The sequence below is a fragment of the Myotis myotis genome, unplaced genomic scaffold, assembly GCF_014108235.1.
Source record: "Myotis myotis isolate mMyoMyo1 unplaced genomic scaffold, mMyoMyo1.p scaffold_m19_p_19, whole genome shotgun sequence".
Lineage (NCBI taxonomy): Eukaryota > Metazoa > Chordata > Mammalia > Chiroptera > Vespertilionidae > Myotis > Myotis myotis.
Genome location: NW_023416323.1, coordinates 13,973,479 through 14,083,369, shown reverse-complemented (window position 1 = coordinate 14,083,369; position 109,891 = coordinate 13,973,479). Strand labels below are relative to the sequence as shown.

General features: G+C 55.7%; 2 protein-coding genes across 4 annotated transcripts; both read right to left on the bottom strand.

Moving 5' to 3' along the window:
- Positions 1-3,222: 3,222 nt before the first annotated feature.
- PABPN1L (PABPN1 like, cytoplasmic) lies at positions 3,223-6,807 on the bottom strand. The gene is made up of 7 exons (XM_036346799.1): positions 6,731-6,807; positions 5,211-5,346; positions 4,639-4,777; positions 4,529-4,535; positions 4,304-4,388; positions 3,496-3,602; positions 3,223-3,398 (listed from the first exon to the last, which is right to left on the bottom strand). The coding sequence occupies exons 1-7, from the start codon at positions 6,805-6,807 to the stop codon at positions 3,242-3,244; spliced, it is 708 nt and encodes a 235-aa protein (XP_036202692.1). The 3' UTR covers positions 3,223-3,241.
- A 1,147-nt stretch (positions 6,808-7,954) lies between these two features.
- Positions 7,955-70,055, bottom strand: CBFA2T3 (CBFA2/RUNX1 partner transcriptional co-repressor 3). 3 transcript variants are annotated; one of them, XM_036346257.1, is made up of 12 exons: positions 69,703-70,055; positions 35,600-35,749; positions 31,745-31,822; positions 28,521-28,762; positions 28,285-28,374; positions 23,018-23,199; positions 22,137-22,357; positions 18,845-18,930; positions 18,123-18,321; positions 17,519-17,587; positions 15,424-15,614; positions 7,955-14,217 (listed from the first exon to the last, which is right to left on the bottom strand). In XM_036346257.1, the coding sequence occupies exons 2-12, from the start codon at positions 35,715-35,717 to the stop codon at positions 13,927-13,929; spliced, it is 1,767 nt and encodes a 588-aa protein (XP_036202150.1). In that variant the 5' UTR covers positions 35,718-35,749; positions 69,703-70,055; the 3' UTR covers positions 7,955-13,926. The 3 variants fall into 3 exon arrangements, with proteins under 3 accessions (XP_036202150.1, XP_036202148.1, XP_036202151.1); XM_036346255.1 differs by having other exon boundaries at positions 35,600-35,746; positions 69,703-69,799; XM_036346258.1 differs by lacking the exon at positions 31,745-31,822.
- Positions 70,056-109,891: the final 39,836 nt, after the last annotated feature.

The window sequence follows — 109,891 nt, the reverse complement described above, 5'->3', positions numbered from 1 at the left end:
CCGTCAGCTGCTCTTGTGGCGCCCTCCAGTGGCTGACCAGGTGGGGTGCTGTGTAAGGCCTCTGTGGCCGGATTTAGAACTTCCTCCACAGGGAGAAGTTCTCTTTCTGGTCTCGCATCAGCCTGATGTCTGGACTTGGCCCAACTCTGGGAGGCAGCTGTTACGAGATCTAGGCCACTTCGTGTAACTGCAGGGTCTCACCTGTGGCTGTTGCTTTCTGAGCGTGAAGGAGCCTCTTCCATCTGTTAGTGCACAGTGCTTCTAGTGGCTTGAGGGCTGGACGGGGTTAGGCTCTGAGTCCCCTGCTGCGCCTCAGGCTCGAGGGCAAACTGCTTGCGGGGGTGGGGGTGGGGTAGGGGGGAGGGAGAGGGGAGGGCTTACATTTGAGGAGGAGCTGATGTAATTAGATGTCTACATTCTGTGTCCCCAGAGGCTTGCTCAGCAAAGTCCAGAGGACAGTCCTAATAGTTGACTGTGGCTGACGTGTCAGCCCTTCTGGGGTCAGGCACCCAGGTTCTTTGCCCTTTTGTGTCCTGTGAAGTAGGCGAGGCGACAGGGACCTGCTGAGTCTGAGCCCCGCCCGCACAGTCTGCTCCAAGTTGTATTCAGCGCACACAGCTGTTGGCTAGCTTCCTTGAGTCAGCGCCCCAAGACAGACGTTGAGTCCTTCCCTCCCGCCCTCAGTCACTGGGGAGAGGGTCTCTGACCAGGAGGAAGGTGGCTCAGATCCCTGGGGGAATGGGCTGCACATTGGTGAGCTTAGGGCTGGAACTGGGAGATGAACTTTTCTACGCACCCTTTTGGATTTCCTTCCTTTCTAACAAGCACAGGATTACTTTTTTTTTAATAATATATTTTATTGGTTTTTTACAGAGAGGAAGGGAGAGGGATAGAGAGTTAGAAACATCGATTAGAGAGAAACATCGATCAGCTGCCTCCTGCACACCTCCTACTGGGGATGTGCCCGCAACCAAGGTACATGCCCTTAACTGGAATCGAACCTGGGACCCTTCAGTCCGCAGACTGACGCTCTATCCACTGAGCCAAATCGGTTAGGGCCAGGATTACTTTTTAAGTTACAGAAATAAAAACAACAACAGCTAGGAATGTGTGTTAAAAACATGTCCCAGTCCCCCTCTCCTGCCTCACTGCTGGTGGAAGTGGGAAACCTAGAGTAGGGCTGAGAAGTACCAGGCAGGTGTTGGTTGCAATGCCAGTGGACCGTTGGCCCCCTCACAGGATTTCTTCCCTGCAGTCCGTGGTTGAGGTTTTGATAGTGATCTCTTCTGCCTGAGCAGTGGCTCTGATAGGGATTGCAAGTTGCCGACCCAGTATCTATTCTTCCTTGCTTCCTTACTCACATTCCCAGTGTTATTGAGGACCATTGACTAGACAAAAGATATTTCCTACCTTTCATAGCACGCAAGGATAGGTAGTTTTTATGGTATGTAAGTGAATGATGTTGGGAGAGACTTTCAGAAAAGATACTTTAAAGGGGGTTCACATGACAGATGGAGTCCTTTGTCATCTTCTCCCTTCTTCCTGCCTAAAACTTGAATGTGATGGCTGGAGCTCATCCCCTAAGGACAGGGAGCAAAAAGCTAGCAGGAGCCCGGGTCTTTGCTGACATACCAGCTCTGAGCTACTTGCATTCAGCAATTTTTTATGTAAAGAAGAAAAGAAAAGAAACCCTTGTTGAGGCCATTGCTATTTGGGTTTTCCTGTATTTACAGCCAACGGACTCGTAAATGCTTTCTACATTAGGGAGTTTTCACACACATTGTTAGGTTGCATCCCCATTTTAAGTGTGAGGAAACCAAGGTCGGAAGTAATGTGCTAGTCTTTGTTCTGCCAGCAGAACTGTCAGATGGCAGTTTCACAGTTATCTTTTTGCATCTTTATACAGGAGGTGGCCTGTTGAGAGCCACCTGCCTGGCTTTCCTCTGCCACCCCAGGGCTGAGCCTCTCGGTTGCAGGTCCTAGTCAGCCCTTGGCTGTTGTTCCAGATGATTTCTTCAGCTGAAGTTCACTGCCAGCAGTCAGTCTCCCCTTGGGCATCAGTACCTCTCCCTTTCCGTCCTTCTGGCCCAGACCAGACAGGGGCAAGGGGAACCGTGTGTCTGGGCTTTGTCCAGGCATAGCCACTCCAGTCTGCTCAGTGACTCACTGCTCAGAGCCCATGGCAGCCACGTCCAGGAGTGCTTTCCATCCTTCTTCCACCTTAGCCTGCTCAGGCCTGCAGTCCACAGGAAAGGAGGGACTTCTGGGCTCACTCTGTCCTCGAAGTGGCCACACAGAAAGGATCAAGAAAATGCATCTAAAGAGGAACTGCTTGGGGTAGAAGACTGTCAGCAGGACCTTAACAGAAAAGCCAACACGCATGATGACTGTATCAAGACCAATGCAGACTCCCCCTGCTGGGGCCTAAGGTGCTGAGCTGGCAGGAGCTGGTGTCATCTGCCAGGTGCTACATAATCTGCAGCTCAGGAACCACACCTGGTGGCATGCCTCACCTGCGGCCCCACTGCTCATGGTCCTGACCACGCTCAGAAATTCCTCGACCAAGCCTGGCTCTGCCCCGAGCTGCTGGGTGACCTTGGCACGGTTCCTGACACTCAGACCTTCCACCCACCTTTTCACTGGAGGGGGAAGGGACTTCAAACAATAGAAATGTACTCTCACAGTTCTGGAGGCCAGAGTCAAGTCAAGGTGTCAGCAGAGTGGGTCCTTCTGGCCATTCTGAGGGAGGATCCGTTCGAGGCTCCTCTCCAGCTTCTCGTGGCTGCCAGTGATCCTTGGGGCTTCCTGGGTTTCTTTGCTGGAAGCTCACAGGTGGTGTGCACAGGCCCCAGAGCCCACCAGACCCTCGTGGCATCCAGGCACGGCGCCTCCCAAGGCATCAGACCCTAATCTTGTTCACCACTTTCTCAAGATCCCCACTTAGTTCTAAACTGTCCGGACACATCTGTGGCCACTTGATGTGTCCCGGTTGAGCCCACATCTCTCCCTTCATGAGGTGAGATCCAGTTTGGGAGGGGTGCCTCCCCAGTGCCACATGCAAGACAAACCCTTTGGGGTCTGGGGTGCCTCTACCCCTTTCCTGCTGCCCAGAAGGTGTGCCAAGAGATGCTGGGAGACGGAGAAGGGTCAGGTTGGGCAGTGTGTCAACCTCTCTGTGTGTCAGCCTCCCTCTGCCTGCATTCCTGGCACCTCAGGGGTTAATGGCTTAATGTAGAGAAGCTCAGAGCGAGTCCATGCACCCCAGTGCCCCCACCTCAAGGTGCCCTGGTGACTCATGGGGCTCACACACCTTGATGACCCGGCCCTGGAAGATGCTCTTGTCCAGCCCCACAGCAGCCTGGGCTGAGCTCTCAGTAGCAAACTCAATGTAGGCATAGCTGGGATGAAATGAGGGCTGGCGAGGGCCAGCTCAGGCCACCCATGCCGGGCAGTTCTCTGGGGTGCCCAGCCCTCTCCTCACAGCCCTGTACCGACCCTTTGGGGTGTCCAGAAAACTTGTTGCACAGGATGGTGACTTGCTGGACCTCCCCACAGATGTTGAAGTAGGCCTCCAGCTCCCCAGCTATGACCCCATAGCCCACCTGACACAGGCACGGCCTGGTGAGGGCGCTGTTGCAGAGGCCTCCCCCTCGGGGGTCTCCCCCTGAGCTTCCCCCTTCTGGCCCCCCTGCAGCATGTTTTCTTGGTAGAGAGGGGTTGACTGGAGCCCAGGGTCGGGGAGTTGGCCCAGGCCTCAGCCCCCACTCCTGTTGGAGGTGGACTGGGGAACGAGTTGAACACCCTCATGTGTTAGGCAACACCCCCATGTTTATTTGGCCTGTGCAGAGTGTATGGCTTTATAAAGTGGAGTTTGCTGCCAATGATTGACCAACTGGGAGATTTCATGTGGAAATCCTGACTCCCTCTCACGTTGGAGAATCAGAACACTCGACCACACAGGCCCACAGGCCCTTCCCACCTCTTTAGACCCACCACCCTCCAGTTTCTTCCCTCAGGCCTGTGTGGCTTTGAGTTTGCCTCCATACATGTCCCTTCCTTATTTTTTAAAATATGTTTTTATTGATTGAGAGAAACATCATCAATTGGCTGCCTCCTGCACGCCCCCTACTGGGGATCAAGCCTGCAATCCGGGCGTGTGCCCTGACCAGAAATGGAACCTCTTGGTGCATGGTCGGTGTTCAACCACTGAGCCACACCGGCTGGGCCGGGTCCCTTCCTTTAATCCTCACAGCCAGGAGGAAGAAGCAGACCTGAAGTGGCCCCTGAAAAGACCCCATCTCACGTTGCCCACATAGATGGATCTGTGGTCCATTCCCACCTTCTCAGGGACCCCAGAGCAGGGCAGGGGTGGGCCGGGCTCTGGGCAGCTGCTAAGGGCAGACACCTCATGTTTATGGCTCACTTCTCACTCCTGGGGAGAGGGCCCCCTAGGCCTGTTCTAGAAGGACTTCTGTCATCTGCTGGGCCAACACTCCTGTGAGCCGGCCCTTTCTCAGTAGCAGCTCACAGCCCACCTGGTTTACAGAGGACGAAGGGGGCTCAGAGCTGCAAGCCCAAGGACTCGGGGGCCGGCCCACCCACCCAGGGAAGGGGTCCGCCTGGCCTGCTGGCTCCTACCTGTCTCAGGACTCAGTCGCTGCTGGGCCAGCACAGGCCTAGCTGCCTCCTCTTTTCCGGCCTGGCCCTGCGCCCTGGGCAGCTCTGGTCCCTGGGCCTGCTCCATGGCCCACAGATTCAGTTTGATGGCCTCCAGCTCCTGCTAGCATATAGCCCAGGCTGAGCCCCAAGGCAGGGCACCCTGGGCTCCTCTTGAGGGAGGGCAGAGAGAGGCAGGCCTGACCCCAGTGGTCCTCAGGGTTGGTGACTCATCAGGAACATGCTGGGGGATTCTCCAAGAGGAATGGGAAGGCCATGTGGACTTGGGCCACAGAGAAGCTCTTGTAATCCTCCCCCAACAGACAAAGGCCCCTTCAGGCCAGACAGGTTGCCCTGCTCCCTCCAGCCTGTGCAGGGATGGGCATCCCCACTACCCTCTTCCAGGCAAGGGACAGTGGCCTCTCACCCCCGAGGTCAGAGCTGCGGTAGTTCATCTCCTGCCCCCACCACCTGCCCCCATACGCAGGGTGCCCAAGGTCCCCGGCCAGCCTCCACCTGATGCTCTAGGCAGCTGTGCTCCACGAAGCTGTTACCTGGTCCGGTACTGAGTCCTCAGCCAGGTCCTCAGACAGGTCCTCCCTGTCCAATAGAAACGGGGGGAAGCCTGTATTTTCCTCATCGTCCTCCACTTTCCCACCCTCTGGCTTCAGAGGAGTCTTCTCGGTCCAGCTCCAGACCCCCCAGCCTTGGGGTCTGAGGAAACCCTCTGGAGCCAGGCCTCAGTGGGGGGGTGGAAAGAGCATGTCTACAGAAAGGCCCGATGGGTGAGGATGAAGTGAAGGGCAGGCCAGGCAAGGCCTCCAATGCTCACTTCCACACCAGCACCTACCGGCGTCCTACTTGGGTTTTTAGGCCCCTCCAGGCCAGCTGCTCCCACTAAGTACCTAAAAGGCCTCCAGCTGCAGCCAAGCTCCAGCCTGGCTTCTGGGACCTGAGGAGTCAAAGGCCATGGACGCTGGCCCGTCCACTTCTTACTCACTGGGCAGGCATCTCTAGGACTCTCCAGCTGGAGAGTGGAGTGCAGCTGAGGCAGAGTCCAGGGGAGCCTCCCCTATGTCAGCTCAGCCTGGCTTCAAGGCCTGAGCCACGGGCGATGACAGCCCAGGGCAGGGGTGGGCTCACTGGAGTCGCCAGTCTACATACCTTGATCAGTGTTATACTTCCAGTGGTAGGCCCTGTTATGACACAGACATGAACAAATTATCCGAGAGAACAGAAGGAGGAAGGATGGTATAGGGTTCAGAGCAACCTTCCTGGAGGAGGTGGCATTTGAGCCAGATTTGATGGACTGGGTCAGGAGGAGCTGGGGCCAAGGACAGCCTGGGCAGAGGGAACAGATTGAGCAAAGGCCTGGAGGGGTGAGGACAGGGTGGTTGCCCAGGGGTCAGAGATCTACCTCTGTCCCTTTTCACCCATCCGTCCATTCCCCATGGGCCCTCCCTTCCCCCACTCCAGTTCTGGACCAGCTTTTAGGTAGGAGCTACATAAATGAAGTCAGAATCCTGCTTTGGCTACAGGACACAATGGTTGAATTATATGCAGATCAGGCAATGGATCTGGGGCACCTGAAGGCAATTTATAAAGCTTGCTTCTTCCGCCTCTACCGCTCCTCACTGCTGCCCGTGGAGGGCAGCTGCAGGCCATGTCCCTGGGTGCCCTGGTCTCCTCCATCTGTCCTCGCCTGGCTCAGCGTTGGTGGAGCTACTGTTGTGGCTTTTCTGTCCTCCTGACATTTTTATGGGGGGCCCTTCGAGTGTTTTTGCCTACCCCAGGGCATAACTGGTAGGTCCAAGTTTGGCTAATTGGGGTCTCTTCCCTGGGAATTTGGAATTGGGGGGAGAGTTGCAGGCCACAGTAGACCTGGACTGTGAGCTTGGAGCTGGAGTAGCATTCCTTCCCCAGGGTGTGGGGGGCGGTGGGGTCTGCAGGTGTGAGGGGATGAGGCATTGTCCTGGAAGTGGGGACACTTGTGGCTCCCGCCCCAGCCCTGGGAAGCGTGGGCCCCTGCCTCTTTGTCTGACTTCCCCTTCCCTTTACCCAGTAGTTTTCTCACCGCAATTGATGCTGAGCTGAAAACTGCATGGTGTCCCCTTGGTCCCTGAAGAAGGTGGTCTCCAGGCTGATTCTCATGGCCCCAGGCTGTGGTCCTGTATGCGTCAGCCTCCCAGCTCAAATGCAGGTCCTTGACTCTCCCCTTTTTCCGTCTCCACATTTACATGTGCACGACTCTAGGGGGCACTATTGCCACTGTACTACTTCCAGGGAGCCTCCCTGATTGTCCCTCCTTGTGGCCACTGTGCCTGGACCTCGCCTGCTGTCTGTCCCGTATAAATGACACATGCCCAGGTCTCTCCTGACAGGCCACAGTGCCTCAAGGCAGCATCCAAGTCTGCACTGAGGATAGGACTGGCTGGACAGGGATGGAAGTGCAGCCACAGCCTGTCTTTCTTCCCTAACACAAGGCAGTTGGTCCCCTCCCTCCTGTGGGTCTAAGACCCCATGGAGGGCCTCTGGTCAGGGCCCTTCCCTCTACCTCCACGTGGGAGGCAGGACATCGCGGTGCTGTGTCCAAGCCGAGAACCGCTGGACTCAGGCCCGGGCCCGGCAGCCTCCCTCTGAGCTCAGCCTCTGCAATGGAAAAACGTTGTCATCCCACTCTATGCTGAGATTGCTGACACACCAGGCCCAGCTGGGGCTCCCGCCAGCCGCCTGGCGTGGGGACAGCCTCGCCTCCACACTGGCCTTTCCAATGATGCCTTTCAAAATACACCATGTTCCAAACCTGGGCCCGAGTATTAATAACATCCCTCCCCCAGGGGCTGCCTGTGAACCAGGAGTGCTGAGTACTGGGCGCCCGACTCTGGATGGGACCTGCCCCAGGAACTGGGGCACCATGGCTGACACTCTGGCTCCTTAGGGTCAAGGTGTGCCTTCCCTTCGTGTCCATGCTCAGGGTCTTATGGGAGGTGCCTGGCACTGCCACAGGCAGTGGGGCTCGGGGCTCATGAAACCATGGGTGTCATTTGGGGTCCAAGGTCATCCAGATCACCTTGAGGAAGCAACCTTTGAAAGTCACCGGACAGGAGGCTGGGGGTGGACCGAACAGGCGTCTGCCCGCGTCCCATACACACTCCAACGTACGTCAGACGGTTGTTTACTTGCTTGGGCAGGACCTTGTCTCTCTTGCTTGGAACCTAGAAAGCCCCCAACACATTTGGTGAATAATGTGTGAAACAGGACAGCCCAAGTCGCCGTGAACTCAAGGAGAGGCAGAGCCTGATGGCAAATGTTGGCTTTATTACACGACACAGAGGTAACTGACGTGACCTGAATTATAATGTCTGACAGTGTCCAGGTCAAACAGAGTACATCAGAGGACACGGGACAGGGACGGCATGCCACGGATCCTACACAGCGCGAGGAAAACCCGTTACAGGAGAACGACCCAACACTCACTGTCCAACTCCTTTTGGGGAATTAAAAAAATAAAAAGAGAAGAAAGAGGAAGTGGAAAATCAATGTGTTCCCCATGAGGTGTGTGAGGCTGTGCCCTAGCCCCATTTCCACGCCCAAACCCCTCGGCCTGCGAAGGATGCAGTGGGTGAGCCGACAGCTGGCCTGGCTGGGCCCTGTTCAGGTTGGGAGCAAGGGCACCCAGTGCCTTCATTCTAATATTTAAAAACCAGGCCCCAGTTTGAGTCCTAACGTTGCGTTACTGCTACAAGGGGTCTGTGGGTGGCACTCCAGGGGCCAAATTGAAGCAAAAGGAACAGAAGCATGCAAGATAGCGTTTTCTGGGACTTTGGGGGACTGTTATAGGTTGCTGTCACAGGCATCCAGCTCCCCCAGGCCTTATCCACGAGGTGTCCAGAGAGCAGACAGGTCCTCAGAGTCCAGCTCCTGCACCCCCTCTGCTTTCCTGCTCTCCCTCCTCTCCTGCCATCGGAGCCACAATCCAGGACCTTGATCACAGCCCCATTTTTGGAAACTGCTCCATGTGGCACGGGGGCCTGTGGAAATGGGCTGATGGGGCTGGGGAGAGCTGGGCAGGGGGCCCCTACTGGGCCTCTAGGTTCCCAGGCACACCTACCACCATCAGCCAAATTCAGCCTGGGCAGGGCCTGCTCCTGCATCATTCAGAGCTCCGAAGAGCTAATTTCCAGCTGTCCAGGACCCCAGCATGGAAGATGGGAATGGGAGTGGGACAGTGTGACCATGAGCACCCCGGGAGAAGAGGGGCTCCAGGAGCTGGTGTCTGGAAGGAGGTCAGTGTTGGGTTCTTTCTTTCCCTCCTTTCCTTGGGACAGTGACCCCTGGAGACATGGTAGACCAGGCAACCATGTCAGGGTGTAGCCCAGGCTACAATGCCAGGGTTTTGCCAGGTAATGTGCTCACCCTGACTGGTGGCTCTGGTCACAGGGTCCCTGAGCAGGTATATGGGCCACTTCCCAACTCACACTCCTGGCTCATGGCCACCACAATTTCCAGGTGGGCCCAGACTGGCCAGAGCTGTTGCTAGGACATCGGTCCAGTCTGCCCGTAATGTCTGTCACAGAACCTTATCTGTCTCTGGAGCAGGTCTCGACCTCCCCACAGATGTGAGAAAGCTCAGGTCATGGGAGGAGGATCCAAAGCACCCTCAAGCTTTGGAACATGAAGGGGGTTGGTGATGCTACTAATGGGTTCAGTGGCTGCAGAGGTGGATGGATTGAGATATGGTTGTATGGGTTAGATTGGAGGAGAGGTGGACAGAAACATGCATAAGGATAAATAGTGACAAGCGGATGGGTAAAAGGATGAACGGGGGAGGATGGGATCAAGTGATGGTTGGGATATAGTAATGGATGGATAGATGGATGGATGAATAGATGGATGGATGAATGGATGGATGAATGGATAGATGGGCGGATAGATGGAAGGGTGGTCATATGAATAGATGGGTGAGTCAGTGGGTGGATGGGTGAATGGAAAGCCAGACACATGACTGGTCTGGACAAAAGGATGAATTGATGAAAAGAGAGAATCAATAAATAACTTTAGATGGGCTGAGGGGATGGGCAGAATGATGGCTGGACATGAAAGCTAGAGTGGGCTGGGATAGGCAAGATGGGTAGATGACAGAGACAAGGCTTTGGTGTCATTTTGAGGATATATTTGGAAAAACTGGCAAACAGGAGAAAGTCAGGGCCTGAGCTGATCCCTCTCCACCATGTCGCTGGGATAAAACCAAAACCAACACCTTTCTGCCCCTTTCCTGTCCATCTCCCTCCTCCATTGAACCTCTTGGGGCCTTGATGAGTGACCCCATTTGCCAAGCCCACAGGAGAGCCCCCTCCTGGGAGGCTGCTTCTCTTGTCCGACAGCTCTAACCCTCCTGTGCCCCTGAGGCTCCAGCTTTTCTCTTTGCCCCTGGTCCTGGCTTCCCTGTGTCCTGGTGAGCCTGGGGATGGAGCCCTCCCTATTCAGAGGAGCTCGGGGTATGCCAGCCTGCCCATGCATGTAACGGGAGGCACTGGTCTCTGCCAACAGAATACCCCCCAGACACCACCTGGGATGGTGACACATCCTAAGAGAAAGACCAGCCTGGGTCCAGGGCAGGATGGAAAATAGGAGATGAGAGGAGGGGATGGAAATGTTGAGGGTCACACACCAGGGTACTTTCCACACGGGGTGAAGGAGGGGGCCCGGTGTGGGCACACATCCTGCTGTCCCTCGCCTGTGGGCTGTGGGCTCTGGCTGCCGCCTTCCTGTCATAGTTTTGGCCTCAGGAGGTAAAGCTGCCATTTTGGTTTGGATGGAAGGAGGCTCTTTGAGAGCTGCACATCACCGAGTTTTGGGTCACCTGAGTGGTGGTGGCCTGCGGAGAGGAGACCCTGGCAGCCACACCCCTGGTCAAAGCTCAGGAGGTACCAGGGCAGAACAGCCCCTGAGCAGACAGCAGGAAGCTAGATCCCCTCGTTGCACAAGAAAGGCAGTGCTCCAGGTGCAGACACAGGTGCTGCGTGGACACTCATGTTTAGTGCCTCTAGTCCAAGTCCTAATGCAAAAGCTCTGACCCCCCCACCCCAAGCTATTGATGCCATATTTGGTTGTGAGGTCTTTGGCCACAGGGGCCTAAGCACAGCGATAGAAACACCAGCTCTCTGAGCATGGAAGGGAGCGCCAGCACCTTCCTCACAACTCCCTGGGCAGGAGGAGTGGGAGGACCTGCCTACTGGGCTGACACAGCCGTTGCCAGCTCAGCACCCTCCTGCCCACTCTGGGCCTGGCTTCCTCACGGCAACCCCCACCCCACCTCGCTGCCATCCCCTGGTCCTGAGGATGCTCTAGGCCCGCAGGGGCTCTGCCCTGGGCCTATGGCCAGCCGCTCATGCTAGGTTTCTGCAGCCTCGCCAGTGGTGGCTTCTTGGACTATGCGATCTGGATGTGAGAACCACACCAGGAAACCTTTTGTAGATGGCCTGAGGGCACCCTCCTCCCGATCGCTGGGCTGGGAGGGGCTGTCCACCTCAGGCCCTCAGCCCGTGGCTCAGACCTGGAGGTTGGTCTGACCTGGACTTTGCCAGCTGACCAACATGCCAGTGTCCCTGGCAAACCTGCTTGTCCCCAAAGGGGGGCCATGCAAGGGGAAGGGAAACAGAGGCCTTCAAGGCAAACCTGCGGGTCTCTAGGTGAGGGGCTTCTCCATCAGACCATCAGCCTCACCCCCAAGTCCAGACGGCAGGGGCGTGAGTGATTAGGGGCCTTCGCCCTCTCCCACCAGACTCCCAGCGTGCCCAGGCCAGACACTCTCCAGACACCCCGTTTAGCAGCAAACCTTGTGGGAACAGAGTCCAGAGCGCCCACCTCCAAGGGGAGCAAACCCATGTCACTGCACATCCGCAGCCGCCATTTTAATAGACGCGACACTCAGGAGAGAGAAGGGTGGCAGGCTGGGAACACGACAGCAGCCTTCGCTGTCTTGAGAGCCCCAATCCCAAACTGGTCCTTGCTTTCCTGACATCCACGAAAGCAAACCTCTGAGAGTGTGACAGACCCACTCACCAGGCCTCGGAGATGGTGGCTGGGATGGGGCGCTTTCTGGAGGATAAAGAGATCTATCTTGGAATTAGGTCTATTTCAGAATTAGGTTTTCACTGTCAGGTGTTGTTTGGGGTGGCACCTGGTCTGTGGCAACCAGATGAAATCCATCTTTTCAATACTCAAAAAATGAATTCTTACAACTCTGGAAAAGAGATAACAATAATCAAACCAACCCATTGCTCCCCGTAGAACCACAGTTCAGATTTCTTTGAAAATCGATTTCCTACACTTGACATACTTCTGCAGTTTCTCTTAATTTTTTTTTTATTTGGCAAACATCTCTTCTTTATTATCATCATGAATATCATTATTTGGACCTCTGCAAGGACTATATACATTCACATTAACGTACACTATTGACTTCTTGCCTCTTGGTGGGGCCCCCCAGGAACCCCGGTTTCAGTAGCTGGTCACTCTCTGTATTGCACTCCAGTCCTGGGAACTTCTCACAGCGATGCAAGGAAATGCCAGATCATGGGCCATGCTGCTGTTTGTTCTCCACTGAGTACAGGTGAGAATTCCTTACTCCTTTATTTCCTTCTTGAGATCGCTTGGGGGAGTGGAGTGGGGAAGGGAGGACAGAGCTAGAGTGAGGGGACACCCCCACTGATGATCAGCTGGACAGAAACGTGAGGTTATACACAGCCGACTAAGTCTCCCGAAGGCATGGAGAGGGCAGACTGTTCTTGTTTGGAGTTTTTTTTTTTTTTTTCCTTCTTTTTTTTTTTTTCTGTAAAAATGTGAAGAAAGAAGAACAGGTTCAGGGGACACTGGTGGAGGGTGGCGATGGGGCAAAGACGAGTTGGGTGGGGCAGCACTGAGGAGGGGAGAAGAGGTAGAGGAGGAAAAACGGAGAAGCAGTCGTTATTGGCGCAGTTGCTGTCTCCTCGTGCTTTGAAAAGCACCCAAGAATCAACCCGAAAGATTGTCACAGTTTTGTTTCAGAATTATGCTCTCTCTGGGAAGGACACGTTAGCACTTTTTTTCACAAGTGGAAGAAATGAAATGTGATGAAAATTCACAGAGGGCGTGAGGACAGATGGAGGCATCTTCCCCTGCACACGTGTAGTGCATGGCCAGGCATGCCCCGTGTGCACACGCAGACACATGCACGGCGGGTGGGGTGCTGAGGGCTCGAGACCCACCGCCCTGTGCCCAGCAAAGGCGTTGCCGTCTAGTCAAAAAGAAACAAATGTCGCTTCTTGTTGGGCAAAACCCTCCAAACCCCAATATCCCAAACTCTAAAAACAGAATAAAAAGAAAAGACCAACATCTGTACAAACCCAAGAGTGGAGTAAAACAGTGAAAAAATACTTTGGCAGTGACAAATTTTGGATTTTGACTTCTCGTGTTTGCTTTTTGGATTTCCTTTGGAGCAGAGGTGTGTGCGGCATCCTTGGCTGGCTAGCTGGCAAGGTAGTTTACAGGTATGCTTCCTTTACTTTTTAAAAAAACTTTTTGGATTTCTACTTAAAGCCAAAGAGTTTGACATTAAAGGAAAAAAAAAATCTGAAACCAAAAATGCTTCTTGGGTCAGAAACTGAAGTCTTTCTTACTATCTCCACCGAATCAGCCACATACCCTTGGGGTAGTTTCGGTGACGCAGAGGCTCAGATCTCCGGCTATAAAATAACAGTTTTCTTTTTCCCTTTTTAATTAGGAAGGGGGGAACCCCCACAGTTTTTTTAGTCCATTTCTGAGTGGCTCTTTTGCCATAAAAATCCCCCAAAATTCTTCACTGAAAATATAAGCCACCAAACAACTAGTTTTTTTTTCATTAAAGAGAAAGTGTGTGAAAGTCATAAAGACAGGAAAAAAAAAAAGGAGGGGGAGAGGGAGAAGGAGAGGTAGAGAGAGGGAGCGGGAGGGAGCGGGAGAGAAGGGCAGTGGACGAGCTGGCGGAGCTCCAGCCGGTCCCTCCATGGTCTAAAGCCCGGGGGGAGGGTCTGAGGATGCTTGAAGAGGTTGTTGCGTGAGATCGTCAGGTAGCTGAGGAGTTGCGTTGAATGCATTTTTTGTTGGTTCTGTGTTTTCTTTTGGAGAGAAGCAGTAGCAGCAGTGACTCCAATGGTCGGGCTCCCAGGGCCGGGCGAAGTGTCCGGCAGCTGGGGCTCGGCGGGGTTGGTGGGCGCATGTCCGTGGGCCGAGCAGCGGGTCTAGGAGGGGTCAGCGGGGTGCGGCGTCCAGTGGGCCAGGGGAGCCAGGGCGAGAGGGCCCCGTGGAGCCAGCTTCACTGGGGCTGGCAGCACCCGTGGGCAGGCAGGGGCCCAGGCTGGTGGTGGCGTCGGGCTGTCCTGGCACCGGGTCGGCCACCACGGCTGAGGGGCCCTGCAGGCTCTGGCCGCACACGTGGTGGTGCTTCTCCCAGTCCTTGTGCTGGCAGAAGGAGCCGCAGTAGCGTGCTGCATTGCAGCCGCTGCACGTCTCGCTGGCCTTGCGCCCACAGTTCCAGCAGCTCTGGATTGGGTGGAGGAGATGGTCAGGGCTGGGCCACTCCAAATCCCCCAAGTTCCCAGCCCAGCTGCAGAATGGGGAAAGATACCCTCTACACAAATGGGCTTGGACCCAGCCAGGGTGTGAAGTGAGACCCCACAGTGCTACAGCTTGTGGTGACCGTTGGCAAACATGGCCCCTTGCGTGGGGCATTTTGGGGGAATGGGCTCGTACGACTACATTGCACACCTTTAGCCCACCCAGTGAGGTTCATGCTGGGCTTACAGGACCACCGGGTCCTCATGAGGGCAGGGAGCCACTGCCCCTTCCCTCTCTTCCAGGCAGCCCTCCTGCCCCACCAGGGCTCCAACACAGAATGTAGGGGCCCTGGAAGAACAAAGACGGACACGCTCCAACGTGGGTGCATGGCAGGCCTGCCTCGGTCACATCCTTCCCCTACCATTGGGCTTCTGTGGAACAAACATAACCCAGCCGGCCATGTGAGTAAAAGGTGGGCAGGGACACTGGGGAAGGCCCAGGCTATGTGACAGAGACGCAAACCTGCCATGGGGACAGGCCCAGGTGCCCATTTAACCTCCAAAGCCTCTTGGGCCCCAACAGCTCCTGCTGTCCCTGGCTCACTCTGGCTCGGCCACCTCAGTCTCCTGCCGTCCTCACTCCGCCAGCTGTGCTGGCCCCCATCTGGCCTTTGTCCCTGCTGCTCCCTCCTGGGATAACACTGTTCCCTGATTCCTGCATGCTGGCTCACTTCCTCCAGGACTGCTCAGACGTCACTGCGAGGGGGCCCTGACTGACACCCCGCCCTCCTTCCCACACAGGTCCATAGCCGGAAATGCTGCAGGCTTCACGTCAAACACCAACATGATAATAATCTCACACCCTCCCGCGTGTGCCCATGTGCCGGGAGCTGAGGAGGTGCTTTAGATGCCACCTGGGGTCTTTACATCCTCCTCTTGCCTCCTGCTTCCCAGGTTAGAGAGCATGAGCTCCGGTGTCTGCAAGCCTGGCTGCAAATCAAGGCCCTGCCACTTCCCTGGGCAAGCTACCTCCCCCCAGAGCCCTCAGTTTCATCTGTACAGTGGGGACACCCACAGGACCCTTCTCACCAGGCTGTGTGGGGTCAAGAGGCCCTGAGAGCTCATGGGGATGCCAAGATGGCGCAACAGCCCTGGACCTGGACTTGGGGTGGGGTGTGGGGTGGGCACCTACCTCACTGGAGTCCTCCTGCTGGTTGACGACAGTGAGGGCATCCTCCGAGGCCTGCCGCCTGGCCTCGGCCAGGGCCCGCTCCATCTTGGCGCGCTCTGTGCTGATGAGCTCGTGGGCCTTCCGCTCGGCATCTGACACAGCTTTCTGCAACTCAGACATTGCCTGCCGCTTCACCTCATTCACCGCCTCCTCTGCAAAGGACATGTGGCCATGGTCATGTGGGCCGGCCTACCCAGGTCTCCTGGGCCTCCCGCTCATAACCCCGGGGGCCGGGCTTGTGCATAAGGACCACATGCATCCCTGCACCGTGTGCAAGCATGGCCATGGAGCAAATCTCCAAGCTCATCTCCAGCAGTGTTCTCAAACTTCAGCAGCAGTGACAGATTTGGTGCAGGGGGCCTGGGGAGGGCCCTAGAATCTGCATTCCCAACAAGTTCCAAGTGCTGCTATTGCTGGTCTTGGCACCCACTTTGAGAACCACAGCTGTATTGTTCTGCCCCACAGACAGTCTGCCTTCCCCTGTGGCCTGTCTGGATGCAATCCAGGGAATGCCTGGTCTAGGGCTCTGCATTATTTCCCCCAAAACCCTGTGATCTCTCCCACATTTACCACCTCTGCCTGTTCATGTCTGAGGAGTCAGTGCATTGTTCTTACTGTGGCCAGAGCGTCTGCTCAGATGGCACCTTGCCCTCTGACACTGGGAACAATATGGACCCCTCTGCCCCCTCTAAGCCAACCCCAAGGCCTTTCAGGCCTGCCTCAGTTTACTTGGCAGTGCTGTTCTTGCAGCATGGTGTGAAGGAGGCTGGGGTGGGATATAAGGGGCAGAGATGGCCCTTGAGCCTGCTGTTTCAAGTGTTTGCACACTGTGTGCTGAGCTGCTGGCAATGCCAACTGCAGCCACCTGTCTCCATGTCACCACTCGAGCTCCACATGGTTGTCACCAAGGGTCCCATGAGGCCCTGCTGTGGGCCAGAGGGAGGTGAAGGGGACAGCCAAGGGAAATGAGGACCCGCCTCTCCCCATCCAGGCCACCCTCCTGCCTCGACCTGGGCGGCTGCTGCCTGCCTGGCTGGCCCTTTAGCCTCCAACTCTGAGCTGGGACCCTCCACTCTGCTTTCAAAATCCTAAGACTGCCTCCCTCTAAATCATACTCTACACTGAATCTTTCCCACGAATCCAAACATATTAGGATCCTGCCAAAACTGGTTTGGCTCAGTGGATAGACACAGGGGTGGGCAAACTTTTTGAATCGAGGGCCACAATGGGTTCTTAAACTGGACCGGAGGGCCGGAACAAAAGCATGGATGGAGTGTTTGTGTGAACTAATATAAATTCAAAGTAAACATCATTACATAAAAGGGTACGGTCTTTTTTATTTTTTTTTTAGTTTTATTCATTCCAAACGGGCTGTAGTTTGCCCACGGCTAGGATAGAGCGTCGGCCTGCAGACTGAAAGGTCCCAGGTTCGATTCTGGTCAAGGGCATGTGCCTGGGTTGCGGGCACATCTCCAGTGGGAGGTGTGCAGGAGGCGGCTGATCGATGTTTCTCTCTCATCGATGTTTCTAACTCTCTATCTCTCTCCCTTCCTCTCTGTAAAAATCAATAAAATATAAAAAAAAAAAAAAAGGATCCTGCCTCTTCTCTGCACTGCCACCACCCTTGAGCCCGCCTCTCTCTCTCGCTGCCCACAGGCTCTAGCTCCTGCCCAGCCTCTCCCCAAAGTCTGTTCCCACGATGCAATGAATGTCCCCCGCAGCATTCCCGTTGCCATGCTCAACACTACGCCCAGATTCCAGCTCTAAGTGCCTGTCTCGTATGTGTGTGTCTGTGCACACTCGTGTGCATGTTGGGCCTGAGGCCCTGCTTGTTTTACTGAGCATGGTGTTCCCTGGCAGGTGAGGGTGGCAACCGTCCTACCCTGGATACTAAATGCACCGTGACCCCCCCATAAGCCCCATCTGTGAAGCCCTGTGAACTTCGCCCTGAGCTTGGGGCCAGGTGAGCCCCCTACCAGAAGCTCCTTGCAGAGAGGGCAAGAGGGTCTAGTCTAGGCCTGCAGGCCCCAGCTTCCGCCCCCTTGCCCCCACTCACCAGCCTTCCTCCAGATCTCCTCAGGCATGTAGCTGGAGAGGGTCCTAGGCATGAACTCCCGGTGCACATCTGAAACATAGGGGCCGGTGTCACACACAGGACGGGGCCACAGGGCCATGTGTGAGTGTGTTCTTGGCGGAGGTCCGAGGTACTCATGGGTAGAAATGCGATATCAGCTGCTGGGCTGGGGGCAGGGCAGCGTCATGGAGGGGGATGCTCTGGACCTGACTGGGAGCTGGGCCCATCCTGAGCCCCTCTTGGTTTCCATGGCCATTACCCAGGGGATGAGTGCAGACCCACAGAACTCTGAGTCCGGGCGTCCTGTGGGTCCAGGGCTCTGCGCTGTTATCTCCCCACACTCGCCACCTCTGCCTGCTCAATGTGGAGGCCACTGGGATTTGAGTCAGCTTCCCAGTGAGTCAGGCAGTGTCTTTGTACCTCTTTTCCCAATGAAACTATTTTGGCTGGTATTACATTATAGGGTCTGTGTGCGGGCCCTGCTGCCCACAGTCCCGGGCACCCCCTTCATGCGCCCTGCAGCCCCTGCACCACCGTGCTGCTCTCTCTGCCACTCCCTCTGTCCCCTCCCAGCCCCAGCATGCACCTAGCTGAGACCCCTCTGCTCCCGTCGAGCTGCTGAGGGGCCGGGCGGTGGTGGTCGAGGGGCCCTTCTTGGTGTCCTCAGCATCGCTGTAGCGCCGGACCCAGTGGTTGAGCTCCTCGCGGTCAGCCTCCTGGCACCGGCGCAGCACGGTGAGGGACCGCCGCGTCTTCTCGGCCATGTCCATGATGCAGTTCAGGAGCTGTGGGCGGTGGGCGGGCGGCCTAAGCATGCAGGGCCCTTTTCCCACAGTCCTGGGCCTTGGCCAAGCCCCTGTCCATGAAGTTTGGCCATGAGGGGCGGGGGCTTAAGTCCTTGTATGGGGCCCTCCTTGCAAACCTTAAGGTGCAGTCTGCTCCACGGAGCAGATGTGGCCAGCACCACTCTGGGACCACACCTTCTGCCTAGCTTTTCCCCTAAAAGGAAGCAGGGCCAAGGATTAACCTGGAAATGGTGTTGAAGAGGTCCCACCCCTCCACCAAGTGACCTTCCGGAGACTCTGCAGGGGCAGAGGAGGGAAGGTTCTGAGGGGCGGACCGGGACGTGGAGGGTGGGCTGAGATGGGTGTTCCCCTTACCCCCATGCTCCCAGGGCCCACTCTCCCCAAGGCCTTGCCCCATGCCCCCCAGGTGGGCATAGAGTCAAGGGGAGCCCGCCCGAGCCCTGCCCCACAGCCCCACCGGTTGGGCGGACTGTGGCACCTGTGCCCTGGCCTGGACACTCACATTGTTGAGGTGCTTCCACTCCTCAGCCCACTCGCGCTCAGTGAGCCTGTGGTCGATCACTTCCTCTGGCCGTGACCCATGGACCACTGCAGGGGGAGAGGGGACACTCAGGCCCCACCCCATACTCCCAGGCCATACCCCACACTCCCCCAAGCTCCGCCCTGGGCTAGATCCTCCATAGGCTGTGCCCACCCGGGTAAGATGGGGAGGGTGAAGAAAGGAACAGGCCTGGCCTCTACTGAAGGCTTGGAGTAAAAGACCCATGTCCTCAATCCTTGCTCTGGCTTTGGCCACCCTTCCCCTGCCTCCCTACCTCCAAAACCCATTGTTCTCACTCTTTCTGCCCTCTGCTGCCAACCAAGCCAGACTCAAACTTCACTTCTGGGGTCCCAGCATGCTCAGAAGCTCTCAGGGCCTCTGTGTGTCCACTGCCGGGCTTCAGCCAGGCTTTACCGGTTCCTCTCAGCCAGCTGGACTCCTATGCAGGTGTCAAAGCCCAGGTTTCGGCCCTTCCTCCCCAGTAGCTCTGGGCCCTCAGAATTTCTTAAGTTCCATGTGACCCAGCAAGTGCTCCAGCTTATCTGCTGGGTCTCAAGTGAACCAGTCCAACTGTGGTCTCTTGGGAGACAGGGGGCTCAGGAAGCCAGTCGTCCTGACGATCATTCCCCACGGGACCTGGGACCCTCATTTTCCCTCTCCAGGCCTCAGTTTCCCTACCCCACCTATCTCAGGGGGCGTGAGAAGACTTTTAGGGGCACATTGGTGGGGAGAGCCCGGGTACAAGCAGCTCTGCGCCAACTGCTCTACACCTTTCATCCCTGCATTGACCTTGAAGGAGGCTCTGCTGTCATTTCCAATTTACAGAGAACTCAGAGAACTGAGAGAATGGAGGCTGCTTAAGGGGACGTGTTTGCCCAAGGTCACCCAAGGTCAGCCTGAGCAGAGCTGTGCCTTCAGCCACTGGCTGATATGGCTCCAGGGACTGAAACAATTGTTCCCCCAATCAGAAACAGAACCATCGTGAGCTGTGAAGTGAGCACAAGTGCAGCAGCACCTGTCCCCACGACGGCTCCTCTCACAGTTTCTGACCTACCCAGTGCTCTTGCCCCCACTGTTTTGGGTGCCTATGTTGGGCGATGCAGTGCCCATGGATGCTTTTGGGTTAAGGTCTCTCTATGTAGGCTTTCTTCAGCTCCTAAGGGTCTTCTGGACCCACAAACTCAAAATGCCTCTCCAAACTGCCGAAGGGGTGGGAGGTGGCAGTCACAGTCCGCTGTCCACAGCCCTGCCCCGTTGCCTGCGGAGCCAGAGCTTTCGCCAACGCCCCAACCAAAATAGTGGCTGAGATCTGCCCAACAGCTGGTGTCTATTTTTGCATTAGCAGAAGCGGGTGGGGATAGCACCTGCCTGACCCGGCCACAGGGAGCCAGACACTGTCACCTGCTGCCTGGGCCGGGGCCCTGGAAGCTTCTGCGAGGTGGGGGCGAGGAGACGGCCTTGTATGGAGTGAGGCCTCTGCTGACCCTGCCTCTGGGCCCCCTTTCGGTGTCCTGGGCCTCTATCTTAGCGGCTGCTGTTTCTAGGCTGTCCCCCAATACTCTGGTTAGGAGCTGGTCCTGTTCATCTCTTTGTCCCCCAGGGATGGCCAGTGGTCAGGCAGATGTGGCCAGAAGACTTTGGGCATGTCAGTTATGATCTCTGGACCTCAGTCTCCTCACCTGTGATATGATGTGCTGACGTATCACACATATATGAGAACACGTCACAGCCCCCTTTAAGAATGGAGTTAAGGACACAATGCAAGCAAGAGGTGAGTGCTCCACCCTAGACTTTTCCCACTGCAGTGGGTCCTCGGGTTGCGGCGGAGATCCGTTCCCACGGCGCGACATAATGCGATTTTTGCCGTAAGTCGGAACTCACCTACATTAGCACCTACGTCGCTCACACGGAGCACATACACAGCAGGAATGAGGTGAAACAGTAAAAAAAATTAAAAGATAACAATTCCTGACCTTTACTTGTGGTAAATAAATAAACATAAAGCACATATGTACATACGTCGAAATGATGGGACTTTTTTTTTAAAATAAATACTGTAAATGGGAGAGGGCGACGTAACCATAAAACGACGTACGTCGAGTCCGACGTAACCCGAGGACTGTCTGTAACATCAATAACAGCTGGCCACACAGCCCCCACTCTGCACTGGATTAACCCCCTCGGTCCTTACGCGACCCTGAGGGTGAGACTCCTGTTAGAGCCCGCCAACAGAGGAGGAAACGGAGGCACAGAGGTCATGTGACCTGCCCAAGGGTGTATCACAGGGCGTCCTCGGAGCTCAGAGGAGCCCTTGCGCTCACCATGAAACCCCTGCTCCTCCCAGGAAGGTTTGGAGAGCTTCTGGGTGGACGAAACTCCTCACCCTTTCCCCATCCCTTGCCCTGTGCATCTCTACCTGGCTGTTCCTGAGTTGTAACCTTTTATAATAAACAGGTAATCTAGTAAGAAAATGTTTCTCTGAGTCTGTGAGCCATTCTAGTAAATTAACTGAACGCAAGGTGGGGGTTGTGGGAACCTCTGATTTACAGTCGGCTGGCCAGAAGCACAGGTGACAACCTGGACTTGTGACTGGCATCTGAAGGGGGTGGGCAGTCTTGTCGGACCGAACCCTTAGCCTATGGGACCTATGCCGTCTCCAGGTAGAATGTCAGGATTGAGTTCAGTCGCAGGACACTATGCTGTCGTCCAAGGATTGCTTGATGTTGTGTGGGAAGCAGCCCCTATGTGGAAATTGGGCCCAGGAAGCTAATTTATTGCCCTCTCTGCCCCAGCTGCAGGGCCTGGTGGCCTCCCTTTTCTTGTCTCTATAACGAGATGACACACCTGTTCAGGGGCCAAGGGCAAACTGAGTGGCTCTAGGTCCCCCAGGCCCCATACCCGTCTGTGCTTGCCTCCGTCCAGTCGGGGCCTCAGGACAGGCACACTCACAATCATATCCCCTGGGAGGGAAGGACCTTTTGGGCCCTGCGGGTGAGGATGTTGAACTGCCCCCCAGATGGAGGTCCGGGAAAGATGGCTCTCCCTCAGAAGCTTCCGGAACCCAGCCAGGGTGGGGATCCCTTCTGTGCCCTGGGGCCAGTTCCCCACTCACATCCTTTCTCTCCACCCATCTCCTCTGCGTCTTGACACGTGCACACAGTGGCTCTTGAATGCTCCCCCCACACACAGGTGCACGTGTGCTCCTACTAACATGCACACACATGCCCACCCCTGCCCCCAGAACACTGCTCACTGAGTTGCCGATGGCGCTCCCGAAGCTCCCGGGGGTCAGGGTGGCGATAGGAGTCACGGGAGTGGTGGGCCAAGGCCATGTCCTCGAGGCGGTAGTGTGGCGGCGTGGGGTGGGGCAGCCCATTGCTGGGGCTGAAGCGCTGGGCAGGGCTCAGGGTGCACGGCCGTTTGCTGAGGGGGTCTGGGTGCAGCGGGTCGCGGTCTGACCCATTCTCTTTGGTCCTGGCCAAGAGAGTGGGCAGGAGGTCAGTGGTCACAGAACCAGGAGCCGTGGATAGAAGTCCAAGCAGGAGAGGTGAGAGGGAGAGAGAGGTGGTGGGCACAGAGAGAAAGAGTAAGGGGGAGACAGGGAGAGGTGAAACCAGTCCACTGGGGACCCAGCCTTGATTCCCGCTCCTGGTGTACCGGCTCTGGGGCCTAGTGGTCATGAAGTCTGAACGTCTGTTGAGAGAACAAAGAGAGGGGGACACCCTCTCCTGGCAGCAGGACAAGCACCCATCTCTGTGACCCAGCAGTGAGGGCCAGCCCATGTGCCCGGGTACCTCAGGCTCCTGGGCACTTGGGGTCCATATCTAGCACCAAGGGAATCGCCATGGAATTCCCTCCAGACTCCCCTCCTATCCCCTTGTCCCCCCCAGGGGGACATCTGAGACCTCCCCACAGCCTGGCAGGGCAGCCTCTCTGAGTCAGCCTGGGCAGTGGCCTTGCAGGTAAGGCTGAACTTGACCAGCTTGCTCACTCGCTCCGGGCAATAGCATTGACCCCAGTTCTCTCAGCACTGGAACAAGGGTGCCTGTTGAGCTGTGGCACCAGAGCCAACTGGTCCCTTCACTATCTCTCCCCCCACCCCCCCACCTCCCGGCTGGAGACACCTCCAAGTACCTGTCAGGTGTCCTCCTCTTGCCGTTCTCATTGACTTCCAGCAGGAGCTCCGAGGAGTCAATGGGGGAAGAGGCGTTGGCATCCAGCAGGAGCTGCTCATGCTGGGCCAGGTACTGGGCAGGGGTCTGCTTGGCCAGGCGGGCGCAGTGCAGGAGTTCACGCTGCAGCAAGGGCAGGTTTGCCTGTGGGGAGGACACAGGGTGGGCGTGGGCTCACTGACGATGGGGGTCAGGGCACAGGGTGCACAGCCTTGCTCTGATGCCAGGCAGGGAGGCTGACGGCCAGCCTCACTGTGTGACTTTGGGTGAAGCGCAGCCTCACTGTGTGACTTTGGGTGAGTGCAGCCTCACTGTGTGACTTTGGGTGAAGCGCAGCCTCACTGTGTGACTTTGGGTGAAGCGCAGCCTCACTGTGTGACTTTGGGTGAGTGCAGCCTCACTGTGTGACTTTGGGTGAAGCGCAGCCTCACTGTGTGACTTTGGGTGAAGCGCAGCCTCACTGTGTGACTTTGGGTGAAGCGCAGCCTCACTGTGTGACTTTGGGTGAAGCGCAGCCTCACTGTGTGACTTTGGGTGAGTGCAGCCTCACTGTGTGACTTTGGGGGAGGCGCATGACCTCTCTGGGTATCAAGTTCCTCCACTACAACCTGGGTACGAGGGCAGGCAGGAAGGCTAGGTAAGAGTGTGCCCCCGCAGGGAACACAGTGATTTGGGGTACAGGGGATCTGAGCCCAGATCCTGGTCTCCCAGGCTGGGGCTTCTCCACTTCACTGAGCTCCTTCCCACGGTGGCATCTGGAGAAGGCGAGGAGAGGACCATGATGACGGCTCCCTGCCTGTGCCCGTGGAAGCAGGCACCCGATCACCCACTGTGTGGAGAAGGAAACTAGGGCTCTGAGCGAGGACGTGGGCAGCCCGGCACACAGCTAACTAGAGATGGAGGAGCTGGGAGCAGGACCCCAGCGTGTCTGCTCTGGACCCCCATACGTGCTGATGGGAAGCCGCTGCACAGCCTTGAACGAAGCTTGGCGTTGGGGCTACGCACATCAGTGTGCATACCACTCTGAGCTGCCACATGTGTCACTGCCTGTGGCTGCACCACCCATGGTCCTTACAGCCTTCAGGGATGGACACTGTGACTGGTTCCACATTTATGGGTAAGGACACTAGGGCATAGAGTGGGAATGATACGTGGGGATGCACAGGATTCAAATGCAGATCCTGCCTGTAGCAACTATGCCCTCCTGCCTGTGCCCTTGCCCTGGCTCTGGGGCCTCCCAGAATGCCCTGCCGGGTGGCCAATGGGCTCCTCATGTGCCTTCCAAAGAGACTTCCCAGAGCCACTGTGGTGAGTGGGGTTGTGGGGGAGGGGGTGGCAGGCTGGATGGAGGCCCAGCACCAGGCCACTTGGGAGAGCCCGAGTTCTAAGTATTTGTAAATAATTACAATTCCCCAACTTTCTCATGGCGTTTCAAAGCTGCCACACAGCCTTCTCCTGCCTCTGCCTCCCCAGAACCCAGCAGCACACCCGGACCCAATCAAGCAGCCGATGCAGTTTTGTCAAGCAGCGCCGGCTGCCAGGTCTGTTTTTCTGTTTGGATAGCTGAACGCGGGCCAGCCCGCCATCTGGCGAACATGTTAGGAGCATGAGCTGGGGAAGGAGGTCCCGGGAGGTCTGAAGACGCCAAACATCCTCCTCTCCCTGGCTGGCCCCTCCTCTCCCTCGCAGTCTCCCTTTGGCCGGCCGGCAGGGCGGGACTGCACAGGCACCGGCTGGTCGCTGTTGGGGTGGTAGAAACATCTGGATTCTTGGCCGGCTGGGGCCAGCTGGGAGCCGGGACCACGGGTGGAGGCTGGTTGGGCGGGGCAGCCTCTTCCAGCTTCTGGAAAGCCCCAGCACTCAGCCAGGCACAGCATTGAGCTCAGGAAAGGGTGCAGGGGGCCCAGGGTCCTTGGGTTGGGGAACAGGGACCCCAGCCCAGAAGAAATGGGTAGAGACGGTGGAGGGCCATGACTGGCAGATCCCTCCAGGCAGCAGTTCCCATTGTGTCCCCAAAGGCCCAGGTGCCAGGGAGGCCTCACCACTTTGGTGCTAGACAGACTAAACTGGTGGCAATGATCTCTGGACCTGGACTCTACTGTCTGAATGAAGGTTCTGACGCTGCAGAAAAGCCTGGAACTGCCCTCTTCACAGATGGGAACTCTGTTTCAGAGGGAAGTCAGTGTTTGCAAAAACAACCACAATAACGGTGTTAGTTGAGCTGACATCTTCCACAAACGGCATGCCCGCGGCCAGCGCCCCCTGCTTTGCCGTGTGACCTTGGGGAAGTCACTTAACTCCTTTGGCTTTTGCCTCATCGGCAACTGGAGCTGTGAACAGCACCTGCGCCTTCCGTCCTGGACGTGAAGGGCTCCTGTGAGCTTCTTATGAATTAACTCTTCCATGCCAACCCGTGAGGTGGCTGTCACATCCCCCGTGACGGGGAGAGGACTGAGGCCAGAGTCTTTCCAAAGCCCATGGGTGGAGCTGGGGTTTGAGCCTGAGCTGCATTCTCAGCCAGAGTTCCTGCCTCTCTGCAGTACGATAGCTCCAAGGGCCCTGCCGTCAGGGTACCGCACGCTGCCCACACAGTGGGCCTAGTGCACCATCGTACCCGTGAAGGTCACAGAGGAGGTGACACAGTGGGTTGGGCAGGGGGCACTCCTGCTAGGACCCCCCACAATGCTTGGGTCCTAAAGGGGCCAGAGCTCCTACAACAAGGAGGATAGGGGCTGCTCCCCGGGCAGGACCATGGGGACAGGCCAGGGCCTTGTCAACAACCCCCGGAAACAGAACTGGCTGCCCCCCAGGAGCTGCATGTCAGTGAGAGGAATGGACTGTGTCCTTGACAGTCCTGTCAACCCAGGGCCCTGGGTGTGATCCCAGGCCCCCGGCGCTGCAGGCAGGTCGCTCACCCTATAGAAAGAGCAATCTAGGCACAGAAGCCCTAATAGCATATGAGAGCTTCTGTGGACAGAGGGGAAACTGAGGCAGAGAGATACCTCAGCAGGCCGTGCTAGGCTGGGAACGTCCTGTCCAGCGCCTCATGGGGGTGTGTCAGGGAGGATGCTGGGGTGCAAGGCACAGTGGGCATTGGGCAAGGCCTGGCTGGGGAGAGCAGGGGACGCGGATGTTGGCCCTACCCCTGCTCCTCGGATAAACAAGGGCAGCTGACGCGGGCGGGCTGGACATCTGCTGTAAATATTTGATCCGACAGAATAAGCAGGCGCACTGTGTCCCCGAAGATGGGGAGTGGTGGAGTCAGCAGTAAGTTGAAAGGAGGAGAGAGAAGGGAAGGGCTCCTAATGAATTGCAAATGACTGCCAGATGGGCCCAAACCCTGCTCCATGCCAGCAGCCTCTTTGTCGCCAGCTTAGGAGTGTGAGCTCAGTGGGGTGTGGGCGGAAGGGCAGGAAGGAGGGAGGGAGAGAGGGTGTAGATGTGGGGGCACAAAGTGGGGTCCCCTTGGCAAGGGACTGCAGGGAACAAGGTGTGGGTCTGGGACATACCCTGTAAAAGCAGGGGGTGTTTGGAGTCTGACGGAGCCAGGTTCCAGCCTTGGCTCCATCTCTCCACCAGCGGGGGAGACCTCAGGGCCTCAGTTTCCCCACCTGTTAATCAGGAACTATGCCTGTGCCACCCCTCCTTACAGGGATCCTAGGGGCCAGCAGGGGAGGTGTCGAAGGTGTTTTGCAAAGCATGCCTTGTCTGCAAAACATTTTTAAGTCCCCAGATGACAAAAGCCAATTCTTCACGTGCATTGCTTCACGAAATCTTGCTAACAGCCTGAAAATGATTCCCACTTTACAGCTGCAGAAAATGAGGCATGGAGGGGCGAACCAGCCTGGCCCAGGCCAACAGGGGCTCAGCTGCAGGGGCAGGGCTCAAACCTAGGAGTGTCTCGTCTGCTCTGTCCTGCCAGGGCCCGGTCGTGCGGTGAGTACGGCCCACTCTGGAAGCATCTCAGAGGCTGGGAAATGAGAGCCCCAGGGAACCCTGACCTCAGGAGGTGCACGGCAGCAAAGGGTCATGGGGTCAAACACTTTTGGGAATTGTTTCCTCTTGGCCCTTCTGGGAGGGGGTGACCCTCGTTTAGGGGAGTGAAGACCCTGAGAAGTACTGAGTGAAGACTCTGTCGTAACACGGTCTAGGCCTGTGCTTGTCCTTGTGGAAATGTAGGTACTGACTCTGTGGGTCGGGGCCGAGCCCAGGAACCTGCATCGCTCATAAGCCCCTGGTGCTGCCACCAGACACCAGCTCTTCCCGCTGAGAAGCCTGGTCCGTTGTTTATCTTCCATGTTTGACCACACGACCTTTTTTTTTTGTTTTTGTTTTTTACATCTGACAGCATTCGTTTATCTACCCACCTTTCCACCAACATACCACCCACCATCTGTCTGTCCACCCACCTGTCCCTCCATCTGTCCTCTGTCCCTTCCCCCTCACTATCCCTCAAACATAGCAGGCACACCCTTCTCCAGAGCCTTTGCACATGCTTGGAAGGCTCGGTGCCCTGCTCTCCACCGGGTTCCCTCCCTCCCCTCCCCAGCCCTCATCATCTGCCCCTTCCTGTGTCACACATCACAGAATTTATAGCTATTTCTGGTTGGCTGTCTCCCATCCCACCAGGCCATTGGCTCCAGAAGGGACTGTGTCTGCTGTGCTCCCTGCTATCTCCCTAAGCCTTGCACAGTACCTGGCACATATAGGTGCTCAAAAAATAGCTGTACAGTAGACAAGTGCCTTTGGCCAATACTATATAATAAAAGGCTAATATGCAAATTGTCCCCTCAGGAGTTCGACCGGGAGTTTGTCTCTTGCTATGACGTGCGCTGACCACCAGGAGGCGGCGTGGAACATGCCAGGTGACCAGCGGCGGTGGCTGGGCACTGAGGGAGTGAGGGAAGGAGGAGGCAGGAGGCGGGGAGGCTGGGAGGTAGGGAGGCTGGGAGGCGGGAAACCTGATTGGCCCTGATTGCTGGCCAGGCCCAGGGACCCTACCCGTGCACAAATTTTGTGCACCGGGCCTTTAGTAAATAATAACAGGACTGATTGGAGAGCTTTCTTACAGCACTGGGTTTGGTGGCTGACTAATCCGGTCTGGCAACTAGTCAGAGCTGTTCCCTGGGTATGGGATGGCTGAGCATGACGCCTGGTCAGAGCTGGCAGAGAATGAACTTGGGGCTCCTGGGGGAGGCCTTGGCACGAGGGAGCAGGGTTTGCTGTTACCTTCAGGAAAGGGATGACAAATGGGCGCAGTGGGAAGTTGGTGGCCTCCTGAAGCTTGGAATGAAACTCCTCAATGGTCAGTGTAGAGTTCTGAGGGGAGAAAACCACCACGCATCAGCCCAAGCCCCGTCCACCCAGCCCGAAGAGGGCACGAGGCCCGAGGGCTGGGCACGACCCAGTATCCCCGCGTCCCCGCTCAGCAGCCTCATCCTCTGTGGCCATGCTGCCCCACTCACCACAAGCCCCAGCACAAGCGTGCGGACGCGTTCCCCGATCTCTGGGGAGATGTCGCTGCCGAATTGCTGCAGGGTGGTGAGGAAGCGCTTGAGTTTGCTGAGCTGCCGTGCCCCGCAGGCTGGGGGCAGGTGTTGTGTGGACAGTGAGGCTGTGGATGAGGTGGCTGGGCCATTGCTGAAGCCGTTGGGCGTGGATGGGGTGCCGTTGATGGCTGTCGGCGAGTGGCTGCCGCCGTTCATTACTGTGGGGGAGAGGGGAGTGAGGAGCAAGCAGAGAGCCAGGGTCCCTGCCTAGAGTCACCGGGACGCCATGGGAGCACCACACCCTTTACAGATGCGTAATCCGGGGCCTGGAAAGGTGGAGCCTCGTCCCAGGTCTCAGGGAGTGGGGGCTGCTTGGTCAGACCCTCCACCCCCCAGGCTGCTCAGTGTCTACTGTGAACAGAGGGGCTTCTCCACTATTAGGGACCTGCTGGCCCACTCCCCTCTCCTCGGGGGAGACCACTCCTCCACTCTCCTCCACCATGACAGCCCTGCGAGGTGCCCACTCCCAATCAGGTGCCATCGCCCACACAAGGGCTCCAACCCCCGTGCTGATGGGACTCGGGTGGGGCAGAGGGACCCAGACACCCCAGGACAAGTGGGGCTGGATCCTGGCAGGGGAGCCCCTGGGCTGGGTGCTGCTGTTGCGCAGGCTGTATGTGGAGAACCAGCAAGTTACCTAAGGGACCCACATGCACACACTACAGGGGCCCCAGGAGCAGGGCTGTGAGTTACCCAGGCCCTGGCGGTATCATCCAGGGTGTCCCAGGGCTGGCAGAGGCCAGAGGTGCTGGGAAATGGTCCCAGGACAGCACCTCCTCCCTCAGGCTTGGGTGACAAGCTCTCACACTGGAGGTGAGGGAGCCCTCTGTGCCCGATCACCTGCATGCCTGTCCCCTAGCCTCAGAAACCCTAGTGATGACTTCCAGGGTCTACAGAGAGGTCAGAGGTCACAGGCTTCCAGGGCCCTTGGTAAGGGTGGAGGGGACTCGGGGTGGGGAAGCTGGATATTTCTGGGAGGCCTGAGGCTCAGCTGCTAAACCTGGGAGCCGCTCACACCTTGCGTCCTTGGCTACCACACCGGCACCTGCTCCAGGCGGCTCACTCTTGTTCTTACACTCAGCCCCTTGTATGCTCATCTGCCTGCTCCCTCGTCCTACACCTGTGGGCACTCCTGGCACGGGGGTTGGGAGTGGGCACCCTGCCTGAGGCCCTATATCACCTGCACTAGCTTAGATGGGGGTGAGACTTGGGCCTGGCCTTCGTTTCTTTATATGCAAATGACCCCTGGCCCAAACCAGGGGCGGCACTTCCCCACTCCACAGTGCTGGGCCCCTCTGCTCCGGGCTTCTGCGGCTGAGAGAACCACGCTTGTTCTTCTACCCATAGAAGGAGCCAGAAACGCTTGGCCTTGATTGCTTTCACATGTGGGTGATCACGCATCAATAACTGGCCCCCACTTAGCAGAAGTTCGGAAATCACTGATGAGGCAGGGCTGACACAATGCGCGTGGAAACCTGTCTGCCTCCCTGGTCTGGATGATCGTAGGAGCGCCTTCTGGACCCTAGAAGTGACACCAGCTCTGGAATAGTCCCGCAGGGAGGTGCGCCTTGCTCAGCCTTCCCTCTCACTCTGGGATGAAGAGAGAACTCCAAACACAGGACAGGAAGAGGCCCCGTCCTCCCCCCGTCTGAGGCATCATCCAGAGGACCCTGGACAGACCAGAAGACTCCACTGTTGTGCTAATTTTCTGTCTCACCAGCGAGCTCCAGCCAACCCCACGGCGGACCCTGACACACACACACACACCCTGGTCAAGACTGATGACGGCCACCAGCGGTCACACCAGCCAGGCCAGGAGATGGCCCACTGCCACGGGAGACCTCTCCGCGGTGGGGGGCTCATTCCGAGTGGCAGAGTTGGGCTATCACCTGGGGTCTGGACCTTCCGGAGGCTTCTAAGATGTGTGGCTGTCCATGCTTCCTGGGTTCCCACCCACGGCCCCTGGCCCAGCCTGGGCCCAGCCTCCCTGCAGCTCCCTTACCAGCCTGCCCTCGGTGCCTGGGTCCTCCCGGAGGCCTGCTTGCCCTCGCTGGCCCGTGCTCCCTCCCTCAGGCTGCCGGGCAGTCTCAGCAGCTTGCTAAAGAGACGCCGAAAATAACCCCCGGCCACAAGTGCTTTCATTCCACAACAGGTGTGTTACTAAGTTAGACCGCACACGTGTCCCCGGCTGAGGTTTGGGGGCACACACTAGCACCCCCGCAGCTCCCCAGCCCTGGGCCTGGGCGGGGGTCAGGCTGGGATGATGAACCAACAAACAGCCTCCCTGCCAGCCCCTCTCCCTGCTGCAGAAGCAGCTCGGGCTGGGAATCACACCGTCCTGATAGCGCTGCAGTGCAGCGACGGCCGGACCCAAGAGCAAGGCCAGGCATCACAGAATAATGGCAAGGAGGACCACGCATCACAGGACATAAATAATGCACAATCATTATGTCACCTCCTTTTGGAGCGGCAGCCACGCCTGGGCTGCGCAGTCCAACCGGCTTGCAGTGGGTGCCTGTCCTGATGCTGGCTGACATCACTCTGAGCATCGCTCCATGAAAACTTCCTGTTATGGACATCGGCCGTGGCCTGAGCACTTTGATGGAAATGTCCACTAGTGACCATAATGTCCACTGAGCACCCAGTATGTGCCAGGCCTCCGGCCGACTCCACCAGCAGCATATGACAACTTCTAGGTGGGGAAACTGAGGCACAGATGGTGGTACCTGCCCAAGGTCGCCCCACTGGGAAGAGGAGGAGCTGGGATTTGACCCAGGCTGGGGTCTGCCCTTGAGCTGCTAAGCTACGGACTTGCATTGACATTCTACCTTCTCACAACGCTGGGATCGGCCATATCTGCCCTGTTTTGTGGATCGGGGAAAAGGAACACAGAGGGTGTCCACCTGCCTAACGTCACACAAGTCGTGAGGAGCAAGGCTGGGAGGTGACTATGGGTCTGAGGACTCCGGCTTCTCTGCTCTCCTGGGCCTGCCCTTCGGACCTCTCTCCTCAGACCTCACTGACATGCAGACGCAGTAGTGGATTGTGTAGGCAAGTGGGGTCATCGTCAAGGCCTTCCCAGGCAGAGGGTGCAGGTGAGGACCTCCTGGGAGGCCTGTGGTTTTTGTTATTTTACTTACAAAGACAGACCATAGACCATTTTAAGCAGCCATGAAAACGGCCGTGGGGCAGGGACATCGCAGGCCCGTCCTCTCGATCTGTAAGCAAAATAAGAAAAACACTCTGTGAGGAAGGGGGCCACGGGCAGGTGGCTCTGCCCTGCGGGGTGTCTCAATCGGCCCCTCCCCTCTCTGCTTTATGACAGCAGTTTTGGGGATTGGGCCTGTCACCACCTTAGGCCAGTCATTCCCTTCTGAGGTCTCAGCTTTCTCGGTTACATGATGGGGCTTGACTATGGGCTCTCTTAAGGACATTTCTGGTGGGACCTCCCAGGGGCCTAAAGAATTCTGGCATCTCCATCTGCATGAGTGGGGTACCTGGTTCTTAAAACGTTCTCTTCCTGGAAGGTGCCTGCTGACCCCACTCAGCACCATCCTCAAGGGACCCAGAGCCTGAGCTGACTTATGAATCAGGGCTAGGGGTCTCCATCGACAGACAACCCAATGATGGTTCCAAAACGAAGCCCAGGACCGAACTGTCATGAGGGGAGGAAGCACCAAACAGGAAAGAAGATTTGATTTGTTTGAGCTGGAATTAGTGAGCGGAGGCCAGAGGAGACAGGCTATGCTGCTGTAATCAGAAAGTGAGCCCCCTGTCACATGGGGCAATCAAGGGCAGGCTGGAGTGTTAGCCATTTGAGGGTCCTCCCAGCTGCAGAGTAGCTCCTTACATTCCTCCCCAGAGTTCTCTCAGCCCCCCTGTCCATCTCCCTAGCACACCACAGCTTCAACTTCAATATGAATTTGTGCCTAGGGCCGTCACTGGGCAAGAAAACCACAGCCCTCCAGCCCTGGTTCAAGGTCAGCCTCTGGTCAGCTTGGCTCACAGGCTGGTCCCAGGGAAGCTGGAGAGACTCTTGGCAGGAATCCGAGGCTGAGCACAGAGGCTCCGTCCATTCAGGCTGCCACCAGCCAGGTGCATGGACATGGCTAACCACCCGCTCTCAGGGAATTCTTCGGTAGGAAACAAATCTGAGGCCACCTAGAGGTGGCCTGACACCCAGAGAGATGGCCCCAGCAGCCCAGTGAAACTAAAGCATCAGCTTAGAAAAGAATTACTTGTCTCTTATGACCTCTGTGCTCTAAATAGAGCCGGGACCTCGAATCCAGGAGCATGAGCCCGCAGTGGTGAGGGCGCACGGGGATGGGAGGGTGTAAGGGGAGCACCCTGAGCCACACGCAGGCCTTCTGCCCACACGCACACCTGTTCACAGGCCTCCTGCAAGCACACGGAGGTGGTGTCAGCTGACCTTAGCCCTGTCCCCAACCTGAAACATCTGGTTCCCAGACCATTGCTTTCTGGAACATGGGCTCCTGGAGAAAAGTAGGCTGAGGGAGACGCATGTGCCCGTGAGCCTCAGAGCCTTGGCCTGACCGTCAAGTGTCTGTTGGCTTCTCCTGCTTGGGACCGAACACGAGGTGGGTTGTCACCTTAGGTCAGCGGTTCTCAACCTGTGGGTCGCCAACCTGTGGGTCGTGACCCCTTTGGGGGTCGAACGACCCTTTCACAGGGGTCACCTAAGACCATCGGAAAACACATATATAATTACATATTGTTTTTGTGATTAATCACTATGTTTTAATTATGTGCACTTTTTAACAATGAAAATACATCCTGCATATCAGATACTGACATGACGATTCATAACAGTAGCAAAATTACAGTTATGAAGTAGCATTGAAAATAATTTTATGGTTGGGGGTCACTACAATGTGAGGAACTGTATTAAAGGGTCGCGGCATTAGGAAGGTTGAGAACCACTGCCTTAGGTGGTGGCCCATGGCCTTTCCTTGGGAGCTGCTGCTGCCCTGCAGGAGTCATTCCTTTTCTCCCTGGCTGAGGTGCAGGCTGTGAAGTTAAATACAACTCATGCCCCCCTTTTCTACCTACGGGCCCTGACGGGGTGGCAGCTGTTGAGTAGATGGAGATGCTGCCTGCGTTCCACTCAGAGGTGAGGACTGACTCTGCCAAAAGAGAGGGCAGGGTGACCAGGCGGCCAGCGCCACGCAAGAATTGTGTGTGTGAGAAAGCCCAGCCTCTGGCCCCTTCTAGTGTGGCTGACAAAGGCAGACGCGGACCTGTGGGCTGAGAACTGTGGAGTGAGAGCCTGCTGCCCTGGGCCCGTCCTGGGGCAGGAGGCAGAGCTGAGGACCTGTTCCAGTCTCTGTGATGCATGGGGACCCTAGCTAAGACCTGCTAGAAAGGGGGAGCCGGAACCTTCTGTGCCAAGCGAAGGTGTAGGGAAGGGTATTGGTCACTAAGCTCCTACTGTGTGTTGAGATGTCCCTGTTTTCAGGCTGCCACACACGGCAGCAGGTGTTATCACTCCATTTATCAAACTGAGGCTCGGAGGGTCAGGAGACTGGCTTAAGCCAATATCCTACAAATCAGGGGCCGAGCCTGACCCCACAGCCAATGCCTTTTTCCTGAGGGAGGCTGGGCCATGAAGCTGGGGCCAGCCTTGGGTGGCACACCCGGCGCCCTTTGTGTCCAGACATAGAGATCTAGACCGGCCTTGTGGTTCACCCTACACTCTGGGCGGAGCTATGGGTCCTGGCTGGAGACAGCTGCTCTTACTGCTTAGCCCAGTGAGGACCAGGAGCCACAGCCTAAGGCAGTGATGGCGAACCTTTTGAGCTCGGCGTGTCAGCATTTTGAAAAACCCTAACTTAACTCTGGTGCCGTGTCACATAATGAAATTTTTGATATTTGGGACCACAGTAAAACAAAGATTTACATTTACGATATTTATTTTATATATTTAAATGCCATTTAACAAAGAAAAATCAACCAAAAAAATGAGTTCGCCTGTCACCTCTGACACGCGTGTCATAGGTTCGCCATCACTGACCTAAGGAGTCCGTGGCTCCTGCCACACCAGAGAGGCTTCATTTGGGTTTCAAAGCCTGGGAAGGGTCCTGAGGTGTGGAGGTGGTGCACGGATTCTCTCCAATGCCCATCAGAAACCCTTAGGACACACTGCCAAGCCCCTGGCGCAAACCTGAGGATTTCCTTCCCAACTGTTCAGGGACCCAAATCACGGAGTCCCCGACTTCTCTGACTCTGAGGAACAGACTCCAGCAGTGGCGGTGGGTTCCGGAGGACCCAGAGCTGCTGTGAGGGTCGAGACACTCAACCTGGATGTACCCACAGCTGGCGAGGCACTGCCTAAGGGTCTGTTCTACCCACCACATTGCTGGCAGCTGAGGCCCTGCTGACCCCAGTTTCTGGCCAACCTGCACCCCCCACGGGGGCCTGGCTGCAGAGCCCCTGGTATGAGAGCTGGTGGGGAGCTCCTCGGAGACCAGAGCCGCCTCTGCCGGCTCTCCAGCAGGGCGCAGGCCTGACTGAGTTCACCTGCACTCCGTAACCTGCTGTCTGACCGGGAAGCCCCGACCCCCGCCGAGTTCCAACATAACAGCCAACGTTGATGGAATGTTCACGATAGGCCAGCCACTGGGTAGGAACTGCTATGAACTCACTTGTCTGCACAGCAGCTCAGCGAGGCAGGGGCCACAGCCAGCTCTGCTGTATAGATGAGGAATGTGAGGCCCAGAGAGGTTGTGTGGCTTGCACAAGGGCCCACAGCTACGAAGTGGAAGAGTTGGCATTTGAACCTCAAAGCTTGGCCTCTGAGCCATGATGGGCCCCCACCTTTCAAGGGCCGTTCAACGGTGGATGTTTCAGGGCTTAGGGCACAGGAACCGGAGCACCGGCTATATTAGCATGAAATGAGGTTGGCACCTCAGCAACTTCAAGGGCCCCAGAGATCTCTCTGCTCTGCCCCATGTGGTGCCCAGCCCGGAGTTACTCACTTGTGTGGGGTGTGAAGGAGTGCCGTGTGGTGCCCTGGGACGCAGAGGGTGGAGGGGGCGGCATGCTGGGGGGCGTGGACCGGGGCTGTGTCTTCACCTCCGCGGGGGAGTCAGGCATCGCGGCAGCCTTCTTCTCCTTCCTGTCCACTGCTGTGCGGGGTGCGGGGAGGGGAGAAGAAGAGAAAAGCCAGTGAAGCAGGCGGAGCAGGGAGGGGGCAGCGCCTCCCCAGCCACACCTCGTGCCTGAAAAGCCCCGGCCCCCAGCAGCTGGGTTTGGGACTGTGCTGCTGGGGACCCAGGTGGCGGTTACCCAGCTGGACCCAAGGTGGCCCTGTCTCTGCCCACAAAGCCAGATCCGGCCCCAGGGCCTGGCCAATCCCAGATAAGCCCCAGGTGTGTTCACAGGTGGCTGATATCTCACCCACCTGGGACCAGAGGGTGGGCTTGGGTCAGCCCATCTCAGGTAGGCTGCTAGAGCCCTAGGCTGGCCAGCACGGGGGCTTGGATCCTCCATGGGCTGGGGTGGTGGGCGCTCTGGTACTGCGGACCCGGGAGTCGGGCGGCACCCACTGAGGCAGCCTCCACCAGCACTTCCTGAAGGGCCTGTTCAGATGCACATGCCGGCCTCCCCACCCCCCTTTCTGATTAAGCCGGTGAGGGTGGGCATCTGTGTTTCCATCAGGGCCCCAGGTGAGGCTGTTGCAGTGGGTTGAGGCCCCATTCAGGCTGGAATGGGGGTCTTCCAGGAGACACGGGGTGGTGGAAACTCCTTTATAACCATCTCCTGGCCCTGGGCAATTCCTGGGAGCAGCCAGGCTGGGGACATGGTCAGTTTCAGGCCGGCCTCGGTCTGCCCACTCAAGGTGTGGTCTGTAGCTCAAGGGTTGAGGCCCTGGAAACGGTCAAAAGTCCTCTGTGGTCTGATGCTCTGCTAGGGGCCAGCTGCGTGGGGAGAGGGTGCAAGTGGCAACATGAAACCTGGGTGGGGCCTGAGCTCCCGGCCCCACAAAGCAGGACGCAGAGGAAAAGGCCTCTGAGTTACTCTGGCCAAACATACAGGCCCTGAGCCAGCAGCTGCCTGGGCATTCTTTAAGGTGGAAGGGGGTGAGCACTGGCCCCCGCTCCATCTTAACACAGGGTCAGCCAGGGCCCGCCCGCGTAGGCCACAAAGACCTGGGAGCAGAGGCTGGGATTTCGGATGGCCCAGCTGCTCAGGGCCATGGAGGTGGACCTTCTCTACCTGTTACATAAAGAGGCGCAGCCACCCTGCCCTGAGCTCGTCCTGCTAACGCTGATGGGGTCTCATCCAGAGCCAGGGAGATGGTGGGGCAGAACGGCCGTCAAGGCTCAGTGCCCCTTAGCAGTCACCATGTGGCTATAGTTCTCTTCCCTCTGCTCTCCCCTGATTCGCCCCTTGCTCAGGGCAGACACATAGACATGTGTGTGTGGGGTGGCCCGCCTCTGGGGATGGTGATTAATAATGCTCACAAATGGCATGACCATTATCTCATGCTCAATGCTGTGCAAACCTCCCTTCATCTCTCCCTACCTCCCCCTCACAGAGAGGAGATGCCCACCCGTCCGCAGCACCAGGGAGGGGCTCTCACAGTCCTCCACACTCCAGGGTCCCGGGGGGGTAAGAGGGAAGCCCCGCCCTGCTGGGCCAATGGAGGGAAGCAGCCAGAATCAGCCGTCACCCAGCCTCGCAGCACCTGCTGTCCACTCAGCTGCAGCCGCTGGCCTCCCTCCCGCCGGGCACCCCGCTCCCCCTTCCCCACAGCCAGCCTGTCAGGAGGCTGATGGCTGGGCACATGTGCACTGCAGCTGTGGGGCCCGTCAACACCATGCCTGGCTGCAGGGCCGGTGGCCAGTCGCTGGTGACAACCAAAGAAGGCAAGCGTGGCTGGCCGCCGTGGGCCTTGGGCCACCCCTAAGGGTGCAGGCTGTCCTGGCCAGCCCTTCATCTGACCAGGCCACCCCAGGGCAGGCAGTGCCACCAGCATGCTTGGAAGGGTGTTTCGGATGCCAACCTGGGACACGGGCCGCAGGCCTGTTCTGACTTTCCAAAGCCCTTCCACACTGGGGCTTGGCCGAAGCCTCAGAGACTAAACAGACCAGAAAAGCCGATAAAGGAAAACCCCTTCAGTTGGGGAGGGCCACTCAATGTACTGACACTCCTACACGGAGCTTGTTAACAGGACCCTCAGTGGTCAGAGAGGCAGAGGAAGGTTCCAGGCAGGACAGCTTGACACATCGCACTATCTCCACAGCCTGAGAGCGGGCTCAGGATACACTCATGCCACAGTGCCTGCTGGGACTTGAGGCTGGAGCAGGCAGAGCTCCGCTGGTGCCCAGCAACCTTGGGTGAAAAGGAGAGGGAGGCAGGCGCAAGGCGTAGGAGAGGAGGCAGGTCCTGCTCTCGGCACTGGACAGTCATCAATCCTTTTATTCTCACCAAAGCCCCCTGTTTCACAGGCACAGAGAGGTGCAGTGATCTGCCCAAGGGCACACAGCAAGTATGGGTGCCTCCCTGCAGTCACATGGGTTTGCAGGGTTTCGTGGTTGTCACCCACAGGCACCCTTCTCCTTTTAGAAGAGGCATCATGTTGCCCCAGCTCCTGCCTGGATTGTGGGTCCTGAGCATGCTAGGACCATAGGTGCGCCACACGGGAGCTCATGAGTCTTTCTCGAATCTTGTTTGAGTCCTGGCTCTCTTTCCCTCCGGGCAAGGGGACCTAGGGCAAGTTACCTCATCTCCGCGCCTCCATAAGGGGCAGCTGGAGGTTCGATGAGATCAGGTGAAGGGTCTGAACATAGGAGCATTCAGTGAAATGCGGCAAAGGGTTATAGAGCAATTCATGTGCTGGGTCCCTGCTCTTGAGGCTGCCCGCAGCCCAGACCCCGCCTCGGAAAGGAGGAAACGACGGGCCTCAGTGCAGAGCAGAGGTGGTGTGGAGATGAGGAGGACCAGCACCGTGGGCAAGGAACAGAGCACAAAGGCCAGAGGCGAGTGCTCAGGGCCTCTAGTTGCACAGAAAAATCGGGAAGGAAGGTCAGCTGGGGCTGGGCTGCGAGTGTAGATGCCTGCACGGCAGCGGGAGCCACTGAGGGCTCTGCACAGCAGCTGGAGCGGGTCTGGAGTGCGCACATGGCTTCTCTGGCCTAAACCTCTTCAGCGGCTTCCTTGCATAAGGGGTTCACCAGGCCTTACCCCCAGGGCAAACACAGGTGCCTCTCTACACTCTAAGGAGCCACCAGACAGGGGTAACTCTGTTCTCCCTGTGCTGGCTTCCTGCTTTGCCCCCCTTCAAGGCCTCATACTGAGCTAAGGCTGCTCGGGGTCCCCCCAGACTCACTGGGAGGCTCAGACCCCCAGCAGCTCTCACACAACCTTCCTGCCCAAGGCAGCCAGCGTAGGGACGTCCAGGAGGGACCCTGTGCCCATAAGCCAGTGAGAGCAGGAGTGGCCAGGGTATGGGGGGAATGGGAGAATCCAGGGGAGGGCCCTACTGTTGGCTTCTAGGTGCCCATGAGAGGGCCACCCTTTTCCCGTTTCCCACCGAGGCTGCTGAGGGGGCCAGCATGAGCCGGCTCAGGGGGCAGAGCTCCCAAAGTTCGAACCGCCACCCGTAATCCTGGGCCAGCCCCACAAGACACTCGTTCCCTCCCCATTCTTTGTCCCCTCCCTCCTCCAGTGTCCACTCTCAGGTGTTCTCAGACCCAGTCAGAGCTGGGCTCGTGCCCTGCACGTCCACACAGCGTCCCTAGAAAGCGCTGTCAGGGCCCAGGTGTTGGCTCTCCAAGGTCACCAGCCTGTGAGAGGCAGACCAAGGCCTGCCCTGGCCATTGGACCCCCGCACTTATCCATCTTCTAATGGGCTGTCCCCCACCCCCTATAGGGGCTTTCTTTGTTGTCTTTCCCACCATGGATGCACAAGGGATGGGGGCCTGCTGGTTCCTGAGTGGCTGGTGTCTTGATATCGTCTGAGTGTGCAGGAGCGATTCACGACATCCTAGTGAGAGAGAGGGGAGAGGGTGGGCAAAAGCACCCTGTCCTCTCCAGCCCCTGGGATCTGGGCTTCCTGCTCTAGTTCACAGTCAGAGCTCCCCACCCCCTGCCTGCTGCTCCCAGCACTAAAGAACATTCCCAGACCCTGTGCTCCCAGGGCCCGAGGGACACCCTGTGTCTTTCCCAGACGGGTATCCAGTTCCCAGCGAAATGTCACTAATCCATCGACAGAGGAAGCAGCTCTCCAAGGCCAGGCGGAGTTGGTGGGAAAGAACACGGAATGTGCCGGAACAAGCCACCCCATCCATCACTGTCCATGTCTGCCTGTGGTTCCCAGCCCACACTGCCTGGCTGAGAACTGGCCATCGACCAGGGCTCCCAGCCCTGGGGTTCTAGAACCCTCTGCAGAAGGAGGACCTGCTAGCATCAGCACAGCTCATTTTCCCGGCTTTGCCCTCCTTGAATCCACGTTGCTGCCAAAATATCAAGCTCCCGCTTTGATCTTTTGTAGTCTGGTTCCTACTGCTACCTCATTTGACCCTCACGAAAGCGGGGGGATGTAGGAAGGCAGCAGGTAATGACAGGTAACCTGCCGCAGGCTCTTTGCACAGGCACCAACAGGTACTGACAGATAACAACAGGTAATCTCAGCTTTTGCTGCCTCAGGCCCTTTGCACAGGGACTGACAGGCAACAATGCCAGGGCCCTGCCCTGAGCACCCTGCACGAACCACCTCATCTTGTCCCCACAGCAAGCCTGTGAGGTGAACAGGTGAAGAAACTGAGGACTTGAAGCCAGGCTGCCTGGCCCCAGAGGCCACTCTTTTGTGGGGTCTTGGGACAAGCTCCCACACAGAAACCGAGTAGGTGCTGCTCCTGGGTTGGGCACAGCACCGCCCCCCACCCCCTCGCCCCATGCCCCTCTCCAGGAGCTGACCTGCAGGCAAGGGTTCCTGAGGTCCATGGGGGGCTGGGGAGGGGCCCTGAAGGTTTCAGCCCCTCTCAAGTCCCCAGCATAACAAAGAGGCCGGTCTCAGAAGTACTGAGTGTGTGAGCAGAGCCTTTTCCAGGGCTGCTGGGTGAGCTTGGTGTGGGGGGCCCTGCACCGGAGGAAGGACACGTGCCCGTTTCCTCTTCTGTAAAGCAAGCAGGGACTCTGGCCATCTGCCCAGCCTCAGTCTCCACATCTGTAAGTAGGAGTAAGGAGAGAGCACTCAGAGGGCAGAGCAACATGCGCAGCCACAGTCCCTGGCGATCGCGGTGACTCTGATGGTGGTGAGGACCAAAGGAAACCAGCGTGTAACCGTGGTCCAGTCATTTTCCTTTTGCATCTTGCAAACATTGCCTCTTCCTTGCAGGAAAGTGCAGATGAGCAAAAGGAAAGGAAATCCCTCTGTGAGGTTGTCTGGCCAAGGCTACCCTCACCATGTCCTCCACAACCAGGTGAGAATGACAAGCCCGTACCCACCATCCCCTGAGAGGTGAAGGCTCTGCAGGTGGGTGGGGGGCAGAGCCAGGAACCGGCCCCCCGTCTCTGAATTCCCAGCTTCTGCCTCTGTGGGCAGCGGGCCACTACCTTAAACTCCTGCCAAGGTAAACCTGTCTGTTCGACTTTCTTGGGAACCGGAGTGGGAAGTGCCCTCTAAGGCACATTTCCTAAGACGGGTAAAGGTGGCTGCCTGTGTCCCAGTCAGTGCCCTTGAGAGCACACATGGACCTCTGTGACTGGCTGTCCCTTTGCCCTCCCCTCCCACACTCCGCCCTTGTGTGCTTGGCTGTGTCTGCCTCGGGCCTTTGCCTGGCTGTTCCCACTGCCAAGAGTTCCTTTCCCTGGATACCTGGAGATCTGCTTGCATCCTCCACCTCTTTGCCCAAATGCAAAACCAAGAGTCCAGGACACTACCAGGCACACAGTAGGTACTCAATAGATACTTGCTGAATTATGACCAAGAGGACCCCGGTAGACAGTCCATCAACAGGAGACTGTTCCAGGCTTCCCGGCCCCCCAGGCTTCCTTTTACCAGTCACAATTCCTGAGCCCTCTGCCTCAAAGTCCGCCCCTAAGTACTGTCACCTCCCGGCCACCTTCTCTGTGTGGCAACGTCCTGATCCAGGTGGGTGTCTGGGGTAGGAAGGTCATGGCTTCACCCAAGGCCACAGCTCAACGAGGCTGCCTGGCTTAGGGCTCTGATTCCTAAACACTGCTATGCCTGCCAGGATTTTCATCCCTTTGCCAGTCCATCCATCCATTCATTCACAGACCTCCTATTACAATGGTGCTTGGCCCCTTCTAATTACAAATAACCCCTGACTCTCCCACAAGCCTGTCACCAAACTCACGGAAGAGATAGAAAGTGTGAGTGTGTTTGAGGAGAAATCAGGCTACACATGCGTCAGGGTGTCCCCCATGGGCAGGATCCCTTAGAACAGGGGTCCTCAAACTACGGCCCGCGGGCCACATGCAAATACAAATATTGTATTTGTTCCCGTTTTGTTTTTTTACTTCAAAATAAGATATGTGCAGTGTGCATAGGAATTTGTTCATAGTTGTTTTTTTAAACTATAGTCCGGCCCTCCAACAGTCTGAGGGACAGTGAACTGGCCCCCTGTTTAAAAAGTTTGAGGACCCCTGCCTTAGAAGATGTAACGGAGCCATGGACACCAAAGCAGCACAGTGAGCCCGGGGAGCCAGGCTGGGGTCAGCCATTGGGAGCGCCATCTTTGGAGCAGCAAGCAGTTAGGTAAGGGGTGGAGCCGGGTCCCCTGGTTTTCGGAGCAGCCCTCCTGAGTGCTCAGTGCCCACGGGGCCCTTCGTGTCCACACAAAGAGTGTTGTCCTTTCTGGCTCAGGTGGCCCCAGGGAGGTTTTCTGGCCTCATATCCATGGGACCTTGGAAGCCATGAGCGACAGGGTGGTGCAGGGAAGTCTTTCTTTGAAGGCCTGGGTGCCCTGAGTGCCCACAGGGCCCCGTCTCTGGGAAGACCCCACGCACCCTGTGCTGATGGCTGTGCGGCCAGGGAGAGGTGAGACAGGCTACTCTACCAGTTCACAGAGGGGCCCCGTCCCCAGAGCGGCCGGAATTCAAGATGCAAACAGGAGGAGCAGTGAGAGAGGGGGAGCCAGCTCTCTCTCATGGAGGAGGGGGCATTTGAGCCTCCAAACCTTTGCTTAGGCAGCTCTGGCCCCTAGAATGCCCACCCTCCTCCCCTCAAGGGTTGCCTGGAGAGTGGGTGGGGGCTCCTCTCCTGCAACCTTGGGGTCTTGAGTAAGCCAGGTGATCTCCCCACTGAGAGCAAACTTCCTGGCGGGGGTGGGCACCCCGACTCTTCTGGGCCCTCTTAAAGGGAATAAATGGAGGGAAAAGTTAGGCCCGAACCCTCGGGAAGCAGCCACATCTCAAAGGGGTCTGGGACCAGAGATGGCAGGGGGCTCCCAGGCTGGGGCAATGGTGAAGGGATGTGGAGGGGCTGCCTGTGTTCAGGGCCAACCCTACAGCCAGATGGGTGGGTCTGACCAGGAGGGACCCATCCCCCAGCCCTCAAGGCCAATGTCAGGGGGACACTCATCTTTGATCCCAGACCTCGGCAAAGCCGGGGATGTTGGGGGTGGCGCAGCCTAATGAGTCCCAGGCGCTGGAACTTGAGTCACTTCCCACATCTGGTTTCTATTAAGGCCTCCACCACCCGATGAATAAGTAATAATACAAAAACACAAGGATTAGTATTTTCCCTGCATTGCTCCAGGCGGGCCTCCTGCCCAGCCCTGCCCAGCCAGTCCTTGGGGCCTGACCCGGGTGGGCTACTCCTCTGCCTGCCACCACCCTTCCCACAGCACAGTATGGAGCCCCCCCCCCCCCCCGGCCCCAGGGACCCCAACCCCCAGGCCTGTGGGTGATGACTGTGAAGACTGCAGGTCACCATGACAAAAATGCTGGCCCAGGAGTCAGGAAACCCGGGTTCCCATCCTGCTCTGTGACCAACTACTGTGAACTCGGGGAAATTACCCAGCTGGCCTCCAAGCCTCAGTTTACCCACTGGTAAATGGGGCCTGTAACTCTGCTTCTTGGGGTGGGGATGGTCTTAAATAAGGAGCCCAGAAGGGCCCCGGGAACTGGAAACTACATGGCTCGGGCCATCAGGGGGCAGGTTCTGGTCGGCCTTCCTCCTTTCCCGCCTCAGTCTTTTCTACGCTGGGCCTGAGTGCTCTCACCTGCAGAATGGGGACGGGAACAGGCCCCACTCCACAGGGTACAGGAAGGGCAAAACTCCTTAATCCAGGGAAGGCGTCCAGCATGCGTGCGGCACAGAGGAGACCCTGCTGTGGGGTCCTGGAAGGAAGGCTCTGTCCTCGGCATGTGTGTGTGCACGGCTTCGCTTTTATTAATTAATTTATTTGAATCCTCACCTGAGGATATTTTTTCATTGATTTTTAGAGAAAGTGGAAGGGAAGGGGGAGAAACAAAAAGAGAGAAACATCGATGTGAGAGAGACACATTGATTGGTTGCCTCCCGCACGCACTCTGACCAGGGCCAGGGCTCAAGTCTGCAACCGAGGTACACGCCCTTGACGGGAATCAAACCCGGGACCTGCAGTCTGCAGGCTGATGCTCTATCCATAGAGCAAAACCGGCTAGGGTACAGCTTCGATTTTAAATAGTTTCTCTTTTGCTAAGAGCTGTTTCTGTGCCGGGGGTTTTGAAACACCTCTCCCATTCAACTCTCCTGACAAAACCCTGAGGTGTTAGGATCCCGAGTTACAGATGGGGAAACTGAGGCACAAATTAGTGACATCACTAGCCCCAGGCCACATGGCCATCACACAGCAGACCCCATGTGTGTCCAGCTCAAAGGTTGAAGCCCCCAGCTGGTTGGTGGCAGCGCTCGTCTCTCCCTGTGGATGTACTCAGAGCCTGCCCAGAAGGGGCCAGCCAGCCTCCGTCCCATGAGAGAGTCCACAAGAGAATGTCCCAGGGGCACAGGGAAGCACCCTCGCAGATACAGGGGGACACTTGGCAGTGGGCAGGCTGCCCACCATCACAGCAGGAGTTCATGACGTCCTGTCAGGGTGAAGGGAGCCGGTATGCCTGGGTGGGAAAGTCCCTTCTACCACTGAGATGCTGCAAAATTGGACCAGACCCAATCCCACCAGAACTCCCCTCCAGCAGGGCCCACCCACCCCTTCTTAACTGGAAAAGCACAGCCCATGTTATGCCTATAAATGAGTCTGGGGCTCATCAAAGAAGCCGGGGCAAAACTGCTCAATGGGTGGCAGATGGACTGAATGTACCCTGCACATCTCCTGCGCTCTGACTGCCTTACAGTCCTTGGGCCCAGCTCTCACTCTTGTCCTGCTTGGGACCTCTGCACCTGCTGGGGCGCTGCCCCACATCACAGCAGGGCTGTCTCCTGCTCATCATTCAGGTTTGGGCTCAAATGCCCCTCCTCAGAGCAGCCTTCCTGCTCACCCAACTCAAACTGCTCCCACCCCTGCTTCCTGCTACGTCACCCAATTTTTTCTGCTTTGGGACACTTGTCAGCACCTGGAACCAATCATTGGCTGTGTTGGTCCTTGTGCCCACTGCCTGTCTTCCCAATCACACGGTCTTGTCTTTCTCTGTACTGGTCCCAGAACAATCGCCTGACACTTAGTAGGTCCTCCATGAAGGTTTGTTGGCTGAACACTAAGAAAGAGTGTGCTTCCTACCTGCCCTCTGTTGCCCTGGATCCCATCTATGCATGTTTGAGAGCTTGGCCCATTGTGGTGGGAGAGAACCTGGTTCGGGCTTGGGTCAGGACCTGTGCCCCTGCCAGTGGTCCCTTCAAGCAGCTCCCATGTGTGTAAGTGGGAAGGACATCCATCCCTTCATGCTGTGTCTGAGGACCAAGGAGCTATCGGAGCCTATCTCACATCAAGGAAGCTTGGTTACAGCTACTAAGATCCCCTCCACCTCTGAGGTGGATGCATTGCAAAGTGGCCTCAATTATTTGCTCTTCCTGACCCAGGCCCACTGCAGTGTGACTGCGGCTCTACCTATCCAGAGACAGAGTTGCTTTTTGTCCTTGGATCTGGGCTGGCCCTGGGACTTTGTATGGCTAATAGGATGCAGTAAAAGTGATGTCAGTCAACTGTGAGCCTGGACACAGAGGCTGGCTCCACTTGCTCTCTTGTTGACCCTCCTGCTGGAGGGCGAGATATGCATGGGGCAGTTGTCCCGGCTGAGGGCCTAGTCATGTGGGGTGGCCAGGCACAATCAGCAGAGCTGCTGATCTGGAACCCACAGCTGACCACAGACCCACATCTTCCCACAGTCCCAAGAGCAAGCCCAACCAGGATCAGAACTTCCCAGATAAGCCTGACTAAACTGCCAGCCCAAACAGCAGAACTATGATCCAAATAAAGGTAGTTGTTTCAAGCTACTATTTGGGGGTTATTTATTACACAGCAGTAGCTAACTGATACATTTTAGTATTGAGAACTACAACATATTGGAGCTGGAAGGGAGCTTAGAGGCCAACCAATCAGAACTTACAGATGGCAAACTGAAGTTGAATCAGGGCCTCCTGCCTCTTGGCTCCCCACTCCTCTTGAACTGGAAAAGCACAGCCCATGTTACACCTATAACATGATGGTGGTGACTTGGCTTGGACAAGCAAATCCACCTTAGCGAATGTGTTCAAAGGTCATCATCAGGATGCCATCCAACAGTTACCTACAAGGATGCTCATCATAGCATTGTAAGAGTGAAGAACAGGGAATAAATAAGATGACCACAATAGAGGGCTTGTTAAAGAAACTTTCTGGTTAATGCAACATTATGGAATCTTCAAAACCATGCTATAGTTACATTCACTTTCGAAACTTTTTCAGTATCCAATAGCCTGAACTATCACACACCCCAAGCCACAGTGATTTTACTCCTAGGCCCAGAACCAACAGATGTGCAAACCCATGTGAGTGAGCAGCAAGAAATCAGAGTGGTCATCAGCCACCTTGTCACAAAGGCCCAAAGGGAAGTCCTCCAATTTCCCATCAAGAGTCAAATGGTCATGAGTCATGGCAGATCCACATGGTGAAATACTATATAGCAAGGAAAAAGGACAAGAACAACCATATGCACCAACATGGATGCATCTCATAAACATGCGAGTGAGTGGTTGCCATGAGACCCCAAAGAGCGCATGCCATGTGCTTCCATTTATATGAAGTTCAGAAACAGGCAAAATGGTCTATGGTGTCACAGTCAGGTTGGTGGTTCCCTTGACAGAGAGTGACTGGGAGGGGATCAGGGCCTGAGGGCCGGGCAGGTAATATTTGTTATCGGGACACTTTATGAAGTTCATGCTGCACACTTTTCCATGTGTGTGTTATATTTCAAATACCCACTACTAGCAAAAATGATGCCATGATAGATAGAATATTATCTAATGATCTGGAAAAGTGACTCATGAGTGAGAATCAAAGGAGGTGACAAAATCATGTAATTCCATCTTGTAAGTAAACATATGCACAGAAAAATGATGAGAAATGAACTGTGACCATGGTTCCTGGGTAGAAAGCAGGTCAGAGCCATTATGTTCTTGCTGGTGTCTTCAAGGAAAGTCTGGGGTTCTGGTCGGGCTGCGGAGTCCACAGATCCGACTGACCACTGATGCCCCGACCCCTTGGCCCTGAGCCCTGTGGGCTGTTACGAGTCTGGTCTTCTACAGCGTACTGGCAAAGAGTTAAAGTGGGGGAGGGTGGAGAGCTCAAAGAGCTGGAATGAAAACCTTCCCTGCTCTCCAAAGGGCAGCAAACACGATCCAGATGTCAGGCCTGCTCACCCTGTAGCTAGCACACAAAGGAAGCACATTCCTCACCCAGCTGCTGGGACTGAGAGCTGCGGGGGAGGCGCCCGACATCTGGGCCCCTGCTGCAGGAGGAGGGGCTGCCAGATTGGGGGAGGGGCAGCAAAAATAGCGGACGCCCTCCTCTCCCAGCACTGGTCCTGGGGCTCTGGAGTCTCCTCTCATCCTCCCAGGTCCATTGCCACCAAGTGCAAGTGGCCCAGCTGCAGACTGGTGCACCTACCTGCGTGTGAATGGGCTATGACAATGAATGTGGTGGTCTGGCTGCCCGGGTGGGTGGGCACAAGGGGGTGTGGGTATATATAGAGAGATAAGTGGGTAAGTAGGAGGCAGATGGATGGGTGGGTAGATGATGGATTGATGGATGGGTAGATTATGGATGCCTGGATGTGTGGGTGGATGGGTGGACAGATGGAGGAGTGGGTGGATGAATTTTTGAACGGATGGATTGGTGGGTGTGTGGATGGATAGATGAGTGGTTGGGTTGGATAGATGGAAGGATGGATGGACATATGAGTAGATATGTGAGTGAGTAGATGGATGGTGCTCTGAACTGAGTGAGATGCAGATGAGTCCCTTCTCAGGTGCTCAAAGGTGGTGGGGGTGGTGGAAACACAGGCCACTATAGTCATGCAGTGGTGGGAAAAGCCCACTTTGGGGTTAGACAAGCTCAAGATCAGCCCCTGACCTCATCTCTTAGGTGGCTGTGGGCAAGCCTCCTTGCTTCTCTGAGCCTTGGTTTACTCATCTGTACACTAGGAGGATGTTGTGAGGATTAAGTAAGAGACTGGTAAGCGAATACCCACAACTGCTTTGCACTTGCGTATACACACACACACACACACACACACACACACACACACACACACACACCTATCTAGGACATGTTGGTTGGGGGCTGGGGACTCTAGGAGAGTGTCTCACCAGGCTTGAGCGGATTCAGTGTGGGCCTCCTGGAGGACACCTACGCTGAGATTGAACAGAAGAAGAGTCCAATGATAGAGTTTGTCTCCTCACCCCCCCCCCCAAATCCTCCCCCTCCGCTTATGGGCTGCGACAGAGGGACAGCATATATATATATATAGTGTGTGTGTGTGTTTGTGTGTGTGTGGTGTCTGCTTGTGTGTTTCCTATAGGGAGGGGATGTGACCCCAAGAAAGGCTGCAGAACACCCCTGGATATTTAAAACATGAAATGTTCATGTACACAGTATCTCTAGAAGGAAACAGAAACTGCACCTGGGAAGAAGGGGAGCAAGACTTCCTTGTCTCTGCACTCCCTTCTGTAACAGACCCTCCCCCCCTCCCCATTTAAACCATGTATTTGGTTGATTGATTGATCTTTTAATCCTCACCTGAGGATATTTTTTTCCATTGCTTCCTAGAGAGAGTGGAAAAGGCGGGGTGGGGAAGAGAGAGAAAGAAACATCGATGCGACAGACACATTGTCTCCCTCACAATCCCCGACTAGGGCCAGGGGATCAAACCTGCAACCCGGTACATGCCCTTGACTGGGAATAAAATCTGAGACCCTTTGGTGCAAGGGCTGACGCCCTAATCACCGAACACACCAGCCAGGGCCCTTGCTTTATTTTTTAGTTGCTTGCTGCCCACCAGCTCTGTGCCCCGCCCCACCCAAGAAGTAAACAGCCACAATAAGTAACAGATAGATAATTACAAACTTTCATATAAGCTAATAAACATACATTGTATAGTTTATTTATTTTAAAAAAGGAATTGATGAAATCTAAGGAACTCATGGGGCCATGGATGTGCGTCTGGGTCTGCCCTCTGAGCTCAGAGCTGGATAAAGTGGAAAGTCCTACGGACAGCGGCAGGCACACCCTGGGCTGGGGCTCGAGTGTCAGAGCTTCTACGGCAGCTGTGGGCAAACTACGGCCCGCGGGCGGATCCGGCCCGTTTGAAATGAATAAAACTAAAAAAAAAAAAGACTGTACCCTTTTATGTAATGATGTTTACTTTGAATTTATATTAGTTCACACAAACACTCCATCCATGCTTTTGTTCCGGCCCTCCGGTCCAGTTTAAGAACCCCTTGTGGCCCTCGAGTCAAAAAGTTTGCCCACCGCTGTTCTACGGAGAGGTGATGCTGCAGCTGGGTCCTGAAGGCTATAAAACTGGCACCTCTGACGACAGGCTGAGGGGAAGGCGTCCCCAGCAGAGGGCATAGCTCCGTCAAAGGCATGGCAGTTGGAGTTCAGGAACAAACTGAAGTTCTGCCACAGGTGAGGTGGGGTGGGCAGGAGGCCGGTGGAAGGCCAGCCAGTCTGTGGAGGGTCTGGAAAGCCAGGCCCAGCGGTGAGGATTTCCCTCTGCCGGCAACGAGGCGCCACGAAGGCTTAACCAATTCCCAACATGTTTTCATTGTTTAAAAAACGTGCAAATTGGCTGCATATCACCTTGAACCCTCCAGAGAAATGCTGCCAAATTTTAAAATAATGCTGCTCATATGAATGCTAAGTAATAATTAGGGGCTGGCGGTTTATTCTGCACGTGTTTCTCCTGAGTGCCAGATGATTCTCCCGCCAGCCCCCGAACAGCCACTCAGCTACGTGACCTGTGAGGACCCAGGTCACCTGTGATGTGTACACTGAGCCACAAACACCGATGAGGCTTATGTCAGCCCCTGGAGGGTGGGGACACGACCCCCTGCTGACGGGGCCTGAGGGACTGCGGGCTGTGATGTATGCGAGAGCCCTCCAATACGAGGGGCTGAAATGGGATTTTAGAAATAACCGCCCGGGAGAGACGGGGACACGAAAGGCAGTTTGGGCTGGTTTTGCTCCCAGGGTCGTCCTAACCTCTTATCTCCCCACTTTCATAGAGATGACCCTTGAGCCGGTGTGACTGAGCGGAGGCAAGAGTAGGCCTCCTGTGGCAGCACCTTGATACCCCCCACAGGGAGCACCCTGCAGATCGAGGACCTGGGGCTCCCTTTCACCCCCACCCAGAGGCGCACACATACCCTACTGTCCCTGTGTCCTCTCAGTTCCTGGCACATTGAAGGCACCAACCAGGCCCACCCTGACACCACCACCGGGGACAAAGGCAGACCTGTGAGAAGACCCCACCACGTCGGGGCCCTCGGCCCTTCTGCCCCTGTGGGCACAGGGTGTCCTCCTGCCTAGCCTTCATGGGGGTGCTGGGGGCTCTCGCTTCCTCTTGCAGAATAGGCAAAGGCAGGGGGGCAAGCCCCATGCTGGGGGCTTTTCAGCTAACTCATTATTGAGGTCAAAGCTCACAACACAGGGAGGCCATTACTGTCCTCACTTCCCAGATGCCCAGAGAGGTCCAGGTCCTCACCTAAGTCACACAGAATCGGTACAGGGCTTGGGCTCCCAAGGACACCACAGGCGCCGTGGCCCCAGCATGCTGCTCGCCTCTTCAGATACCCATGGCTGCGGTGACTTTATGATTTTACTCCAGCAGAACTGGAGAGGCCTGGCGTCAGGGTAGCCTCATACCACCTCCAGGAGGGAGGGACCGAGCCCCGCAGCCTCGGTGTGGCTGCTGATGACACACTTTGGGCATTCTGAGCTGGAAGCTTTGGGGCTCTGACTTTCCAGGGCTTTTCTCCCCAATGGATTCCAGAATGTTCCATGTTCTTGCCCTAAGGGCCATCAAAATGTCCCAGAAATTCCAACTGTATGTCCCCCAAAGGGCATAGGCCAGGGTCCCCCTCCGCAGGTGGTGCCAAGAGCCTTAGGAGCACCCACGTCCCCAGCTTTTGGGGCAGCGCTTTTGTGCATTTGCTGTGAACCGGGGGCCAAGTTTTTCACCGGCATCACCTCTCACAAGAACCCCACTATTTACCCTACGTTCAGAGGAGTTAGCAACGTGTCCTTGGTGACCTGGCAGCCTGGCCCTGGCCAGGACTGTCACTGTCACACAGGAAAACCCAGTCTTGGCAATGCTCCCCCAGCAGAGAGGGGGGGGCAAGGAAAAGGGTCCCCGCTCCTCCAGTCCCTGGACCCGGAGTCACCTCTGCTGACAGTTCTTGTGGATCCATCCAGATATCTCTGTGTAAATACAATCCTGGGCATGTTTACCCTTTAAGAGAAGGCAAACAAAGATGCCTACAGGTCAGACGCTTCTGTTATCAGTGCCCCCCCCCGCCCCCCGCTTGACGACGTGTCTTTTCCAGTGACAACCTGGAGGCTGCGCTTGGGTCCTCACTTGTACAACGGGAATAATTATCTCTTCCCTTGAGTGTTAACAGGAGAATCAAAGTAATACTGCTCACCCGCAAAGCTCACTGCTGAGCCGGGCATACAGCAAGGGCCACCTTAGTGCCAATCTACAAAGAGGCAACTCCCTGAGCACTTGCTTCCTCGAGGGCCCTTCCGTGAGCTCTCCATGCAGATGGGCTCACCTGTCCCGCCCCTGAACCCAGGTGCCGAAAGGTTTGGACCCTGCAAAGACAGGGTAGGTCAGGCCCCAGGCCCACTGCTCGTGCCCAGCACAGACACATGATACGCCTCCTTGGTCACGAGAAGCTCTGACACGCTATCGACTGACAATGTCTGTCGATGGATGTGTGGTTAGCAGTTAGACAGACATGAGCAGAGCAAGGACGATGGGCCAGGTACACCAGGGGGTGGAAAGCCCCGGTGCCTAGCAGCAGGCAGAACAAGGACCCCACACCCTAGGGTAACCTTTCCTCCCCTAGCATATCGCTGGTAGTGAAGTTCAGACCCCCGGATCTTTCATATCGCTGGTCATGTGAGTCGGACCCTTCCCTGACCTTTCCTCCCCTGGCATGTTGCTAGTCATTCAGGTTAGACCCCCGTAAAGGGGGAGTGAAAAAGGGGGCTGGAGAAGAGCCCTTAAGCATTCAGCCCCCAGGACAATGAGGTTCTGACCCGAATCGAATACATCTAGGCCTCAGTTGTGTTTCAGCTCCAGGCCGAGAAAAGCAGTAAAACCAGACAAGCGACGCCATGGCTGACATCAGGACCTGCTGCATTGACTAATGACCCCCTGCCCTGGGGCCCACCAATCAGTAGAGACCTGACCCCGAAAGGACACACCTGGAAAGCTGGTGAGTATTTTATTGGGATCCTCCCCTGAGACCTCAAGGTGAGGACGGCACTGCTTCTCTCTCCCAAGCTCCAAGGCCCTTCTTTCCCTCTGTAACTTGCTTCCTGAGCCCATTTCTTCTACGGCTCACTTCTTCTACCTCTGTGACTTTCTAAATAAACTTTCTCTCATAGTTTGAGTCTTGGCTCTGAATTCTTTCTTAGCCAGAACTCAAGTACTGAACTGAGGTCCAGCCTGGCTCCACTGGTCTAAACGGTGCCGTTCTTGTTGCCAGCAGATGTCCTAGGTCTGCACTCTGCATCACGGCCACGGTGAGCAGGGTGGCCGAGTGTGTTATGGGGAACTATGGTGAGTCTCTGCAGGTGTGGTCCGACTGTGCCACACCAAGCCTCCAAAAATGTCGGGGAAAAGGTAAGCCTTCCCAGGCAGACAGCAACGCCCCACCCGGAAGGGCACCAAACTTGGCAGGACAGGGGCCCCTACTCGTTCCCAGCCCTGCTGGCGTCCCCGCAACCTGGGAACAACACCTCCTTTCTCTGGATTTAAGGAAAACAGCCTCCTCTGGAAGCAAAGCTTTTAAACAGATGTTTCCTCTTGGCCTGAACCTCCCACACCTCCCCCCGCCGGGCCTCCCTTCCAGGCGGGGCCTGCTGGGCTCTCATGGTAGGCAAGGCGCAGGGGAGACCAAGTGACTTCAATTCTTTTTCAGAAGGGGGAGGAAAATATTAAAAAAATGTGTTTTACAAGCCTGCCTTTGCCATTGTTTATGTAAACAGGTAAATTGTTTCCTGCCTCAATTAAAAACATCTGCCACATAAATGAATACCAATTAACTCATCCTGTTTTTAATTACTCTGTTAATTACACGCAGGCAGCAGAAAGGATGGCTGGAGTAGAGAAGCCGAGTGCCATCCCTCCCCCCATCCCTTGGCAAGGATCCTGAATGTGTCTGGCTCCTGGAGGATGAGGGTGGCAGGGAGGTGGTGGCACAGAGCCAGCTGGGATTCCCTGAATCGGGACTGCCCAGTGGGCACCTCCTGCTAGGGTCCTCCTGCATAGGGGCCAGTGGTCAAGGATGTCCTGTCCTGGCGCACACCAGGGAGGGTGAAGCCCCCCTCCTGCACGCCCTTTCTACCCCACCTCTTCCTGCCCCTCAGCCTCCTCCAGCCCCAGGACTCCACCTTTGGGCCCTCTTGTCACTGAGAAGGGACCTTAAGGGTGCCCCACTTATGTCCTGGCCATATTTTGTTGGGGCAGGGAGGCAGCCAGAGGGATGGAGGCCTGGATCTCATCCAGGAGGCCTGCCTTAGGGGGCAGGGATCAGAGTTCCCCCTACAGGGCACCACTGCTCACTGAGCACCTGCTGAGTGCTCACAGTGTTGTGCGTGGCTGGAGGCTCCCGGGGAGCGTTCTCACCCACCCACGCGGCACCTGCATTTCATTTGGCTTGTCCTCCCCTTCAGCCTTCATTGGGTTTGTAATGACACAGCCTCCTTTGCCTGCTTCACTGTCACCCAGCCCAGGGCATGCAGGAGGCGCTCAGCACATGCTCACCCAATGAACCAGGCAACCTCATCCATGAACATTCCTACTTACAGCAAGAGGCCCGGAGGGCAGCAACCTGTCCAGGGTCACACCACCTGCACCTGCCAGAGCAGGATTCGAACCCAGGACCCCAATCCAGGGCTTGTGGTGTATACATCACCTATATCACAGTGGACCAAGCTCACATGCCAATGCTATTCCAGGGAGTTAGGTATGGGGTGGACCCTCGAGTCTGCAAGTCTGACAGGTCCTGGGAACCACACTTTGGGCAGCTGGGCCCCACCTCCATGCCCCAGGTCTCTCCTTCCAGGGACATCTCCCAGTCCTTCCTCGGCCCAGGACAGTACACTCTGCCTCCCACAGACAGGTGTGGTTGTCAGACACGCTCCCCATCTTTACCTCAGCTAATGGATGCTGAAATGATCAGAGCTGGCTGGCCCTCAGAGCCCATCCAACTAGAGTAGCTAGTAGGTTTCCGCTAGAACGCAAGTACAAGCAGATGGGGCACCAGAGCTGCTCCAGGAGAAGGATGCTGCCTCAGGCAGGTTCAATGCAAAAGGAGTGCTGCGATCAACTAGTGATGCCTGCCACCACCATGAGCGTGGGCAGAGATCGACTAGCAATGTCTGCCATGGGCATCAGATTAACAGTGTGCAAAGGTACCCCACATACTGGTGCACTAGGATTCACTCAACCCCTCACTTTGCAGATGAGAAACTTGGGGCCCACAATGTTCTACAACAGTCTGCTTCTCCAGCTACTGCTGGTGTCTGCTCAGGGGGGCTGTCTGCACCAGGGGCCTTCTCTGAGGGATGGGTCAACAATACACAAATGGACAGGCCAGAGTCCATCCCACACTGGTCCCCAGGGGCAAATCCCTTCCACCGACTGCTTATATCCCTTAGACATGAGCTGCACATCTCCGCCTGAAACCCTGTCCCAACATTGGAGAGAGGAGAGGCGACCAGCCAGTGCCGTGGCCAACAAAATATTAACTCAATTAATCTTCCCAGCAGCCCTGTGAGGTCATTCCATTACGACAGATAAAAAAGTAAAACATATTACCCTCCAATCTTATACATGGGACAACCGAGGCACAGAGAGGTTAAGTAACTGCCCAAAGCACACAGCCAGGAAGGGCAGAGCTCAGGTTCCGACCCAGTTAGTGAAGCTCTGCAGGGGCCCCAGCCGGCGCTTACACAACTGCCTGGATCCACTGTGGCGGCTCCAAATATCCAATCTCCCCAGTTTAGCAAATGGGGATGGGGAGACCCAGAGGTGCCCTGGCACGGTGAGGGCTGGCTACAGGCTGGTGAGGGGCAGGCACAGCTTCTGAGTGTGAACTCAGGTGTCCATCCACTGTCTGGCCATGGGCTGTGAGTGGGTCCCTGGGCCTGAGTGCTCCTCGTGAAGTGGGGGACCTCACCTCTGTCTTGAAGCATGGATGTGAAGATTCCAGGGCTTTCCTGTAGGCCTCTCTGCCCTCTGTTCCCTGCCTGCCTCCCCTTCCAGGCAGCCACCAAGCTGAATTCCTGCATGTTGCCTGGTGGTTTCCTGAGCTGCTGTGGGCCCACCCTACTTGTGGCCGCAGGACTTGCACCCTGAGACCTAGATGGGGCGGGAGCCTCTTTCAGATCTTCTGCAATGCACATTTCCTTTCAACACCCACTAGCCATCAAAAGGGTTGGGGAGCTTCTCTGGGGCCTTTTAACCAAATTGAGCAATAAAACAACCTAACAGCAGTCAAGTCATTAAAGGGCTGGGGCTCCCCCCATAGCACACTGGGGCCCTGGGCCTGTCAGAGAAGGGGTCCTGGGCCAGCTCACCCCAACAAAGCCAGAGCCATGTCCAGCCCAAGAGGCTCTGCGAGGAGCAGCCAGGAAGCAGAATCTACCCCCAAGGCCTGCCCTTTGGGTGAGAGACACCCCACTGGCAGTCCCACAGCCCTGGGTGGTCCAGACATCAAGGGAGGAGGCTGGAGAACTCACTGGCTGGGACTTCAAATCAGAGATGGCTGCAGGGAAAAGACTGTAGGGATCTCAGATCCAGCAGCACCCCCTGGGATGAGTACTGAGGGGTGAAGGGCCAGGCAGGGGCTCATGAGGGTTTGGGTGTGGCAAGCTGGCACGGCCATGGCATACTCAGCCCCACATTGGGCGCCATATGTGCCAAGCCAGCTCAGCCAGGTTTGGTGAGCCTGAGAGGGGGTGGTGAGGGATTGAGAAAAGACAGACAAGAGAAGAAAGCTGGGTCTGGGTGGGATGCTGTCCTCTCTGATGGAGAGCTAGCGACAGCGCCACAGTCTGAAAGCCGTGTCTATATTTTATAGCCAGATTCCATGAGGCAAAGTAAGGGCATGGTTACAACGGTCTCATGGGTTTCGAATCTACTCAATTACATGCGCCTGAACTCTATCAAGCCCACATCACTCAGCCACGTGGGACCACGGGTTCAGACCAGAGGGTCAAGCTTACAACTATAGCCTTTGGCTATAATTGTGCTGGGAGGGCTTTGCTCTCCAAGCTAGGACTTGCACGTGGCTTTGTCAAGAGAGGACCATGCCTTCTCATTAGTCTGAGGCTTGAACCTGTCCAAACACTGTGGCCGCTCTCCACAGATGGGCCCAGAGTCAAGGGCTGGTTCCCCACACCCAAGAGGTTACGTCTTCTGTGGACCACATTACCAGGTTTAAACCCCAGTGATCTTGGGCCAGGACTTAACCTCTCTGCGAATGAACCAGCACAGGGAATCCCCTGCTGGATGAACGAATTAGGGGTGGTGGACCTCACTGAAACCCGAAGGTGGGGCCTCCTCCCACCTATCTAAATATTTCTCAGTCACAGATGATGTTCTCCATCCCCTCATGGGTGACACAGGCAGTGGGGCAGGCAGTTATAACAGAGGGACAGTCTTGGGAGAAACTAGAAGTCACTGGTCAGTGAGTGCTCACTGTGGCCAAGCCCAGGGCTCATTCAGAGTGTATCAGCCCCCAGGTAGAATCTCAGTGCTGATTCCAAGCGGCACAGAGAGGGCAGGAGCCTGCCTCAGGGCACACAGTGTGGCCTCATCCATGAGCCCACACCTCCCTGGCCCCAGAATGAACGGACCATTTCTGCAATGGCAGAGGGTCTGCTTCCAGCTCTGCCTGGGCCCTCTCGCCGTAGACTTGGGAAGGTGCCAGGCAGGCAGATGGGCCTGACGCTGGTGCAGCCGTGGTGGCAGCTGCTCTGGGGGAGAAGAGTGAGGAGCCAGGTTCCATTGCCTTCCTCCTGCGTGTGGGAACCTTCTGGATGTTTTGATTCTTTCCACCAAATGGCCCCAGAACCTCCAGGAGATCTGGGTGTGGCCCTGCTGAGTCAAACAGCCCTCGAGGGGTTTTCTGTGGGGGTGTGAGAGTACCTTCCTCATGCTCAGGTGTTAGGCTTGGAGGCCGGTGGAGCACGCCACCTCCCATTTTACAGAAGGGAAAACTGAGCCTTTGAGAGGTCAGGGACATGACACGCTGGCTCCAGGGTTTCATCCAGAGCTGCATCAGCCTCTCGGGGCCACTGCACCCTCATCTCCAGTGTGTCCCCCGGAATGGTCTTCCTGAGGCTGAGAAGCAGGAAGACCCCGCCTGCTGTCAAGGCCATGGGGTGCACACCCTCCCCACCTGGACAGTGTGAACACTTTCATATGCCTGTTTTTACAAGAGGGCTGAGTGGGCAAAGACCAGGCTCCCGTCCATTTCCAGAGTGTCCTCACACCTGCTGCCCCTGCCAGCAGGTCCCCAAGGCCGGCGGGAGCAGGGTCCCTGGCTGCAGGGCGGCCTCTGCGTGCTCCAGGAGTGTTTGTAGGACTCACTTTCCCTTACCTCACACCTGACTCACCCACCAGAATACAGAGCTTCCGGAAGCTGGAACGAATGGGTTTGATCGGGGAGTAACACGCCCGATGCTGAGAAGCGAGGAGCAAATCAGGGTTATTCTGGCTCCTAAAAGGGATAGAGAACTCCTCCCCCGATATCCAGCTGGACAAGCCTCTCCCTCCAGCACCAAACTCCACCAGATTTCCAGCAGGCCCTGCCTGCCTGGTCTCCGGGACGTCCATCTTCTGACCGTCCCTGTGGAGTGCAGGTTTCAGGAGACAAGCAGCCACCCCTCCACCTCCTCCCACGTGGCAGGGGTGGCCAGGCCAAACCGTGGGACATGTTTTGAGACGGAGGTTCGCCACGTGGCACATCAACACAGATGACCTGTGGTCAGCCAAGAGCTTTATTTAGGAAGGACGTGGGTGAGCCCCAAACTGCCAGCTGTGGGGCTACGACGAACCAGCGGGACGGTTCCAGGCGTCCTTGGGCCTGGCGTGGGCTCCCGCACAGAGGGACGCGGTTAACCGGAAGGGATCCCACGGGGCCTGCGAGCTGGGGATGCCATCCGGAGGCCTGCAGGCCCAGCTCTGAGCGGGAATCTGGCTCCGGGACAAACTGGTCGCTGCTGTGTAGTTATCAGGGTGGCGAGTCAGACAGACCCCTCGGATGATAGGACAAAGCCGGCACGCAAGACACTCACTGCCTTTCATGCGTTAGTATTCACACCAGCACCTCTGCCTACACAAAGCCCGCAGCACCTACAGCGCGGCTCCCATGCCGGCCTTTTGTCACCTCCTGCCCTCGTCCCTGCACCTTCCCACCCACAAGGCCCCCTTGCTGGTCCTCAGATGGACCTCCTGGCCTCTGCGCTGCTGTCACCTGTCCAGAGAGGCTGTGCCCTGATGGCCACCTGGTTCCCTCCGCTTCCAGGCCTCAGCTCACTGTCGCTTTATCAGACAGGCCTGACCTGACAGGACAGTGACCTCCACCCAGCCCATGACCCTCCCTGGGGCCCTGGGTGGAGAGAATATCACTTGTTTCCTCCATTTATTGTCTGTCTCTCTCCTAACAGAGCAGCAGCGCCCCGAGGGCAGCGGTCTGATGCTGGATTCTGGAACAGGGCCATGAGCAGCAGGTGCTCCGTGGTTATTTGTGAAAGGAATAAGCATGCACCCAAACCAGTTACATTCTGATGGGAGACTTGTCTCAACTAAATGTCTCAACTGCGTCTCACAGGCCGGGTAGCAGTGACCCCCCCGCCCGGGGTCAGCCTCTTGGTGAGACAACAGCTGGAAACTAAGGTCACTATGGTCCACGGTCCGGCCCCACCAGGTGTGGTGAGAGGAAGAGGGAGGGACCGCATTTCTGCTGCACATGGAGGGCTCCGCTGTTTTCCGACGCGGAGAGGAATGAAAAACAACTATCCCATGCACTCCAGCCAGGATATGGTTGTTCCGATTCTTCCCTGTGTCCAGACAGACTGGGGGAGGGGAGAGTCTATCCATCCTTCTCCAGGGACCTCCTCAGGTCTCCTGCCCTGTGTGGGGTCAGCCTGGGTGTCCAGGGGGACAGCAGCTGCATCAGCTGATGGGGCCACACTGCCAGGGTCCTGTCCTGATTTCACACCTGACAGCTTCCATACTTCCCTCCCTCCTCCTCTGACCACACCTCACAGTGACCTCCCTGCAGGAGGTGGGCTTGGTTCCCTCCCACCCACGGCACAGAGGCTCCTTATGTACCAGGAGTTCCCTCCTCGGCGGTGGGGGAGGGGCCACATGGAGATGCTCTGTCAACAGCCAGCATACACTGGCCAGGACACCCTGCAGGGCCGGGCCTTCTGTGCCAGCAGCCCCAACTGCCAAGGCCACTAGCCAAGGCTCCAGACACCCCGAGGCGGAGACACAGCGCCCCGACAGGCCTCGTCCAACTCCTGACCCAGGCACCGGAGCGCGGTGTGTTCATGGCTGTTCCCACGGCCGTGCGCGGGGTGGGCTGTCTGGCAGCAGCTGGAACTGGTGGCCTCTGTGAGCGAGCACCCAGGGCCTGCTCTAGTGAGTGTTTCTGGATCACTTGGATGTGCCCTCTCCTGCCTCTGAGCAAGAACTGAGCTCTTGAGAAACATCTGTTTGGGGGTGAACAATGTCAGGTGCGCAGACTGCCCAGGATGACCCTAAGCTGCCTCCCTCCGTGGCCCCTGTGCAGGCAAGTCTCAGCGACGCGGGCGCTGGGAAGCAGACTTGGCGATGAGATAACTGTTGGTGGAATCAAATACAGCGACAGCTTGCAGGCAGACGAGCTGCTGTTCAAACAAGCCTCTCCGAGCACACAGCGAAGGCGTCCCCACCAGCCGGGGACCCTAGGCATCGGCGCCTGGGAGATGTAGTGGGGGCTCCCAGGTGGGACATGTTCCTGTTCCTCAGGACCTCCTGCAGGAGGGGCCTGTCTGGGCTCTGGGGGATGGTAGGGAACATACAGATAAAAGTGCCGCCCTCACAGAACCGACCTTCTAGGAGGGAGCCAAGCAGCGACACAAGAAAAGGCACAGCATAGGGAGAGCGGGGCTGCCTTGGAGGAACAGCAGGGGCAGGCCACTCACTGAAAGGAGACCCCCGAGTGAGACCTGATGAAGGACGGTGGGAGCCATGCAGGTGTCAGGGAGAGAGCACTGCAGGCAGAGGGACTGCCAGTGCAAAGGCCCTGGGGTGGGAACATGCCTGTGTGTTTGGAAACAGCCAAGAAAGGGATTTCAGTGAACAACTGGGGGTGGGGGCGTGTGGCCTCAAAGCCGCTGCAACAATTTGGTCTGTCCCTAGAGCTGCCTCATCGGACTGGCTTTGAAGGGGACCCCTCATGCGAGGACCCCAATCTATCTCCCAAATGAGGGACAAGGATAGAAGCTGGGAGACCAGATGCGAAATCTTGTTCATGCCATGAAGGTTAGACGCAGGTGCTGGGGAGATTCAGTAACTGTTTGTGGAACCAAATACAGTGACAGCTTGCAGGCAGACGAGCTGCTGCTGTTCAAACAATCCTCTCCAAGCACCCGGCAAGGGCGTCCCCACCAGCTGGTGACCCTGGGCAACTGTGTTCACCACCCCAGGCCACAGTGTGGTCACCTGTGAAAAGAGGACGGCGGTGGCCACACTCACAGGTTTGTGGGAGGAACCAGTGACATTCAGGGGAGCCTGGGCAACCAGGGCAGGCAGCTCTTCTTAATTCATCCCTTGAAACCCAGTGGACAATGAGTTGAACTTAGAGTGACCACATGACCCAGCAATTCCTCTCGGTCTTAGACCTCAGACAGTGATGGCGAACCTTTTGAGCTCGGCATGTCAGCATTGTGAAAAACCCAAACTTAACTCTGGTGCCGTGTCACATAATGAAATTTTTTGATATTTGCAACCATAGTAAAACAAAGATTTATATTTTTGATATTTATTTTATATATTTAAATGCCATTTAACAAAGAAAAATCAACCAAAAAAATGAGTTCGCCTGTCACCTCTGACACGCGTGTCATAGGTTCGCCATCACTGACCTAAGAGAATGGAAAACATGTCCACACAAAAACTTGCACATAAATGTTCACAACAGATTATTCACAACTGCCAAAAGGTCGAAACAGCCCAGATGTCCATCAGCTGATGATGGATGCACAAAATGTGTCTACCCTGCAATCAGACATCAGTCATTAAAAAGGAGTGAGGTCCTGACACGGGACAACATGGACAGACCTCACAAACATCATGCTAAGGGAAGGAAGTCAGCACAGAAGGCCACATATTGTATGACTCTATTTATATGAAATGTCCAGAACAGGCAAATCCACAGAGACAGAAAGACAACTAGTGGCTGCCAGGGGCTGGAGGGAGGGGAGTGGGGCGTGAACACAAACGGGAGTGAGGTCTCTTTTGGGGGTGATGAAAACTTGAGGGAACTAGATGGTGGTGATGGTTGCATAACATGGTAAATGTGCTAAATGCCACTGAATTGCACACCTAAAAACGGTTAAAATGGTGGGATGGAGGTTCCTCAAAAAATTCAAAATAGAACTACCATATGACCCAGCAATTCCACTTCTGAAGACATACCCCAAAGAATCAAAAGCAGGATTTTAAAGAGATATTTTACATCCACATTCACAGCAGCATAACGCACAAGAGCCAAAAGGTGGAGCAACTCAAGTGTCCATCATGGGAGAAGGGATCTACAACATGGATGAGCGGGGGGACATTATGCTAAGTGAAATAAGCGGTCACAAAAAGACAAATACGACATGATTCCACTCATATGAGGTCCGCAGGAGTCAAATTCACAGAGGTAGGAAATAAAATGGTGGGTGCCAGGGGCCGGGGAGGGGAAATGGAGAGTCAGTGTTTAATGGGACAGAGTTTCAGCTTGGGATGATGAGAAGCTGTGTGAATGGATAGTGTTGACGGTTGCACAACAATGTGAATGTATTTAATGCCACTGAACTGTGTACTTAAAGTGATTAAGGTGGTAAATTTTGTGTTCTGTGGATTTTAGCACAATTGAAACACCCCACTGGGGAGACTGAGATAGGGCACCCCCTCCATGCAGCAGCCTGTCTGTGTTACTAACAGCACAGGATTGGGGATCCCAAGTTCAGTGTGAGGGCCACGGGGGTGTGAGGGGCCAGGCTGACCTTCCTCCCTTGGCGGCTGGGGCCCATCCTATGGTGGTGCTAATGTGGGAAGGCCACAGCCCCCCTCTTTCCAGGCCCTGTGCTCTTTCCTACCTGAGGGACTGAGCAAGTGGGCAGGCAGTACTGGGAATGAGGGCAGGCCCCAGCGGGCTGGTGATGTGGAGATCTTACTATCTCTACCTCAAAACACTCCCCATATATGTAGGTATGTCCTTAGGGGGCCAGGAGGAACCCTATGGGAAGGTCTGCCCAAATAACCTCCTAAACCAGGAGGTCTAACTGGGATGAAGGCCATTGTGATGTGAGGAAGACCACACAGGAAAGGGGTCCAGGGTACCCGGAGGGGGTCTCAGGCTCTGTGAGAATCAGATAAAAGGCCCCTGTACACATGACATTAAGATAAATTAAGTCCAGGATTTCACAGTTATTGCCTCAACCTAGAAGCCCCCAGGGTCAGTATGGAAATTGAGTCTGTGCCAGGTGCTGTGGTGGGTCCCGCTACCAGATACGTAGCAACCATGATTGTTGAAATTCCAAAAGGAGGTTTCACGTGGACCAAGAAGCCACAAAAATGCCAAAGTGAAGGGCTAGCACATGGGCTGGCTTAGAATTTAGGCATCTGACTCCCAAAACTAGGCTCTCCCATGACAAACCCCCGTAGATGTAGAGTGAGAGGCGTCCTGGGACCGTGATGTAGATATATAGTGACAGGCATCCCGCGCAGTCCATGTAGGTGTGTAGTGACAGGCGTGCTAGAGAGTCCATATAGATGCATAGTGATGGGTATCCTGGGGACAGTCCATGTCGATGTGTACTGACAGTCATCCTATGACAGTCCATGTAGATGTGCAGTGACAGGTGTCTTGCAACAGCCCATGTAGGTGTGTACTGACAGGTATCCTGGAACAGGCCATGTACTAGTGTAGTGACAGGCATTCTGCGACAGCCCATGTAGCTCTGTAATGACAGGCATCTGGGGACAGTCCATATAGATGGCAGTGACGGACGTCCTGGGACATTCCATGTAGGGCAGTGATGGACGTCCTGGGACAGCCCATGCGGGTGTGTAGTGACAGCTGTCCAGGGATAAAGTTCTATCTGAGGCCTTTGCTGGTCCCTTCAGTGAACGCTGACTTGTCTCCAGGGTGCGGGGCAAGTCTGTTCTGACTTCTGTGCTGGTCCCCACCTGAGCTTCGGTTACACTTAGACGAAGTTCCCACGTTGTCACAGTGCAGTTGGGCCGGGAGGAGCAGGTGGAGAGTAAGACCTGGCAGGTACTCTTCCACTGCTATCAGCTCTGGCATCTAGATGGGCATGGGCTCTCCTATAAATGCCCAAGGCAGTCAGGTGGCGGTGACACTTCCTTCTTCTGCCTGGTTTTCACACTTGCACATACACACGTTATAGGCTCACACTCACACTAACGTCCGTGTGTGCAGTCACACACACAGGGCTCCTGAGGCCAGATGACAGTCCAAGCAAGAGGCCAGGGCTTGGAACGCCAAGGCCTGGTGAGAATCACCACCAGCTATTTGGAGACGTGGTGTGGCAAAAACAGAGGCTCTCGAGTTAGATAACTGGTTCCTGAGTGGAAACCCCACCTCTGCCACCACGGAGCTACGGAAATGATGACCCCTCTCTGTGAAATGGGAGGGCAATGCAGCTGGGGAATGAAGCTTGTGTCCCCAGGTGGCACAGGGCACAGAGAGCGTGGCTCTGAGCGTGCTGTGTTGTCACGTGTGGGGAGGTGGGTCAGCAGGTGCGGGGGCCCGGGCTGCACAGGAGGACGTGGTGTAGGGAGAGTAGGCCCCCGACCCAGTGCTGTCTGGGAGGGAGAAACGGGGTTTGAGTGCAGAACTGTCTAATGCCCCACCCACCAGTGAATCCCAGAACAGCACTGGGTGTCTGCCTAGAGCGGGGATGTGACAGCCACGTCCCCAAGCCAGTAACCACATGCCAGGTCACATGGATTTTTCATACCTATCACAACCTGAGGAGACAGGAGCCCTGTGACTGTATTTTGCTTTTGAAACCAAAGACACAGAGAGGGTGAGCGATTTGCTGATGACCACACAATCAGTGGGAGAGAAATCATGGTTCAAATCTAGCCAGTGGGACTCAGAGAAGCCAGCATGCTGTCCCTCCCCCTCCCCACTGCCTCAGAGAAAGGGACAGGAGCTCAGCAAAGAGCTGTAGCCCTCTTGCCTCTCAACATCTCCCCTCCCTTCCTGTAAGAGGGGCCCTCGGCAGCTGGGGGACTTCCCTTTCCTGGCTGCTCCCAGGTCAGGATCACTGGGCGAGAGCTTCCTTGGGGGTCCCACATGTCACCCAGGGCCATCGGAACACGAGGAGTTCTCCCCACCTGCCCCTGAGAGGTCCAGGAGTGTCTCATCTTGCCATTTGCCTCCTGCCCTGCCCCTACTGTGGACTTTTCTCTGCTCAAGTAAACAGAAAAATGTCCCAGTGCCCAGTGCCCGGACATCCTCCCCAAACCTCCTTCTGCCACGTCCACCACACTCCCTGCCTCAGGGGCCGCCTGGGTGGCTGAGTCTGGCTCTGGGAGGCTGACGGTGTGTGTGCACAGGGAACAGGACGGATGTAGGCGGCTGAGAGTGTGTGGCTGAGCAGCAGAGGGGGCGCTGGCGCCTTGGCGAAGAGACATCTTCCTTATTACGCATCTTTGTTTTCCTTCCAGTGACATCTGGCTCACCGTGAGGTCCCACGAATTACGAAAAGCAGAAGTCTTAACTTCTGTTTTATTGCTGCAGGAAACCGTGCTGCAAAGAGCGCGGCGGGAAGCACGTTCTCGCACGTCTGAGGCTCCAGCCCAACCCTGCACCCTGCACCCTGGGTCTGGCTGTGAACTCAGAAGTGGGAACCAGGCACCAATTATTTATCACTTTCATCATCATAAGTTTCCATCCTGAACGCCAGGGCTCTGCCTGGGTCTTTCCACTGATGCTGCAAGGGCGGCTTCCACTCCAGGAATTCGCTTCCAGACAGCAGAGCCTGCTTGCATTAGCGTTCTTGGCTGAAGGCGGCCCTCAGAGGCACTCGGGGGCTGGGCCTCTCCTGCAGCCCCTGCCCTCCATGTGGCCTTATCTGGGCCTCATGTAAGGGGGGGTGGTAGTAGCGGGGGGAGCAATCCCAGACTCAGGGAACCACAGAAGTAGAAACAGGCCTGTTCTTTTTACCCAAAAGCCTGAGGGCATGACCTCAGGAAAAGATGTAGAGAGATGTGGTTCCCTGTCCCAAACAGTCCTGAGGAGACGAGAGCCACAAGCATAAGCCAGAATAAGCCAGGGAGCCACTGGCTTCTTGTAATACACAGCATGGTGCCTGCCCGCCTGGCCAGGACCTGGGAGACCCAATCTTCCAGAAGCTGTGCCACAGTCCAGAAAAGAGCCTGTCAACCCCTCTGAACTGCCCCCCAGTGAGCCCCGACCCGCAAAGGCAGCACCCACCAATCACGAGTTTCCAGCCTCCTCCTGTCCCTCCCTCAGATGACACAGTGGCTCCAGGCATGGGTGCACATCGTATCTCCAGGGGCTCTGAGGAGGCAGGTGCCTGTGGGCCCAACACTGGCCCTCGGGATTCTGAACTTGGAGGCTGCTCCAGGGGCCTGGCCACCTCCACACGGGAGCAGCAGTGTGGTGCCTGCCCACCTGCCTCTGGTGAACCTCTCTGGGCCTTCACATCCCCATCTGGAAAATGGGACAGCAACGGTGCCCACCTTCAGGCTTGTTAAATGTAAGGAAGCGTGCCAGCACAGTGTGAGTTTTTGTTGGTGCTGCATTATGGCCACGCTACCCCCTGCCTGGCATGACACAGTTGTTCATTCACTGTCTGCTCCGTGACTGGGCAGTGGGTGGCAGACACTTCCCGGGGCATTTCTTTGCAGTAAGTGCAATCATGGCCATACTCTTGTACTTACAAATGACAGAGTTCAGGTCACCTCTCTCCTCCCAGGCCGGGGAGGTGACACCAGCTGCCCAGACATGGATTCCTATCAACGTGATGCTATGTTTGGATGCCCTGTTATAACAGCCAGACAACATCCAGTGGCTTCTAGAAGGTCTTGAATACAATGATCCCCTCCCAGCTCTGGTGCGAACTGGGAACAGCTGGGATGGTGCTGGCCTTAGGCACTGTGACCCCGACAAGGCCGAGGTGTTCTTCCTGATGTCAGTTACAGCTGTGCTTCATGTGCCTGAGGCGAGTCCAGGTGAAAGTTCGGACATCTGAGGCATTAACCCCAGTCAGCACCAAGCAGCCAACCACCTGTCCCCACAGGTGTAGAAGGAATGCTGACAGGAAGACCAGGATGAGGGCAGGAGGGCCTTGGGCAAAGGGAGGCCGATGCAGGGGCCGACACCAGGCAGCCGCTTTCATGCAGTGTGGGGGGTGGGGGGCAGCAGAACCCAGACTCCCTCCTGAGCCTGATGGGCCCGCACCATGCTGGGTATTTGTGAAAAAGGGAAGGTCCCACCAGCCTTGCAGGTGTCACGCAGACTCAGTGAGTATGAGCAGGGCTCGGCCGATAGTAACGGCCCAACAAGGCGCTGACACTTGGGCTGCTGTTACTGGGAACAGATGCAGGCACGGGTCAGAGCAGTGCAGTGGGCAGATGAGTGCAGGACACAATAAGCAGGACAGAGGTGCCCCACAGAAATGCCAGTTCCCTCCCTGAGAGCTCCATTAATTAAGCACCTACTGTGTGCAGCTTTTTACCATATTCCAGGGAAATGGGTCACAGAGCCTCTTCCCTGTTTTGGAGTCCTCACACACACGCACACACTGACTCGGGAAGGAATTCAGATCATTTGAATTCAACCACCATCCTGAGGATCCTGGTGCCATGGGAGGCTGAGGATGAATCAGATGACCCCAAACACAACCCACTCACGGAGCCACAGGGGATGGGGAGGTCAGCCAGCAGCCTCAGAACGGTTTCAGGCAGCGGGAATGCCTTGCCCACACCCCCCATTCCTGCCCCCGCCCCCCTCTCTGCGGCTGGCTGGTCCTCTGAGAGGTGGCAGCCCTGCTGGCTTGAATCTTTCAGATTAGTGACCCAGCCTTCCGGCGTCTCCAGATCTTTGCGTAGGAAGGAAAATTAATTTCTTCCAGTCATGCAGAAATGACAATATGTGGAGCCAAATCAGAGAGATTTCCTGGAGGTGGTAACTCAATTATGCGGATAACCGGGTGACAGAGGAAGAGCGTGTGGACCCAAAAGGGCTGGTGGCTGGCCCGAGGCAGCCCCAGGGGCCCTGGAGGGAGACATTTTGCTGAAATCCTTCAGCCCAGCAGCCCAAGCTGGGCTTGTGTGTAAACGAGTACCACGCACGTGACTGTCCCTTCCTCCCATCACACACAGATCAAGAGAGAGCTGGATTCCCCCAGAAAATTGGTCCTATGTGATGTTCTCCCGCCCTGTGTCTGACTAGCTCTTGGGGAGCACGTATGCCACATCTGTCCCCACCGCTCAAGCTTGTCTCCTTTCTCTCCTTTTCCCTTTCAACGTATAAGTGGTCTGGCAGCATAGCCCTCCAGGCAGCGTGGCTCTTTAGGCATGGCGGTGTTGGCTGCACCAAACAGAAGCCTCTGCCTCCTGGGCCCAAGTGAGTTTTGGGGCTTCCCCCATCCAGAAGGGTAGGGTAGGGGTGGGGCAAATGACACTGCTGGACTTCAGTGCATGTCATAGCACCAGCTCTCTATACACGCATGTGCCCAGGAACTGTGGGTAGGACCTTCCTGCCCCTGTGCCTGCGGCAGAAAGGATACCAGGGGCCGCCTTGTATCTGGGACAGGTGAGAGTGGGACCCTCTCGGGCCCAGCCCACCTTTCTCCTGGGTTCCAACCTTAAGAAGTTTCTTGAATCTTGCAGCAACTTGAAAGAGCAATGCTAGGATGCAGAATAGCTACCCCCCCTTTGTCCCCAGCCAACCCCTTCCTCTGAGGGTGGCCGCCCTGGGAACCTCCTGTTTCTGGGTCTAGGGGAGGAAACACACGCCCAGTTAGACATAATGAAGCAGTATCCTGGCCACAGGGTCAAAGACAGGGCCTGACAATTATTCAGATCACCCTACAGAGGCGCATAAGGTCTCCTCTGTTCTCAAAAGAAATATTTTTGTCCTTGGCCTCTGGAACAGGCCTTGGCCCTAATGGAGGGGAATACGGTTTTTTTTTTTTTTTTAGGGGGGGGGAGGCAAGGGTCCCCACACCTACAGGGGTCTGCCCACTACTCTGTGGCTCCCAGGCCCAGCACACACACAGTTCCCAGGGGCTGGGAGGAGGGACAGCCTGGGGCTGTGTGTTCAGAGCCCAGTGGCTCACAGTGTGGCTTGCCACTGGCCCCACTGCCTTCTGCTTCACGTAAGCCCATCTAAGGCTGAATTTCCAGCCATCTGTCCTTCCACATCGGCTCACACCTCCCTCCCCGCGGTTCCCACAGCCTGGCTCCCAGCCTGCCCTACACGCAGATGGACGGTTCCCAAAGGGTGTGAGCACAATCACTGCCATGGGGCTGCACCGGAGGCACCACGGGCTGTCAGGAAAGCTTTCAAGCTCCTCTCCCCAATCATCCAGAGGGGGGCAGGCCCCCCTGAGGGTGTCTGAGGAGACTTCGCCCAAGACCATCTAACTCCGGACCACCACTCTCCTGAAGGGCAGGGCCAGGAACCAAAACAAGGGGGGCAGGGGCTCCAGAGAGCTCTGACCACCCTCCCAGCCAGGCCACTGGAACCTCCATCTATCCTAGGGTCACCCTCTAGGCCCCCTCCCAGTCCTCTGTCACCTGGCCCAGGGCCTTTGTCAGGAAGCCCAGATCCGCCAGGGGAGCCTACGGGACTCTCCACCCTCCAAACGCAGTTCCCACCTTAAGTTTGACCACATCCCGGGCAGGTCAAGTTCTTGGTTCACCTGGAGAAGGGGGGTGGGCATTCAGCCCAAGTGGGTGGGTGCTGAGTGGGCTGGCCCCACCCTACCGTGGGCTCCAACTTTGCAAAGTGGAAAGAGGGTGCCCGGGGCGCCCGTGCGTTCGGCGCGGCCGCAAGAAGCCCCCGGACGGCAGCCGCGGGCGAAGTCGGGGTGACAGCGGCAGCGGCGCACGGGACAGACGGGGCACTTACGGTCCGGAGGTCCGGCAGACGGAGGCGATCGCACTCTCGCGACCTGGCTCCTGAAGTGGCTTTTCCTTCGAATTCGGTCCCCGCCTCCGTAACTTGGGGGCGATCCGCGCTCCGTCTTCTCCCGCCGCGTCAGACTCAGGCGCGCGGCGGGGCCGGGGCGCGCGGGGCGGCCGCCTGGGCCATGCCCGGGCTCGGCTCCGGCCGCTCGCTCCGCCCTCCCGGCTGCCCGCGCGGGAACAAAGCGCGAGCGCCGCCCCGGGCGGTCTCTGGCCTCCTCGGCCCGCGCCCGGTCCAGCCGCCGCGCCTTTGGCTCGCGGGCGCCCGGCTCCGGCTGCCGCGCTCTCGCCCGAGTGTCTCACGGGGCCCCGCGGCCCCCGCCCCGCGCGCTCTGCCTCCGCCTCCTGCCCCCCGCCGCCGCCGCTGCGCCACCTGCCTCCCTCTCGGCGCCCATCGCGCTCGGCTCCGCCCCGGGGCGCCGGCCGCGGAGAGGGGCCCGGGCTCCGTGCGGGCCGGCTCGGGAGTGGGGCGCCGCCCGCCGCCGTCCCCGTCCCCGCCCAGGGGCAGACGTGGACCCCAGGGAGCGCCCTGGCAACTCTGTCGGGGGCTCTGGGGGGCCCAGTGGCGGCCCTGAGTGTGTGCGCAAGTGTGGGGGCTGATCCGGCGGGTGGGAGGGGGTGTGTGTGCTGCTGAGCCCGGTGCCGGGGTGGGGGCGCCGTGGAGTCCTGGGGGAGACCTTTCTGTAGTGGGGAGAGCGGGGTGCGGTGGGGAGAGGGATGCGCACTGCTCTGTGGCACGGGGTTCCCGCGAGGGTGGCGCTGGGTGCCGTGGATGGGGAATGCGAGTGAATGTGCGGGAGCGCGGGGTGCCGTGGGGGTGCGGACGTCTGGGGGTAGCAGTGTGGGAGCCGTGCGGGGAGCGCAGGTGCCGTGTGTGGCGGACCCCACGCTCGGGCCAACCCTCGCCGGCTTCGCAGGCCGCGCCCCGCGCGGGCGGGCGGGGGCCTGGAGCTGAGCGTGTCACACACACACCCTGGCAGTCGATGGCCGCCCGCCTAGCAGTTTTAGGAGTCGAGGCGTCTGGCGCCCAGGCTGGAGGCGAGCGGCAGACGCCCCTCCTCCGGCCTCCCGCCCGCCCGCCGCGTGGCCCTGGAAGGGCCGGGTCGTCTCCGCGCTCGGCCGGCAGGGGGCGCCTTCCCTCTGCCGCCCGCCAGGGTCGGCTTGCCCCACGCGCGGACCCGGGACATAACCAAGACGAAAATGCTGGAAGCGCAGGATCTCTCGCTCTTGGGCCTCGTCGGGCCAGGGCACGTTGTGGCGCTTTGCGCCCATTTGACTATCATTCATTTACTGCCAATCCAAAGAAATGCCCCAGGCTGCTGCCCGGGGCCCCTCCGACCCCACTGCACTCCTCTTCCCCTGCATGTCCCCACCCCTCCTTCCCCTCCTGATTTACCTCTTTTTCTTAAGTGCTTTGTGTCATATCTGATGCATTTGCCCAGTGAGTACATTTTAGTAAAATTGATGTTTTTCTCTCCTCCCTCCCCCAACCCATACACACTTTATTTCTTAGAAGCCAGCTGAGGTCCCAGGGTCAAGGTCTTAGGAGACAGAGAGGCCAGGACTTCAGAGAAGCGGGACCCTGATTTGCATCTCATTTGGCATAAATCTGCATGCGAAGGTCCAAGGTCCCCAATTCTCAAGCATAAAAATACAGCAATGTGCCAAAAAATGTCCCTCTTCTTCCAGGTTTACTCCACAGGCCTGTTTCTCCCCAACCCTTGGCCTCTCCTTGACTGAGCTCTGCCCACCAGAGCTGAGCTGGGCAGAGGAAGCCTCCAGAAACATAGACTGAGGCTCTGGGAAGACTGACTGCTCCTGCTGCATCCTTCTGTTCCACCCTGAGAGGCACCCGGCACCCGGCACCAGGCTAAGTCACCAAGTAGCCACCTGCCCCCCCACCAGTCCCTTGACCTCCTGGGCTCTGTCCTTGTAGAAATAAGAGGGGTGGTGGTGAATGATTTAATTGTAACAATTATGTCTGGCATCTACTGTTCCTTTGGCTTTCAGAATGTGCTTCAATGTGGCTCAGTCCAGTCACTGCCCATTTCACAGAAGAATGCAGATCTAAAAGTGGCGGTCACGTTGCTTAAGTCACTAATATCTGCTGATACTGACACCCTTGCTTCATGGACTCTGAGATAGCATAGATTTTAAGATGTACCAGTGTTTTATGAGCCACTAAGAAATGAGAACAGGCACTGAGTTATAATCCTTAGATGCCTCTAGATTTCAGAAATGTTAACATGCAAAAAACTGGGCCAGATAGGGCGATGAGCAGAGAACAGACAGCTTGAAACAACCTCAGGGGCTCTCAGCTGTGTAGGAAGGTAAGCACCTCCTCAAACAAACACTGAATTCACTTGGAGCATTAGCTGAAGCTGGACACAACCTGAGCCTGAGGCCCCCTGCAACTCAACTCTACAAACATCTTGTCTCAGTTCTCTGTGCTAAATTACCAATTGTAATGTCACTGATTGAAGCAAGGTGCTGAAAACCATTTGAGACACAACAGATCCCGAAACCCTGAGGAAGATATCTGCAATCGTGGAACACCCTGCTCTGTGTCCTGTGTCAATCTGAAAGGCTCCTTTGTCCCCATGTGAGGTAGGGCTTCTTCCTGTCTTGCCTGGCTGGATGGCTCAGTTGGTTGGAGCATTGTCCCATACACCAAAAGGGTTGTGGGTTCGATTCCCAGTCAGGGCACATACCTAGGTTGCAGGTTCAATCCCAGTTGGGGCGCATACGGGAGGCAATCGATAGATGTTTCTCTCACATCGGTGTTTCTCCTCTCTCTCCATTCCTCTCTAATATCAGTAAACTTATCCTCAGGTGAGGATTAAAAAGGAACCACCTTCCCGTCTTTCTGGGTTTCGGCCTCCCCAGGTGAAGCCAATTCTCCACTAGCATATAGTTCCTCCCTCCCCTCCGGAGAGAGCTTCTGTTCCACAAAATACACTATTAAGAGAATGAAAAGGAACGACAGACTGGGAGAAAATATTTGCAAAACATGTATCTGATAAACGATTGTTATCTAAAATATACAAAGAACCCTTAAAACTCAGCAATAAGAAGCCAACTAAAAAATGGAAAAAGGTCTGAGCAGACGCCTCACCAAAGAAGATACACAGATGGCAAATAAGCACGTGAAAAGACGCTTAACATCATGTCATCAGAGAAATGCAAATTAAAACGAGATATCACTATCCACCTCTTAGAATCGCCGAAATCCAGAACACAAACAACACCAAATGCTGGTGAGGACGTGGAGCAACAGGAACTCGCATTCACTGCTGGTGGATGCAAACTAGTTCAGCCACTCTGGAAGTTTCTTTCAAAATGAAACACGTTCCTACCATATGATCCAGCAATTTACCCAAAGGAATAAAAACCTATGTTTACACGGAAATCTGCACATGGGCGTTTATTGCCCAAACTTGGAAGAAACTGAAAAGTTCTTCAAAAGGTGAAGAGATAAAACAAACTGTGGTCCATCCAGACAATGGAATATTGTTCAGCACTAAAAAGAAATGACCTGTCAAATCATGAAAAGACCTGGAGGAAACTTAAGTTCATATTGTAAGTAAAGAAGCCAGTCTGAAAAGGCTACATACCATATGATTCCAACTCTATGACATTCTGAAAAGATAACACTATGGCGACAGTAAAAAGATCAGTGGTTCCCAGGGATTGGGGGGAAGCAGGGATGAATAGATGGAGCACAGAGGGTGTTTAGGGCAGGGAAACTACTCTGTCTAAACCAGCGGTTCTCAACCTGTGGGTCGCGACCCCTTTGGGGGTCGAACGACCCTTTCACAGGGGTTGCCTAAGACCATCGGAAAACATAATTACATATTGTTTTTGTGATTAATCACTATGCTTTAATTAGGTTCAGTTTGTAACAATGAAAATACATCCTGCATATCAGATATTGACATTACGATTCATAACAGTAGCAAAATTACAGTTAGTTATGAAGTAGCAATGAAAATAATTTTATGGTTGGGGGTCACCACAACATGAGGAACTGTATTAAAGGGTCACGGCATTAGGAAGGTTGAGAACCGCTGGTCTAAACTTCATGGCAGATATATGTCATTCTACATTTGTCCAAACCCAAAGAATGTTCACACCAAGAGGGCACCTTCGTGTACACCATAGACTTTAGTTAATAATAATGTGTCAATACCGGCTTATTAATGTAACAAATTGTCAAACCAATGAAAGATAATATTAATAATAGAGGGAACCGGGAGGGGCGGGGGAGAGGGTGACATTTGAGAATGCTCCATGATTTCTGCTCAATTTTCCAGTAAACCCCAAACTACTCTAAAAAGAAAATTATATTAATTTTAAAAAGCAGCAGACTAGCTCGGCTGGCGTGGCTCAGCAGTTGAGTGTTGACCTGAGAACCAGGAGGTCATGGTTAGATTCCCAGTCAGAGCACATGCCTGGGTTGCATCAAGGAGGCAGCCTATCAATGATTCTCTCTAATCATTGGTGTTTCTATCTCTCTCTCCCTCTCCCTTCCTCTCTGAAATAAATTTTATATATATATATATATATAATATATATATATATATATAATATATATATATGCAGCAGACCAAAGAAAAAAGAACTAGTGACATTTTAAAGGGTGTACACAGTTGGAAAAACACATTAATAGCCTCTTTAACACCTGAATTTTTACACAGTTCCATTTTTTCTTAATCCATATTTCCATTTCACCCAACAGAATTTTATCCTAATATGTTTCCAGTCTTTTTGTTGTTGTTAATCTTTACCTGAAGATATTTTTCCATTGCTTTTTCAGAGAGTGGAAAAGAGAGAGAGAAAGAGAGAGAGAGAGAGAGAGAGAGAGAGAGAGGAAGAGAAACAGCGATGTGAGAGAGATACATCAACTGGTTGCCTCCCACATGCCCTGACCGGGGGTGGGGCACAAACCTGCCACCCAGGCACAGGCTCTTGGTCAGGAATTGATCCCGAGACCCTTCAGTGTGCGGGCCAACGCTCTAACCACTGGGCAACAGGCCAGGTCTGAAAGTCTTTTGATTCCCCCATCACACAGAGCTATGTAAATACATTTGAATGTCAAGACTTAAACATTTTCTTGTCTTAAAAATTTGTTTGTCTTCTGGATTGGGTTATCATTATGATTATTAGTAGTATGAAACTGATACAAATGATGTCAATTTAGTATAAATTTGAAATTATTAAACATAAAATTATATTTTTATTGAAAATACCTCCTTTAAAAAGAGGGGTGAGGCAGGTGTGGTTTTTTTTAGTAGTTTGTATATTGGTGCATTAACATTACTTATTGCCAAGAGAAGACAGGGTTGGACATTAATTCCATTCCTGTTGTGGGTTTTTAATGTGAAAGCCTGAGAAACCTCAATCACATAAATAGACCAGGGTGAACGGCAGCTGCGCTCTAGTGACATCACTGTGGCTTCCTTCCGACAGTTAGGTCTCCTGGACCACGTAGTGACTGCTCATAAAAATGGTTTTGAATGACTATCAGCTGACATGTCCATAGTCCCCCTTCAATTTGCTGCAAGCAAAGCCTGGAAATTGCCAGAGGTGCTCACAGATGTGTTTGCTGCAATAGCAGAGATGGAGGTGAGGCAGCATGGCTGGCCCCAGGACCGCTTTGGGAAGTGAGAGACGGGTGACTAGACAAAGGACTCTGGGGAAAAGAGCAACGCTCAGGATCAAGCGTGCGGGGGGCATCCTGCCCTGGCCAGCAGGTGTGGACATCAGGTTCCAGGGCTTTAAGTCAACTCTGAAGGGAAAGAAACGTAAAGCAGAGGAAGTCCTGGCTACAGCCAGGAAGCCTCCTGCCCCCAGGAGCATCTCTTGGCTTTCTCCCTGGCCCCTGGTCCAAGACGGACCCAACCAGGATCCAGAGTATGGCCCTTTAAGGGGCGGTCCACCCAGAGCCCAGGTAGACACACCAGGAAAGCCGAGTGGAGGCCACCTGGCATCAGGACAGCAGCATAAAGTTGTGCAGGAAGCGCGCTGCAATAGCCAACGGGCAGGGAAGGCAGGTGCAAGAGCACCCACGCACAGTGGTGGCTCTGCCTGTCAACAAGGAACCCACTGTCACACTCACATGAAATGCCTTCTTGGGGTGTCCACGAGGAACCCCGCTGCCTGGGCCCTGGCCCACCATCCCACCCTGTACTGTCTCCCTCTTCTTCCTTGCAAGCACAACCCCAACTGGTTTAGGTCTTCATGTCTCCCTAGTCTAGTCACTCCAGGAGTTCATCCAGCCCTGGACCCAGCCTGGCCAGCTCCCACCCTCAGGCCTGTTCAAAAAGCAGCTCATTTATTTGCTGGTGATTGGCTCAGGTGTGGACATGTGGTCCAACTTCGGCCAGTGAGATGTGAGGGGAGGGGCTCCCACGGGCAGGGAGGAAGGGTAGTCTCCTGAACTGCAGTGTCTGGAGGTGACCCTGAGCTTGCTGCTGCTCTGTGCCTCCCACCCTGAAGATGATGCTGACGTTGGAGAGGACACAGATGGACAGAAAGGCAGGGTTCCTCAGAGCCCTGGTCAAGCTGCTGAATCAACCAACCTCAAAACCCACTCTACTTCTCAACTTGCTATTTTGAAATAAACTTCCTTATTATTCAATATAGTTTTAGCTTAGATTTCTGTTTCTTGCAACCAACAGCACCCTAACAATATGGCTGCCTTTTAAAAAAATAATCTTTTTATTGATTTCAGAGAGGAATGGAGAGGGAGAGAGATAGAAACATCAATGATGAGAGAGAATCATTGATCAGCTGCCTCCTGCACGCCCCACACCAGGGATCGAGCCCACAACCCAGGCATGTGCCCTGACTGGGAATCGAACTGTGACCTCAAGTTTCAGAGGTCGACGCTCAACCACTGAGCACACCAGCCGGCACACTATGCCTTTCTTGATCTCAGCCACCTGAGGCTGCTGGAACTTATTAATCATCATCCTTGATGCACAGGGTCTCCAACTTTAATACATAGCAGAATTACCCGGAGTGACTGTGAAATGAAGACTCCGGAGGCTCAGGACTAGGGTGGGAAGTGCTCAGGAGCAAAATTTAAGGAGGCACCAAAGAACTCAGTATCTGAGATAAATTACATTTTAACCCAACATTGAAAATATTAGAATCAATGACAAAAATCCACAATAAGCAAAATATCAAAACTTTAGATGAAGACAGGATTTCCTGTAATGATTTCTTCCTTTGGGAAGGCTCCACAGGCTCAGCCTGGCCCTGCCAGCTCCTGCCCCTGGGATGGGATTAAAGGGCTGGCAGGACCAGGAACCTGCCTCTTACTATCAATCGATCATCAGTCTGCTTTTCCCTGCAGGTGATTCTGGGTGATCAAAGGCCACATTTTGGGGAAATAGGGCCTCAAAGCATGTCTCAAGCCATTGAGGGGCAGGCTCCCCCTCCTTATCATGCCAGCCCTGCAGGTGGGCTACACTCCCGCCTGGATTCTGAGAAAGGGAACAGGCTCGGGAAGGCCAAGTGCCTTGTGCAGGGGCAGGGGACAATCACATGGCCGGGCACTGTCTCCTTGGGTCCCGCAGAGGTGGACACGGACAAGCCAGTAGGTGCCTAGTGGGTGGTCCAGGAGGCCCAGACAGGGGAGTGGGAATGAGACCAGAATGGAGGGAACCAACAAAGGTAGCTCATCCGCCACGAGGTAGCTGCAGGAGCTCCACCCTTTGGGGGTCCGGAGACCCCAAAAGGCCCTCGGAGCCATCACCTGAGAGGCCGGAGGAGGCGTATTGATGCAGCCGCTCCTGCCCTTCTGGGTGAGGGCTGCCCAGACTCTCACTCCGCCTGTGTCCTCCTATGCGGTGGTCAAGGAGAGCCATAGAGGACGGCAGAGGGGCAGGTGGCCAGGAGCCAGAGGGTGTGTGCGGAAGTGGGGGCATGGTGTGTGGGCAGGGACTAGGATGTGGGTAGAGCACAGGGACAGCTGGCACCAGCAGTGCCTGGAAGACCCCCAACAGACCAGGCCCCTGATTCCTCCGCGGGCTCCCTCCAGATAACTCAGTGTGCCTCAGAATCCTGGCATCTGGGAGATGCTTCTGGGGTTCCCAACCACTTGATTCCAGGTCATTTGTGTTTAGGAATGTCGAAAACTTAGTTAGGAACACCAAATAAAGGATCAGGATGGCGGTCGTGGTGAGAGAATTGTGAAGTCCAGTTCTCCTGGCAAAGCCATCAATTACTGTGTGCCAACCAGGCAGCTGAAAGCCCAGATCCAGGCTGGGCCAAGGGGGCCTCCAGTCAGGCAGCCCCAGAGAAGGAGCTTTCCTGTGCAGAGCAGCTGCCTCTGTCTCCACGTGCAGGTGTGGTGCTCAGTGCTTTCAAACACCCTGTCGTTCAAGCCCTGTGGCAAGTTATCAACAGATAAGGAACCGAGGCCCAAGAGACCCAGGACCTGCAGGGAAGGGGCAGTGCCAGAACGGAGGCAGCTCTGCCCAGGGCCAAAGCCCACACCTCTTTATGCTTCACTGTTGCCCGCCCTCCTCTGCTCCCTCCTTCTGCTATCAGCCAGTCACCCCTGCCACCCGCTGGCTGGCCTGTCTACCAGCCCATCCACACCGTGGGTGATGGTCACAGGAAGGAGGGCATGGAAGGGTGGCCCATCTCCCTTCCAGATTGCAGAAAGGAACCAAGCATGAGCGGCTGAGAAGGAGGGGCCCGGAGCTGCTGTGGAGGGGTTGGAAGACCCAGAGGTGGTGTCAGCGGCTGGGCGGCAGCCTGTGCACAGCTGCAGCAGCGCCAGCACAGCCCTAGTCTGCTCTGTCTGCAGGACCAGACACTTTCACCACAGCAGTTGGTTCTCTGCACCCTACACTCCTGGTGGCATCCTCACCTGCAGATATCGTGAGGGATTCTGGCTGAAGTTAGAGAAGGAAGGTTTTCACAGACTTGTCAGCCAATAAGGGCCCTGAATCACAAGGTGTGGTAAAATATGGAACCTCATTGGTCCAAAGAACCATGGGCTAAATAATCAGATAGTGTTTCTCACCTACAGAAAAGGCCAAACTTAAAAAAGAAGATATCCCGTGTGGGCGATGGTGCAGGTCAACAGGCTACAGGAATGCTCATTGGTAAGATTTCCCCACTGGGCATCTTGGCAATAGCTGTCAACAGCTGTACACTGATTCAGAAATTTCTGTGCTCAGATTTATCTCTAGAGGATGTACCTTATATAAACAGCACTGTGTAACAATGAAAGTTAGAAGCGATACAAACATCCCCCGGAAAACTGTAGTTAAATCCTCGTACCTCGCGTGGAATGCCATCCCTCTACTTAACAAGGGAGTTCCGTAGGATGTGCTCCTGTTCTCTCATCAAAGGGTAAGGAACAAGTTGGTGTGGAGGTCGAGGCCTCCGAAGGGTCAGGTCAGGAGGGGATGCCCAGCTGCCCCAGGGCTCTGCAAATGGCCGACTTTGCCCCGTCCCCAACTTCCTGCTTCTCTGATATTTTTCTAGAAAGCGGTACTGTTGTTTCTGCAGCACAAGGCAGCCTCACTGCGAAGCAGCCTGATTCACTTATTCATTCCTCATTCCTTCACTCTCCCAACCAGAACCGTAGTTTCCTCTGGAAGATGGGAATGGAAATTGCTGACTGGCTCCCACATTTGTTGCGTGGCCCAAGGACGAGTTCCGAGTTCCCGCTCATCTTTTTTTTGTTCAACTGTAGATGAGAGCCAGGCTAAGCAGTGGAAAACGTTCTGCAGGAAAATCGGCCGCTGCGTACATGTAAAAGGGAGTGTCAGTGGGGCCCCGGTGGCATTTAACATCCCGGGAGAAGCGTGCACTCTCCAACAAACACTGTCAGGACAACATACCATTCCACTTGGGGAAACAAAACATGCAGCCCTCACTTCATCTGCCAACACGTACATTCCACTCATGTCAAAGAATAAAGTGTGAAAAACCAAACAGTAAAAGCATTAGAAGAAAATACAGAGCATCATATAATATTCATTTGTAATAAAGGAAACCCAGAAACTTGGGGGCAGGAAAAGATGGACCGACTTGGCTACATAAGCATTAACAACTGTGTACCAAAGAGGCCCATAAATAAGCCTCAAAAAAGTAAGGAGTAGGCCGGGAGGATATTAGCAACAGGTACAACAAAGGTCTAAGCACTATATACAAAAACTGCTACAAAGAAGTAAGAAAAATATAAACACATAAAATAAAAATGGGCAAAGTATATGAATAGGTATATCCCACAAGAAGAAATACAAAAGAAACAGTAAACTTTCACTGTTAGCATTTTCCTCCCAAATTACCTTGAGAGCCAGTGATTAGCGTTGGATCACATTTCCTGGGTGTGACGAAACTAAAACAATAATAACAGTTACTGTTCTGCTGCTCCTACCTGTGCTGGAACATCACCTGCCTGGTAGCCCACCTGCATTGCCCTCAGGCCTTTGCAGGGCCAGGCCCTCCACCAGGAATACCCTCCCTGTCCTTTGCTGCAGCCTCAGAGAGGCCAGGGCGCCCTCTCGTTGAGCTGGATCGTGGCACCTGCCCTTCCTTCACTGCACTTCTAGGATATTTATCTGTGGTCTGTTTGTTCACTATTTCTTTCTTCCCCAGACAGGACATGCCTGACTATTTATCATCCTGTCCTCAGGGCCTCAATGAGTATTTGCTTAGTGACTGCATGATCTCCTTTAATCTTCATATAACTCTCTGAGAGGCAGCACTATTCTCATTTTGTTTTATTTTTACCTTCTTTCCTCTTATCTGTATATTTGGATTTTTCTGTTAGTATTTTTTGTTAGAATTTTTACTTTAAAAAAGAAAAAGAAAAATAGCAGTTAATTTTGAAAGTGCACTTGCAGTATGTGATCGACCAGTGTCAGGCCTGGGCTTCTCAGTCCCTGCTCAGGTCACAGGCCTGCCCTGTCGCAGGGCTGCCGGTCACAGAGCTCGGAAAACCTGTCTCCATAGCTCAGTAGCTCACCCCACAGCTGTGGTGATTGGGCCAAGAAGAAGGCATGTGATCCAAGCTGGGCCAATTTCAATACTTCCCTGGAATTTTTCAAACTGGAATGGAGGAGCTTTCTCTTTTCTCCCTCAGGAGGCGTGCCCAGAGCTTCCTGGGCCACCTGTTTGGAGAGAGCAGGGAGGGTGTGGCTGGACCCGGAGGCCCTGAGGCAGACCCATCCTGCCCTTCCTGGGGCCCATTACTTGAGCCAATACTTTTCAGGTCCTGGGTTCTACCTGTATGCCCCGGAGTGAGAGGGATGGGGGATTGAGGGGTTGGGGGAGTGTTCTGTCACCTGCCACCACACATCCTGACGGACACACACTTCACACCATGGCCCCTGCAGGGAGGTGGTCTGTTCCCCCTTCTTCCCCCACAGCCCTGGCAGCCCCGCTGTGCCCACTGAGCGCTGAGCTCCGTGAGTGTGAGCAATAAGAACAGCCTGCCTGCTGCGGGCCAAGGCGGAAGAGGTCCATTTGTCAGCCTGAGACCTGGGCAGGCCCGGGATGGATGGTCTCCAAGTCCACATACATCTCCCTCTCCGACAGGGCTGTTTGTTATCTCTTGAGCCGGGATGCCCTCCACTCCTTCTGCAGGACACCTGGAGAGCTTTCCACAAGATGAATCTGGCCCTGTCACTCCACCTGAGATAAAGTCCCTGCCTCACTGCTCTCCAGCTCCAGCCCCTCAGAGCCATAAGCAGCCGCCTCTGAAACCTCCTGCGGCAAGCGTGTCACAGGGCAGCTGAGAAGCCCTCTGGACTGGAGGCCGCGACAGCCCCGAGCCAGCTACTCTGGGCTTCTTTCTCCCAGGAGGCGAGGGACCTTGAGGCTACGGCTCTGGCTCCCTGCCCCCATTGTGTTCTGGGGTACACAGAGTCCAGAGCCCACAGGGCTCTCTCCAGGCCGCCTTCCTGTGTTTTGCTGTTGAATGAGTGGCTGAGGGAACCAATGGTCATTCTCACCCACAAAGAAAAACGCACCTGTTCCTCATTTGTCCCTTAAACATTCCCAGGAAAGCCCCCTGCCCCAGGGGCAACAGCAGAGGACGAGGAACCAGGGCAGGAATGTGTGCTGGTGGTGGGCTCCCCTGCCCTCTGGGCTCCCCAGGTTCCCCTGGTCTTCTCTGTCCCTCAATCTGTCCACAGTGTATCCAGGGCGCCAGCACTGTCCTCAGTCTGTGACCCTCAACACCAGGACGCAGAGAAGGAAAGATGCCGCCAGCGAGCTGCCCTGACTCTGAGGAGGGCGGGCTTGTCATACACGGGAAGAGACCCCTGAACTGGCCAAATGGGGAAGCTGGGCTCCAAGAGGAAAGCCCTGTGTTCAGGCCATGGGCTAGGCTCCCTCCTCCTGATCCCTGCATCTCGATTCTATGAGGCGAGCCACTGCAGGGGTCTGACCGAGGGAGCCAGGCTGCCCTTGCTTTCCCACGCACCGTCTGCTTTCCAGGTGCTGCCAGGAAAGCTGTTTTCCGGACAAAAGAGACTGGCCCAGGATGGCAACGGCCCCTCCACCCCTTCTCCTTGTCCTGCCTGGCCACCCATGAAACAAAGGGTGGCAGAAAAGACCGGAAGCAAGCCCTGGGGCCCCAAACTCAGACACTCCCAACAGAGGAGCCACCACACCACACCTGATTTCTGTCTCCTGCCTCATGTTCCTGGTCCAGCCAGCACCGGGGGTTAATGAAATGAATGAGCGCATGAAGTGCTGATTCGTGCCCCCGGCATCTTCCCAGAAAGATGAGCATGGATCCTGCCCTTGGGACGCTGCGTGTAGTGGCTGACAGATTTCTAGAAACGCCTGGAAGGGAGAGAGCATCGGGCAGGATCTGAACGGAGGGCCGTGGGGCAGCTCCTGGCAGGGCTGGCACGGGCACAGGGCTCACCTGGGGAGCAGGGGAGGGGTGTTGGTGGGGTGAATGTCTCTGTTCTTAGGCTCCTGTGAAAGCTGGACGGCAAAGCACCTTTCATTGCGTTCAGTGCCTAAGGATCTGGATCTCTGTCTACTAAAGTCCTAATTTACTCCTGGGAAAATCACCATTGAGGTTTGTTTTGCTGTGACTAAGACTCATGAATCTTAACAGCATAAAGTCTCTGGGGTCCTTCAAGGGGACCAGCTCCCACCCTTCCTCTGGCCTTTGACCTCAAGGGGCCCAGTACCGCTCCAAGCCCAGTGTGTCACACAGGGAGATGGGCACCCCCTCATCTGCTCCTAACAGCATGTAGACAGCACGGAGGGGGGTGTGGTTTGGGGTGCCCAGATTGCACGGTGTCTCTCTTCTTCTGGAAATAGACCTGCCTTCTGACCACAGGGTGGGCCCCTGACCAGACAGGGCCCTTGGAGGACACCATTCTGGCCTCCTTGGGACTGGCTAGCAACACCTGGATCCGTCCTGGGGTCAGATCTGGGGCACGGAAGAGAAGCGTTTCTTTTGTTGTGTCGCTAGCCTGGGAGGTTATGATGGGGGCTGCCAGTGGTGCCTGCCTGTCGTGGGGCTGGTGCTGGCTTGCAGAATCGAGCCTGCAGGGGAGTGGGAGATTAGCAGAACCCTGCACACATTGGCAAGGCTCTTTTCCTCTCCTGAGCTAAGCAGCCTTGCTTCTTAGTGAGTCCTGTGTGTATCGCACCTTGGACATGCCTGAGTGTAGTCACGGCCACTTACAGGTGCCACCAACCACAGTGGGGCCCAACCACCACGGCAGGGCTCCCACCCATCAAGATGATGCTTTCCTTTCATCACAACAATACTCCAGTCCAGGGCCACTTGTGACCCCACGGCTCAGCCACAGCTGACAGGCCGCCAGCACAGTGTACTATCCCCGTAGAATTTGGGGAGGGGGCTCTGGGATGTCAAACATGTGGAGGAGAGGACCGTGGCCTGGGTTCCTGTGGCTCTCCCAGGCCTGGTCCCAGCCCCAAAGGCTAGGCAGACCATCTGTGTGGAGAGGTCGGAACACCTGGGGAGCAGCACCTCGTTTCTTATGTGCACAGTGAAGGGTGGTCATTGAGCCAGGGCAGGAGTTCATGGCAACCCTCATCATGGGAAAGTCATTGCCAAGCAAACCCCCTGGCCCGTGGATGCAGAGGGCCCACGCTCCTTCCTGGGGCCTCAAGGTTAGCTCTTTGGCCCCAGGGACCACCCTGCTGTCCCAGAGCACAGTCAGGCCTTGGCAGCTGGTCCGGGCAGAGGCGGGAAGACTTTAAGCCTCTGTTGGCTCTGCCACTTGCCCCCACGGGGCTTACCTTCTGGTTCATTGCTGTGCATCAGCCAGGGTGTAAACGAGAACCTGATCCCAGGGTAGCAGCTGAAGCCCAGGTGCCCCTCTCAGTACCTGTCATGCTCCCCTCAGAGTGACTTGAGCCCCACGGCCATGCCCTGGCAGCTGCGGTTCAGACCCACTGAGGACGAGTGTCTGCCAGGAGCCCGAAGTCTTCACCGACGCCGCGTGCTCCAGAAGGGTCTAGAGCACCAGCCGGGAAACCCGGCTGCTCCCAGAACTCCTTGTCAGAACGGCGGCTGCGCCTACCCCCCAAACACCTCTTCCCACGGCCAGGCTCCCTGGGTCCCCAGTTGGCAGCAAACTCAATTGTCCCTGAGGAGCTGGGACACAGCTTGGACACAGTGCTGTGCTCAAAGCGCAAACTCAATGCACCTCTTGTCACTCCTTGCAGCCCAGGGAGGGTGGGGGCGAAGGTGACAGCCAACACCAGTGTGCCACCTCCCGCCTGTGCAGGGCACTCCACCCACACCTCCCCACTGAATCCTCACACCAGTCCCACATGGCTGTTCTGACTGTCCCCAGGATACAAGTTGCAAGCCAAGTCCACGGGAGGGGAGGTCACTCGCCCGGGACACAAGCGTGCAGGCGGCGGGCTGGGTTCACACCCCGGCTGCCATACTCTCCCCGCAGAGCCAAGTTCACTCGAAGATGGCACAGTCCACACAGCGGAGTCTGATTCAGCCAGGAAGAGAAAGGCAGCCCAGGCACACACTACAGTGTGGAGGAACCTTGAAACATCATGCTGAGTAAAAGAAGTCAGACACAAAGCCTGCATATCATAGGCTCCAATTTACGTGCAATGCTTAGCACAGGCAAATCCAGAGACAGGACGTAGATTGGTGGCTTCCCAGGGCTGGGGGTGACTTCTAAGGGTACAGACGTTCCTTTCAGGGCCATGAAAATGTTCTAAAATTAGAGCGTGTGCTGTGTGCACAGACAATACTAGAGACCAGTGAAATTGGACACGTTAAGTGGGTGGATTGTATGCTATGTGAGTTATCTTAAGAGAACAGTTTTAAAATCAAAGTAGACCCGGAACTAAAGCACCTTCTGAAGCACAGCACTTTCCCTTGCTCAGGGGAGACGGGGTGGAGCCGATGGGAGGGGGAGGGAGGCGGGCTGGGGAGGGCCCTGTGCAGGCAGCAGTGAGGCTCAAGGAAGACAGGGTGGGGAGCCAGGAATCCCAGGAACCACAGCAACCGTGCCTGCCAGAGAGGAAAGGGCTCTGGGTGCAGGCCATGCGGGGAAAAGACCTAAAATAACTGAGAACCTGAAACTCCAGGGAGAAGTTGAGGGCAGTGTGGTCGGCTCGAATGGGGAACTCCTCAGGGAGGGAAAGGAGAAGTTTTATTCCGAGGGGATGGAGAGTGAAGCCGGGCAGGGGGCAGCAGTGGGGAGGGAGGGGGAAAGGTTTCTCACATGGAAACACTCAAGTTCTCAACGTCCTTGGGCACCACGGCTGGTTTGTTTGTGGAAGAACCCTGATGGTGGAGAGGAAAACATTCCCATTTCTTAGGTACGGGTGGGGGTGGGATGGAGGCCTGGGCAGATGGAGAGTCTGGCTCGGTTACCTTTCAGCAGCCTGACCCAGAGGCCCCGGGCTCCAGCGTATCGGGTCAGCGCCCACTCTGTCTGCCCCCACTGCGGACAGCAGGCCACCTTTCGGATTCCTCTCTGAGCCCTGCCCCCACCCTCCAGGTGCTCATTTGTTCACCCACTGTGAGCTGAGTGCCCAGCTGTGCCAGGCACCATTCGGGGCTGGAGACTGAAGGTGAGCAGAGCGAAAGCCTCGCCTCACAGCGCTCACGTTCAGCAAACATTCACGTTCAGCAGGACTGCAGCCTGCACGGGGCCCAGACCATTCCCATTGATCAAGAGATTGGGTCACTCACAGATCTGGGTTACTGCAGCCACCCCAGGGCAGGCTGCGTGCCAGATGTCAAGGGTGCTGACCCGTGGAGCCGATCCACTCCGCTCTGACAGGCGGGAACTGGACAGTCACATGGCTAGGTGCTGTGACCACTGCTGGGCTAAGACTGCTGGGCGCCTCCCCATCAGAAAGCAGAGGGGCGCCCTAGCAGATGATGGTGGGCTTGTGGGGAGGGATGCAGCTAGAGAATGTGAATGCAAAGCCAGGCCTGGACGGGGTGTGGGGCATTTGGGGCCAGAATGGAGGGCTCATGGCCTGGGAGCAGGGCACTAGGGGTTATCATGAGGGCAGCAGGTGAGGACAGAGGCATGGGGTTGAGTCACGAGAGAGAATGTTCTAGAAATAAACCAACACACTGCTTTGATTGTCAGAGAAGCCAGGAAGGAGCAAGATGGAGGGAAATGGTTGAAGGAGAGAGAAGTTGGGAGAGAAGGGTCCCCGGGGAGCTCCTGGTTCTCCTCTTTCCTCCCTGGCAGCTTGGAAAGGTGATGGGAAGAAAACTGGAAAAGAGAAACTGTTGTCAGGACCCCCGGGGTGGGGGAAGCTGGATTTTGTCTTAAAAGATTAGTAAAATTCCAGGGGAGACGAGTCTGCTACCTCCTTGGGTGATGGTCAACAGAAACCTGCAGAGAAAGATGAGACCCTCGGGGAAGAGTCTGGGGACCCCAGTCACTGCCCCCACTGCCCTCTCTACCAGGGTGGAGGGGGTTTAGATAAGGGGGTGTGATCATGACTGCTCCACGCAGGGGCCGAGGGCAATATGGCCTCCCCTCATCCTCCAAGTTCAGCGAGGACTGCCATTTATCAAATGGTGTCACCTGCTCTGCTGATGCCATGGGCCACAGCTGGGTTGATGGGGTCATGGGTGTGGGGCTGTTTGAAGACAGCTGGGAACAGGGAACTGGGACCCTACTTTCAAATCTCTTGAGTGGGGTGTCTACCAAAGCCTCGATTTTTCTTATAAGAAAGGACTGGCCCAGTTTTTGTCCTCTGCACCTTCTCTCTTGCTCTTTCTTTCTGCCTGGGATGCCTGGAGGTAGTGTAGCCACTTCGCAGCTTGGAAGCTACACGTAAGAGGATGGTGGAACAGAAAGAGCAAAGAAAGCCTGCGATCCAGATGGCAGCATCACTGCACCAGCCCGAACCACTTGCTTCCGGGCTTTTGTTATGTGGACAAACCCAAACAACCCTGTTTACACTGCTACTTTTTTTCTGCTATTTGAAGCTAAACGCAATTCTATTAGATGTAGGGCTCAAATCCTTTATGGTTAGGGCTGCCAGATTTAGGAAATAAAAATACAAGATGCCTACTCAAATGTGAATTTCAGATGAACAATGAGGAATTTTCAGTATAAGTGTGTCCCAGGCAATATTTGGGACCTACTTATACCAAAATATTGTTTATCTGAAATTTGACTTTAACTGCAACCCTATTTATAGGTGAGGTAATGGAACCCAGAGAGGTCTGTCCAAGGTCTCGTCCTGAGCAAGTGGGGGAGTGCAGGCTGTGTCCTCTTTGTCCTGGGCCTCCCTCGTTTTCATCCTGCTCTGCTGTCTCTAGTGCTTTCGTAAGCCTGCCGTGATGGATGTGCAAAGACTCAGAAAAGCCATGTGACTCCTCGCCCAGGACAGAGCAACTGAGTGTGGTGCTCAGACAGGAAACCTGCAGAAAGTGAGAGTGGTGACTGCTGCTATGGCCATTTGACCGTGACGTGACATTTTAATTGCATTTGAGAAAGTATCAGTCATCCATGAACGGGGGGAGGGGGGTGGGCAACTGTTCCCTATGGACGGTGTGTGACTACTGACCCAGGACTTGCAGGAAATGCCCTGGCCCTCGGGAGCACTGTATTGTGAAGGATGCTGAGGCCTCATTTGAGCTCAGCAGAAAGGTACCGTGATACATTAGCCACGCCTGCACCAGGCCAGTCAGTGGGACAATCACCCAAAAGTCCACTTGAAAAGTCCAAACACAGACACGCAAGTAGTTCTCAGGGGCCGCATTGCAGAGGTCCCTTTGGTGGAGCCCCGCGGAGCTCCCCAGCGTTTCCCTTGGTCCTCCTGGAGGCACTCAGCATGCCCCCGACACAGTGTTTCTGGAGGCCTGGTATTATCATGGGGAGGACACACCCTGGTGCCCGGCACACAGGCTCCAACTTCCTGACTGATTGTTGCACACAGATGCAGCTTGATCCCACCTGCTCACACGGGGCACACGGGCGTGCACCCTGCATCGCAGGTGTGCGGAGGTGCCTCTGCAAGGACGGACAACATGCACATGCAAACACGCTGTGTGGCCTGCGGAGGAGGAGAGAAAGAAGAACCCTGTGTCCTGTCTCCTTAGCCCCCCACCCCTAGGGCGGCAGGGCGGCTCCAGGTCAGATAAGTGCCTGACTAGGAGCAGCAGGCAGGATGCTGGGGCCAGCTCCTCCCACAGCAAATCTGGAGGGGAAGCCAGAGGAAACTGCGCCGGCCCACAGTGGGAGGGAGATAGCGCTGCCACAGCCCTGGAAAGGGAGGTCACACAAGGTTCCCTGGAGCGAGGTCGTTGATGAATTTCCATGTCTTTAGGACACACATGGGATGGGTCAGTGGGAACCCTGAAGCCTGGATTAAGCGCTCATTTTGCCATGCTTAAAAAAAAAAGAAATTGAAGATTTTTTATTGTGATTAAATATACAGAACATCCCCTGGCCGGTGTTGCTCAGTAGTTAGAGCAACAGACCACACACTGAAGAGTTGCAGGTTCGACTCCTGGCCCTGGTCGGGGAGCATGGAGGAGGCAACCAATTGGTGTGTCTCTCGCATTGATGCTTCTCTCTCTGCCTCCCCCGCCCTCCTTCTCTCACACTCTTTCTACTTCTTTTTTTAAATATATTTTTATGGATTTCAGAGAGGAAGGGAGAGGGAGAGAGAGAGAGAGAGAGAGAGAGAGAGAGAGAGAGAGAGAGAGAAACAGCAATGATGAGAGAGAATCATTGACCGGCTGCCTCTTGCACACCCCACACGGGGGATCGAGCTTGCAACCCGGGCATGTGCCCTTGACCGGAATTGAACCTGGGACCCTTCAGTCCGCAGGCTGACGCTCACACTCTTTCTAAAAATCAATGGAAAAAAATATCCTTGGATGAGGTTTAACAAAAAAACAAAACAAAACAAAATTTAAAAAAACACAGAACATAACATTTACCATTTTAACCATTTAAAAATGAACAATTCAGTGCTTTGTTGTGCAGTCTTCACCTCTGTCTAGTTTCAGGGCTTTTCATCGCCCCAAAGTAAACCCCATCCTCCTCGGCAGTCACTTCCTAATAGCGCTTCCCCGGCCCCTGCTGCCCTGATCTGCTTTCTGTCTCTGTGGGTTTATATGAATGGAATGAGGCCTTTTGTGTGTGGCTCCTTCCACTTGGTATAATTTTTCCAGGTTTATCCTTGCTTCTACCAGCTCAGTCATTCTCCAAGATCCCCTCTCAGCTGATGCCACCTTTTCGCTGTCTGGCAGTGAATGACCAGGCAAACTTCAGGCCTGGGTGACAACTGCAGATGGTAGCAGGTCCCAGGGGAGGCAGGGAATGGCTGGGGAGCAGCAGGCAGGGTTTGAGGTCCAGCCCAGAGGGTGAGGGGCTCCCCATTCCTCTGATTCCCTGTCTCCTCCCCGTGAATGGGGGACACCGGATGGAGGGCAGCTGGCTTACAGTGGTGTCCTCAGGAAGAATAGGGGTTCTGTTTTCCAGTGAATAAAAAACCCGTGGAAAATCCCCTCCCCCAAGTCCTGCCCTGTTGCTGGGATCTTCAAAATGGGCATAAGCACAGGACTTTCCAAGTATCCGGGCAAGATAGCTTAAAGGAATCTGTGAGGCACTGCCTTCCAGACTCTTTTGGCAAAAAATTGGGCCTGTGGTCTGCCCTTCTCCTTTTTCACCTCACCTCTCCTGACCTTCCCTCTCTGACTTACAGTCACATCGCTCCTGCAGCCTAAATCCAACCAGTGCTCTGCCTCACGGTATAAACACCCACAAGCCCCCAGGCCTCCCCTTCCTTCCTCATATCCTCTTGGTGTCAAGCCTGCAGCTGCCAAGGGTCAGTGGCCCTTAGGACGTGCCTGTGTTGGCTTTCTATTTATTGCTGTTTGAGCCCCAGATTCTGTAAGTTAGGTGTTAACTTGTAGGAAATGCGAAAATTGCAAACTATTTTTATTCCATAAAAAAGATTGCGCTGTACTGACTGGTTTAGTGGTTTTGGCGCAGCATTCTTCCATCATGGGATCTGGAACTGCCCATGTCCTCCCTTGAATCAATTAGCCATCCTGTTGGTTCTCCCATCAATGAGAGAGACACGTTGTTGACACATGTTCATTTTTTGTTGTGAATCCTCGCCCGAGGATATTTCTTCCATTGATTTTTAGAGAGAGTGGAAGGGAAGGGGAGAGACAGAGAGAGAAACACTGATGTGTGAGAGAGACATTGATTGGTTGCCTCCTGCACGTGCCCCTGCTGGGGACGGGATCGAGCCTGGAGCCGAGGTACTTGCCCTTAACTGGAATTGAACACAAGACCCTTTAGGCTGACGCTTTAACCACTGAGAAAAACCAGCTAGGGCGACACATGTTCATTTGCTCATTTAAGAATTATTTATTTAAGAATTGTTTTTAACTTTTTGAAAGGTATACTTTGAACTTTTCTTCCTGCTTGTCTTCCAACTTTCTTTCTCTTCTATCAGTCCATTCATCTACCCATCCATCCTCCCATCCACCCATCCTCCCATCTACCCATCCTCCCATCTACCTATCCTTCCATCCATCCATCCATCCATCCATCCATCCATCCATCCATCTTCTAGTCATCCATCCTTCCTTCATCCTTCCTCCATCCATCCATTTATATCAGAATTAGAATTCAGAAGTGAGCCTGCTTATTTGAATTAATAACATGCTTATTTGAATTAATAACATGCTTATTTGAATTAAAAGCTGACAAACATCAGACTGAGTGGAATGATTTCTAGTGAAGACCACCCTGCCAGTTTGGTTTTGTGGCGACATTTCCATTAATCAAGTGCACTAACTGCAGTTTCAAGGTTTTCATGAGAATAGGTTTACAGTATAGCATACAATATACAATCCGCCGTACAATATGGCCTTTGTGGCTATTTAAACAACAAGCTTTAGATGTTGTGAACTGGCCTGTTGGCACCATTGCCAAGGATCTGACCTGGGCCATTGGTTTAGAAGGATATTTGAGGTGCAATGATCCCCAGAGGCCCTGGCTCCTGCCTCTGCCACGTTGTTATGTTTCCTACCAAGTGAGCTGGGCGCCTACAGGGTAGAGAGTTCATGAAACAGGTGTGTGACAGGTCCCTCCCCCACTGAGCGACCATGGTGCTGTCTGGGTGCCATGGGGCAAAGCTGGGTGCCAACATGCCTCCTCACAGACACAGAGGATGAAAAGGATGAAGGAAAGCGCTTCCCTAAGAGCTCAGCAACTGGGACGTGTGGGATGACACCCCTCCCCAGGACCCCCAAAGGGTCCCCACATGGCTCCCATGGACCCTGGTGCCCAGCCGGCGGCTCTGATGCCAGAGGCAGCTGCAGGCTCCTGCCTTCCCTGCTCCAGGCCCAGCTTTAGGAGCTGGGGCTGCCCAACCATAGGACATTTGGGGCTCCAGCGTGAGGCACTGCTCTATCACGTGTCCTTTGCCTCATCAAGGGACTGGTGGGGTGTCTTCTCACTAACTCAGTCTCCTGACCCCTTCTTTGTGCCGTGGACTGATATGTGTGTGTGTGGCAGCAGGGGCGGGGGAGGGGGGCGGTAGGAGGCAGCGAGGGACTCAGCCAGGAAATGGCAGATGCAGAAGTCCCCTCCGCCTCCTCTGCCTTCTCGTGCCGTGGAGGGGCCAAGGCATTCCCCTTGGCCACTTGGAACCCAATTTCTTGCCTCCTGGGGAGTGGGGTTTCCCAGGGTACTCGGAGGCCTCGTGCTCCAAAGGCCACGTCACTCATGCCCACACAATGCCAGGACTTCCCCACCCGAGTCTCACGTCAAAGGCCTCCTCGAGATCAAGATCGAAGACTCCTTGTGGCCTAGAGCACTGCAGGTTTAACCTGCCCTCAGCAGGGGCGTGACAGGAGTCGTGGCGGGTGTGTGTGTGTGTGTGTGTGTGTGTGTGTGTGTGTGTGGTCAGCGCTGTGCGTGCTCGCACACAGAGTAGAGTAAGGGCAGCCACACAGCCGCCCTGGCCTCTCTCCTACCTGGACTTCCCCACGTCCTCACCTGGGTTGACTACTGAACCTGTGATCAGAAAGGATGAGAGTAGATTGGCTGAGGCCCCCATGTTCTCAGAGGTGGGACTAGTAAACATTCCCAGGAGCCCAGTGCCAAGACTTCAGAGCTGGTGCACTGGTTTCCCAGAACTGGAACTCCCCCGGGAGCCATGCGCTCACAACCTCCAGAAACATCCCACACCGTTGCCAGACACTGTATGAAAAGGCCTTTCCCTAGGAACTCGGAGGGGCGCTCCTTATAGCTCCTCCTCTGGCCCTGCCTGGGCTCCCGGACCACAGGGACACTGGTGAAGGAGCCACCTGCACTGAGGCCGTACAAAATGACCACGGGGAGAGGAAACAGAAAATGGCAGAAGAAGACATAGAACATGTGACAATGTGAAACACAGACATCACAATGTACCTGGGAAAGACACACAGAGAGGCTCCAAGTGCTAACATGTTACTGGCCCCATTTTAATGATAAGGAAATGGTGACGGAGGTGGGGGTCCAGAAGCTTGGCCAAGATCCTGGCTGAGAACGGTGGGCTGGCATTAAACAGCTCACGACCCCATCTCACTGCCCCAGGGTGGGCAGCCTCCAGGGGCACCAAATCTATAGAATTTTTACGTATAAGGGGCATGGAGGGAGCCGGCTCTGAAATGAAGTGCAGATACTTGCTCTGTGTGCTCCTGTGATGGGGCTCTCCTGGAGTGTGTGTGTGTGTGTGTGTGTGTGAGTGTGTGAGAGAGAGAGAGAGAGAGAGAGAGAGAGAGAGAGAGAGAGAGAGAGAAAGGGAGAGAGAATTATTTCATAATTTAAATTAAAGTTTGGCCTCAGAGACAAAGGGATGAGAGGCCCAGGGAGCACGTTAGAGGACCAGATGCTGGTGCTGGGTGAGACCTGAGCTTCCTGTCTCCTGGGCCCGTGTACACCGAGCAGCGCAGCGAGCAGGAATTGGACATGAGCTGTGCATGAAAGGTTTTATATTCTGGCAGCCAGAAGGAAGGAGTGAGAAGAAACAAGCAAAATTGGCTTTAATGTCCTGTTAAATTTGATCTATCTGCAATGCTGTTTTTACATGGATTCAAGTTAAAATTATTAAGGTATTTTGCATCCTTGGTTTTGCTCAAAGACTTTGAAATCCTTTGCCAGGGTGGCTCAGGTTGGACCGGCAGCCCCAGGTGGTGGTGGGGCTGTGAGGCTCAGGCACTTGTCTGTCCCAGGAGGCAGAGGCCACCTCAGTCCGTTTCACAGGTGGTGTCTGAGGCTCAGGATGCGTGGTGTGGTGAGAGGTGAGAGGACGAGTTGGGGTAGATGCAGGTGCTTGCCTGCCGGAAAGGGGAGTTGCCCCGCCCGCCCGCCCGTGGGGGATGGCATGCAGGGCGGGGCTGCAGGGCTTCTGGTCCAGCTGTCTCTGGGTCACCGCGGAGAGAGGGAAGCACCTGGCAGTTTCGGTTTCCGACAGGAAACTGCCTGCTCCTATCTCCCCTGCACCAGCTGCACTCTCTGCCCCGAAGCTCTGGGTGGAGCCCCCCCTGGAGAGCCCCAGGTGGGGACAGTCCCTCCAGCTGCAGACGAGCCAGCCCTGGCTGAGAGAGCAGGGCTAACCTCAGCCCCTCAGCCGGTCTCCTGGGCCTGGCAGGACTTGGGGGTGTAATGCCCCCGAGGGTCGAAAAAAGGGGAGTGACATGAGTTCTGACTTGCACTTTTTGTCACCTGACTGTCACCTGCTTTTAGGATGTGTGGCCCCAACCTTGGTCTAAAAAATGCTATGGCAGTGGAGGGGTGAGAATGGGCTCTGACATCGGTCCGTCTGTCTCTCTGTCCAGGGCTGGGAGAACAACAGGATGACACCCTGCACTGAGGACCCCTGGGAAGCAAGTGGGAAGAAGGAGGTCGGGGCTGCAGGGAGCTTCCAGGGAGGAAGCCGGAGGCCGGCAATGGGGCAGTGGCAGGGTCCTGGGGTGGTGGCCCGGGGCCCTTGGGAAAACGACAACCTCTCTGATCTCCGGACTGAGCTCCAAGGTCTGGGTGTTGAGTCCCATCCCTGGCGGCAAGCATCCTGCGCAGAGCGGGAGCCGGGAACCTGCGCTCTTTTCTCCCACTACAAGGCCCGGCCATGAGAAAACCCCAGGCTCTCAGCCCCAGAGCTCTGCAGGGGGGCCTGTTTCTGAGGAAGCCCTGAGCCTCAGACAGGGATGGCTGGGCTGGCCCTGCCAGCCTGGGATCCGAGGCCCCAGCCGCCTGGAGTAAGGGGCACAGCCAGGTGGGTCAATGTGTAAGGTCTTTCCCACCCCTCCTGCTTGTCCTTCCTCCCACTCCACTCCCCCTCTTAGGGTCTGTGAAGTTGGGGCTTTCCACAACACTCAAAATGTACCCCATTTCGGGAGGAGGAAGCTCTGGGAGCCCGCAGGGCAGAGTAAATCCCCCACTTCCTTCTCCATGGCTCCCCCTCAGCTGCACCAAGTGGCCTTTGTCAGGAGCGGGACTGCAGGGTCACAGCCAGGATCCCAGGAGGGGAAAGCATGAGGATGAAGGGGATAAAGGCAGTTCTGGAAGGTGGCTGGGCACGGGGCCAGGTGCGGGGTGTCCCGCCCCACCCCCTGGCCTCTGTTGATGCTGGCTGTCATCCCCACATCACAGACAAGCATGCTGGGTCATGGGTGGTTGCCAGCCACCTCCTATCTCAGCTATTGATCTGGTCTAACCTGCTGCCCTCGCAGGTGAGCAAACGAACCCGGGAGGCCAGACCACAGAGACCAGAGCACAGAACCCTGCCAGAGGTCTCGCCTTCCAAGCAGCCGCCGAGCCCTCCCCGTCCCCCTCGGGCCTCCTCCCCCTGCACTGTCCATCCCCGCTTTGTGTTTGTGAAGCTGAGCTGACCCAGGGAAGGGATGCGGCCACGTGCCCCTCAGGGCTGAGTCCCGTGCTGGCAGGTGGCCCTTGCTGCACTCACCTCACCAGAGTGAGAGTTGAACTCAGACGATCACCCCTTCTAGAACCCTTCGCAGCATGGAGCGGGCACTCAAAGCACCCATGTTTTCAAGGCAGCAACCAGCAGAGGGGTGTGTGTGTGTGTGTGTGTGTGTGTGTGTGTGTGTGAGGCGGGGGGCGGGGCAGGGGGGATTGGGGGTGTTGGGGGTATAATAGGTCGTTAGACAGACATGAGCTGAGCAAAGACGATGGGCCAGGTACAGAAGGTCACCAGGTCACCAGGGTGGAAAGTCCCAGTGCCTAGCAACAGGCAACGCTGGGAAAACAAGGACCTCACTCCAGGGTACCCTTTCCTCCCCTAGCACATCACTGGTCAGGCAGTTTAGACCCCCCCCCCCCCCCCCCCCCCCCCACACACTTTTCCTCCCTAAAGATAACATCTAGGCCTCAGTTGTATTTCCGCTTGACCGAAAAAGCAGCAAAACCAGACCAGCTGCATTGACTAATGACCCCCTGCCACCAACCAATCAGCAGAGACCACGACCTTGAAAGAGCACACCTGGAAAGCTGATGAATATTTGATTGAGACCCTCTCCTGATACTCCCCCTAAGATTTCCATCTGCAAGAGAGAGATAAATACCCTCAATGAAAAGGACCCAGCACCTTTCCCTCCTGAGAGCAGCCCCTGCCATTCCCTTCTCCCTCTCCTTCCCCCACAGGCACCCATCACCTAAACTCTAGGGATCCCAGGAGACTTGCAACCACAAGAGCAATGGGCAGTGGCAGCTCGTCCCAGGCTAACCCCCTGAACCTGTCTCCAAGGCCCCCTTTTCTCTGACTTCCCAGTGAGCCAAAGCAGGCCGGCCTAGGCTCTCCTTTTGCATCTTCTATGCCCTTCCTTGTTTCATGGTCCTACGTGTTTTTGCTGGGCTTTGCTGCACTTTGTCCCTTGACTGAAATCTTTCCTTCAAGAAGATAAGAACCGTGGTCTTGTCATCTTACCGGTAACAGTCTCACCCTGAGAACCTTAGGCAGGCAGCTATGACCCCTCAGCTGGGAGTGTTTAATCCAGGTGTCAGCTGTGGGCATCAGGCAGCACCTGCCTCAGACTCCCTACTGTGGAGCAGGCAGACCCAAAGGCTCTTGGAGGGTCCAGCTGCAGGTGGGGGCTGCAGGGTGCAGCTTCCACACGAGGAGTGGAGGGTGCAAAAGGGATTCCCTTCCTGAAGTCCCACCTGGGCTTCCTCTCCTCTTGAGGAGGATTCTCTGCAGACGGAGAGGCCCCTGGCCCTACTGGCAATGCTGTGTGACCTTAGGCAGGTTCCTTGACCTCTCTGATTTGTGTCCTCATCTGTATAACCCGGTCAATGATGCCTTAAAGCAGTGGTTCTCAACCTTCTGGCCCTTTAAATACAATTCCTCATGTTATGACCCAACCATAAAATTATTTTCGTTGCTACTTCATAACTGTAATGTTGTTACTGTTATGAATTGTAATGTAAATATCTGATATGCAGGATGGTCTTAGGCGACCCCTGTGAATGGGCCGTTTGACCACCAAAGGGTTGCGACCCACAGGTTGAGAACCGCTGCCTTAAAGGGTCTGGAATGGAATTGCCAGTCCCACTCTATCTGCCCCCTTTCCTCCAGCAGCCATAATTCTTTTGGGAACAACCACAGAGGCCCTCTCCCATGTTCCCACAGTTGGGGCTCTCTGAGAACAGTACAGATCATGGCCCACCCAGAAGACCTGCATTGTCCAAGGGACAGGCCTCCTGGTGAACACCCCATACCCTCTGACCCGCCAGCTCTGGGGAAGCGTTATGTGCAAGCATGGGCCTCTGACCCAGGGACCCTGGGTCTCTGTGGCCAGGTGGGTGCTGGGACAAGGGGTAGGAAAAGAGCCCATGCCGGCTGTGCCAGCAGAACGAGCACATGGTGTTTCGATGAGGAGGGTTTCATTAGCGCCCACTGCAGTCTAACTTTGGCTCCATAACAAATCAATATGAATGACCCGGAGTCCATGGCACCTGGCCAGCGTGCAGCTCCCTCAGAGGATGAATGGCGCTGGGAGAGGCCCCTATTCTCTCCCCCCATGGCTGAGCCTGGCCCGCTCCCTACCTCAGCCCATCCCAAGTGGACATCTCCGGGAAGGAGCACTGGATGCAGAGACCTGGCTTGGCTACAAGCAGGTCAGGCCTCTCCCCAGGCCGCTCTTTCCGGCTGTGCGTCCTCTGGTCAACTGCAGTCACGGAAGTGAAAGTGCATGAAAAAGCCCCGCGCAGCCCAGGGCAAGCAGGTGAAGGATGCCTTTCTTCTCGGTCAGTATGAGTCAAGAAGTGAAAGCGTTCTTTGCCACCTCCAGCTGCCCCTGTGGAACCACTTCCTCCAGGAAGCTGACTTGGATTGCACCCTGTCCCCCTGGGTGACACCCACGCGTGGTTCTGTCTTCCTAGGCTCAGATTCAGGGTCTGAATGGATGGGGAAGACATGGGTGATCAGTATCCTCTTGCTGGCCAGTCCAGAAGGCTTGCCCTGCGGGCTTGAGGGGTAGGGATGGCATGAGGAAGGAATGCGCAAGTTTCAGCAGAAACTGCGGGTCCCAGGGAAAGAACTCCACATTTAGAGGGGAGGAGAGGAGACCCTCTTTCCCGGGATCTGGGGGGAACAGAGCCTCCCTCCACAGGCTTCCTCTTCTTCCCGATGCAAGGACACAGGGATGGGGCCCTGCACTTGGGGCAGGGGCTCTGCACCTGGAGTCGGCTGTGACTCAGTCCAGAGCATCCACTTGTCCCAAAGTTGAACCCCCACTGCCTCTGCTCTGTGCCCTGGAGTCTGGCCCTGGGGACTGTCCAGGGGGCTTCGAGAGATGTGAGGGTTTGGGGTGGGGAAGAGAGGAGGGTGTTTGCTCTGCAATCCACTCTCCTGAGAGCTTCCTGACTCCCTGGCTGTCATTAGCTCCTTACTCCACTGCCTCTCCTGGCCCCTCTGTTCTTACTCCTACTCACGCCCTCCCCAGACTTCTGTGCTGTCCCTGCCACGATGTTAGACCTTGTCAATGGTCCCTCTGCCAGCTATGCACACTCCATTGCCCTGTCCTTGAGCTACTGGTTTCCTGCCAGGACCACCTGACCTGACAGGGGCTCTGGGGCCATATTTCCACCCTAAATGCCGCCCCCCCATGTGCTCTGCATCTATTCTGCAGGGTCAGCAGAGCGGGGTTCAATGGCACCTCTGTTCTTGCCTGCTGTGTGCCCCTCAGGACCTCGGCATCTTCTGTGATGGCAGTCACAGCAGCTTGGCAGGCCTTGAGCTGCGACCCTGACACAGCCCCCAGCACTGTGTGGTCAACAAGGAGGGAACAGGAGGTGGGAGATGAGGTCTGTCACTTTGGGTCTGTGTCAGGCCTGAGTGAGGGGAGCAGCCCTGCAGCGAGTGAGCAGGGTAGGGACAAGAGCGACGGCACAGGCAAAATCAAATGAGTACGAACAGTACTTTGCACAGACATGGATGACAGTCATTGCCATGTCACAGGTCAGACGGTCACTGTGGGCTTTGTCCTCAGTCCCTCACTGCAGAGAGAGGCTGTGATTCTGATGTCCCTTTACACACTAATTCCAGACGCCCTGGGCCCTCCCTGTGTGAATCTGCCATCATCCATAGTTGACCATCTGCCCACAGGGGCTGGGCTGAATAAAAAGAGGGGCAGATCCCTGCTTGTGTGGCTCAGTGGTTGAGTGTTGACCTATGAGCCAGGAGATCACAGTTCAATTCCTGGTCAGGGTACATGCCTGGGTTGTGGGCTTGATCCCCAGTGTGGGGTGTGCAGGAGGCAGCCGATCAATGACTCTCACTCATCATTGATGTTTCTCTCTCTCTCTCTCTCTCTCTCTCTCTCTCTCTCTCTCTCTCTCTCTCTCTCTCTTCCTTCCTCTCTGAAATCAATTTAAAAAATTAAATAAAAACAAAAAGTAGGGCAGAGACTCAGATTGCCCCACTCCCCTGGCGGCACCCAGCCTCCCTTGTAGCTGGGGGCTATGTGCCCGGTCCCTAGCCATGGGCTGTGACAACATGGCCTGGCAGGCTCTGGGCGCCTCCCCCCAATCTTGCTGCTTAGAATGCTGGCAGAACAGTTGCAGCATTGATCACCTGGATTGAAGTGGCCCTAAATCCAATGATGCATCTTTACAAGAGGAGAGGACACAGAGACACAACCAGAGAGGCCACGTGATGACGGAAGCAGAGATTGGGGTCATGTGGCCTTAAGCCAAGGACGCCTGGAGCCCCCTGGAACTGGAAGAGTCAGGAAGGATGCTCCCCTAGAGCCTCTGGAGGGAGCACAGCCCTGCCCAAGCCTGGATTTCAGACTCTGTTGCCAGACTAGGAGGGAGTAGAATTCTGTTGTTCCAAGTCATCAGTTTGTGGTAACTTGTTGTAGCAGCCCCAGAACATTTCTACAGCAGGAAGGGCATTCCAGGCAGAGCGCCTTCCAGAGGAAAGCCTGTGATCAGGTAGCAACTGGAGGAGGAGGAGGAGCATGGGGGGAGAGAGCAAGGCAGAGAGGAGAGTCCGTGCCACTTGGTGACTATGGTGGCCTCTGAACCCCACCCTCAGGCCAGGTGACCCTAGGCTGGGTTCTGGCAGCTTCGGGCGTCCTGCCTTTGCTTGGACTCCTCCGGTGATGGAGGCTCACTCTCTTGTGCTTAAGCTGAAATCTGCTACCCAGGTAGCACTGAACAGGCCTGTCTCAGGGTGGTCACAGTACATTGCACGCCCCCCCCCCGCCCCTCGCCCCCCCTGCCCCCCCTGCCCCCCCCCCCTCCACACACACAAGCCTCCTGTGCTTCAGGCTAAATCATGAGCAGACTTCAGGCCTCCATTCCTGGCACCTCTTCCAGGCATCCTGGTTCCTCCCTCTCCTTCCTGTGGAGGCATAGCACCTGACCTTCAGTCTCCTGACCTGGAAAGTGGGCTTGTGGGGACAAGCCCCTAGTCCCTGCACAGCTCACAGTAAATACAGCAGGTGCCTAATAAATCTGAGCACAGCAAACTCTCCTTCCTCCCCCAGGTTTTCACCTGCCCACACGGGGCCGATGAGGGTTGTGGTTCCTGCGGGGATGGGCTCATGAGGGACCGGGCTGCTCAGGGCTGCCCTGCACTCAGCTGTGGGATCTGATGGTCAGAGGGGCAAAGGCCTTGTTGTCCCCCATCCTCAGTCATAAAGGCCCTCCTCCCTCACCTCCTACCAAACAGGAAGGCAACAGGGCAGTGTGTATATATATTTGCTCTCAAACAGAAAGCATCTTACACTTCAGCTTTAAAAGATATGATTTACTGTTCTTTTCATAGTTTAGAGCCACTGACCATGGCTTTGGCACTCAAAGGTTTCCACAGACTCCTGGGAAGACGGCAGGCTGAGAAGCCACTGGTGGAGCTATGCTGCCCAAAGGCCTGTCTTGGACTCTTAGGACCCCAGGACCCCAGAGGGCTCCCTGCAGCCCAGCCCACTGCTTATTCCCCTGGTGCTGCATCAGGGAGCCCAGCATGTGTCCCCCTGGGGGAGCTCTAGGGGAGAGGATGTCTCCCGGTGTGGCTGTGGCTGTCTTTGGGGCCAGGTGATTTACAGAAGGTGGGAAATGAGCTCCTAAAAGCCAGTGTCACAGGGCTGGGACTTCCGTGCCCAGGTAGCCCTCAACCCAACTCACTAGTCAAATGCGCATGCTTTCCCTCCTCCCAGGAAAGCCCCCTCCCCCCTGGCAAGCAGTGCAGCTCTTCGGATGCAGTGACCATGGGGTCAACAAACCGATGGCTGAGATTTTGAGTCAGAGGTCCACCCAGACCATCTGCTCCAGACACCTGCAGCCCAACCAACACGGCGGGTGACACTGAGTGCAGCCGGATTCATGGCCACCTCCTGGCTTCAAAGTCTTTCACAGGCCAATACTACCCCCATCCCCGCCATCCGAACAAACCAGCAGCCAGCAGTTCTCAGTTACACCCCACCCTCCTTTCCCCTTCTTTCCTGTCCTGCCTTTGAGAGCCACTCCTATACTCCATCAGGAAGCAGGAGGATGAGGTTTGACATACAAGGAAACTGAGGCACAGGTGAGGAAGGGCTGGCCCTGGGCACAGTGGTAGGAGGCAGAACTGAGCTGCTGGTTCTGGGACAGTGGGGTCAGGCAGGGCTGCCCAAGAAAAGGAGGGGGTGGTTGTGTGGTGCCCATCAGGAGCTGGACACGACCAGAGCCTCGGGTCCAGTGAGACCAGAACACCTCCCAGGGCCAGCGACCTGGCACCTTCCTGTAGCATCTTCTCCACAATTAGGAGAAGCCAATAGCATGCTCGTTATTGTGTATGAAGTCAGGCCATTCTAGCTTTGGATGCGTCCGAGGTGAATGATGGAGTTCGAGACTCAGTGAGCTGGCCCTTGGGCCCCTGGACAGTGGCAGGTGGGGACTTGCTCAGGGAACATGGTCTCTTTGTAGAGGAGGCAGGGCTGCCTGGGTTGGGGTCCTGAGGATGGGTGTAAGGGGCCTGCGTGGACCCTGGAGATGACTGCAGCCAATGAAGCTTGGGGCTGTGAGCTCTAGAAGGTTTAGGGCTCCTCGGCGTGTGGCCACGTGGCTATGGATTAAGAAAGGGGCCACTTGCTTGCAGCTCCGACAGCCCCTGTGTCCTGGGATGAGGTCCCGCAGGGCCCCCAAGGACCTACCAATGGGAGTCAGGGGTGTTAGGAAGGACAGAGGCCAGGTTCTCCAATGCCCCCACTTCCCCTTGGCTCTAACTGCAAAGGGCAGAAGCCCTGGCAGGGCTGCTCCTTGGCAGGGGCCAGGGTCCGGTCTGGACTATCACTTGCTCCTGGGGCCCTGGGCCAGGTCCTCTCCTCATTGGCTTCAGTTTCCTCATCCAGCCTCCACATCCTGGGGTCTCCCAGGAGAAGGGCTCTGTGTGTCCCCCACCCATCTTCACATCACCTTCCTCACCGAATCCAGGACTGTGCCCACTGAGGAGCACAGAGCCCACTCTCCTATATGAGACTCAGAGCCCCTGCCTCCAGCATCTGCCTCTGGGTGGGGCCCACACACCAGCCTGGCACCTGGTGGGTCCTCCCTGAGCCACCTGCCCCAGCTGTGCGGGACATGCCCTGTGGGGAGGTTGTGTGGATGTTTGAGGTGAGTCAACACAGCAGGCTCTAGCTGTCAACAGAGCTGGGCAGGCAGCAGCTTGGAGATGTCACTCTCTCCGGCCACCTGCTCCAGCTGCTCTCCCTCCCCCACACCCTCTTACCTGGGCCGCCCTTCCTGGGACCCCGGGGAGCCGAGCAGCTGGTGGACGCTGGGAGCCTGCTCTCCAATACCAGGGATGCGTGGGACATGGAGCTCGAGGTGGATCCGGGAGACTGAATCCTGACCTGGGTGCAAGGCAGACAGCCCTCCAGGGGCCAGCAGGGGCTGCCACTACAGCAGGGGCTGTCGTGAGGCTGGGATCAAGCTTGGCTATAAGTGCCTTTAACGACTTGGTGGGGCTTCAAGGGACAGATGAGAGGCCCTGGTCAGCTGGAGTTTCTGAGAGCCAGAGGCCTCGGTCCCCCAGATAGCTCTGGGCTTTCTAGCTGCCGCTGCTGCCTGCCTGGGGAAGGGGCGGGAGGCCACAGGGGCTCATGTGATTCTGGGCGGACTTGGGGAGGCAGGCAGTGGGGGCGGTCTCCCTGCAGCCTGCAGGCAAGGCAGCCAGCTGTGTCACTGTGATAGTGTGGCTGGGGGACAGGGAAGCAGCCGTGCAGCTGTGCCCACGGCTTCCTCAACAGGAACCATCTGGGCCCGGCCCTGCCCAGCCTTCCCTCTCGGCCATTCCGGTCTGATTTCCAACAACTTCCTCCTACCGCAGGCCGGTAACACCCCACCCACCCAAGCCCTGGCCTGCTGGGTGTTTCCTCGACCTGGGTGGGGGTTCAGGTCAGCACATGGAGTCAGTGTCCATCTTGGCTGAGTCCTCTACCTGCAGCCCCGCCTACCTTTCTCCCCACCTTTCTGGACCTGGCCCTGCCTTTGGCCTAAGGTGGTCTGGGGCTCTCCTTTGATACCTCCAGCCAGACTTCCTAGAGCCTCCTTCTTGGGGCCAATGGTCTGTAGCCATTGGCTGTGCCCTTGAGCGTGACCTCAAGGTGAGTTCTGGTCCAGCTCAAGGCTCCACTCTCCACTCAAGGCTCCTCCCACTGCCTGAGGCTCCTGGCCACACCCGCCCTGGAAGTACCACCTGCTAAGCCAGGCCAGGAACCCCCTCTTTGTGCTTGGACTTCTGCACAGGGCTGTGGGGGTCCTGACCTCCTGGCTGAGAGCTTCTTGGAGACCCTTACATCCATTCCCAATGGATGCCTTGGGGGAACAGGGGCTAATTCTGGCCTACAGATGGAATTTGCTTGGGGAATTGGGGCTGCTCCCCAGTTTGAGGGATTCCATAAACCACGTCAGAGCCCTCTGTGATCACTCAGACACTGGGCACCTACCTAGCAAAGCGGAAGCACATCGTAGGCACTAAAAAGTCACCATGTAACAAGTAGCCTCACCAAGGAGGCCATGTGCCCTGTTACCCATGCCCCTCTGCTGGCCCCTCTCCTGGCTCCCTGGGGACCAGCCACAGCTGCAGGCTCATCGGCCTCACCCAGGCCACAGGGTGCCGCCTGTAGATCCAGGGCTGGCGCACAGGCTTCTGGGCTATTTTGATTTAATTGAGTTGAGTTTTTAGGTAATGCCTGCACTAATTCAAGCAGTGCAGAAGGGAGTACTGAGAAAAGTAAGCACTTCCCCTCCCCTGTCCTTCCCCAGAGGCCAGTCCTGTCACAGTGGTTTGGGCACCCTTCTAGAGTCCGTGCAGGGACAAGACTGTGTTTGTTCCTGGAAGGGACTGCCACCACCTGCATGCCTCCCCACATGCCTCTGGGGCTCAGGTAGAGAGGAGGGTCCTGTGACTCCAGCCAGCCCCTGGGCAGCACCATTGTCCTTATGGCCTCTCCTTGCTTCCCATGCTCTGATTCAGAGTGGGATTCAGAATCCGAGCCTTGGGGGAACAAGGGCTAATTCTGGCCGCCCTTCCCTGGCCGGTGTCCTCCTTGGCACGACATGGTGATTGCAGTGGTCCTAGCTGCCAGGCTGTTTCTGGGAGGAGAGACTGCACTGAAATGCTGAGCATGGTTTGCCACACAATCTGCATTCAGAAACACAGCTGTGACTGACAGCTGGCATTAGTATTCTTGTCACTGTTGTTTTCCAGGCCTCAAGAGGTGGGGGGTGGGCTTCAGAGCAGGGAATTGAGGGGTCTTGGAGAGGCACAGCCTTCTGTGAAGGCAACAGAAAGAGAGCCTGGGTGGGGCCGTCTCCACCCCCAGCTCCAGGCAGCTTGTTTGGGAGTCTTGCACCTGTGGGCGCACCCCCACAGATGGGACACTTCCACTTTCATGACGAGGTCTCTCTGCTGCCTGGTTTTCTAATTATTGGGGCTGACAGAGTTTGGGTTGGAAAGAGAAGAAAGTTGTCCATGAATGGGGAGTGAGGTCTGCCTTGGCCCCTTGGTGGCCACCTTGGTGATGCTTGCCTTCTATCCACTCCCCCCACACACCCCCACCCCTCGGCCAGGCAGTTGGTGTCTGTGGGGAAGCAGACGTTGGCTGTGGCTTTTGGAGCTGGGTGGCCTGGGAGATAAGGAACTGAGGAGGAAGAGGCTGCAGCTGGAGGTGGTGCAGGAACGTGGGGTGCTGGGCTGGTCCCTCTTGGTCCCAAAGCTGCTCCCTTCAGCAGGGTGGGTAGAATGGAGGAATCCAGGGACCCCCCTCTTTTCTTTCCTTCCACCTCCCCCACTTTTTTCTTTCTTCTTCCTACAAATACTATGAGGGTCCACTTTGGGGTTACACAAGTGCCCAGGACAGCCCTGTTCCTGCTCTCTGGGAACCAGTTAGGAGCTGCACCTAAGAGGTGGGGAGAGCATTCCAGGTAGAGGGGCTCTGAGGTGGTCTCATCTTCAGGCTTTCAGGAATCTTCAGGATGACCAGAGAGCTGGAGGGAGGCCAGAGGGGAGATGACACTAGATGGAGGTGGATGGGGAAGCCCACCAGACTGGGTTTCATATTTCGACCTTTTCTCTTAGTGCACAGGAGTCCCCTTGACTGCTGGGTGAATGAATAGGGAAATGGGTGGATGAGTGGGTGACAGTGGATAGAAGCATAAGTGGATGGATGAATGATGGGTGAATGAATGGATGGGTGGAAGGGGGTAACAACAGATGAATGGATGGATGAATAGATGGGTGGGTGGGTGACTAGCTGGCTGAGTAGATGAGTAGATGAATAGATGGGTGGATGGGTGAATGAAGATGGATAGATGGGTGGATGGATGGATGGATGGATGGATGGATGGATGAGTAGATGGATGTATGGATGGATAAGTGGGTGGTTGATGGATGGATAAATAGATGGATGGATGGATGGACGGATGAATAGATGGATGAGTGGATGGATGGATGGATGGATGAATAGATGGTTGGTTGGATGGATGGATGAATATATGGATTGATGAATATTTGGATGTGTGGATGGATGGATTAATAGATGGATGGATGAATAGATGGATGGGTGGATGGATGGATGGATGAGTAGATGGATGGTTGGATGGATGGATGAATGGGTGGATGGGTGGATGAATGAATGAATAGATGGATGGGTGGATAGAAGGATGAATAGATGGATGGGTGGATGAACGGATGGATGGATGAATAGATAGATGGATGGATGGATGGATGGATGGATGAGTGGATGGATGGATGATATATGGCTGTCTGTCTGTCTGTCTGTCAGTGGTTTTCAACCTTCCTAATGCCACGACCCTTTAATACAGTTCCTCATGTTGTGGTGACCCCCAACCATAAAATGATTTTCGTTGCTACTTCATAACTGTAATGTTGCTACTGTTATGAATCGTCATGGAAATATCTGATATGCAGGATGTATTTTCATTGTTCTCAACCCACAGGTTGAGAACTGCTGGTCTAGATGGATGGATGTGGGGAGGTGGATGAATCAGTGGGAACGCAAAGCTATGCAAGTCTCATACCAGCCCTATTTAAAGAGGAGGGAGCTACTTTACAGTGGTGACATCCATAGTCACAAAGTCCCCAAAGAGGGATATAAGTTACAAGGCAGCCCCAGAGGAGGCCAAATGGGTGGATATGGTCAGCTCTTTGTGAACCAAGTCAGGCCCGCATCCTCTAACCCAGTGCCTAGCAGGCAGCCAAACACTGCTTCTGAGTCCAGAAGATGGTGGTGAGCGACAGGGATGGTGCAGTAAAAAACCTTCCTTATGCTCTTGTTCAGGGAAGCCTAGGGCTGGATGCCTTGCCTGCACTTCCCAGCTCAGGGTGCCACTGAGCAAACTCAGAGCCACGGGGAAGGTGCCATGTGGGTGCCTGAGCAAGTCTGAGGAAGGAAATGAAAATGCTAACAGTGACAGCTACGACAGTAAAGCTCCCATTTACTGAGCACTGAGATGTGCCAAGAGCTTCTTGAGATCTCATTGAGTCTGCTCAGCACCCAGTGAGACTGGAACTATTAACATCCCATCACCAGGACGCTCAGAGCAACCTCCCCATGTCACCTGCTCAGGTGGCTGGGATTTGGGACCCAGGCTAGATCCAGGCCAGATCTTGGAGGGTGGCCAGGGAACAGGGTGGAGGATCCTACTTCGATGATGACCCCAACCTTTCCACACAACAGCCCTCCTGGCCCCACCCTTGGTCTCTTTGCTCCTCACTGGCTCCCCACCTTTTCAAGCAGCATAAAGCTCGGGCCAGGCTGCCCCTCAGCAGAATGCGAAACCAAGGCTCAGAGAGGGATGCTGTGCAGTGTCACCTCTGCATGACCCAGCACTCGGCGGGGGGGGGGGGGGGGGGGGGGGCTGTCCCCAGCCCACCCGCCTACAAAGTAGCATCCTCTGGTCCTAGGGTGCTGCCCACTCTGCTCCCTTGACTGACCATGCCTTAAAGGGGACAGCCCCTCCCAAACACTTTCCCTTTGAGGAGCCCCAGGTGGAGGGTGGGGTGGAGTGAGACCCTGGTGGCTGGCTCTGTCCTGGCTCCTGGTTTCTCTCTGACTCTCTGGGCTGAAGTTTCCCACGCCCCGTGGCTGAGCTGCCCTGCCTGCAGAGAAGCCGCATCCGGCCCCATTGCAGCGAGGGGCTGTAACTGCATTCCCTTTGAGTCCACAAGGCCAAGAGCTCAGCTGACCTGGGCGCCGTGTGTTTGATTCAGAAAGAACAGAAAGAAGCCTACTCTGGGCTTGGATGTTGTTTTTTCCTTTTTGCCCTTTTTTTTCTCCTCTCCATCCTGCCTTGGGTTGGCAGCAGCTTAAAAGGGGAGGAGATTGGCTCTGGCATACCAATCAACCTTCTATAATTTTTGCAAGATTGTCATCAGCTCCCCTAGAAGGCAAGTCCCTCCTTAACCAGGCCTCACCTCCTCCCAGTTGGTGAGGATAAACTCCCAGGCTGCTTGAGGCAAAAATATGGCATATAGGGACGTATTTGGATGTAAATATTTGCAGCCGCAAGAGTAGCTGGGAGATGAGGTCTTGTTCCCGTGTGTCTCTGTGGAAGCTGGGAAGCTGGGCCATATGGTTCCTCTCCAAGCTGCCTCCCTTCCTCGTGGAGGAGACAGCAGGGAGGAGGCAGGCACAGGACAGACTGTCAGGGGTTAGTGGCTGCTGGGGTTCCTTGGGAGTTTCTGGAGTCTGATCACCTGGGCTTAGGTCCTGGCCCTGCATCTCGCCAGCTGTCTTGTCACTTCCCCAAGCCTCACTTTTCCCATCTGTTGAGTGGGGCGCGACCAAGCCTACAGCACTGGTGTTGAGGATGAGATGGGACAGTGCAAGGAGCTTGGCCCCGGCAAGTGCACATGCCTGGCAGCCCCAAGCAGTATTGTTGTTATTTTTCTCTTCCTCACTCTTGGCTCTGATCCAGGTCAGGGGAAGAACCAGGTGTTCGCCTATGTCCCTGCGGGTAAACCAGATGGCCTGTCCCAGAAACATCTTCTTGGGGAGGAAGGAGGACTCAGACGCCTCCTCTGGCCACAGGAGGAACTCAGAATTCCTCCCGCCTCCTCCCAGCAGAGCTTGAGAGATTCCTGGGAGCCCTGCAAGATGCGAGCAGAGTCTGGACTCAGATTGGACCAAGGGAATGCCTCCACTCAGGAACATTCACTGGCTCCCCATCTCCCATTGAAGCCAGTCCAAGTCAAAGCTCAGCATTCCAGGCCCTGAGCAAGGCATCCTCCATACTCAATATCACACTGTGGCTCCAGGCAGTTTTTATGAAATCCAGCTCTAGTGTCCTCTCTTAAAGTCATGGGGTAATGGGTGATTTAAGCTAGGAAAACCCTCAGTGTCATGGTTCCGGACTGGGGTGCACTAGAGGGGCATCTCCCAGGGGGCTGCAGGGCCCTCTCCAATTTCCAGTGGGGAAACAGAGTCCCATTTGAGGAGTGGGGTTCAGTGACTTGCCAAAGGTCACCAGGCAGTGAGTGGCAGAGCCATCCTGGTCTCCTCCTCTTCCTGTTCTCCCTCCATCACTGGCCCCCAAGCAGGGCTGGCAGTGGCCCAGGTTGAGTCCAGGGGTTCGTGGGCACAAAGCTTTGCATTTCTCTTGGAAATCTTTCCGTTGCAAGTACCAGAGTGTCCTGCTAATAGTGGTTTAACAAATGCAGACATTTAACTATCTGGCAACCTGGAGAAAAGGATTTGGTGCAGAAAGTCAGTGATATCATCAGGGACCTGGCTCTTTCCATCTTATTTTCTGCCACCCCTTGTGTGCTGGCTTATTGCCTCGTGCTTCCAAGTTGGCTGCCGTAGTTTCAACTATCATGGTTTCTGACCACTGTTTTCAAGGATGGAAGAAAAGGAGCTGATGAGGAAGATCCTTCCCAGAACCTCCAAGCAGTTCTGCCCTTGCAGCTTATCGCTACATGGGTCACACTGCTGGGCCTAGGTGTAGGGAGGCTGGGACATCCTGTGCCCTTGCCTTTGGGAGGGCATGAGCTCTCCATGTTCTCCTAGGAGGGTTGGGGGCAGGACAGGAAGGAGAGGTGGAGCTTCTCTGAGGCTGTGCCAGGGTGGATTGGGAGAGAAGGGTGGCCCTCCATGGTGGACCCTGGGAGTGGACAACACATTTTAAAATGAAGACAGTGGGTGCAGGAGCCTGTCCTGGCGAGGGGTGAGGGGCAGCTCTGCTGGGACTTAGATAAATGAAGCGTGTACCTGGTGGGGAGCAAATTCCCACCTGCAGAGTGAGGATGCCTGCTCTTCCTGGTGACCAGCTGGGAGGCAGCAAACTCTCCTGCCGGACACATTCTGTAAATCCAACTCCAGAGGCTCCCTGAGGAGCCGCAGGGCGTCCTTTCTGCCTGGGTGGCCCCTGCCGCCTGGGCAGAGTCTGCCCCGATGCTGACGTGGCTGGCCGGGGACAGGCGCCTGTGGGAGCCTAGTGTCCTCTCAGTGACACCTTCCTCCCAGAGCCTCCAGGAGGCCATATGGCTTCATGTCAATGCCGGGTCTGTTGTCTGGCACGTACTATGAGGCCAGAAGAGGTTAGCTTCATTATTTCCACTTAAAATCTCAATTCTTACTTTTAAAACAACGTGTCCCTGATTCCTTCAGCTGTTCTTTC

Bases quoted from the DNA above. Each gene is read 5' to 3' on its own strand.
- PABPN1L (XM_036346799.1), bottom strand. From the start codon at position 6,807: ATGAGAATCAGCCTGGAGACCACCTTCTTCAGGGACCAAGGGGACACC. The intron at 3,603-4,303 runs GTGAGATGGGGT...TGCCTGTGTCAG, and splicing joins GATCCATCTATGTGGGCAAC to GTGGGCTATGGGGTCATAGC. The intron at 3,399-3,495 runs GTCGGTACAGGG...ATTTCATCCCAG, and splicing joins TTTTCTGGACACCCCAAAGG to CTATGCCTACATTGAGTTTG.
- CBFA2T3 (XM_036346257.1), bottom strand. From the start codon at position 35,717: ATGCCTGACTCCCCCGCGGAGGTGAAGACACAGCCCCGGTCCACGCCC. The intron at 17,588-18,122 runs GTGCATGCTGGG...CCTATGTTTCAG, and splicing joins AGCAGAGGGGTCTCAGCTAG to ATGTGCACCGGGAGTTCATG. The intron at 15,615-17,518 runs GTGAGTGGGGGC...TGTCCTTTGCAG, and splicing joins GGAGATCTGGAGGAAGGCTG to AGGAGGCGGTGAATGAGGTG.